Source organism: Ostrea edulis, chromosome 1 (assembly GCF_947568905.1).
Source record: "Ostrea edulis chromosome 1, xbOstEdul1.1, whole genome shotgun sequence".
NCBI classification, from domain to species: domain Eukaryota; kingdom Metazoa; phylum Mollusca; class Bivalvia; order Ostreida; family Ostreidae; genus Ostrea; species Ostrea edulis.
Window position 1 is genome coordinate 39,995,508 of NC_079164.1, and position 144,179 is coordinate 40,139,686.

At 35.5% G+C, this 144,179-nt stretch overlaps 4 protein-coding genes and 3 long non-coding RNA genes across 9 annotated transcripts; 3 read left to right on the forward strand and 4 right to left on the reverse strand.

Moving 5' to 3' along the window:
* Nucleotides 1-2,237: 2,237 nt before the first annotated feature.
* On the reverse strand, nt 2,238-3,545 carry LOC130050032 (uncharacterized). The gene is made up of 3 exons (XR_008798412.1): nt 3,372-3,545; nt 3,212-3,264; nt 2,238-3,112 (listed from the first exon to the last, which is right to left on the reverse strand). It is a non-coding gene; the product is annotated as an uncharacterized LOC130050032 (long non-coding RNA).
* Nucleotides 3,546-5,099: 1,554 nt separating this feature from the next.
* Nucleotides 5,100-8,522, forward strand: LOC130050035 (uncharacterized). The gene is made up of 3 exons (XR_008798413.1): nt 5,100-5,233; nt 6,497-6,660; nt 8,171-8,522. It is a non-coding gene; the product is annotated as an uncharacterized LOC130050035 (long non-coding RNA).
* Nucleotides 8,523-19,370: 10,848 nt separating this feature from the next.
* LOC125656947 (uncharacterized) lies at nt 19,371-43,753 on the reverse strand. Its single transcript, XM_056148487.1, has 7 exons — nt 42,427-43,753; nt 42,267-42,319; nt 42,006-42,167; nt 31,657-31,734; nt 27,053-27,137; nt 26,339-26,376; nt 19,371-22,044 (listed from the first exon to the last, which is right to left on the reverse strand). Exons 1-7 carry the CDS (start codon nt 42,516-42,518, stop codon nt 21,518-21,520), a joined length of 1,035 nt encoding a protein of 344 aa, XP_056004462.1. The 5' UTR covers nt 42,519-43,753; the 3' UTR covers nt 19,371-21,517.
* A 389-nt stretch (nt 43,754-44,142) lies between these two features.
* On the forward strand, nt 44,143-47,006 carry LOC130050036 (uncharacterized). Its single transcript, XR_008798414.1, has 3 exons — nt 44,143-44,296; nt 45,519-45,682; nt 46,014-47,006. It is a non-coding gene; the product is annotated as an uncharacterized LOC130050036 (long non-coding RNA).
* Nucleotides 47,007-55,433: 8,427 nt separating this feature from the next.
* Nucleotides 55,434-72,198, reverse strand: LOC125656788 (uncharacterized). 2 transcript variants are annotated; one of them, XM_048887381.2, is made up of 8 exons: nt 72,161-72,198; nt 71,733-72,025; nt 71,575-71,627; nt 71,313-71,474; nt 65,246-65,323; nt 60,764-60,848; nt 59,989-60,026; nt 55,434-57,653 (listed from the first exon to the last, which is right to left on the reverse strand). In XM_048887381.2, exons 2-8 carry the CDS (start codon nt 71,822-71,824, stop codon nt 57,133-57,135), a joined length of 1,029 nt encoding a protein of 342 aa, XP_048743338.2. In that variant the 5' UTR covers nt 71,825-72,025; nt 72,161-72,198; the 3' UTR covers nt 55,434-57,132. The 2 variants fall into 2 exon arrangements, with proteins under 2 accessions (XP_048743338.2, XP_048743332.2); XM_048887375.2 differs by lacking the exon at nt 72,161-72,198 and having other exon boundaries at nt 65,222-65,323; nt 71,733-72,071.
* A 4,561-nt stretch (nt 72,199-76,759) lies between these two features.
* On the forward strand, nt 76,760-85,047 carry LOC125656925 (uncharacterized). Of its 2 annotated transcripts, XM_048887549.2 has the most exons (6): nt 76,760-76,879; nt 77,192-77,280; nt 77,727-77,872; nt 81,278-81,445; nt 82,529-82,575; nt 84,953-85,047. In XM_048887549.2, the coding sequence occupies exons 1-6, from the start codon at nt 76,850-76,852 to the stop codon at nt 84,998-85,000; spliced, it is 528 nt and encodes a 175-aa protein (XP_048743506.2). In that variant the 5' UTR covers nt 76,760-76,849; the 3' UTR covers nt 85,001-85,047. The 2 variants fall into 2 exon arrangements, with proteins under 2 accessions (XP_048743506.2, XP_056004476.1); XM_056148501.1 differs by having other exon boundaries at nt 76,791-76,879; nt 82,529-85,047.
* Nucleotides 85,048-109,745: 24,698 nt separating this feature from the next.
* Nucleotides 109,746-111,115, reverse strand: LOC130050039 (uncharacterized). Its single transcript, XM_056148509.1, has one exon. The coding sequence runs from the start codon at nt 111,000-111,002 to the stop codon at nt 110,589-110,591; it is 414 nt and encodes a 137-aa protein (XP_056004484.1). The 5' UTR covers nt 111,003-111,115; the 3' UTR covers nt 109,746-110,588.
* Between the last annotated feature and the right edge of the window lie 33,064 nt (nt 111,116-144,179).

Here is a 144,179-nt window from a genome sequence, read left to right on the forward strand (position 1 = left end):
TGACCCCAGGGCAGGGCCAAACTTACTATATTGTGTTTACGTGTAAAACCCTTAAAAATAACATCTTTAGTGCTGTTGATACTACATTGAAAATAATGGACATTTAGAAAGAGCAGATATTCTTTTACCAAAATTGTAAATTTGAAGATCCCAGGGGTAGGGGTTTGGTATTACGGTGGGCCAAAATGGTCAGTTATTAAATGTGTGAACAATAGAAATTTTTAACTTCTTGATAACTATCATTCCAATTCTTTCCAAATTTGGTATGAAGCATCTTCGGAAAAGGGGGGGGGGGCATACACTGTAAATTTCAGGATTCCTGGGGCATTAGGGGCGGGCAAAACTGCTCAAAATTGACTAATTTTCAAAACATTCTTCTCTACAACCGCACATATTTAAGAAAAACCAAATGCATAGTGACGTAGGGAAGGAAGGCCTCCACCAAGATTGTAAATTTCATAATCCCCAGGGTGGAGGTTCTGACCCCAGGATGGGGCCAAACTTAGTTTATAATATTTGTGTGTAAGTTTGTTGATACTGTATAATGTAACTGCATACTTAGGAATAGCAGAAAGGGATGTACAAAAAATAGTTAATTTTACAAACCAGGGTTTTGACTCTGGGATGGATCTAAATTAGTCATATGTTTTAATGTTAATACACCTATAATATTATTTAAAGCTTTTCATCAGTGTATGCACTTTTGAGGGCATTGAAGAACACATCTTGTTTTATACTGTTGCTGAACGTTAGAATTTAGCTTAGATATTCAATACAGGAATTTTTTCGTACTCAGGTGACCGATAATGCCTGTGGGCCTCTTGTTTAGAAATCAATATCTAATTTGAAAATGCAACAATTCTTTAAGGAAATAACAAGAGAAAACAAGAGATGTTTGTAAAACACATATGCCCCCCATAGTGCAAAATTGAAAGGGTTATACACACACACATCATTTAATTGAGAGTAGTATCATCAATTCAAAATATTGAGCAGACAATATCTTCCTATGTCAAGAGTGGATTGACCATGTGACCTAACAATCAATAGGGGTCATCAACTCCTGAAGATGTACCAGTGTACCAAGTTTGATGTCTGTCAAGCAAAGGGTTCTCAAGATATTGAATGGACAGTATATTCCTATGTCCAGTTTTATCCTTGACCTTTAAACATGTGACCTCAAAATAAATAGGGGTAATTTTCTCCTGAAGATGTACCAGTGTACCAAGTTTGATGTCTGTCAAGCAAAGGGTTCTCAAAATATTGAACGGACAGTATATTCCTGTCTAGTGTGACCCTTGACCTTTGACCAAGTGACCTCAAAATCAATAGTGGTCGTCTTCTCCTGAAGTCGTATCAGTGTACCAAGTTTGATGTCTGTCAAGAAAAGGGTTCTCAAGATACTGAGCAGACAGTATATTCCCATGTCCAGTTTGACCTTTGACCATGTGACCTCAAAATTAATAGGGGTCATCTTCTCTTGAAGATGTACCAGTGTATCAAGTTTGATGTCTGTCAAGCAAAGGGTTCTCGAGATATTTAACGGACAGTATATTCTTATGTCCAGTTTGACCTTTGACCATGTGACCTCAAAATCAATGGGGGCCATCTTCTTCTGAAGATGTAGTGGCGTACCAAGTTTGATGTCTGTCAAGCAAAGGGTTCTCTAGACATTGAATGGTGAGTATATTCTTATGCCCAGTTTGACCCTTGACCTTAGACCAAATGACCTCAAAATCAATAGGGGTCATTTACTCCATAGGATGTACCAGTGTGCCAAGTTTGATGTCTTTCAAGTAAAGGGTTCTCAAGATATTGAGCGGACATTATATTCCTATGTCCAGAGTAGATTGACCCTTGACCTTTTGACCTGAAAAACAATAGGGATCCTCTTCTACTCATAACTAACCCACATATGAAATATCATTATCATCAAGTGAATGGTTCTCAAGATATTGAGCGGACAACACATGGTCTACAGACCGACCGACAGACCTACCGACCGACAGGTACAAAACAATATGCCCCCTCTTTTTCAACGGGGGGCATAAAAATAGTCTGCATAATCATGTATGTATACTTTTATGGTCTCCTTTATACATTGCATATACTTGGTCTACTTAAGGAGGTACTCTACATCGTCATAATGGTTGACTTCCTTTTAAAACATGGTGGAAAATATAAATATATTCTTATATATTTATTTATTTATTTATTTATATAATTTCGTATGCATTATACTTTCTCAGTAATACCGTAAAGTATATATCTAAAATGTATCTCTATAAAAATTCATGTATCTACATTCAAACTATCGGCAATATACACTTTTCGATACTCATATTTATGCAATATCAATATTTGTTGTACAAAGCCCGACTGACTTTCCATAGTCTGTTTTCTAAATTCAAAACCATAAACCTGAGGGGGTAACCCTGCTATGGGGGAAGATCTACTATATAGTAGACTTTCCCCCTAGGTGGAAAGGCTACTATATAGCCATTTTTCCGGGGTGTAAAGCTACTATTTAGAAAAGACTATTATACAACACCGGCACGTGCCGACCCATACTAATCTGTCTTGCCTTTGATTTATCATACCGATGTAAAACTTCCTATGCCAGAAAATTCTAAATTTTGCCTATTTTATTTTATTCACGTCATGTTAGATAGAGATCCACTCTATAAGTAAATCATCGTTCTGAACTGACACATTAAATATGTACTCCTTGGTGATAATTGTGCTCTATAGTTCTTCTTCCAATGATTTCTCCAATTTGTGTTTCCATCACTTGTGTGAAATTATAGGTAATGATTCTAAAATAGTCGAAATTCTTAAAATACATCAATGTTTTATCATTTCATTGTGCTCCATTGAAAATTCATTTGTTTTTAAAACATTTTTTAGATTGCTAGACAAATTTCAGAAATAAATTAAACACTTTTCTGACCTGCATTTGTACAATTTAGACTGGTCTCATTACACAAACAGCCCCACCCTCTGTCACAGTACTCTGATGGTGAACAGTCACATATCTGGCTACATTTACGTCCGTAGTGATTAGGTGGACAGGGCGAGGAGCAGTTATAGCCCCAGTATCCGGGCTCGCATTCTGAAAAGATCACCAATGTTATACTAACTTCCAATCTGTATAACACTTATCAAAATATTTCATGAAAATGGTTATTTTAACACATTCTCAAAAACATACCCACACATGTGTTTGCAACTTGTACATAATCTTTGCAGCATGTCATAAATGTTCTGAAATTACATATCATCAAATGAAGGAAATTAGTTACCTGTAAATCTCCTTATAAATAGATCTTTTAAGTAAAACAAAAACCATATTAAAAGTATGATATATTTACTCATTTCCACAGATATTATCTCCAGTAAGATATTGACCAGATATCCACGTAATGTTAAAGATCCACAAACACAATATCCTCAGTTCCGTCATTTCCAACCCGATGTAGTGAAACGCCTCACCGTACTATCAGTTAAACAATTTTTGGTGTCTATCATTCGCTTCCTTGTCACAAAACACATGATTTGACTGACATCATGTCACCGCTATTCCAATACTTCATAGTACCTATATCAAAAATGTACTGCGTCTTGCCAAACACGAGTCGGCTTGTGGTAAATATCGGAGTGGAGTGGAATGAAATCTGAATTTGATATTTCCAGTTTTGTGATATTTTGATAACAGCTATATCCTGCTTGATTATGAGCAGGGTGAGTTACCAATTTCACCGCCTTGTACCGAGAGTAACATTCTTTCTATGTTCTCATATTCTAATTGCAAACCAAACCCAATCAAATAATTTTTATTCAAAGCTAGACATGGTATATACATGTAACAATACAATACAAATTTCATAGTTCCTCAATAAACTGTCCATAGTCATGTGGATTCTGTGTACTAAATTGCATGGTTATTTAAAAAAAAACTGACACACTAAAAAGAGTCTCTTAAAACAGCATTCAATGTAAATAAATTTTCATTTTCAAATACATGTAGGCCTACAATCATAAACTTATTATCACCCAATTTGTTGAAAAACATTTCCTTAAAATTGCTTTTTGTATCTCAACATAGATATGGACAGTTCATAGGGATACGGCTGTCAACTTGATTCTGATATCAAATTATTACTTATTGCATTACAAAAACGCTTTTTTACATCAAAATGTTTGTATTGGTTTTGTCTTGGAAGCTGTTTGAATAACTAAATATCCCTGTTCCGTGTTACACTGTACCGAACAGTCCTTGTAGTATACACATACGGGTGTATCTAACATTTTCTCTCGTTTTTTGTTTTTGTTTTTGTTTTTACTTTTTATACATTTTATTGTAATAAGGTGTTTAAATATTGTTTCCTGCAAACTTCTTACGCAGATGGTGTGCATACATCTACCTTTTAACAAGTATTGACTTTGTAGATTATTCCAGAGTTATATTTATTCCTTAAAAACTGATAAAAACTGATATTCAAATCTGTGACTATTTAATACATATATCTCAGTCCTCTCTTCTCCGCTTCCCAACTGTCCAAGACAAAATCCAACATCACGTCGGATTTCTTGCCTCCTTAAATTGTGTTCATGTAGCGGTATCAAAGGGAAGAGAGAAATTGTTTATGTTACGTCCCATCGAGAATTTTTCACTCATATTGAGACGTTACCAGCTGTAGGTGAATACCCAAACTTCCGTCAGAGTTCGTTTGCTTACAAACCAAACTCTTCCATTTAGGCATTATGGGATAACGCAAACTCCGTACAGCGTCAAATTCTCCGGGACTACTTTCCCCTACGAATAATGACACTGCCACAGGCTTTCCAAACTTCTGCAGAAAAACGCAAGTTACTATACGCGTGTGATTCGGTTATCTAAAATACCAGATAGGGTGGTCACGTAGGGTTTATTTATTCCAGAATTAGTAGAAATAAATTCTTCTACACTCTGTGTAACGTTTAGACTGATTAAAAATTGAAACTACTGGCCTTGACATTGAGCTATAATTTTGAACGGAGCGTCATTGACGTAGTGATGATGATGTCGAGGCGTCTGTGGAAACAGGAGGACGATTTTATCGTATCAGGCCCACACCTTTGTGTACTGCTGTCATATTTGAGAGGGAATCCAGCCAAGAAAGATAGATACACTAGGGACTTCTTTACAGATGGATAGGTTGTCCAGAAAAAGCGAGAACATTCAAACAACCAGGTTAGTGACTCGAATTTTCTCAGAAATCTCGTATCTTTTGAAAAGTCCGTCAGCTGTCCGTAGTGCCATAGAGAATGATACATGTTGATAAAGTTTAAGTGTACGTACATCTTCAGTAAAATACTACAGGCACAGATTAAAGATTGACTATCGAAGATATTTTTAAAAGCGTAATTTCGTTTTTAAAACAATCTTGAAGTTGTTTCTAAAATCAAAGTGTTTGAGGAATCGCTCATATCAATCACTAGATCTATATCGCATTACTTTGATTATAGGTAATTCAGATTTAATCTGTTGATCTATACAAACAAAGTTTTATGGGAAATGCCTTCTCTCCCACCCCTCCCCCAAATTAACATTGTGGAGGTGCACTTTCAAAAATCATTTTTTAAATAATTATTAATTGTGTCATGCTTGTTCCCAGTGTAATGCTGTTGAACATGGTGAACATATAGATCTGGTACAGGATTTTAAAAAGTCATATGAGTGTATCAATGACCATGATATGGTCGAGATTAAATCATACATATAACTTTGTACACCTTACTAGATTCACAACTTGTGTTTACACACCAATACAGATAATTAGTGGCTCAAGAAAGAAAATCCAAAGAGAACAAATTCATATGCAGTGTAACTTAATTAAAACACATCTAATATAGATATCAGTTGAATACCTGACATTTAAAAAAAAAATGAAATTAACAATCCAGTATTAATTAAGATAAATTGTAAGTGTGGGATATAAGGTCTATGACTAATGTAGCAATGAAATAATTTCAATGATAAATAAATGTGGGAATTTATATTATGACAGGACCCAAAGTTAACATACAGAGAAATTGATAAATATACTCTCGCCACGGAAATTGCATCACTAAACATGTGAAATTTCTATGATGAGACAGTTGGACAGGATGTACATATATATGTACAAAGTATTCACCAAGTGTTCATACATTATGCTTTGCTTGTCACTGAAAATCCATGATGTAATGAATATAAATCATTACATATTGATGCAGTTTAAGTCAACCAATGGGAATTCAGCTAAAACCAATGTAAGAAATTTTTCATGTTTCAGATGTAAACATCATATTGTACACATCATCATTAAATGTAATGTGTTGCAGATTGTTTTCAGATTAAATTTGTATTAATGCAATTCTGCAACATTGAACCACACAGCTTTATTTAAATTGTATCAGAAATGACTAAACTATGAGCATATATAAAAATAAGACATGGTTTATATTTTTGTAGGAATTGCATCATCGCAATCACAAACCATGATTTTTGAGTCCACACCAGCTTCCGCAATCTGACAAAGGAGAGAATTTATTGGAAGGATCCATGGGTAACCGACGACGAGGAATTACAAGATGTGAAGGATTTCCACCAATTTGAATTAAACTAATTTGAATGAGGTACTAGTACTTGTCTTTAACACATGTACATAGAAATTTGTAATTTAAAATGAGAACAGTTAAAAATCATGATTGTTGATTTTGGAAGGTAAATCTTTAATTCTGAGGAATGTCTATGCATGCCAACATCTGCAACATTAATAGTGAGAGTAGCAATATATACCTGAGCTTTAGAATTTATTATTGTAAAAAGGTAACTTAAAATTTGTTTATCACAGGCCATCGCTTTGCACTGTGATACATTATTGATATATACATGTTGATTAAATTTTGAGTTGTCTGAATTTCTGAAACAACATTTGAATCACAGGGGCTAAGCCCGTTTTGGGATCGAACTCTGTGATACCATAAATATAGAAAGGGGTCTAACTCTGACACAGATAAAAAAAACTAACCACTCGCTTCAAATGCCTAAAAAATCTTAAACTAGGTAAGCTATGCGTAGTTTGTCGTTTTCCTTGCATAGATTAATGTTTTAACTACTTGCATGCCAAATCTCAAGTCACTGGTTCTTAAAATAACAAAGATATACGTCATCGTTCTCTTGATTTCACTTATTTATTTTCACTAGGACATTTACCGGTCCAGGTCACGGAGTCGTTTCTCGCCTATGACAGCAGCGAAATTTAGACTAGTATGGAAGATTTCGGACCTGTCAATTAAAATTTCACATCAATTATATGCTACTTACTTCCTCATATTTTAATAATGTTCTTCGTGTAGACGTTACACGACTTGTTTTTCCTCAGCAGCATCAACTGTTGACAAGATCTGTCATTTCAATGAATACACTAAATACCCGAAATGTCTAAAACTTTAAAGAAGGGGAAAATGGGTGATAATAATCTAAATGAAATAGAATAAACAAAAACAAAAAATTTAAAAAAAGCAAAGAAATAATGTTCATTTTTCTTTTCTAAGTGCAACATCACAAGAATAATGTTTTGATCAGTTTTAAGGTATTTGAGATTTTAAGTCTATCGGGTATTTAGTGTGTTCATTAAAACGGCAGCTCTTGTCAACAGTTGATGCGGCTGAGGAAAAATGAGTCGTGTAATGTCTACACGAAGAACATTATTAAAATATGAGGAAGTAAGTAGCGTATAATTGATGTGAAATTTTAATTGACAGGTCCGAAATCTTCCATACTAGTCTAAATTTCGCTGCTGTCATAGGCGAGAAACGACTCCGTGACCTGGACCGGTAAATGTCCTAGTGAAAATAAACAAGTGAAATCGAGAGAACGATGACGTATATCTTTGTTATTTTAAGAACCAGTGACTTGAGATTTGGCATGCAAGTAGTTAAAACATTAATCTATGCAAGGAAAACGACAAACTACGCATAGCTTACCTAGTTTAAGATTTTTTAGGCATTTGAAGCGAGGGGTTAGTTTTTTATCTGTGTCAGAGTTAGACCCCTTTCTATATTTATGGTATCACAGAGTTCGGGCCCAAAACGGGTTTAGCCCCTGTGATTTGAATATAACAAATAATTTTCTTCATTTCAGTTCCTTACATATGAAAAAATTACCATTTTTTGCCTGTTTCCAAATATGTGCAAGAAGTATACAGGGATTGAAAGCTGAGAAAGAGACAAAAATTCCTTTTCAATGTTACATATTATATATAGTTATGTATGACAGTGAGTCTATCAACAGTGCAATAATGATAAACATGTGAAGTGTTTGCTAATAAAACATGATAAATTTTCTGAAAGTGTCATTTAGATGTGTTTGATAGATACCTGTAGTTCTCATACAGTACATATTGAAAAAAGCCTCATGGGAGGCAAATTTAATGAAGAGGATGTGCATAGATACAGTGTATATATGACATACCATACATATAGAATATTTATTGACTTTTTTGGTATACCTGTAGCAAATGGTCAAAGTAAGCTTTTCACATAATTTTTTATAAATGGGGATCCCGGACCCCTTCCAAGGAGAAATAAATGCAAAATAGAATTATGGGTCATTCTGAATTTCAAATCTGCTGTAGAACAACAGGAACAGAAATGACAAAACTGTGTGAATATTGTTGTATAGGGTTTTAAAACATGGTTCTTGAGGACATGATGGGGCTATATAAGGGTTCATTTTATTTAATTTTACTGAAGGACACAAAATACATATGTAATATACACTATATTCATTAAAAAAATTCTAAGGCAAGTGTTCATCTACAAAAGAGTTTTGATTCAGAATTATTTCCTGTTGAATCTTTGAAAATACCAAGAACAATTTGATTACAATATAACAAATTATGCATGCACTGTAAGGCTGTGAAGTTTGATTTGTTCAAACAGTGGGGATATTTTGTTGTTGGATGACAGTTTACAGGGGACTTAAAAATAATTCCATAATTTATCAAATTCATATACATGTAATTCATAAGATACTTTTTTTCTTATATAAACATTGAAGTGAAATTGTCACATGTACAACAGTAATGAAGTCAATTAAGTACAAGTGGATTGAAAAAATATGGTGCTGAAAGATTCAATGTATTTCTGCAAGAATTTTTACTGTCTACTTAGAAACGGTCTTTGTGAAATAAATGAATTGTTGCTTGAAGTTAACTCGCTTTCCTAACTGGTCTTAATTTCAGAAAGATTTTATATGTTAAAAAAGATGTTTTCTGGAAAGCTATAAATCATTAAATTTGTTCAATTCTGTAAGAAAATAAATAATTATATGGGGACCAGAGTCATATAATTACAAACATCATCAGAGCATGGCGTATACTACAAAGAATTATACTACCGGCAAATAGAACTTGGGAGGGGGTACCCATCTTTTCCACTTTTTATGACAAATATGCCTTCCATGTAAAATAATACAATGGAAAATATAATTTAAAAATATCATAAAATCAATAAACTAAGTTGCTTCATGTCAACAAGAGTAACAGTGTGTGTGTGTGTGTGTGTGGCGGGGGGGGGATGTTCTCTCTCTTCTTCATTTTTTGCTTGTCGCCTCCCCCCCCCCTTTTTTTTTGTTAAAGCAAAGCTACATGTATAAACCTGTACTTATATTATATGTCTCAAATGCAACCTGCGAAGAAACGCTGATGTGTTTTAGAATATAGATAATGGTGACTGCAATTTTTGTTCGTTTAATTTGGGTGCATGGTGGGTTGTAAATGTACATGTACAATATGTAATACACCTCAAGTTCATATGTTAGTTTGTTTCGATCTGGGATGTTGAGTAAATTTTAATCCCCCCCCCCTCCTCCTATATGTTCATTTTCATAAATGTGCACCAGATATATTCCTGTGCACAAATTTCTAAATGTAAGTTTATCAACGGCGCCTCACATATGGATCCCTGACGTGAAAAGATGAAAACATTAATTATGATTTTAAAAATCCACCGGGCATCGTGTACAGCGACAAGGAATAGGCCTGCATCAAATTCTTTTAAAATGAATACCAATGGACGTTTTCTTATCTGATTCTAGCGAAATTGCATTTATCTGAATCAAATAATTTGACTCTACAATTCTACTTACTTTACTTACCTTCTCTTTCATTGATTTATATAGTACGTTATTAATAACGGTCTATGAATATTTATTTGAAGAAAATGATAATCTAAGACTTGATAATATATTAGATGCAAGGAAACCGATATCGATTAATAAGGAACCACTACATGCACAATGAAATTGAATGATCGCATAAACGTTTCAATGTGAATGTCGTGGATTTTTCTCTCTAAATATCAGCTTTATAATTTACCGCGCTTTTGCAACTGTGACGTCATGTCGTCAACACGGCTCATATCTGAAAGCCAATCGTAACTACTCGGCTATTTCCGTAACCGGTTACGGAAAAAGACGACCGCGTGATCCGATTGATCTGAAAACCTGTGGCAGCGCATCGTCGCAAACCACGGTTTTGAGTCCACTCACGCTCGCTCATACCCGTCATGATGGAGATAATCGAATAGAAGCACCCGTGGGTAACCGACGATGGTGACAGCGATGATATTGGAGTTGTAGTGTAACGGAACATACTGAGCTGACCGGAGCTTGGGGATAACGATTTCTTAAGCCGCGTATACTGTGTGACGTCACTGTAGAATGACGAAAAAACATAACGTCAAACGTAAACAGCTTTCAAAACAAGAACGTAAACATCAAGTTCATTACTTTACACTATAATTTGAACAGTCTCCCTACTTTTTAATGATCTTTTGATCATTTTATGTTTAAAATAAAATCCATACTTTTATATTAATGCTCTTAATGTTAATATCTTCAAAATTTTAACTACGAACTACTTCTTTAGTGTTATTTGCCTGCGTGATAATCGCGGACTCACAATATACAAATCTGTATATTGTACTGCGTCACATAGGAGAGGTCTATTCGAAGGTGACGTAATGAGGCCTCAACAGGGAGTTTGGGTGAATACCATCAATTTTGACCTATGCTTATCGATGACAGCCACAGCAGGAAGGGTTTTTTAAACGTGCCAATGTCTACCGTGACACGGAACCTCCGTTTTTAAAGTCATTTCGATTGATTGATTGTATCTTCTTAACGTCTCACTCGTGAATTTTTCACTCATATGGAGACGTCACCAAGATCGGTGAAGGGCTTCAAATTTAGGCCTATTCTCGGCGCTTACGGCCACTGAGCAGTGAGGGTTCTTTAGCGTGCCACACCTACTGTGACACGGGACATCCGTTTTTAAGGTCATCTCCGAGGACTCGTGACATGCACACCTGTTGCCGAGCGATTGTCGATGGAACTATCACTACCTGTTTTAACGACTTCGGTCTGTAGCGGCCGGGATTCGAACCCCGGCCTACCGCATTCAAAGTCTTATCGAATAGATCCGCGATTCTCACTTCTATATAGCGAGGGTTTGGCGGAAGAATAATCCCTACTTATGTTTACGTCTTAGGTGTTACGCAAGCATGACGGAGTTCGAACCCACGACATAACGGTTACAAAGCAAACTCTCTACCACTGACCTAACGAGACTGGTGAAAGATGTCGTGTAATGAAAAAAATTATTCTAACTTTTAGATATTGAATCACCCTGTTGACATGGTAGATAAAAGATACCACGGCTCATTTTTGATGCAGTAAACGACTTTAGCTAAGCTATCATGACATGCAAAGCAGTGTCCATTTACATGTATAGCATAAAAGAATTATATAACCCAGAAATGTAATTTAGACAAAATTGGTTATATATTTTTCCTCTTCAAATTATGTGCAATTGATGATATTTTAATATTTCCTCATTATTCAATTCCCCCATATTTTAAACTGAACTTGTTTCCTCTGAAAGGATCCCGCGGGGATCCGAGTTAGAATAGGTCTTCAGTACCCCTTGCTTGTCGTAAGAGGCGACTAAATGGGGCGGTCTTTCGGATGAGACCGCAAAAACCGAGGTCCCGTGTCACAGCAGGTGTGGCATGATAAAGATCCCTCCCTACTCAATGGCCATTAGCGGCGAGCATAGGCCTAAATTTTGCAGCCCTTCACCGGCAGTGGTGACGTCTCCATATGAGAGAAATATTCTTGAGAGGGATGTAAAACAATATAAAATCAAGCTTCTGAAAGGTTGATTGTATATTTTCTAACTCATATGGTATTCCTTATGAGTTTGATCATTTTTCGTTATCTTCACCTTTCATGAAGACATCACTAATGCCGGTAAAGGGCTTCAAAAGTTAGGCTTATGCCCGGCACTTTCAGCAGGGAGGGATTTTTATCGTGCCAAACCTGTAGTGACACGGAGCCTCGGCTTTTGCGGACGCATCCGAAATACCGCCCCATGTAGTCGCCTCATACGAGAAGCAAGGGGTTCTGAGGATCCATTCTAACCTGGACCTCAAGAGGTTTATAAATAGCGTGTACTGCCCAAAATCATTTTATATCGTATAGAATTTATTTATCATTTACAATTCAATTTTCAATTATAAACAATTTCAAAATCTTTATTTCGTTAAATACAATGCATTTTAAATTTAATCGCGCAGGAATACGTCATCTGAGTGAGGGGTGAAGGTGGGGTCGTAGGTCATTCAACAGCAAACTGAGCAACTTTGTGGAATATATCTATTTTACAGGGATATACATAGGAGAAAGACAGAATTCTATATAAATCCGGAAGTGAAGGTAGTGGATTGGAAAGCAATTTGTATGTCTACTGTTTTCGTTTTTGGAGGGTTTTAAGCTGCTTTTGAATATGAAAAGAAAATGTTGCATTAAGAATCTAACTTTGAGAGGTGCTGTTTCAATGCGCTGACTGGACAGTCTACTCCTACACATAATGCTGCATACATTATTTTCCCCTTAGGGTTTTCAAAGGTATATATACCTTCCTGCCATTTTCTTTCATAGGATAATACAGCATACTTATGCTCATTTTAATCAACATGAAGATTCAAATGAGTTGATTGTTCGTGGAACTCTTACCTACTGCTCAATGGCAATTAATAACTAGACTCTGATCTTCAAGATACAGATGTTGATTCTCCGAGAAGGTAGGCTGATAAATCATCCAGATAACAGCGAGCGCAGCTTCAATGATTACGCAATTAAACCACGTGGTTTGCTCATCATCAGCTGAAAAATGATGCGGACTACCTATAATGCCTCAAGAAAAATCTCGCCGTCACTGCGGTATACTTCATTGACAACCCCGTAGATAAAGCAAATAAATAGTTTGGAAAGTACCACAAATGATTTTAAATTCCAAACAAGCTTTCCCATACCTTCGTACGTTTTGTTGTGGATAATTGATTGGTTTGAAAGAAAAAATATCGCAGCTAATGATGACGTCACAATGCACTGTTTACATCAACCGCGTTATATTTCCCGCGTTAAGTCGTGTTGTAAGATGTCATGGGTCTTTGCTCGTCTCAACGGTCACACCGTATACATATTAGCGAGCGAAGCTCGCTCCAATGATTACGCAATTGAGTCACGTGATTTGCTCTTCATGAGCTGAAAAATGATGGGGATTACCCATAATGCCTCCGGAAAAATGTCGCCGTCACTGCGGAATACTTCTCAATGACAACCCCGTTGATAAAACAAATAAATAGTTTGGAAAGCACCACAAATAATTTTAAATTCCAGATAAGCTTTCCAATATCTTCGTTCATTTTGTTGTGGATAATTGCTTGATTTGAAAGAAAAACAATCGCAGCTAATCATGACGTCATAATGCATTGCTTACATCAACCGCGTTATGTTTCCCGCGTTAAAGCCTCAAGTCGTGTTATAAGATGTTATCGGTCTTCGCTCGTCTCAACGGTCACACCGTAAACATATTATATTTATGCTTTGTGGGTTGAGAGAACCATCTTTCAGCTTTTTGGGAGTTGAACTATGTTCAATCTCCCTGGGTCATCACGCACTTTTCTGCGCAGTAATTTGTATTGATTTGTATAGTGGTCGTCAGCGGGGGTTCTGTGTCAGCTGATTTACTCCTAGGTAAATCAACATAAACTTTTATAAACATCCGCCATTAAATAATCCATGTAACTTTTCTGAATTAATCTAATTTTGATAATTGACATGTAAATAAATGCATTGATATTGTATTCAAATCAATTTGAATACAAGATTTCGATCAAATTGATACTGATAGACATAGAAAAATAAAAGATAAGGTTGAAAATTGTCGTTTGTAGCGCAGCGTCACCTATAAACATTGATAGGGAAACGAACGACAACTGCACACAAGCCCTATTGACACCGTGGCGCGAAATATCGAATATGGTGCGAAACCTCAGAAAATTTACAAGAAATAACTCTACAACATTGTGTATGTGTTTTTTTTAATGTGATATAAAAAATGCTTGATGTTACATGTAGATTGAATTAAAAACACGTCATTCCCAGTCAACAACTTTCGATTGGGATCGGAATACGAAATAAAATTTCTTATATCCGGTGGCAAAGTGAAACTGCTTCATGCTTCAAGTTATTGAATTACGTAGTAATTGCACGTTACACATTAGAGAACTGTTCCTTTTAATAAAGAAAGTCACAAAATAGATACAAAATGAGTGTACCTTATTCATTACTGTTACTGAGCTTTCGTCGACTATAATCTCGAAATGGCGTGTTTCGCTGCGCTTGATGACTGTAAGGTCCACATTTTCTACGTGAGTAGTGTGATATTTGTTTATGAATTTTTTGCGAATACATGGTATGTCTCGGCTAAGAATAATGGAAACTTTATCACCTATGTATGTAAAGACATATTAATCTCTATTTTTAAAAATGTAGAACACTTTTATCAAATGACAATGTTTGAAAACGCTTAGAGCCCCGATGTCAGAATTTCCTTTTCCAAGACATCAATATGTCAAATTCATTATCCTTTTTTAATAGTATGTACCATATTTTGTACCAGTTATCCATTTTGAATCCCCTATTACAATGGGATTTTGCTGCACTCTGCAATGTTTGAGTGGATGTCATGAGTGTGTGTCAAACAGAAATTTTAAGAGCATGAGATGAGGTGCTGCCATGTATTACTTCACTATCAAAGTTTAACCCAGTTGCCACAATGTTGAATCTATGCTGCAAAAAGGATTGGAAATTGCTCTGGTCAAAACACATTGTTTACTTGTCTACAGATGAAAGAGACATGAGGATTCTCCCTCACAAACTGAAAAAAAAAATAGTTATGGATCTTGTACATGTATAGTTTATTAATCACTATAGATTTCCAGCATCACAAGTCTGATTCCACTATATGCTTTCCATACTGTCAGGTTCATTCACCCCCTGTTTGAGCCACAGTATAATATCCCAAATACCTTGGCAATAAATAACATTATTTGACTAGTGTTTCATTTTTAGCGGAGTTACGGTGAAGTCGAACTCGGCTTATGATCTGATGAAGTGCCTTTGGGCGGGCGGGCGGGCACGCATCAACATTTCATTTCAGCACCATAGCTCTTGAGCAAATTATAGGATCTCATTCAAACTTAGATGGATTGTCACCCTCAGTAAGATGAGGAAGCCTATCGATTCTGGGGTCACTAGGTCAAAGGTCAAGGTTACTGGCTATAAATAGACTGAAATTTGGAGAAAATTTTGTTTTCCGCACCATAGCTCTTGAACGAATTATAGGATCTCAATCAAACTTAGATCGATTAAGTAAGACAAGAAGCCTATCGATTCCGGGGTCACAAGGTCAAAGTCACAGTGGCTATAAATAGACTGAAATTTGGAGAAAATTTTGTTTTCTGCACTATAATTTTTTAACAAATTATAGGATGTCAATTAAACTTAAATGGATTATCGCCCTTCATGAGACAAAGAAGCCTATTGATTTTGGTCAAAGGTTAAAGGTCAAGGTCACAAAGGATTTAAGTCGGCTGAAATTTATGTACGCAAAATTTTGCTCCCTGCTTGATAATTCTTGAAAACTTTTCTGCCGGTTCCCTCTATGCCCATTCCTTGCGCAACTCGGCTTGTGCATTTCCGATGCCCGACAATTTTTAATTTTTTTGCATTTCATTTATTTTGAGTTATTATACAATTATTTACCATTCCATTGATCCTCTGCAGGACTGTAGTATACTCAGGTGACAGTTTAGCATATTGGACTACCTTTTCAAGTAATGAATCCTTAGAATTAGCTATAACTAGGATTAAACTTGAATGTATATATACAGGGGAAAAACTTCTTCATAACTGCAAGGCATTGAAAACCATATTGATTTGAATGCTTGGGCCATAATATGTGGTCACATTTTTCATGAGAATATAAAGGGGTGAAATTCTAGAAAACAACAACACGACTTCAGTTACTCGAGGAGCGTTGTGGCCCATGGGCCTTCCATTATCCATGTTTGCTGTTGTAACGCTTTGAAAAACAACAACAGTTGATTTGTATCTAAAATCATGATAATATTCAGTCATTTATCCCCCTACCCTTCCAGTACTATCTTTTCTAACTGAATTTCCACAATGTTCAACTCCCACGAGTACTTTAAGTACTTTGATTAGTTTTCCATCCAAGATGCAAGTATTAATCATTGATATCCTTGAAATCCCCATATCAAATTATCACCCAATGTTATGGACATGACGGTTAATTGCTGATGTTGTACTCGTAAAGACATTAATGTGCTGGTATGATATTCAGATGCTTCTTCTTTGATCATAGATTGAGACATTTCTTTATTTGACCTTAGTGCAGCCTCTGCATAAAACTTTATTTACTGTTTCTATCATTTAAACCAGGTTTTCCTCTCCACTGAGTTTATCATTATTGAATTCTTTATTGAATTCGGTAGTAATGCAATTCAATTAGTTTTGCCTTTTTTTTTCTTATCCTTCAACTTCATTGTAAAAGTACTTTCAAGTTTGCATTTTGTACACGTAACATTGTTTCACACATCATAATGTCAGCAATGAGTATATTATATTAAAGTAATGAGTAAATATGAGTAAAACATTGTTGCTCATAAAGTAGTGGTTAAGTTACGTGTCCACATATGCGTAACTTCTATATGTGTAATAGAGGGCGAATCCCTCTCACGGCCCGAAGGGCCGTGAGAGCGGAGCTCTCCCTATAGGTAACACGTATATACATGTTTAAAAGGAAAAGATAGGGAAATAATGAAAAATTAAACCATACCTATTGAACTTGAAAAGTTTGGTACCAATGGCGTCGATTCGAATATTAGCGCGTGGACATGTATTCCTCCATTTTGAATCTCGTTTACCCAAGTTCACGTCGTTCTGAGATGTTACATAAAATCCGTAAAAGCATGTAAATCTTATTTTCTTAATCATATATAATCACTCCACGATTAACGCCATGTTTTTTGTTGTGGTTCAAACGCTATGTTTGTAAATTTGCTAAATAACGACGCTGAATATGACGTCACAATGTACTGTTTACATCAATTGCGTTATATTTCCCGCGTTCAATATATAGGCGGATCAAATGTCCAAAATTAGGATGCTTTGATACGGCTCTGTCCTCGTGCTAACTTCGGGTTATTTTTGTCCTGTTTTGGATATAGGTACTAATGCCAAAACTTTTTTGCTTCGCCCTCAAACACGGTCACGCCGTAAAACATATTACAGTGTACAGTGTATATACGTCGCAAAGCAAAATCTGCGATGTATAGAAGTAGTTGTAAAATGTAAAACCTAAGTATCAAACTTTCAGTACATGTAAACGTTAATGGTAAACTGGTGTGTAACGATACAGCAGTATGTAGTATTGAAGCGACATTTATATTACAGATTCAAGGTACATATACCAAAGGGTGGCATTCCGATACAGGAAACACATCGTCATACGTTACGATAAACCTCTGTCGCCAAATTTTGGGGAAACATGAACTACACAACTGGTTCACATGGACCTCGGAATGTGGAAACAGAAACGAACGTTGACTTTATTCATTTCAGTGTACATGTATTGTAATAAACAGATTATATATATATAAATTCAATTATGTGAAGAATTTGGGAGGGGGGTGTAGCTGTGTAATGGAGGACATGTGCATTGAAGGATTATTAAGAAACACTTTGTCCATTTTAATATTTGGAGACCTACTATCTGTGATTGTCTCTTCTGACATTGTAATCTTCACACGTAAGAGTCCAGATTGAGAGTAATTTTAGAGAGATGGCTGATCAGTTGGACATTTGTCATCATTGGTGAGAGACAATGGGAGTTACACAACTGGCTTAGGACATTGTTGCTTAATCAGACAAACATCATGTTTGACATTATTTGAGAAAAGGTACCGGTAATCCTACAAAACACTATAACAGCGATTTAACTGAACAGTCCTAATTAGTTATTTTTATAAAGTTAACCAATTCTTTTTAAAGGAATGTGATTATATATAATTAAATAATAAAATCTGGATTTACCAATGATATGTGAGTAAGTATTTTTTCCCCATGTTATACAGTGATTTGATTACGTGTTTCCTTTGGTGCAATCCCTTTTACATGTATCTAGAACTAGACAAGCATGCTCGTGCAATATGTGAGTCAACATCCGCGGTGTAAACAATAACAAAAGATAATCACACCCAAAAACTGTCAATCTCTAGTTTGAACTACAAATTTAGCTCTGCTTCAAATTTTTGAAGCCAAAATTAAAACTTCATGAGAATTTATATCTAGAATAGATATGGTCAATACATGCACAGTTATGAGGGGAATAAGCATACCCATTTTAAAATTTCAGAACAACAGCTTAATCTTTATTTTTGCAAAATAAGTGCTGCAATCTGAATGTGGCTAGCAAATTCATATATTCCACCATTTTCACCGATTGGCTGCTTTTATACACAATTGCCGGCCTTTAATAATACCCAACAAGTTAAAAAGAACTCCATATAGTTCTTCTTTACCAGTGTGTCAACTATTTATTAACATTATCAATGTGTGTTATAACTTAAAGAGATGAAAATATCACGAAACCATTTTTTTTTTACAGTGGTTAGAGCATCGCGCCCAAAATCACACAACCTCTCACCTCTGGTCGGCGCGGGTTCGAATCCCGCTCGAGCCGGTAATTGAGAAAGTTTCCCAGTTTAATTTCGGAAGGTCGGTGGTCTCTTCCCAGGTACATTGTATCTGGGTTCTCTCTTCCACCAATAAAAACTGGGCGCCTCCAGATAACTGGAAAATTGTTGAGTGTGGCGGAAAACAGCAAAACAGTACAGAAAATTTGTGTACTTTTTATCCTTGTTTTATTTTGGTCTCTTAAGTAAACAGGAAGTAATACTAAAATGTAGTTCTGTAGCATTGTTTTAAGGACATGTCTCCATAGCAAGTTAGTTTATATAATATTTTTTCAGCGTATTAAGCCAATCAAATTCCGTGTTAGAAATGAAATTAAATTATATGATTGAATTAAACATCGACACCAGCTACTAGAGCTTATGAAACGATACCAGTGAAGGTTGACCATCCATCTTACAGCAGGTAGAGTGCAAGGCTTTGTCGAAAGTAATTAGAGACATCATCTTTCATTCGACAATCAAAAAATAATAACCTATCGTATCAATTGGGGAATTTGTAATTCATTTTTGCCCGATGTTGGGAAAATCAAATATTACATTTAGCTCCTAAGCACGTGGTGTGGTCGAGGTAGCTCAATCGTATTGCGTTCGCTTCCTAACTGGAAGTTCGAGCCCCACTCGTACTAAGACGTAAACATAGATACTGATTGCTCCTTCATCAAATGATCGGAATACAGAGGCTATAATCACGGATCTTTCGGATATCACCTTTAAAATGGAGGTCCAGCTGTGTCGCGACATGCATTGGCACGTTAAAGAACCTCCCTGCTACGGTCCCTAGTGCTAAGCTTACATGTAGGTCTAAATTCGCGGTTCTTCTCCTGCAGCTGGTGATCTCTCAACGGGAGTGAAAAATTCTCGACGGGACGTAAAACAAACCAATCAAGCAAGAGATAAATATCTGTATTGACCTTGTTTGCCATGATTCACTTACAGGTGTTCCTTGCCCTTCAGAATTTGGATAACTCTGTCGTGTGAACAAAAGGTACCAGTGTCGAGTGTTTTTCGATATGATGTCATCAGAACGATATCACTTTTCGTTATGTTATGTATTCCAGATTTTAAAAAAGTTTTCGCGAAAATAATGTTAGAATAGGAACATTAATTCCTTATATGCTACATAAGCAGAATATGTTCAAACGAATATAATACGTATATCTGTCCTTAATCAAATGAAACAGTATCGTTTCTAAGTAGACAAAAACTGCAGTCCAATGTGGTATTAAATAAAATATCAAATATGCAAAAATACATCCTTTCCATCAATACATTATCATTTGTATGATTCTTACACAGAATTAAAATTTATCAATTGACGCATTTAAAGTAAAATACTGTCCCATAAAAAGCATTCGCAGATAAATCTCCTAAACCCCAACTGACAACCATTCCTTTTCTTTCCATGAAAATGAAAGCGGTTAATCTAGCACACTTTTATTTACTTTTATCACAGAATACTCTCACATAAATGGGAGAAAAATACCTTTGAAAAGTTCCATGGGGAAGCATACATTTCTTTTAGAAAAAAAATACTTGTAGTGATTTATGAGATCGGGGATAACTCAACAGAGTTTTGCTGCACGTCTTCAATATTTCATTGAAATGTAGTTTGATTAAAAACCGTACTTATTTCATTGATGACATCCTGACAAGAAAAATAAACAATAATTGCAGTAAACATATACTACTGATTTCCGTAAGAACATCCATCTCTAATACTGTATAAATCATTACGGACGAAATATGTCCATTCATGTCATCTATCATCTATTCTTTTACATTTTAACATCATTTTTATGTCAGATTCTAATTACAAATTTAGTCACTGGAATTCTAACTTAAGGTAACTCCATACTCGCAGTTTTATCTTATATAAGTTTTAAATGTGTATTTAATTCCATTCATTGGAGTTAAAACTAACAAATTTATCAAATAAAATACAAAAGTCGTCAATACTCATACTTTTTAAGATGTGAGGCGTACATAAACAGAATCATACATCACCGTCAGAAAATTGCATTAAACAGTGTTATTAAAATTCCATACAAACTGGTTATGACGATATAGTAGCATTCATAACAATTTCATGAAACTGTATCTTCACAAAAAAATACAAAATGTCTGTAAAAAATAAAGGAAATCTATCGCATAATAGATTTGATAAAGAAATCAATAGAAACAGAGTTATTGCTCTTGGATTCAATATTTGAAAACGTATCATTGATTATTCATCTATACCAGGCATAAATCTAAATAAATCATTGATTTTGGAAAAACCTGATGACATCACAGAAGGATAAAATTACTTCAAATGCTGTTGATGTAACATTACGTCTTCATTGCAAGAATACACCTCACTACCATAAAAGTGTCCCTCTTGCATACTTTTCCAGTTAACATAATCAGAAACGTCTTCATTATCCATATTCGAATTTGATGTCAACGAAGATGTTTGTCCAGGCGATTCTTGTACACTACATAACACTTGTCCTGTGTAACTCACGTCGAAGTACTCGTTTTCTGAATCATCAGATTCTGATTGACTATCTTTTTGTCTGTCGTGAACTGGTTCCTCGTCCTGTTCAAAGATCGTATCCGGAGGTAGTCCTGGACATGGTGGAGATTCGTCTATATCCGGTCTTTTCCCTGTATCATAAACAGATTCTTTGCTGTATTGTACTCTCAGACTTACATGGTTGTAAATCCCAAATGTCGTGTGAGCATATGTGTCTTCCGGTTGACGCTCTCCAGTCTGCGGAGTCTGTAAAGCACTAGGAGAGGTGGGTCCATCGATGTGTAACTCTGGAATATCGTCCAGTTCCTGTGTTTCTAAGAAGAGATGGACGACACAAGTTTTAGTCATGATCCCTTAATGTTTTAATATCCTACCAAGTTTTGTAGACAGTTAAAATCAAACATTTCGTCCATAGTCGTGCGCCGATTGTTAACTTTTGAATATTTTTAGCTTCTTCTTTCCGTGGCCGAGTGGTTAGAGCATCGCGCTCAAAATCACACGGCCTCTTACCTCTGTCGGCGTGAGTTCGAATCCTGCTCGCGCCGTTTCCCAGTTTACTTTCGGAAGGTCGGTGGTCTCTTCCCAGTTACATTGTATCTGGGTTTTCTCTTACACCAATAAAAACTGGGCGCCACCAGATACATGGAACTGAAAAATTGTTGATTGTGGCGGAGAACATCAATCAATCAATCAATCTCTTGAACGACAAAACCAATTCTAACCAATTTTGGTATAAAGCATTTATGGGTAAAGGGAAACAACAATTGTGAGTTTCATTGGTCCTGCCTTTCTTGGGAGTGAGCATCAAAATTAATGTAATTTTTAAATCTTTATTCCCGGACAACAAGCAGCCAAACTGTTTTCATTGTTAAAATAAACAATGAGCCCTCTACCAAAATTGTGAAACCCATGACACCTGGGTTTGGTGTTCAGGTCCCCATGGAGGAGAAGTTGATCATATATTGAAAATGCATTGTATCTTAGAAACCCTTCTTTGCTTATGAACATCAAGATGGTAAACTGTTTGCATTATTGTAATGAGTAATTGTGAGACGTTGGGACGTCATTTTGATGATGAATGTAAAAGTTGCACTCGCTAGTGTGGAGTCCATAGAATTATTAGTTGAACACCATCACCACCCCAGTTTATTTTTTGCATAATTGATACTGATGAGGAACTTTCGAGGAGATATGACATATAAACTGGATGGTAATTATCATAATCATCTGGGAGTTTACTTTGAAGATGGTCAAATCGAATCGGTCAACAAATCCTCTAGGCCTTTGAATATTACATCACCCTTTCTTTCTACGTACATATGAATATGACAATATTTGTTTACTGAAAAAAGTAACCTGATTAATGGCTTATATTTTTTTCGTACTAACTAACATTTTTCGATCGAGTAATATGTGGTCAATCGTAGCAATCGCTAGTTTAGAAATATTTGAGTATTAATTATTTGTTTTAAAATTCCATGTACACATGTCATAAGCTTTGGAAAATATGATGTAGAGTACTCGGGTGACCGTTGTGTATTTTACATTAATTCTGTGTCTTATAATCATGAATATATAAAATGAACATAACTGAAGAATGAAGAACTTATCAGGACGTTTTACAGAAGAAGAGAGACAGAAGCAATATTTGATGCATATCACAGATGAACAAAGAGTAGATCTAAATTTTGAAATAAACAATCATGGAACCTAAGGCAGTTCCAACCCTCTAGATTTATGGGTTCAATCTTATATTTGATTGTTGATTCTTCAAATAATATATCTTAGTAACAAATAAAAATGATAAAATGGGTATTTTGCGGTATTAATGATTTTTTTTTATCAATTCACACAAAATATCTGTTATCGACGTCAGAAAATTGCAATTTTCCTTAAACAGCATTATCAAAATTTCACAAAAACTGTTTGTAACGATAAAATAGTATTCATAACAATTTCATGAAACTGTTTCTATAAAAAAAAATGTTTCTGAAAAATAAAGGAAATCTATCGCATAATGGACTTGATAAATTCTTTAATGAGAAGAGAGTTATTGTCCATGGATTCAATATTTTGAAGCATATAATTGATTATTTATATATAACTTAAACTTTTGAAATATTTTGTGATTAACAAGATTTTTACAATAACTATTAGAAAAGACTCCATCAAAATTTCTGTCATGCATAAATCTTATCAAATCATTGACTTTGCAAAGTCTTATGACGTCAAAGGAGGGTGAAAATACCTTAAAGTTCAGTACACTCACAAACACATTCCAACTACAGATTTTGCATCCTTGAATGTGCCCGAGACTTTAAGCTAATCTGGTTATACACATTTCATATGAATCACCCATGTAAATTTCATTATTGTGAAATATGTATTTACAACCAATTATAATTCGTTAAAGAAATTCAATGTCATTTTTTGTTGTTGGAAATTATAGGTGAATTGTGACATCTGAAGCAAGCAATTCAACGTCACTATACACGTGTAACCCACGCATGCTTCATCATTTGAAATCGAATATTTCCCCAGATATAAACTTTACCATTTGCTTGACTGAAAACCGAAATTTTACTTATAGAGTTAAAGAAGTGAATTTTCCTCCAAAACTCGAACTTTGTCATTTGATTGTCCAGTCAATCGCTAAACCCGAAACTTTACTCGAATGTTCAATAACAAAATTCATATCCTGAACATTAAACAATAGAAGGAGCTTGAGAAGGAGCTTTAACATAGACCATGCACGTAATTCTAATAATTTTGGAGCTGGTTTGTAGCCCTGATCCTACCGCTCATATGCAACTGTTTGTGGAGACATATAGAAATGGAAATATGAAAAACAGACAGATAGATAGACAAAGGTAATTTTATACAACAGGAAGGGAGAAAATACAACGGACCAGACTGGGATTCAAATCTGCCCCTCAATCTCTAATTAGATTCTCTTCCAACCGAGTGATATTTTCCACCGGCGATCGAACCCGTTTGAGCCTCACATCCTTCCCTTTTTAAATGTTATCACTTTGAATACATCAATCCAGGATCTTTATCTCCAGGCAGACATTTTCAACTGTCAGTACCGTGGACAGGATCTTTATCTCCAGGCAGACATTTTCAACTGTCAATACCGTAGGCTGGATCTTTATCTCCAGGCAGACATTTTCAACTGTCAGTACCGTAGGCTGGTCTACAGCACTAACTGTAAGGAAGGGAGAATATGCAACCAATCAGACCGAGATTCGAACCCGGGCCCCCTGAATCCACAGTCAGGTGCTCAACCATTGTGCATGAAATATTGTCGACAGGACGTAAAGGTAACTAAAAAGCAATCAACCAAGTGAGCTATCGAGCCACCGGTAATCGGACCGTCACATTCCTCCCTCCTTAAATATCTTCAAATCTAGAAGACATCAATCCGGGAATTTTTTTCTGTTCACGGCACGCCAAATGTAACAGGAATAGGGAAAATGCGCTGTACCAGACCGGGATTCGAACTTGGGTCCCTTTAATCTCTAGCAAGGTGTTCTGCTGACTGAGCAATCATGCCACCGGCGATCACATATATAACCAAGCAAACTTATAAAAATTTGGATATATTCACAAATAAATTAAATTCGTGTCATTCCCTAGAACAAACATCCCATCAAGGGTTTTTATAAGTCACCAGCTGGACATGTCGTTACTTGGGATGTAAATATTGTTGCAGATGATGACCTGCAATCACAAAGTTTAAGAGGTCAGCCATTCAGAGAACATCGATCTTAAAAATTATAATAGAATTTCATTCCCATTACCAATTCTATCGAGGAATACTCCAGACGCTGTGCTAAATATGAAAGGCAAAATCTTAACATGGATCAACAGTATTAGAGAAATATTAAAATCGCGTATTACACACGTAACAAAGACAATAGCGTACCATGTATCCCTCTCTGTTTAGTCAATCAAAAGTGATGAAAGAAGTAGATATGTTATACGTGAAATATGTGCTGGTTCCAGTTGACAAGCTTGTAACATAGTTTTTGTATGTTGGGCTACTTATTACAACTTTATAAAACAGGTGAAGATAACGAACAATGACCAATCTCATAAATTCTTGAAACAGTACAAAATCTAGAAAAACCTGTTGTTGGTTTGAATGCTGTCTGTCGTGTTTCTTACAAATGTTTGGGCCATTTTTTTTTTCTCCTTTCAACAGTTCAAGATAAAGGGACCCAACATAGGATAAGTACTCCTCCTATGCACCTGATACTACTATTGCTGTTTCCAGGGCTCCATGTTTGTCCTCATCTCGGGTTCCGGGTTAGAATAAGTCCTCAGTACCCCTTGCTTGTTGTAAGAGGCGACTAAGTGGGGCGGTCCTTCGGATGAGACCGCAAAAACCGAGGTCCCGTTTCACAGCAGGTGTGGCACGATAACGATCTCTCCCTGCTCAAAGGCCGTGAGCGTAGGTGACGTCTCCATATAGTGAAAGATTCTCGAGATGGACGTTAAACAACATTTAATCAATCAATCCTGATTTAAAATTTGTATTCATTTTAGAATTTATGAAATTACTATTCGCTACCTTTATATTCAACATATGTAGTTATTGCTTACCTTTCTCAACTCTTCTCCGTTTGAATTTGTTCCAAAGTCTGAAAACAATGTTGAAAACAAAAATGTCATTCAACAAAACAACATCCATAAGCATGACATGTACTTGCGTGCTGTGAAAATGCCATAATATGAACCTTAACATAAGAAAAAACTAAGGTCCGCACAATATCAACATCGTAATTTTTTTATATGTGAAATGCATACACATAGATGTTTTGTGTGAAAATTTTAAAGTAGTAATATTATGCGGACCTATTCGAATATCTTCAATGTAGTAGAAATGCGACGCATTTTCAAAATTTCGGTTATCATTTAGACAAGTGTATCTCTGTCATTAATTGGCAATGCAATATGTACTTCATTTTTTAATAATTCAGGGGACCAAATATGATACCAAACGAACTTAGTTCTTTACCAATACAACCTTTCACTGGGTCAAACGATGCCCGATATCTTTCATACCGATTCTTAAGCAGTTTTTTTACACACTGATTTTGATTATGCATTGCTCTGTTTTCGCGATCAAGGTATGTGGGTGTGACCAGTAGACAGGGGATGTTTACTGCTCTAAGGTATCTGATACCAACTCTGGTATGTCAAGTCCGTGTTTGCCTGGCTCTCAATGTTGTATTTTTTATTAGTTCTGAGATGAATCACTGTTCGTTATCTTCACATTTTCGTAAACTGAGATATCAATAACCGAGTTAATCATACCTTAAACTTGAGATGCCAATCAGTAGAATAAGTATAGCTGACATTAGGCAAGGAAGGACAACATTCAAAAGATATCTTTTGTTAGCTGGAATGAAATGAATTGAAAATGTCATTTTTATTGAATGAATTTATCAAGCTCATATTTCTCTTTCAATTAACACTGTCATGATCGTGTGCAGGATTGGACAAAACAAGATGGCAGACGGCATTTCCAAACAAAGGTAGGCTCTTAAAACTCTCCATTTTACCGACTTATTAGACGACGAATTTATGAATTTAAAACACTGCCTGGCCCGGGAGGCATCATTAAATTGATTGGGTGTTGGAATTCTTACTCATGTACACATACAACTCTAAATTCATTGATCAAAGTTGACGATGTTGCCTCGATAGAATTCGAAGAGGGCGAAGATGTTTCTAATCATGTTTTCATGCATTTTAAGAAAGATAATTTCGGTAAAATAGACTGTGCACATATCTTTTGATGAAAACTTGAACCAGTGTATGCTATTTGTCCCTTAAATTGCCTTGGTTAGATAGATATCATGACTTGAACATTTGCTAATGTGCAGGATTGAACTATGGTCGTTTCTATGATAAACGTGCCGGATTGGACCTCAACAGGTTATATCTCAGGTAATATAACCTGTGTTATTATCTGAGATATAACCTGTGTTATTACCTGAGATATAACCTGTGTTATTACCTGAGATATAACATGTGTTACCTGAGATATAACATGTGTTATTACCTGAGATATAATCTGTGTTATTACCTGAGATATAACCTGTGTCATTACCTGAGATATAACTTGTGTTATTACCAGAGATATAACCTGTGTCATTACCTGAGATATAATCTGTTATTACTTGAGATATAATCTGTGTTATTATACTTTAATGTAAAATACTCGAATCTGATTGGTCGAGAAGTATTTGAAAAGACATATTGTTAACCTCTGAGAACAGAAAGCACGCCCTCCAGGGTGATAGTATCTAGCAACGGGTAACAGTACTTGACAACGGGTGATATTATAAAAAATTATCACATGCGTCAAATTTATGCGCGTACGGTTCGCCGTAGATTGTTAGACGACGTCGTTTGAGCGTTTGTAATAAACACGAATACCCGCATTGATATACGAAAAATCGCATAACAGTGATTGATCAAATGTCAACAGACGTAAGTCTTTCTGCTTTGTTGTTTATATAACATTCAGTATAATAAAACAAATATTGCATGTAGTTGAGGGTAACATTGAAAATTTTCACCCCAAGAAAACCATTGTCAACCGAGGCGTAGCCGAGGTTGACAATGGTTTTTCGAGGGGTGAAAATTTTCAATGTTACCCTCAACTACATGCAATATTTATATATTATTACCCGAGATATATCCTGTGTTATTACCTGAGATATAACTTGTGTTATTACCTAATTATTACCTGATGTAACCTTTGTTTGTACCTGTGTCATTACCTATGTTTTAATTGTTGATATTACCTGTTATGACCCATGGTATTGCCTGTTTAATCACCAGTGTTGATACTTGTGTTATTAACTGTTCTATCACCTGTGTTATTACCTGAGATATAATATGTGTTATTACCAGAGATATAACCTGTGTTATTACCTGAGATATAATATGTCTTATTACCTGAGATATAACCTGTGTTATTACCTGAGATATAACTTGTGTTATTACCTAATTATTACCTGATATAACCTTTGTTTGTACCTGTGTCATTACCTATGTTTTAATTGTTGATATTACCTGTTATGACCCATGGTATTGCCTGTTTAATCACCAGTGTTGATACTTGTGTTATTAACTGTTCTATCACCTGTGTTATTACCTGTGTTTTTACCTGTGTTATAATTTGTGATATTACCTGTTTTATCATTAGCGTTATTGTGCTATTAACTGTACTATTACCTCTGATATTACCTGTGTTATCCTTCAGAATAATACAATCAATTTCATTGGTCGAGGGCTGGTCACGTGGAGGGAGACAATTCGTGATGTCTCCCTCACGCACAGGGTGACAACTGTGTTGTCTCCCTGTAGAAGAAACTTATATTGGCACAAGCGAGAAAGCACTATTAAAAAATAATTGAAAATATGAGGAATCGTTAATCATAAACTTCATCGTCAACATTAACGCTCGCAAATAACAATCGAGAAGAAAAATATTTCCATTATAATGCAATTTTGCATTTCACTTTATGTTTACGTTTTTGTTTTGAAATACGTTACGAAATGTATACGTTTGACGTTATGTTTTTGCGTCATTCTACTGTGACGTCAAAATTTAAAGTTTTCTCTCGTTTAAGGGTGTACTCTCGTGGTAATTTTACCACGAGTGAGTCTCCATACTTTTTAAAGTCGTAACTGTGGGAATGCGTGTGTTTTATTTCGTATGCACAAAGAAGAACATCAATATCTGTTTTTATTTGTAAATAATGTTAATAAAGTAACAAAAATTAATTTTCCTATCTGTAGCTTTGACATCTGTTATTTTTCCATCAACTGCAGTCAACTACAATATGCCCCAGATTGGGGCAACCCATTAACTTGTATGAAAACTTGGTAATTGGCTAAAATTCAAAGTAATAACATCTTACATTTGGTAAGGTAAAGAAGGAAAACTTGGTTTTTCACCGATTGACCTTTGGCTGACCCCGCAAAGGGACGTAACTTGCGGCGAAGTGTTGATACGTGTATAAAGTAACAAAAATTAATTAAAACATGACAATTTTTTACTCATTTTCTCATTTTACGACATTCATGATGACGTTACCATTGTAAACAAACTCAAGCTCAAAGACGCATACTGTACCGTGTACGATGTCGCATTTAGTCTATTCTAAAGCAGTCCATAAACATACATGGGCGATTCGTTAGAAGTAAAACGGCAGTTATAGATCAGGCTGCATCCAATATTCTCACAAGTGAGTGGCAGACAAAGAAAATTACAGACAAGCAGGCACAACCACGCACATGGTGACACACTACAGTACTGTACATATTGTCAGACGAGAGGGGGAATGGAGGGATGTTAGCGATGTAGTACCCGAATCAGAGGCTGCTGATATAGTATTGAATAAATTTGTAAGTTTTTCAATATACAAGAATTTTTTTTATGAAAATAAAATCTACAAACTATGTAGTTCTGTACCTAAATTGATCTGCGATCTTCCCGATCCCGCCTAGTCGGTCATGAGCGAATCTCGCTCCTAACGTTCAATGTATCATTATTGGAGCATCATTTTGATTAAAAAGTGTAATCTATATCATTGTTTTAAAAAATCGCCAAAGTATACAGCGAATTTAATTCATTAAAAAGAGTTCAAAGGGAAAAGGGGGTACATACAAGGAAGGGAAGATGCCTATCAATGTTGGGGTCAGAAGGTCAAAGATCAAGGTCACAGTGCATGGAAATTAGAAAATGCTGATGCGGGGCATATGTTTTACACATTCTGTAGTTATCAATGAATTAGTATTGTATATATGCATATATTATTTATGTTTTCTGATTATTTATTATATAATGAAATAAAAATATAGAATTTGTTTTAAAACAAATCGTATATTGTTATTGTTTAGAATGTATATCAGTGTAAGAAGGGGGTGGGGACACAAAATGGTTCAAATCTTTGTTCCAATGCACTATCCCACACATTTTTTTCATTTAAATTAAACAAAAATATGATTCAAATTTACATTAGTAATTTCAGTAAAAGTTTGATACAGATATTCTCCCTAGGTTGAATTTTTGATGAAATAGGTCTTCAATTTTGTGATATTTTATACAATTATGTTAATTAATACATGCTTTTTTGTAGAATTGGTGATATATTTTATGTAAAAGTTATTGAAATAATCATTATGCTTAATTTTCATAAAGTAAAAGAAAGCCAAGATTATTCTGTCCTTAATATTTTTTTATAGTGTGTTTCTTGTGAAAATTGATGATTTTCATGAAATATTAAGTTTCAGCAAAGGGACAACTTTGAGGGGCTGTAATTCTTTAAAGTCCACACTAAAATACTCTTTTTTATGTTTAAAATGTCTTTCGGATAAAGATGTATCAGTTAAAATGGTTTATCAAAAAAGTTTGATACTGCTGAAAAAATTCAAACCAGGAGAGAACATCCTTAACTTTCTCAAACCTCAATGTTTTGCTTTCGTTAACATATATATCTAATAAATGTATGACATCGAGTGTAAAACAAAATGATGTATGTTGTTGAGGGTAACATGAATTTCAGCACTCGAAAACTATTAAAAAGTTATCAGAATTTTCTGCAGAGAAAGTTGTTACGAATTCATTGGCATTTTAGATAAAAAAGATACTTGGTAAAAGTCAATAAATTTGTGATCGTTTTTGTAACATTCAATTCTTCGGGATAATAAAACTATTATGGACTGTTTAGAAGGGAGACATCACAAATTATCATGTCTGAGTAGAGTTATCCCCTCGGGCGCATAGGCGCCCTCGGGTGATAACCCTACTCAGACCTGCTTTGTGATGTCTCGCTGCTAAACAGTCCATAATTGTATATTTTTATTTGTGATATTACCTGTTTTATCACCAGTGCTATTACCTGCACTATTGCCTGATTTATCGGTGTGGTTGACTGTATGATCAGCTCCATACGGGTTTTTTGCTGTTGTCTCCGTTTCTAATTTAAAAAAAGAACAAAAACGCTATGATCAAATGATATAGATTAGATTTGTATCATGAGGTTTAAATAATAACGATGTATTGCTTTGGGTACTAGATATATTTAGTATGATAAAAGATAAACTATTAAGTTATATTGTACGAGGCCCTCGTATTTTCAATGTACTTTTAGAAAAGGTGAAAATTAAAGTTCTGATACATATCTCATACAATACACAAGAAACATTGGTGCCAGAAAGATTTTGGGAAGTGTAAGAACTAAATATTTTAAGAAAAGGTGTTCCAAAGAATCCCTTTGTTTCATACCAAGCGAAAATTACAACGCGATGGCTGGCAAAATATAGAGAAATTTCGATCAAATCCGGAGATGAACGAACTAAGTGAAAAGAATCGTTAATTATATGAAATAACTATTTATTGGTGGCTCATTAATGCAGCTTATATAAGATTTTTACTTAATTCGCAATACCAAAGTCAACAGCAGGCTATACTAAGTTTACTCTTGTCCGATAGATCGATACAAAAATACGTTTGTCTGATCGATCGATATACTAGTACTACATCTCGACAAAATATAATTTCTTTTCCGTGACGTTGCACGTGAACATTTCTGATCTCGACAGTTTTCGTAATATTACGTGGTCAAATTCTTATATTTGAATAAAAATGACCTCTAAATGGGATACATTTCACAATGCAGCGCGAGTTATCCCCCCTCCCCGAATACAGAGGGTGCACAAAATGTTGCGGTCCACAATTTATAGCGTTAATATAAGGATTTACGACATCTGCTTGCAATTAAGTGCCACTTAACGGGACATGGACACGATTTGAGCCGACATTTTAAAAATTTTATTTTTCCATTTTTAATATTTAGAGTGCTTAACTAAGGTATTTCTAATGGTTAGCAAAACCTTGAATATCAGTTGTCAAGGTACATGAGAGATACAGAGCTCACAATTCCTTGTTATATAGACAAGGCTCGTGCCTTGTTTTTGTTTACATAGGTTAAATATATCAGTAAAAGTTCATTTAAAGCAGATGTTTTTCAATGTACAAGTTAATTCTGAATACAACTGATATTCAAATGGTTGACCATTAGAAATACTCTAGTTAAGCGTTGCAAACAATAAAAATGGAAAAATTAAACTTGAAAGTTTTCAGCTCATATCGTGTCCATGCCCCTTTAAGGTATTTTTCTGTAATTCGTGAAAAATAAAATGACTGCAAAATAATTTTAGTCACTGATTTTATTGATGTGTCCAAGGTGTGATTTTTTTCGCAGACAATGTTGGGTCATGATCTAACAAAGTCTCTATTTATTTGTGCAACGAACGCATGTACATTCTATATTAACGGGTCTGGGGAGGGGGGATCGAACGTTGCAACACACACACACACACACACACATCTTTGGTTTAAAAAAGTGCGAGAGAAAGATAGAGCGTATGGTATTTATAGTTTCCCGAGAACATCGTTACTGCATTGATTGTCGGATAAAAATCTAAATTTAAATACTTAAAGGGGGGGGGGGCTCCTGTAAGTTTATGTCATCGACATCGAATTTCATACTGATTGTTATTATTTTCAACATTCATCAAATTTAGTTTTATGGGGGAGGGGTGTTTATGGAAATTTGTGAATTAGCTTTTATTTCAGACATTGATAACACACCCCTTAGCAATAAATGCTGTAAATTATTCGTCATTTTAAATTCTTTTTTAAAGAGTTTTTTTTATTTAGTACATGTAGCTAACCTATTTAAAACCCATGCAGACGATAAAAAAAGAGATAATTCTAATCAAGATATCAACAACTTAATCCTCTGGTTCATTCCCCCCCCCCTTGAAAATTTTCTAGATCCGCGCCTGGGCAATGTTAATTACATGTACATGTATATCGAATCCGTATTTAATGTAGTCTTTCTGTAAAAATCTGGGTTGTTTTTGTTTTTTCACGTGCGATTCAATATTTTGAAAATATTTCTTTTATTCAAATCAAGTTTAATATATTGCACAGCTCGACCAGCATTGCAGTTACGCAGCATTAGGAAGGTAGAATGGGGACTACCCCCAACAATTTTTTCGACATTGCTCTTTTTTCCGCTATTATTACAGGCAACGTTGCCCATTTTTAAAGTTCGATCTATTGGCTGGTTCCCGGCCTTTTCTTTTAAATAGTGATAGTGAATTGTAGTGGAAATGTAATTAAATTAACCAAATAATTGAAATGAAAGATCTGAACCCTTGTCCCCTTACCCTAAAATATTAGGATTTAGAGCTTTGACTTCTTTTTAAATTTTGCAAGATAAGAATTTCCACGCAATTACGAAACCAAATTCTTCTCTAGCTGCCCACCCCTTTATTTTTTTTTAATGAAAAAAAAAAACACCGATGCAACGTGCCCGATTATGTGATTTCAGCGTGCTGTACAGATTACAGATACTTCTAAAATTTTCGGATTCATTGTATTACAACTTGGACAGAAATAAACATCAGATACGGCTGTAACTCCCCCTCCCACCCCCGTTTTATGTGAATCTTAGGACCGCCTCGATAAGTACGATCCCCAAATTGCGAGGTAAGGGGAGTAACTGCAAAAATGTAGCCCAAACATATCTGTAATTAAAGAGTTCACTTAGTTTACCACTGATTTCACAAAGAAATGGGGGGGGGGGGGATCAAAGTACAAGTTTACTCTGCCAAGCCCAATTTTCTGAAACCCTGATATCGTTCTTTTTAATACTTTACTAGTTTTAGTAGTGATATTTTTCTACTAAAAGTTCCCATCAGTAAATGTGGGGAGAGGCCACAAGGCTAGTATATTTATTTTCCCATAGCAAATAATAATATGGTCTACTTATACTAGTAAAATAATCCGCTTTGACACAAACTCGCACAATACATTAAGTTTACACACTTTTCTAAACTCTTATATCGAAATACATGGTCACCCATTAGATTTTTAAGGTTAGTTTCTTGACAAATATTCACGATACTCAATAAAAATAATGCTCCAGTTTGACATGTTACGTGTATGCCTCTGACCTGATCACGTTCTTCTTGTGCTTTCGAATGCACCGCTTGTCAGACAGTGCATGCGTAAGATTATTATTGTTTTTTTCCTGACGTTTAAAGTTTAAAGTAATTCGATCCTCCAGCGATTTAATCAGATTTTGCAAAATCAATGATTTATTTAGATTTATGCATGTTAGGAACGTATCTTTTGTTGCAGCCTTTTTCGAAAGTTATTGTTAAACTTTTGTTAAAAATGAAATATTTCAGAAGTCTAAGTTGTAGATGGATAAGCAATGATAAGTTTCAAAATATTGAATCCAAGGGCAATGACTCTGTATTGATTTCTCTATCGAGTCTATTATGCGATAGGTTTCCTTTATTTTTACAAACATTTTGTATATTTTTGTGAAGAAACAGTTTCATGAAATTGTTATGAATGCTATGATATCGTCATAACCAGAGGTTGTTTTTTTTTCGGGGGGGGGGGGGGTTAAATTTTAAATTGATTGATTTATTGTATCTTGCTTAACGTCTCACTCGAGAATTTTTCACTCATATGGAGACGTCACCAAGACCGGTGAAGGGCTTCAAATTTAGGCCTATGATCGGCGCTTACGGCCATTGAGCAGTGAGGGTTCTTTAGCGTGCCACACCTACTGTGACACGGATCATCCGTTTTTAAGGTCATCTCTGAGGACCCGTGACATCACATCTGATGCCGAGCGTTTGGCGATGGAACTGTCACTACCTGTTTTAACAACTTAGGTGTGTCGCTGCCGGGATTCGAACCCCGAGCCTTCCGCATGCGGGGCGAACGCTCTAACCTCTCAGCCAAATTGCAATTTTCTGACGGTGATATATGATTCTGTTTATGTATGTCTCAAATCTTAAAAAGTGTGATGACCTATATATTTTATTTGATAATTTGTTAGTTTGAACTCTAATGAATGGAAATAAATACACATTTTAAACTTGTATCAGATAAAACTGCAAGTATGGAGTTACCTTAACATATTTTACCACGAGTTATTTTTTTGTGGTCATAAAAAATATATAAACCTTGGTAAAAAATAAATAAATAAAATAAAAGACTTCATACTTTATTAGAACAGACATCTGTCCCGCAGAAACGCATGCGACTTATGAAATTTTATTTCATATAATGGGCCGGTGTTGTATAGTAGCCTTTCCCCCTAGCCATCGTTCCTCTCGTAAAAATGGCTATATAGTAGTTTTTCACCCGGAAAAATATAGTAGATCTTCCCCCACGGAAATGTGGCTATATAGTAGGATTTTTCCCCCTTTATAGCCAGATGACCCCCACGGAAAACCTACTATACAGTAGATTTTCTCCCTTCTTTTCATTCCGGTTACGTTTACGGCGGACCATTCCCATACATATTCTTTCCATTCTGAAATTAATCCTTTTCTAGCTATTCATTTCTTTTATATCCTTAATGGATAGTTAATTTCCGATTTCCGTTGGTTGGGGTTTTTGGAAATATATATTAATTCAACAAACATTGTTTAATTCAGTCGAATGTTATGTAAAAAAAAAAAAAAATCATATACGTAGTTATAATGTAAAATCAGAATAGTTCGTACTTTTACAACAGCACCTATTTAGGCAACTCAGAATTTGTTAATTAAACGGATATTAAGTATTTATCGTTCGAGGAATCAAAATTGTCTCTCTCCAATTGATTAACACAAAAACTTTTCATACAGATAGTGGAGTAAACTTAAATTCTACAACTCTGTTGATTGTCTACCCCTGATTCCAAATTGCCGCTACTAAGGAATCAACTCGCTCTCTCGCTAGACATGGTTCTTTACACCTCATTAGGGGGAAGTGGGATTTTTCAATTGAATTAGATGTTTTTGAGAGGAAACTTTTCCCCCAACTGTTCTCGGGTCATTGGTGAATTAATAGATGTGAACATGTTATCGATATAATTGTAATTATTCCAGGTGGTGCAACTCAGTCCCAGCTGTACTGTCAGTACTTTGATTTATACATATTCGTTTACAAAATGTCTCCATATATGAATTTATTTTGAATCTGACAAATGGACAATGTCATCATATTTTATTCCTATACGAAGAATATTCTGGAAAAGTTTTGATTTTTAGTATGTATTCCTAAAACGTTTTTAGCTCGCTCAACTGAACTTTTCTGATCACCTCTTGTCCGTCGTCTGTCCGTCTGTAACCTTTCCACATTTTCGACTTCTCCAGAACCACTGGACCAATTTCAACCAAACTTGGCACAAAGCTACCTGGGGGTAATGAGGATTCAATTTTATTTAAATGAAGGGCCACAATAACAGCCAAATAGTAAAAATGCATTGAAAACTTTTAAAAATCTTCTTCTCCAAAACCACTGGACCAAACTTGGCACAAAGCATTCTTAGGTTCAACTGTTTAAATGAAGGGTCAACGGGCCTCTACAAGGGGATATAATAATCAAATAATGAATTTTTTGTTGTTACCTTTGATTTTTTTTTATTTATTTATTTATTTATTTTGGAATCAAAGTACTGGTATAATGATAGTTTTGCTAAAGTTTGTTTATTGCTAGGACCTGATGCTCAGATGAGCGATGTTGCTTATGGGCCTCTCGTTACTTTTTAAGTTTCACATAACAATTTTATAAAATTGTAGGATAGAATTATTCAAGTGTTAAAACTGCAGTCCTGCAGTTGCATTCATGTGCGTTTCCCTCTGATTTGTGGATTTTATGTTAATATTCTTTTACAAATAAAATGAAAAGGTGACTATTCTTGAATGTTTCAAACTTATTTCTAGAATGCAGCTGGAAACCCTATAGATATTCATCTAAAGGTGAATATAAGAGATTCACTAATTTTCTCTCTAATTTGTCTCCTTGTAAAATGCCAATACCTTGCTACTTGAGGAGCCGTTTTCGGAACATAAATTACGTAACTGTTCTCCGATACAGTTTAAAGTCTTACATGAATTCAGTATAACATCTTATAAATACCATTTATAATAAACATTTTAGGTCACCTGGGTCACTCAGGTGACATAATGCTATTGGTCTGCGTCAGTCGTCGTCCCTTGTCCATCGTCCGTCTAGCGTTAACAACTTCTCAAAAACTACTGGACCAATCTTTTCCCAATTTGATATGTAACATCTGTGGGAAAAAGGGAACCAGAAAATGTAAATTCCATTACCCACCATCCCAAGGAACCTTAATGTTGGGGTAAAAACTGTAAAAAATATGCAATTCTTTAATAATCTTCTCTACTCCTAGGCATATAGCAGACTAACTGAATATATGGTAATGATGAACCAGAAAGCCTCTACCAAAATTGTAAATTTCATGACCTCCGGGGCAGGGGTTCCTGAGTTAGGGCGTGGCCATATTAGTCATATAGTGAAAATGCATTATTCCTTTAAGCATCTTCTCTACTACTAGGCAAATAACAGACAAACTGAGCATATAGTAATGATGCGCAAGGAAGTCTCTAACAAAACTGTAAATTTTATGATCTAACAAATTGTTTATTTTGTAAAACAGGCTGCAGTGTTTCAGGATGGGGGAAGAGGGATGGGGGTAAAATGGTCAAAGACAGTTAATGTGTATAGTGCTTAAAATCTTATTTCTAGTTCTTTTGATGTTATATGAAAACTAGATAAATAAAAAGATGAGGTGATGAAGATGCTGCCTACCCGAGTAATACTTTTGGGGAAAGACTTTGCTGGACGGGGGTTGGGGGGGGGTCTGAAATTCCGTCTATTAATCTGCCACAATATATTGCACACTGAATGCATTTGTAAAGAGGTTATATATGCAGTCTACCAAATGATTCAATTGTAAAGGCTTTGGGGGATTATACAAAAAAGAGCAGGTCTATGCATGGGCTCAGGTGGCCGTTAAGGCCTATTGACCTCTTGTTAATTCAAGATATCGATACAATCAAGACTGCAGAAGATCATTGAACATAAAGATTTACTCTGATACATTGTGGCTTACTCTTTGTTTACCACCCTCCTACCCACACACACAGAGAGAGAGAGAGAGAGAGAGAGAGAGAGACACACACACACACACATATATATATATATATATATATATATATATATATATATATATATATATATAGTTTGGTATGAAACATCTGGGGAACGATTCCCGCATCCCTGAGGCCTTTGGGGCGGGGCAAACACTACCAAAACTTGACCAATTTTCAAATATGTTCTTTTCTACAACCGCGTATATTTAAAGAAAACTAAATGCATAGTGATGTAGAGCAGGAAGGCCTCTACCAAAATTGTAAATTTCATGATCCCCGGGGTAGTGGTTTTGACCCCAGGGCAGGGCCAAACTTACTATATTGTGTTTACGTGTAAAACCCTTAAAAATAACATCTTTAGTGCTGTTGATACTACATTGAAAATAATGGACATTTAGAAAGAGCAGATATTCCTTTACCAAAATTGTAAATTTGAAGATCCCAGGGGTAGGGGTTTGGTATTACGGTGGGCCAAAATGGTCAGTTATTAAATGTGTGAACAATAGAAATTTTTAACTTCTTGATAACTATCATTCCAATTCTTTCCAAATTTGGTATGAAGCATCTTCGGAAAAAGGGGGGGGGGGGTATACACTGTAAATTTCAGGATTCCTGGGGCCTTACGGGCGGGCAAAACTGCCCAAAATTGACTAATTTTCAAAACATTCTTCTCTACAACCGCACATATTTAAGAAAAACCAAATGCATAGTGACGTAGAGAAGGAAGGCCTCCACCAAGATTGTAAATTTCATAATCCCCAGGGTGGGGGTTCTGACCCCAGGATGGGGCCAAACTTAGTTTATAATATTTGTGTGTAAGTTTGTTGATACTGTATAATGTAACTGCATACTTAGGAATAGCAGAAAGGGATGTACAAAAAATAGTTAATTTTACAAACCAGGGTTTTGACTCTGGGATGGATCCAAATTAGTCATATGTTTTAATGTTAATACACCTATAATATTATTTAAAGCTTTTCATCAGTGTATGCACTTTTGAGGGCATTGAAGAACACATCTTGTTTTATACTGTTGCTGAACGTTAGAATTTAGCTTAGATATTCAATACAGGAATTTTTTCGTACTCAGGTGACCGATAATGCCTGTGGGCCTCTTGTTTAGAAATCAATATCTAATTTGAAAATGCAACAATTCTTTAAGGAAATAACAAGAGAAAACAAGAGATGTTTGTAAAACACATATGCCCCCCATAGTGCAAAATTGAAAGGGTTATACACACACACATCATTTAATTGAGAGTAGTATCATCAATTCAAAATATTGAGCAGACAATATCTTCCTATGTCAAGAGTGGATTGACCATGTGACCTAACAATCAATAGGGGTCATCAACTCATGAAGATGTACCAGTGTACCAAGTTTGATGTCTGTCAAGCAAAGGGTTCTCAAGATATTGAATGGACAGTATATTCCTATGTCCAGTAGGGGTAATTTTCTCCTGAAGATGTACCAGTGTACCAAGTTTGATGTCTGTCAAGCAAAGGGTTCTCAAAATATTGAACGGACAGTATATTCCTGTCTAGTGTGACCCTTGACCTTTGACCAAGTGACCTCAAAATCAATAGTGGTCGTCTTCTCCTGAAGTCGTATCAGTGTACCAAGTTTGATGTCTGTCAAGAAAAGGGTTCTCAAGATACTGAGCAGACAGTATATTCCCATGTCCAGTTTGACCTTTGACCATGTGACCTCAAAATTAATAGGGGTCATCTTCTCTTGAAGATGTACCAGTGTATCAAGTTTGATGTCTGTCAAGCAAAGGGTTCTCGAGATATTTAACGGACAGTATATTCATATGTCCAGTTTGACCCTTGACCTTTGACCATGTGACCTCAAAATCAATGGGGGCCATCTTCTTCTGAAGATGTAGTGGCGTACCAAGTTTGATGTCTGTCAAGCAAAGGGTTCTCTAGACATTGAATGGTCAGTATATTCTTATGCCCAGTTTGACCCTTGACCTTTGACCAAATGACCTCAAAATCAATAGGGGTCATTTACTCCTTAGGATGTACCAGTGTGCCAAGTTTGATGTCTTTCAAGTAAAGGGTTCTCAAGATATTGAGCGGACATTATATTCCTGTGTCCAGAGTAGATTGACCCTTGACCTTTTGACCTGAAAAACAATAGGGATCCTCTTCTACTCATAACTAACCCACATATGAAATATCATTATCATCAAGTGAATGGTTCTCAAGATATTGAGCGGACAACACATGGTCTACAGACCGACCGACAGACCTACCGACCGACAGGTGCAAAACAATATGCCCCCTCTTTTTCAACGGGGGGCATAAAAATAGTCTGCATAATCATGTATGTATACTTTTATGGTCTCCTTTATACATTGCATATACTTGGTCTACTTAAGGAGGTACTCTACATCGTCATAATGGTTGACTTCCTTTTAAAACATGGTGGAAAATATAAATATATTCTTATATATTTATTTATTTATTTATTTATATAATTTCGTATGCATTATACTTTCTCAGTAATACCGTAAAGTATATATCTAAAATGTATCTCTATAAAAATTCATGTATCTACATTCAAACTATCGGCAATATACACTTTTCGATACTCATATTTATGCAATATCAATATTTGTTGTACAAAGCCCGACTGACTTTCCATAGTCTGTTTTCTAAATTCAAAACCATAAACCTGAGGGGGTAACCCAGCTATGGGGGAAGATCTACTATATAGTAGACTTTCCCCCTAGGTGGAAAGGCTACTATATAGCCATTTTTCCGGGGTGTAAAGCTACTATGTAGAAAAGACTATTATACAACACCGGCACGTGCCGACCCATACTAATCTGTCTTGCCTTTGATTTATCATACCGATGTAAAACTTCCTATGCCAGAAAATTCTAAATTTTGGCTATTTTATTTTATTCACGTCATGTTAGATAGAGATCCACTCTATAAGTAAATCATCGTTCTGAACTGACACATTAAATATGTACTCCTTGGTGATAATTGTGCTCTATAGTTCTTCTTCCAATGATTTCTCCAATTTGTGTTTCCATCTCTTGTGTGAAATTATAGGTAATGATTCTAAAATAGTCGAAATTCTTAAAATACATCAATGCTTTATCATTTCATGGTGCTCCATTGAAAATTCATTTGTTTTTAAAACATTTTTTAGATTGCTAGACAAATTTCAGAAATAAATTAAACACTTTTCTGACCTGTATTTGTACAATTTAGACTGGTCTCATTACACAAACAGCCCCACCCTCTGTCACAGTACTCTGATGGTGAACAGTCACATATCTGGCTACATTTACGTCCGTAGTGATTAGGTGGACAGGGCGAGGAGCAGTTATAGCCCCAGTATCCGGGCTCACATTCTGAAAAGATCACCAATGTTATACTAACTTCCAATCTGTATAACACTTATCAAAATATTTCATGAAAATGGTTATTTTAACACATTCTCAAAAACATACCCACACATGTGTTTGCAACTTGTACATAATCTTTGCAGCATGTCATAAATGTTCTGAAATTACATATCATCAAATGAAGGAAATTAGTTTCCTGTAAATCTCCTTAAAAATAGATCTTTTAAGCAAAACAAAAACCATATTAAAAGTATGATATATTTACTTATTTCCACAGATATTCTCTCCAGTAAGATATTGACCAGATATCCACGTAATGTTAAAGATCCACAAACAAAATATCCTCAGTTCCGTCATTTCCAACCCGATGTAGTGAAACGCCTCACCGTACTATCAGTTAAACAATATTTGGTGTCTATCATTCGCTTCCTTGTCACAAAACACGTGATTTGACTGACATCATGTCACCGTTATTCCAATACTTCATAGTACCTATATCAAAAATGTACTGCGTCTTGCCAAACACGAGTCGGCTTGTGGTAAATATCGGAGTGGAGTGGAATGAAATCTGAATTTGATATTTCCAGTTTTGTGATATTTTGATAACAGCTATATCCTGCTTGATTATGAGCAGGGTGAGTTACCAATTTCACCGCCTTGTACCGAGAGTAACATTCTTTCCATGTTCTCATATTCTAATTGCAAACCAAACCCAATCAAATAATTTTTATTCAAAGCTAGACATGATATATACATGTAACAATACAATACAAATTTCATAGTTCCTCAATAAACTGTCCATATTCATGTGGATTCTGTGTACTAAATTGCATGGTTATTTAAAAAAAAAACCTGACATACTAAAAAGAGTCTCTTAAAACAGCATTCAATGTAAATAAATTTTCATTTTCAAATACATGTAGGCCTACAATCATAAACTTATTATCACCCAATTTGTTGAAAAACATTTCCTTAAAATTGCTTTTTGTATCTCAACATAGATATGGACAGTTCATAGGGATACGGCTGTCAACTTGATTCTGATATCAAATAATTACTTATTGCATTAAAAAATCTTTTAACGCTTTTTTACATCAAAATGTTTGTATTGGTTTTGTCTTGGAAGCTGTTTGAATTACTAAATATCCCTGTTCCGTGTTACACTGTACCGAACAGTCCTTGTAGTATACACATACGGGTGTATCTAACATTTTCTCTCGTTTGTTTTATTTATTTTTTATTTTTTTTACTTTTTATACATTTTATTGTAATAAGGTGTTTAAATATTGTTTCCTGCAAACTTCTTACGCAGATGATGTACATACATCTACCTTTTAACAAGTATTGACTGTGTAGATTATTCCAGAGTTATATTTATTCCTTAAAAACTGATAAAAACTGATATTCAAATCTGTGACTATTTAATACATATATCTCAGTCCTCTCTTCTCCGCTTCCCAACTGTCCAAGACAAAATCCAACATCACGTCGGATTTCTTGCCTCCTTGTGTTCATGTAGCGGTATCAAAGGGAAGAGAGAAATTGTTTATGTTATGTCCCATCGAGAATGTTTCACTCATATTGAGACGTCACCAGCTGTAGGTGAATACCCAAACTTCCGTCAGAGTTCGTTTGCTTACAAACCAAACTCTTCCATTTAGGCATTATGGGATAACGCAAACTCCGTACAGCGTCAAATTCTCCGGGACTACTTTCCCCTACGAATAATGACACTGCCACAGACTTTCCAAACTTCTGCAGAAAAACGCAAGTTACTATACGCGTGTGATTCGGTTATCTAAAATACCAGATAGGGTGGTCACGTAGGGTTTATTTATTCCAGAATTAGTAGAAATAAATTCTTCTACACTCTGTGTAACGTTTAGACTGATTAAAAATTGAAACTACTGGCCTTGACATTGGGCTATAATTTTGAACGGAGCGTCATTGACGTAGTGATGATGATGTTGAGGCGTCTGTGGAAACAGGAGGACGATTTTATCGTATCAGGGCCACACCTTTGTGTACTGCTGTCATATTTGAGAGGGAATCCAGCCAAGAAAGACAGATACACCAGGGACTTCTTTACAGATGGATAGGTTGTCCAGAAAAAGCGAGAACATTCAAACAACCAGGTTAGTGACTCGAATTTTCTCAGAAATCTCGTATCTTTTGAAAAGTCCGTCAGCTGTCCGTAGTGCCATAGAGAATGATACATGTTGATAAAGTTTAAGTGTACGTACATCTTCAGTAAAATACTACAGGCACAGATTAAAGATTGACTATCGAAGATATTTTTAAAAGCGTAATTTCGTTTTTAAAACAATCTTGAAGTTGTTTCTAAAATCAAAGTGCTTGAGGAATCGTTCATATCAATCACTAGATCTATATCGCATTACTTTGATTATAGGTAATTCAGATTTAATCTGTTGATCTATGCAAACAAACTTTTATGGGAAATGCCTTCTCTCCCACCCCTCCCCCAAATTAACATTGTGGAGGTGCACTTTCAAAAATTATTTTTCAAATAATTATTAATTGTGTCATGCTTGTTCCCAGTGTAATACTGTTGAACATGGTGAACATATAGATCTGGTACAGGGTTTTAAAAAGTCATATGAGTGTATCAATGACCATGATTGGTCGAGATTAAATCATACATATGACTTTGTACACCTTACTAGATTCACGACTTGTGTTTACACACCAATACAGATAATTAGTGGCTCAAGAAAGAAAATCCAAAGAGAACAAATTCATATGCAGTGTAACTTAATTAAAACACATCTAATATAGATATCAGTTGAATACCTGACATTTAAAAAAAAAATGAAATTAACAATCCAGTATTAATTAAGATAAATTGTAAGTGTGGGATATAAGGTCTATGACTAATGTAGCAATGAAATAATTTCAATGATAAATAAATGTGGGAATTTATATTATGACAGGACCCAAAGTTAACATACAGAGAAATTGATAAATATACTCTCACCACGGAAATTGCATCACTAAACATGTGAAATTTCTATGATGAGACAGTTGGACAGGATGTACATATATATGTACAAAGTATTCACCAAGTGTTCATACATTATGCTTTGCTTGTCACTGAAAATCCATGATGTAATGAATATAAATTACATCAATGAGAAATGAGAAATTTTTCCTGTTTCAGATGTAAACATCATATTGTACACATCATCATTAAATGTAATGTGTTGCAGATTGTTTTCAGATTAAATTTGTATTAATGCAATTTTGCAACATTGAACCACACAGCTTTATTTAAATTGGATCAGAAATGTCTAAACTATGAGCATATATATAAACAAGACATGGTTTATATTTTTGTAGGAATTGCATCATCGCAATCACAAACCATGATTTTTGAGTCCACACCAGCTTCCACAATCTGACAAAGGAGAGAATTTATGGGAAGGATCCATGGGTAACCGACGACGAGGAATTACAAGATGTGAAGGATTTCCACCAATTTGAATTAAACTAATTTGAATGAGGTACTAGTACTTGTCTTTAACACATGTACATAGAAATTTGTAATTTAAAATGAGAACAGTTAAAAATCATGATTGTTGATTTTCGAAGGTAAATCTTTAATTCTGAGGAACGTCTATGCATGCCAACATCTGCAACATTAATAGTGAGAGTAGCAATATATACTTAAGCTTTAGAATTTATTATTGTAACAAGGTAACTTAAAATTTGTTTATCACAGGCCATCGCTTTGCACTGTGATACATTATTGATACATACATGTTGATTAAATTTTGAGTTGTCTGAATTTCTGAAACAACATTTGAATATAACAAATAATTTTCTTCATTTCAGTTCCTTACATATGAAAAAATTACCATTTTTTGCCTGTTTCCAAATATGTGCAAGAAGTATACAGGGATTGAAAGCTGAGAAAGAGACAAAAATTCCTTTTCAATGTTACATATTATATATAGTTATGTATGACAGTGAGGCTATCAACAGTGCAATAATGATAATTATTATATAGCTTATAAATAGTCTAATATAAAATCTGCGTAAAATCTAGAGAATGTTAGCGTTCAATATCCTGAGAATTTATTGAACACTAACTTTGCATTGCGTAAATTGCATGCGCCCGAAACATTCCGAGTATGAGCGTTCAATATTGACGTTACCGTAACGACGTAAACAAGCCAAAATGTCAAACGAAGGTCCTCCGAATCTGACAGAGCCGGTATTTGATATTTACTTAAGCAAAATGTTTTACTGAACATAAATTATGATGTCCCCATTTACAAAATCAGTTTGCTTCATGAATTAATGACGGGTTGAATATTGAACAGTTAAGAAATGCATGCTGTTATTGCACACTGCCAATATTGATGAATTCTCATCTATTTTGGAGTAGTTTGAGTGAAAAGGGATATAATTTAACAACTAAATACTTTAGCTATATAATAAAAGGGTTATTGAACTTACATAGGTGAATATTGGCACTCGTTGGCTGTCAAAATGCACTCGCAAGCTCGTGCCAATATTCACCAATATAAGTTCAATAACCCTATAACATGTGAAGTGTTTCCTAATAAAACATGATAAATTTTCTGAAAGTGTCATTTAGATGTGTTTGATAGATACCTGTAGTTCTCATACAGTACATATTGAAAAAAGCCTCATGGGAGGCAAATTTAATGAAGAGGATATGCATAGATACAGTGTATATATGACATACCATACATATAGAATATTTATTGACCTTTTTGGTATACCTGTAGTAGGGGCAAATGGTCAAAGTAAGCTTTTCACATAAATTTTTATTTATAAATGGGGATCCCGGACCCCTTCCAAGGAGAAATAAATGCAAAATAGAATGGGTCATTCTGAATTTCAAATCTGCTGTAGAACAACAGGAACAGAAATGACAAAACTGTGTGAATATTGTTGTATAGGGTTTTAAAACATGGTTCTTGAGGACATGATGGGGCCATATAAGGGTTCATTTTATTTAATTTTACTGAAGGACACAAAATACATATGTAATATACACAAATACATATGTAATATACACTATATTCATAAAAAAAATTCTAAGGCAAGTGTTCATCTACAAAAGAGTTTTGATTCAGAATTATTTCCTGTTGAATCTTTGAAAATACCAAGAACAATTTGATTACAATATAACAAATTATGCATGCACTGTAAGGATGTGAATTTTGATTTGATCAAACAGTGGGGATATTTTGTTGTTGGATGACAGTTTACAGGGGACTTAAAAATAATTCCATAATTTATCAAATTCATATACATGTAATTCATAAGATACTTTTTTTCTTATATAAACATTGAAGTGAAATTGTCACATGTACAACAGTAATGAAGTCAATTAAGTACAAGTGGATTGAAAAAAAGTATGGTGCTGAAAGATTCAATGTATTTCTGCAAGAATTTTTACTGTCTAATTAGAAACGGTCTTTGTGAAATAAATGAATTGTTGCTTGAAGTTAACTCGCTTTCCTAACTGGTCTTAATTTCAGAAAGATTTTATATGTTAAAAAAGATGTTTTCTGGAAAGCTATAAGTCATTAAATTTGCTCAATTCTGTAAGAAAATAAATAATTATATGGGGACCAGAGTCATATAATTACAAACATCATCAGAGCATGGCGTATACTACAAAGAATTATACTACCGGCAAATAGAACTTGGGAGCGGGGTACCCATCTTTTTCACTTTTTATGACAAATATGCCTTCCATGTAAAATAATACAATGGACAATATAATTCAAAAATATCATAAAATCAATAAACTAAGTTGCTTCATGCCAACAAGAGTATCAGTGTGTGTGTGGGGGGGTTCTCTCTCTTCTTCATTTTTTGCTTGTCGCCCCCCCCCCCCCTCTTTTTTTTTTTTTTTTTTTGCTACATGTATGAACCTGTACTTATATGTCTCAAATGCAACCTGCGAAGAAACACTGATGTGTTTTAGAATATAGATAATGGTGACTGCAATTTTTGTTCGTTTAATTTGGGTGCATGGTGGGTTGTAAATGTACATGTACAATATGTAATACACCTCAAGTTCATATGTTAGTTCGTTTCGATCTGGGATGTTGAGTAAATTTTAATCCCCCCCCCCCTCCTATATGCTCATTTTCATAAATGTGCACCAGATACATTGCTGTGCACAAATTTCTAAATGTAAGTTTATCAACGGCGCCTCACATATGGATCCCTGACGTGAAAAGATGAAAACATTAATTATGATTTTAAAAATCCACCGGGCATCGTGTACAGCGACAAGGAATAGGCCTGCATCAAATTCTTTTAAAATGAATACCAATGGACGTTTTCTTATCTGATTCTAGCGAAATTGCATTTATCTGAATCAAATAATTTGACTCTACAATTCTACTTACTTTACTTACCTTCTCTTTCATTGATTTATATAGTACGTTATTAATACCGGTCTATGAATATTTATTTGAAGAAATTTGAAAGAAAATGATAATCTAAGACTTGATAATATATTAGATGCAAGGAAACCGATATCGATTAATAAGGAACCACTACATGCACAATGAAATTGAATGATCGCATAAACGTTTCGATGTGAATGTCGTGGATTTTTCTCTCTAAATATCAGCTTTATAATTTACCGCGCTTTTGCAACTGTGACGTCATGCCGTCAACACGGCTTATATATGAAAGCCAATCGTAACTACTCGGCTATTTCCGTAACCGGTTACGGAAAAAGACGACCGCGTGATCCGATTGATCTGAAAGCCTGTGGCAGCGCATCGTCGCAAACCACGGTTTTGAGTCCACTCACGCTCCCTCATACCCATGATGATGGAGATAATCGAATAGAAGCACCCGTGGGTAACCGACGATGGTGGCAGCGATGATATTGGAGTTGTAGCGTAACGGAACATACTGAGCTGACCGGAGCTTGGGGATAACGATTTCTTAAGCCGCGTATACTGTGTGACGTCACTGTAGAATGACGAAAAAACATAACGTCAAACGTAAACAGCTTTCAAAACAAGAACGTAAACATCAAGTTCATTACTTTACACTATAATTTGAACAGTCTCCCTACTTTTTAATGATCTTTTGATCATTTTATGTTTAAAATAAAATCCATACTTTTATATTAATGCTCTTAATGTTAATATCTTCAAAATTTTAACTACGAACTACTTCTTTAGTGTTATTTGCCTGCGTGATAATCGCGGACTCACAATATACAAATCTGTATATTGTACTGCGTCACATAGGAGAGGTATATTCGAAGGTGACGTAATGAGGCCTCAACGGGGAGTTTGGGTGAATACCATCAATTTTGACCTATGCTTATCGATGACAGCCACAGCAGGAAGGGTTTTTTAACGTGCCAATGTCTACCGTGACACGGAACCTCCGTTTTTAAAGTCATTTCGATTGATTGATTGATTGTATCTTCTTAACGTCTCACTCATGAATTTTTCACTCATATAGAGACGTCACCAAGATCGATTAAGGGCTTCAGATTTAGGCCTATGCTCGGCGCTTACGGCCACTGAGCAGTGAGGGTTCTTTAGCGTGCCACACCTACTGTGACATGGGACATCCGTTTTTAAGGTCATCTCCGAGGACTCGTGACATGCACACCTGTTGCCGAGCGATTGTCGATGGAACTATCACTACATGTTTTAACGAGTTCGGTCTGTCGCGGTCGAGATTCGAACCCCGGCCTTCCGCATTCAAAGTCTTATCGAATAGATCCGCGATTCTCACTTCTATATAGCGAGGGTTTGGCGGAAGAATAATCCCTACTTATGTTTACGTCTTAGGTGTTACGCAAGCATGTCGGAGTTCGAACCCACGACATACCGGTTACAAAGCAAACTCTACCACTGACCTACCGAGACTGGTGAAAGATGTAGTGTAATGAAAAAAATTATTCTAACTTTTAGATAATGAATCACCCTGTTGACATGGTAGATAAATGATACCACGGCTCATTTTTGATGCAGTAAACGACTTTAGCTAAGCTATCATGACATACAAAGCAGTGTCCATTTACATGTATAGCATAAAAGAATTATATAACCCAGAAATGTAATTTAGACAAAATTGGTTTTATAGTTTTCCTCTTCAAATTATGTGCAATTGATGATATTTTAATATTTCCTCATTATTCAATTCCCCCATATTTTAAACTGAACTTGTTTCCTCTGAAAGGATCCCGTGGGGATCCGAGTTAGAATAGGTCTTCAGTACCCCTTGCTTGTCGTAAGAGGCGACTAAATGGGGCGGTCTTTTGGATGAGACCGCAAAAACCAAGGTCCCGTGTCACAGCAGGTGTGACACGATAAAGATCCCTCCCTATTCAATGGCCATTAGCGCCGAGCATAGGCCTAAATTTTGCAGCCCTTCACCGGCAGTGGTGACGTCTCTATATGAGTGAAATATTCTCGAGATGGACGTAAAACAATATTCAATCAATCAAGCTTCTGAAAGGTTGATTGCATATTGTCTAACTCATATGGTATTCCTTATAAGTTTGATCATTTTTTGTTATCTTCACCTTTCATGAAGACGTCACTATTGCCGGTAAAGGGCTTCAAAAGTTAGGCTTATGCCCGGCACTTTCAGCAGGGAGGGATTTTTATCGTGCCAAACCTGTAGTGACACGGAGCCTCGGCTTTTACGGACGCATCCGAAGGACCGCCCCCATGTAGTCGCCTCATACGAGAAGCAAGGGGTTCTGAGGACCCATTCTAACCTGGACCTCAAGAGGTTTATAAATAGCGTGTACTGCCCAAAATCATTTTATATCGTATAAAATTCATTTATCATTTACAATTCAATTTTCAATTATCAACAATTTCAAAATCTTTATTTCGTTAAATACAATGCATTTTAAATTTAATCGCGCAGGAATACGTCATCTGAGTGAGGGGTGAAGCTGGGGTCGTAGGTCGTTCAACAGCATACTAAGCAACTTTGTGGAACATATCTATTTGACAGTGATATATCTATTTTACTGTGATATACATAGGGGAAAGACATAATTCAATATAAATCCGGAAGCGAAGCAAGTGGATAGGAAAGCGATTTGTATGTCTATTGTTGTCGTTTTTGGAGGGTTTTAAGCTGCTTTTGAATATGAAGAGAAATCTATTCAAAAAGAAATGTTGCATTGAGAATCTAACTTTGAGAGGTGCTGTTTCAATGCGCTGACTGGACAGTCTACCCCTACACATAATGCTGCATACATTATTTTCCCCTTAGGGTTTTCAAAGGTATATATACCTTCCTGTCATTTTCTTTCATAGGATAATACAGCATACTTATGCCCATTTTAATCAACATGAAGATTCAAATGAGTTGATTGTTAGTGGAACTCTTACCTACTGATCAATGGCAATTAATAACTAGATTCTGATCTTCAAAATACAGGTGTTGATTCTCCGAGAAGGTAGGCTGATAAATCATCCAGATAACAGTGAGCTGCTCAATGATTACGCAATTGAGTCACGTGGTTTGCTCTTCATCAGCTGAAAAATGATGCGGACTACCCATAATGCCTCCGGTAAAATGTCGTCGTCACTGCGGTATACTTCATTGACAACCCCGTAGATAAAACAAATAAATAGTTTGGAAAGTACCACAAATGATTTTAAATTCCAAACAAGCTTTCCCATACCTTCGTACGTTTTGTTGTGGATAATTGATTGGTTTGAAAGAAAAAATATCGCAGCTAATGATGACGTCACAATGCACTGTTTACATCAACCGCGTTATACTTCCCGCGTTAAATCGTGTTGTAAGATGTCATGGGTCTTTGCTCGTCTCAACGGTCACACCGTATACATATTAGCGAGCGAAGCTCGCTCCAATGATTACGCAATTGAGTTACGTGATTTGCTCTTCATGAGCTGAAAAATGATGGGGAGTACCCATAATGCGTCCGGAAAAATGTCGCCATCACTGCGGAATACTTCTCAATGACAACCTCGTTGATAAAACAAATAAATAGTTTGGAAACCACAAATGATTTTAAATTCCAGATAAGCTTTCCAATATCTTCGTTCATTTTGTTGTGGATAATTGTTTGATTTGAACGAAAAACAATCGCAGCTAATCATGACGTCATAATGCACTGTTTACATCAACCGCGTTAAAGTCTCAAGTCGTGTTGTAAGATGTTATCGGTCTTCGCTCGTCTCAACGGTCACACCGTAAACATATTATATTTATGCTTTGTGGGTTGAGAGAACCATCTTTCAGCTTTTTAGTTTTCCATCCAAGATGCATGCATTAATCATTGATATCCTTGAAATCTCCATATCAAATTATCACCCAATGTTATGGACATGACGGTTAATTGCTGATGTTGTGCTCGTAAAGACATTAATGTGTTGGTATGATATTCAGATGATTCTTCTTCGGACATAGATTGAGACCTTTCTTTATTTGACCTTAGTGCAGCCTCTGCATAAAACTTTATTTACTGTTTCTATCATTTAAACCAGGTTGTTCTCCCCACTGAGTTTATCATTATTGAATTCTTTATTGAATTCGGTACTAATGCAATTCAATTAGTTTTGCCTTTTTTTCTTATCTTACAACTTAGTAAAAGTACTTTCAAGTTTGCATTTTGTACACGTAACATTGTTTCACACATCATGATGCATCAGCAATGAGTATATTATATTAAAGTAATGAGTAAAACATTGTTGCTCATAAAGTAGTGGTTAAGTTACGTGTCCACATATGCGTAACTTCTATATGTGTAATACAGTGTACAGTGCATATACGTCGTAAAGCAAAATTTGCGATGTATAGAAGTAGTTGTAAAATGTAAAACCTAAGTATCAAACTTACAGTACATGTAAACGTTAATGGTAAACTGGTATGTAGCGATACAGCAGTATGTATTATTGAAGCGACATTTATATTACAGATTCAAAGTACAAATATACCAAAGGACGGCTTTCCGATACAGGAAACACATCGCCATACGTTACGATAAACCTCTGCCGCCAAATTTTGGGGAAACATGAACTACACAACTGGTTCACATGGACCTCGGAATGTGGAAACAGAAACGAACGTTGACTTTATTCATTTCAATGTATATGTATTGTAATAAACAGATTATATATATTGTATATATTACATTATATTCTGTTTGACCAGTCGACAAGGGATGACTCTTCCTCGACATTACGTGTTGCTTACTCTTCCTAGACACCTGAGCGCCGCGGTGGTCTAGTGGTTAGAGCGTTCGCCGAGCATGCTGAAGGCCGGGGTTCGAATCCCGGCCGTGACAAATCCAAGTCGTTAAAACAGGTAGTGACAGTTCTATCGCCAAACGCTCGGCAACAGGTGTGAATGTCACAGGTCCTCGTTGATGACCTTAAAAAACGGATGTCCCGTGGCACACTAAAGAAACCTCACTGCCCGTGAGCCCCGAGGCCGAAATTTGAAGTATCTCACCGCCCTTGGTGACGTCTCCATATGAGTGAAAAATTCTCTCGAGAGACGTTAAACAAGTTAAAATCAATCAATCCTAGACACCTGATCCCACCACTGGTATATCCAGGGGTCCGTGTTTGCCCAGCTCTCTATTTCATATTGCATATATGAGTTTTGAGATTGATCACTCTGTTTGGTATCCTCACCTTTCATGTAAAAGTGACCAAAAGACAGAGAAATCTAAAGTATTGTGAAGTTTGTCATTGTTCTTCCAGGGAGCCTCCGTTTCTTCCAGGGGGCCTCCGTGGCCGAGTGGCTAGAGCATCGCGCTCAAAATCACACGGCCTCTCACCTCTGGTCGGTGCGGGTACGAATCCCGCTCGCGCCAGTAAGTGAGAAAGTTTCCCAGTTTACTTTCGGAAGGTTGGTGGTCTCTTCCCAGGTATATTGTATCTGGGTTCTCTCTTCCACCAATAAAAACTGGACGCCACCAAATAACTGAAAAATTGTTGAGTGTGGCGGAAAACATCAATCAATCCATTTTGTCAAGAGCTTGGTCAATCTCTGACAGAATTCAAATGCACTTACAGACCTGAATCTTTTTTACTATTGTTTGGTTCTTGGAGCGGGATTTCTGTTTTTCAGTGAGATTTAAAACCCTCTCAAAATCTTAAATGTTGACACATCAACTTCCCCATCAAGAATTTCCTTCTGGGTGCCCAATTCTATTTCTCAACATCTTTAATAATACCCAACAAGTTAAAAAGAAGTCCATATAGTTCTTCTTTACCAGTGTGTCAAGTATTTATTAACATCTGGTCGGCGCGGGTTCGAATCCCGCTCGAGCCGGTAAGTGAGAAAGTTTCCCAGTTTACTTTCGGAAGGTCGGTGGTCTCTTCCCAGGTACATTGTATCTGGGTTCTCTCTTCCACCAATAAAAACTGGGCGCCACCAGATAACTGAAAAATTGTTGAGTGTGGCGGAAAACAGCAAAACAGTACAGAAAATTTGTGTACTTTTTATCCATGTTTTATTTTGGTCTCTTAAGTAAACAGGAAGTAATACTAAAATGTAGTTCTGTAGCATTGTTTTAAGGGCATGTCTCCATAGCAGATTAGTTTATACAATATTTTTTCAGCGTATTAAGCCGTGTTAGAAATGAAATTAAATTATATGATTGAATTAAACATCAACACCAGCTACTAGAGCTTATGAAACGATACCAGTGGAAGTTGACCATCCATCTTATAGCAGGTAGAGTGCAAGGCTTTGTCGAAAGTAATTAGAGACATCATCTTTCATTCGACAGTTCTTGGAGCGGGATTTCTGTTTTTCAATGGGATTTAAAACCTTCTCAAAATCTTCAATGTTGACATATCAAATTCCCTATCAAGAATTTGCTTCTGGGTGCCCAATTCTATTTCTCAACATCTTTAATAATAGCCAACAAATTAAGAAGAAGTCCATATAGTTCTTCTGTACCAGTGTATCAAGTATTTATTAACATTATCAGTGTGTGTTATAACTTAAAGATATGAAAATATCACGAAACCATTTTTAAAGTGGTTAGAGCATCGCGCTCAAAATCACACACCCTCTCACCTCTGGTCGGTGCGAGTTCGAATCCAGCTTGCGCCGGTGAGAAAGTTTCCCAGTTTACAATCGAAAGATCGGTGGTCTCTTCCCAGGTACATTGTATCTGGGTTCCCTCTTCCACCAATAAAAACTGGGCGCCACCAGACAGCTGAAAAATTGTTGAGTGTGGCGGAAAACATCAATCAATCAATCAAACAGCCAAACAATACAGGAAATGTGTGTACTTTTTATCCTTGTTTTATTATGGTCTCTTATGTAAACAGGAAGTAATACTAAAATGTAGTTCCGTAACATTGTTTTAAGGGCATGTCTCCATAGCAAGTTAGTTGATACAATATTTTTTCAGCGTATTGAGTCAATCAAATTGCGTGTTATAATTGTAATTAAATCATATGATTGAATCAAACATCAACACCAGCTACTAGAGCTTATGAAACGATACCAGTGGAGGTTGACCATCCATCTTACAGCAGGTAGAGAGCAAGACTTTGTCGAAAGTAATTAGAGACATAATCTTTCATTCGATAGTCAAAAATAATAACCTATCGTATCAACTGGGGAATTGGTAATTCATTTTTGCCAAATATTGGGAAAATCAAATGTTACATTTAGCTCCTAAGCACGTGGTGTGGTCGAGGTAGCTCAATCGTATTGCGTTCGCTTCCTAACCGGAAGTTCGAGCCTCACTCGTACTGAGACGTAGACATAGATGCTGATTGTTCCTTCGCCAAATGATCGGAATACAGAGGCTAGAATCTCGGGTCTTTCGGATTTCACGTTAAAAATTGAGGTCCAGCTGTGTCGCGACATACATTGGCACGTTAAAGAACCTCCCTGCTACGGTCCCTAGTGCTAAGCATACATGTAGGTCTAAATTCGCGGTTCTTCTCCAGCAGCTGGTGATCTCTCAACGGGAGTGAAAAATTCTCGACGGGACGTAAAACAAACCAATCAAGCAAGAGATAAATATCTGTATTGACCTTGTTTGCCATGATTCACTTACAGGTGTTCCTTGCCCTTCAGAATTTGGATAACTCTGTCGTGTGAACAAAAGGTACCAGTCTTGAGTGTTTTTCGATATGATGTCATCAGAACGATATCACTTTTCGTTATGTTATGTATTCCAGATTTTAAAAAAGTTTTCGCCAAAATAATGTTAGAATAGGAACATTAATTCCTTATATGCTACATAAGCAGAATATGTTCAAACGAATATAATACGTATATCTGTCCTTAATCAAATGAAACAGTATCATTTCTAAGTAGACAAAAACTGCAGTCCAATGTGGTATTAAATAAAATATCAAATATGCAAAAATACATCCTTACCATCAATACATTATCATTTGTATGATTCTTACACAGAATTAAAAATTTATCAATTGATGCATTTAAAGTAAAATACTGTTCCACAAAAAGCATTCGCAGATAAATCTCCTCAACCCTAACTGACAACCATTCCTTTTCTTTCCATGAAAATGAAAGCTGTTCATCTAGCAGACTTTTATTTACCTTTATCACAGAATACTCTCACATAACTGGGAGAAAAATACCTTTGAAAAGTTCCATGGGGAAGCATACATTTCTTTTAAGAAAAAAATACTTGTAGTGATTTATGAGATCGAGAAATACTCAACAGAGTTTTGCTGCAAATCTTCAATATTTCATTGAAATATAGTTTGATTAAAAACCGTACTTACTTCATATATGACATCCTGACAAGAAAAATAAACATTAATTGCAGTAAACATATACTAATAATTTCCGTAACAGCACTCATCTCTAATACTATATATATCATTACGGAAGAAATATGTCCATTTCATTACATCTATCTTCTATTCTTTCACATTTTAACATCATTTTTATGTTATATTCTAATTACAAATTTAGTCACTGGAATTCTCACTTAATGCTGTTTATGTAACATTACGTCTTCATTGCAAGAATACACCTCACTACCATAAAAGTGTCCCTCTTGCATGCTTTCCCAGTTAACATAATCAGAAACGTCTTCATTATCTATACTCGAATTTGATGTCAACGAGGATGTTTGTCCAGACGATTCTTGTACATTACATAACACTTGCCTTGCGTAACTCACGTTAAAGTACTCGTTTTCTGAATCATCAGATTCTGATTGACTATCTTTTTGTCTGTCGTGAACTGGTTCCTCGTCCTGTTCAAAGATCGTATCCGGAGGTAGTCCTGGACATGGTGGAGATTCGTCTATATCCGGTCTTTTCCCTGTATCATAAACAGATTCTTTGCTGTATTGTACTCTCAGACTTACATGGTTGTAAATCCCAAATGTCGTGTGAGCATATGTGTCTTCCGGTTGACGCTCTCCAGTCCGCGGAGTCTGTAAAACACTAGGAGAGGAGGGTTCATCGTTGTGTAACTCAGGAATATCGTCCAGTTCCTGTGTTTCTAAGAAGAGATGGACGACACAAGTTTTAGTCATGATCCCTTAATAATGTCTTAGTGTCCTACCAACTTTTGTAGACAGTTAAAATCAAACATTCATTGCTGTCTGATTTCGTCCATAGTCGTGCTCCGATTGTAAACTTTTGAATATTTTTAGCTTCTTCTCTTGAACGAATTCTAATTGTAACCAATTTTGGTATAAAGCATATATGGGTAAAGGGAAACAACAATTGTGAGTTTCATTGGTCGTGCCTTTCTTGGGAGTGAACATCAAAACTCAAAATTAATGTAATTTTTAAATCTTTATTCCTGGATAACAAGCAGCCAAACTGTTTGCATTGTTATAATAAACAATGAGCCCTCTACCAAAATTGTGAAACCCATGACCCCTGGGTTTGGTGTTCAGGCCCCCATGGAGAAGATGATCATATATTGAAAGTGCATTATGTCTTAGAAACCCTTCTTTGCTTATGAACATCAAGATGGCAGACTGTTTGTAATGAGTATTTGTGAGACGTTGGGACGTCATTTTGATGATGAATGTAAAAGTTGCACTCGCTAGTGTGGAGTCCATAGAATTCTTAGTTGAACACCATCACCACCCCAGTTTATTTTTTGCATAATTATACCCCCCGCAACAAGTTGTGGGGGGTATACTGGAATCGGGTTGTCCGTCTGTCTGTCCGTCCGTCCGTCTGTAGACGCAATGGTTTCCGGACTCTTAAACATTATCCTTTCCACCTACCGTCACCATATCATATATATGGACTACCCATGGGATGAAGATGTTCCCTATCGATTTTGGGGTCAAAAGGCCAAAGGTCAAGCGCACTGGACATCGAAGTAACAATATGGTTTCCAGGCTATAAAGCGTTATCCTTTCCACCTACAGTCACTATATCATACATATGGAGTACCCATGGGATGAAGATGTTCCCTATCGATTTTGGGGGTCAAAAGGTCAAAGGTCACGCGCACTGGACATCGAAGTAGCAATATGGTTCGGTGTGTCATGCCATTTGTTTTTTACACTCAAAAAAGAGGTAGTTTATACCTATTACCAACACCCTTTGGGAGATTGGGGTAAGCGGGGGGTATTCTTAGTGAGCATTGCTCACAGTACCTCTTGTTGATACTGATGGGGAACTTTCGAGGAGATATGACATATAAACTGGACGGTAATTATCCTAATCATCTGGGAGTTTACTTTGAAGATGGTCAAATCGAATCGGTCAACAAATCCTCTAGGCCTTTGAATATTACATCACCCTTTCTTTCTACGTACATATGAGTATGACAATATTTGTTTACTGAAAAAAGTAACCTGATTAATGGTTTATATTTCATGCACACAAGTCATGAGCTTTGGAAAATGTGATGCGGAGTATTCAAGTGACCGTTGTGTATTTCACATTAATTCTGTATCCTATAATCATGAGTTTACACATTAAATTCTTCATGAAGAATTTATCAGGACGTTTTACAGAAGAAGAGACAGAGAAGCAATATTTTATGCATACTTTATATCATAGATGTACAATGAGTAGATCTACCTTTTGAAATAAACAAAGATGGAATTTAAAGGTCAGTACACTCACAAACACTTTGCAACTACAGATTTTGCATCCTTGAATGTGCCTGAAACTTTAAGCTAATCTTGTTGTACACATTTATTATGCATCACCCATGTAAATTTCATCATTATGAAATATGTATTTACAACCAATTTTAATTCGTTAAAGAAATTCTATGTCATTCTTTTGGAAATTATAGGTAAATTGTGACATCTGAAGCAAGCCATTCAGCGTCACTATACAGGTGTAACCCACGCATGCATCATCATTAGAAATTTAATGTTTCTCCAGATACAAACTTTACCATTTGATTGACTGAAAACCGAAATTTCAGTGAATTTCCCCCCAAATCTCGAACTTAACAATTTGATTGTCCAATCAATCGCTAAAACCGAAACTTTACTCGAATGTTTAATTACAATTACAAGGCTCCGTGTTTGTCCTGATCAGGGGATCCGGGTTAGAATAGGTCCTCAGTATCCCTTGTTTGTCGTAAGAGGCGACTAAATGTGGCGGTCCTTCGGATGAGACCGCAAAAACCGAGGTCCAGTTTCACAGCAGGTGTGGTACGATAAAGACCCCTCCCTGCTCAAAGGCCGTAAGCGACGAGCATAGGTGACGTCTCCATATGAGTGAAAGATTCTCTAGAGGGACGTTAACCAGCATTTAATCAATCAATCCTGATTTAAAATTTGTATTCATTTTAGGATTTATGAAATTACCATTCGCTACCTTTATATTCAACATATGTAGTTATTGCTTACCTTTCTCAACTCTTCTCCGTTTGAATTTGTTCCAAAGTCTGAAAACAATGTTGAAAGCAAAGATGTCAGTCAACAAAACAACATCCATAAGCATGACATGTACTTGCGTGCTGTGAAAATGCCATAATATGAACCTTAACATAAGATAAAACTAAGGTCCGCACAATATCAACATCGTAATTTTTTATATGTGAAATGCATACACATAGATGTTTTGTGTGAAAATTTTAAAGTGGTGATATTATGCGGACCTATTGGAATATTTTCAACAGTAGTTAAATTTGGTGAATATTTCTGGAAATATGTGTTCCGTACGTATTTTGACTACGTCAATGTAGTAGAAATGCGACACATTTTCAAAATTTCGGTTTATCATTGAGACAAGTGTATCTCTGTCATTAATTGGCAATGTAATATGTACTTCATTTTTTAATAATTCAGGGGACCAAATATAATACCAAACGAACTTAGTTCTTTACCAATACAACCTTTCACTGTGTCAAACGATGCCTGACATCTTTCATACCGATTCTTAAGCAGTTTTTACACACTAATTTTGATTATGCATTGCTCTGTTTTCGTGATCAAGGTATGTGGGTGTGACCAGTAGACAGGGGGTGCTTACTGCTCCTAGGTATCTGATACCACCTCTGGTATGTCAAGTCTGTGTTTGCCTGGCTCTCAATGTTGTAGTTTGTAGAGTTCTGAGATGAATCACTATTCGTTATCTTCACATTTTCGTAAATTGAGATATCAATAACCGAGTTAATCATACCTTAAACTTGAGATGCCAATCAGTAGAATAAGTATAGCTGACATTAGGCAAGGAAGGACAACATTCATAAGATATCTTTTGTTAGCTGGAATGAAATGAATTGAAATTGTCATTTTTATTGAATGAATTTATCAAGCTCATATTTCTCTTTCAATTAACAATGGTCCAAAACCACATTTTCGGTTTGGTCGTTCAAGGTCTGATAAGATAATACATTTTCTTCAACTGAACATTCAAATATTGTCTACGAATTTAATAATATGACTAAAGGTTTTACATTGATAATGCTCATGTGGATTTCCTTCAGATCGGTCGTCCTGGTGGCGGATAAATCCGTTATTATACAGGTAAAGAGGTTACCTTAGGCCAGTTTTGTATCGCAGATGTTTTCATCGCATGCTTTTCTTTCATCAAAATTAAATCATTAAGGGTATCTTCTCGTTCATTGAACAAAACGGTGGGGAAATACGCCCCGATTACGAAATTACCGCAGTATTGTGAGATCCGATACCGATCATTGCATGTATATTGGCTGCAAATACGCAATTCATTTCTACCTCATTTCATGTACAATAATTATGTTTACAAAATAAAGAGTCTGGCTAATTACTCAGGTTCAGATTTTCTGAAGTTTATTAGATCGGGATCGAAATCAAAAAAATGTTTTTGAACTGCAACGCTTCACGCCGGCATAATTTTCATTAAGCGCTAACGCGCTTTATGAGGTTTGCCGGTGTGAAGAGACGCAATTCATACCTTCATAAACAATTTGTTTGTTAGATATACGGGCAATTTTAAGCACTTCATGAACAGCATGCTGGCGTGAATCACTGTAATTTATATCCCTCATGTATTTTCGAAAATGAAATTTATTTCTTAAATATTCAGGCAATGTTACCATAGACGACCCACATGAACTACAATGCATATTATATTTGTTTAATCAAACACGAGCACTTTATAAAGTTTCGTCCACGTATCACGTGTGATAATTACGACATACAAACAACAACACAAAATGAGCGATGCCGTACATTTTTTCATGTGTGTCATTATAACTTATTACCTGAGATATAACCTGTGTTATTACCTGAGATATAACCTGTGTTATTACTTGAGATGTAACCTGTATTATTACCTGAGATATAACCTATGCTATTACCTGAGATGTAACCTGTGTTATTACCTGAGATATAACATGTGTTATTACCTGAGATATAACCTGTGTTATTACCTGAGATGTAATAAATAAATATTGCATGTAGTTGGGGGTAACATTGCAAATTTTCACCCTGGAAAAACCATTGTCAACAGAGGCGTAGCAGGCACATGATAATAAATGTGTTATCATTTCTCGGGGGTTGAAAATTTTCAATGTTACCCTCAACTTCATGCAAAATTTGTTGCATTATACTGAATGTTATATAAACAACAAAGCAGAAAGAATTACGTCTGTTGACATTTGATCAATCACTGTCATGCAATATTTCGTATATCGATGCGAGTATTCGTGTTTATCACAAACGCTCAAACAACGTCGTCTAACAATCTACGGCGAACCGTACGCGCATAAATTTGACGCATGTGATATTTTTTTTATATCACCCGTTATCAAGTACTGTTATCAGTTGCTAGATACTATCACCCTGGAGTGCGTGCTTTCTGTTCTCAGAGGATAACAATATGTTTTTTCAAATGCTTCTCGACCAGTCAGATTCGAGTATTTTACATGAAAGTATTATCAACTGTGTTAATACCTGCGATATAACCTGTGTTATTACCTGAGATATAACCTGTGTTATTACCCGAGATATAAATTGTGTTATAACCTAATTATTACCTGATATAACCTTTGTTTGTACCTGTGTCATTACCTATGTTTTAATTGTTGATATTACCTGTTATTACCCATGGTATTGCCTGTTTAATCACCAGTGTTGATACTTGTGTTATTAACTGTTCTATCACCTGTGTTATTATTTGTGATATTACCTGTTTTATCATTAGCGTTATTGTGCTATTAACTGTACTATTACCTGTGTTATCCTTCAGAATAATACAATCAATTTCATTGGTCGAGGGCTGGTCACGTGGAGGGAGACAATTCGTGATGTCTCCCTCACGCACAGGGTGACAACTGTGTTGTCTCCCTGTAGAAGAAACTTATATTGGCACAAGCGAGAAAGCTCTATTAAAAAATAATTGAAAATATGCGGGATCGTTAATCATAAACTTCAGCGTCAACATTAACGCTCGCAAATAACAATCGAGAAGAAAAATATTTCCATTATAATGCAATTTTGCATTTCACTTTATGTTTACGTTTTTGTTTTGAAATACGTTACAAAATGTATACGTTTGACGTTATGTTTTTGCGTCATTCTACTGTGACGTCAAAATTTAAAGTTTTCTCTCGTTTAAGGGTGTACTCTCGTGATACTTTTACCACGAGTGAGTCTCCATACTTTTTAAAGTCGTAACTGTGGGGATGTGTGTGTTTTATTTCGTATGCACAAAGAAGAACATCAATATCTGTTTTTATTTGTAAATAATATTAATAAAGTAACAAAAATTAATTAAAACATGACAATTTTTTACTCATTTTCTCATTTTACGACATTCATGATGACGTTACCATTGTAAACAAACTCAAGCTCAAAGACGCATACTGTACCGTGTACGATGTCGCATTTAGTCTATTCTAAAGCAGTCCATAAACATACATGGGCGATTCGTTAGAAGTAAAACGGCAGTTATAGATCAGGCTGCATCCGATATTCTCACAAGTGAGTGGCAGACAAAGAAAATTACAGACGAGCAGGCACAACCACGCACATGGTGACACACTACATTACTGTACATAGTGTCAGACAAGAGGGGAAAATGGAAGGATGTTAGCGATGTAGTAGTCGAATCAGAGGCTGCTGATATAGTTTTGAATAAATTTGTAAGTTTTTCAATATACAAGAATTTTTTTCTGAAAATAGAATCTACAAACTATGTAGTTCTGTACCTAAATTGATCTGCGATCTTCCCGATCCCGCCTAGTCGGTCATGAGCGAATCTCGCTCCTAACGTTCAATGTATCATTATTGGAGCATCATTTTGATTAAAAAGTGTAATCTATATCATTGTTTTAAAAAATCGCCAAAGTATACAGCGAATTTAATTCATTAAAAAGAGTTCAAAGGGAAAAGGGGGTACATACAAAGAAGGGAAGATGCCTATCAATTTTGGGGTCAGAAGGTTAAAGATCAAGGTCACAGTGCATGAAAATTAGAAAATGCTGATGCGCGGGGCATATGTTTTACACATTATGTAGTTATCAATGAATTAGTATTGTATATATGCATATATTATTTATGTTTTCTGATTATTTATCATATAATGAAATAAATAGATAGAATTTGTAAATATGAATTGAAAAATACACATTTTGTAACAAATCGTATATTGTTATTGTTTAGAATGTATATCAGTGTAAGAAGGGGGTGGGGACACAAAATGGTGCAAATCTTTGTTCCAATGCACACTACCCCACACATTTTTTTCATTTAAATTAAGCAAAAATATGATTCAAATCTACATTAGTAATTTCAGAAAAAGTTTGATACAGATATTCTCCCTAGATTGAATTTTTTGATGAAATAGGTCTTTAAATTTGTGTGATATTTTATACAATTATGTTAATTAATACTTGATTTTTTGTAGAATTGGTGATATATTTTATGTAAAAGTTATTGAAATAATCAATTATGCTTAATTTTCATAAAATAAAAGAAAGCCAAGATTATTCTGTCCTTAATATTTGTTTTATAGTGTGTTTCTTGTGAAAATTGGTGATTTTCATGAAAAATTAACTTTCAGCAAAGGGGCAAATTTGAGGGGCTGTAATTCTTTAAAGTCCACATTAACATACTCCTTTTTTATGTTTTCAATGTCTTTCGGATAAAGATGTATCAGTTAAAATGGTTTATGAAAAAAGTTTGATAATGCTGAAAAAATTCAAACCAGGAGAGAACATCCTTAACTTTCTCAAACCTCAATGTTTTGATTTCGTTAACATATATATCTAATAAATGTATGACATTGAGTGTAAAACAAAATGATATATGTAGTTGAGGGTAACATGAATTTCAGCCCTCGAAAACTATTAAAAAGTTATCAGAATTTTCTGCAGAGAAAGTTGTTACGAATTCATTGACATTTTAGATAAAAAAGATACTTGGTAAAAGTCAATAAATGTGTGATCGTTTTTGTAACATTCAATTCTTCACGATAATAAAACTATTATGGACTGTTTAGAAGGGAGACATCACAAATTATCATGTCTGAGTAGAGTTATCACCCTCTGGCGCATAGGCGCATAGGCGCCCTAGGGTGATAACCCTACTCAGACCTGATTTGTGATGTCTCGCTGCTAAACAATCCATAATTGTATATTATTTGTGATATTACCTGTTTTATCACCAGTGCTATTACCTGCACTATTGCCTGAGTCATCGGCGTGGTTGACTGTATGATCAGCTCCATACGGGTTTTTTGCTGTTGCCTCCGTTTCTAATTTTAAAAAAGAACAAAAAAGCTATGATCAAATGATATAGATTAGATTTGTATCACGAGGTTTAAATAATAACGATATATTGCTTTGGGTACTAGATATATTTAGTATGATAAAAGATAAACTATTAAGTTATATTGTACGAGGCCCACGTATATTCCATGTACTTTTAGAAAAGGTGAAAATTAAAGCTCTGATACATATCTCATACAATACACAAGATACATTGGTGCCAGAAAGATTTTGGGAAGTGTAAGAACTAAATATTTTAAGAAAAGGTGTTCCAAAGAATCCCTTTGTTTCATACCAAGCGAAAATTACAACGCGATGGCTGGCAAAATATAGAGAAATTTCGATCAAATCCGGAGATGAACGAACTAAGTGAAAAGAATCGTTAATTATATGAAATAACTATTTATTGGTAGCTCATTAATGCAGCTTATATAAGATTTTTACTTAATTCGCAATACCAAAGTCAACAGCAGGCTATACAAAGTTTACTCTTGTCCGATAGATCGATACAAAAATACGTTTGTCTGATCGATCGATATACTAGTACTACATCGCGACAAAATATAATTTCTTTTCCGTGACGTTGCACGTGAACATTTCTGAAATGTTACGTGGTAAAATTCTTATATTTGAATAAAAAAAAGACCTCTAAATGGGATACATTTCACAATGCAGCGCGAGTTATCCCCCTCCCCGAATACAGAGGGTGCACAACACGTAGCGGTCCACAATTTATAGCGTCAATATAAGGATTTACGATATCTGCTTGCAATTAAGTGCCACTTAAAGGGACATGGACACGATTTGAGCCGAAATTTTAAAAATTTTATTTTTCCATTTTTAATGTTTAGAGTGCTTAACTAAGGTATTTCTAATGGTTAGCAAAACCTTGAATATCAGTTGTCAAGGTATATGAGAGATACAGAGCTCACAATTCCTTGTTATATAGACAAGGCTCGTGCCTTGTTTTTGTTTACATAGGTTAAATACATCAGTAAAAGTTCATTTAAAGCAGATGTTTTTCAATGTACAAGTTAATTCTGAATACAATTGTTTGGCACATCTCATTTTCTTTTAAACATGCTATTTTCTTTTAAGCCATGTATACATGTAAACAAAAGTTACATGGCACTAGCCTTGTTTACATTTCAAAGAATTGTGAGTGATGTATCTCACTTGTAACTTGACAACTGATATTCAAATTTTGGTTGATCATTAGAAACACTTCACTTAAGCATTGCAAACAATAAAAATGGAAAAATCAAACTTGAAAATTTTCAGCTCATATCGTGTACATGCCCCTTTAAGGTATTATTCTGTAATTCATGAAAAATAAAATGATTGCAAAATAATTTTAGTCACTGATTTTATCTATGTGTCTATTGTGTGATTTTTTTCGCTAACAATGTTGGGTCATTATGTAACAAAGTCTGTATTTAGATCAGAATCAAGATATCTTTAGCATATTATCAATTCTTCATTATCAATTGTAATCAATATTTTGAACGACCAACACACAATCAGATATGCAGAAATTACATGTGCAACCAACGCATGTACATTCTATATTGACGGGTCTGGGGAGGGGGGGGGGTCGAAAGTTACAACAGACACACGCCTCTTTGGTTTAAAAAAAAGTACGAGAGAAAGAGAGAAAGTATGGTATTTATAGTTTTCCGGGAACATCGTTACTACATTGATTGTGGGAGAAAAATCTTTTAAGTACTATGGGGACTCCTGTAAGTTTATGTCATCGGACCTCGAATTTCATCACTGATTGTTATTATTTTCAACATTCATCAAATTTAGTTTTAAGGGGGAGGGTGTTGATGGATACTATGTGTATAAGCTTTTATGTCAGACATTGAACTTTTGATCACATCCCTTAGCAATAAATGCTGTAAATTCGTTTGTCATTTTAAATTCTTTTTTAAAGAGTGTTTTTATTGGTATATGTTGCTAACCTATTTGAAACTCATGCAGACGATAAAAAGTAAACAATTCACATCATACTATCAACAACTTAATCTTCTGGTTCATCCCCCCTTGAAAATTTTCTAGATCTGCGCCTGGACAATGTTAATTACATGTATATCGAATCCGTACCTAATGTAGTCTTTCTGTTGAAATCTGGGTTGGTTTTTTTGTTTTTCACGTGCGATTCAATAATTTGAATATTTTTTATTCAAATCAACATTAATATACTGCACAGCTCGACCAGCATTGCAGTTACGTAGCATTAGGAGGATAAAGTGGGGACTAACCCCACACTTTTTTCGACATCGTTCTTTTTTCCGCTATTAATACAGGCAACGCTGCCCATTTTTAAAGTTCGATCTATTGGCTGGTTCCCGACCTTTTCTTTTAAATAGTGGTAGTGAATCGTAGTGGAAATGTAATTAAATTAACCAAATAATTGAAATGAAAGATCAACCCTTGTCCCCTTACTCTAAAAATTTAGGACTTAGAGCTTTGAATTTTTTATAAATTTTGCAAGATAAAAATTTCCAGACAATTGTGAAACCAACTTCTTCTGCAAGCCCCCCCCCCCCCCTCTTTTTTTAAAGAAAAAAAAAAACGATGCAACGTGCCCGATTATATGATTTCAGCGTGCAGTAAAGATTACTTCTAAAATTATCGGATTCATTGCATTACAACTTGGACAGAAATAAACATCAAATACGGCTGTAACACCCACCCATCCCCTCTCCCACCCTCGTTTTATGTGAATCTTAGGATTCATTAAATTACGATGTAACGGGTGAAACTGTAAAAATGTAGCCCAAACATATCTGTAATTAAAGTGTTCACTTAGTTTACTACTGATTTAACAAATAATGGGGGGGGGGGGGGGTTAAAGTACAAGTTTACTTTGCCAAGCCCAATTTTCTGAAACCCTAATATTGTTCTCTTTAATACTTTACAAATTTTAATAGTGATATTTTTCTACTTTAAGTTCCAATCAGTAAAAGTGGGGAGAGGCCACCAGGCTGGTATATTTATTTTCTCACAGTAAATAATGAAATGGTCCAATTATACTATTAAAATAATCTGCTTTGACACAAACTCGCACAATACATTAAGTTTACAGACTTTTCTAAACTCTACTTCTATCGAAATATATGGTCACCCGTTAGATTTTTAATGTTACTTTCTTGACAAATTTTCGCGATACTCAATAAAAATAATGCTTCAGTTTGACAGGTTACATGTTTGTCTGCGTCCAGTTGACGTTCTTCTCATGCTCTCTAGTGCACCGCTTGTCAAACAGTCTATTGATTTTCTTGTCCTCTATTTATAGAATGCATCGCTATGCGTAAGATTCGTATTGTTTTTTCTTGACGTTTAAATTTTAACATATTTTACAACGAGTTAGTTTTTTGTGGTCAAAAAAAATATAAACTTTGGTCAAAAATAAATAAAATAAAAGACGTCATACTTTATTAGAACAGACATCTATCCTGCCGAAACGCATGCGACTTCTGAAATCGTAATTCATATAATGGGCCGGTGTTGTATAGTAGCTTTTCCCCCAGGAAAAATGGCTATATAGTAGTTTTTCCCCAGGAAAAATGGCTATATAGTAGATCTTCCCCAATGGAAATGTGGCTATATAGTAGGATTTTCCCCCTTTTATAGCTAGATGACCCCCACGGAAAACCTACTACATGTATATTGTAGATTTTCCCCTTTCTTTTCATTCCGGTTACGTTTACGGTGGACCATTCCCATACATATTCTTTCCATTCTGAAATTAATCCTTTTCTGGCTATTCATTTCTTTTATATCCTTAATGGATAGTTAATTTCCGATTTCCCTTGGTCAGGATATTTGGAAATATATATTAATTCAACATACATCGTTTCATTCAGTCGAATGTTATGTAAAACAATCATATACGTATTTAGAATGTAAAATCAGAATAGTTCGTGCTTTTATAACAGCACCTATTTAGGCAACTCAGAATTTGTTAATTAAACGGGTAAGTATTTATCGTTCGAGGAATCAAAATTGTCTCTCTCCAATTGATTAACACAAAAACTTTTCATACAGATAGTGGAGTAAACTTAAATTCTACAACTCTGTTGATTGTCTACCCCTGATTCCAAATTACCGCTACTAAGGAATCAACTCGCTCTCTCGCTAGACATGGTTCTTTACACCTCATTAGCGGGAAGTGGGATTTTTCAATTGAATTAGATGTTTTTGAGAGGAAACTTTCCCCCCAACTGTTCTCAGGTCATTGGTGGATTAATAGATGTGAACATGTTATCGATATAATCGTAATTATTCCAGGCGGTGCAACTCAGTCCCAGCTGTACTGTCAGTACTTTGATTTATACATATTCGTTTACAAAATGTCTCCATATATGAATTTATTTTGAATCTGACAGATGGGCAACGTCATCATATTTTATTCCTATACGAAGAATATTCTGGAAAAGTTTTGATTTTTAGTATGCATTCTTAAAACGTTTTTAGCTCGCTCAACTGAACTTTTCTGATCACCTCTTGTTCGTCGTCTGTCCGTCTGTAACCTTTCCACATTTTCGACTTCTTCTCCAGAACCACTGGACCAATTTATCAATTATAAAAACAGGTTGCAGGGTTTCAGGATGTGGAAGGGCGGGGGGGGGGGGTTAAATGGTCAAAGAGAGTTAATGTTTATAGTGCTTAAAATCTTATTTCTAGTTCTTTTGATGTTATATGAAAACTAGATGAATATAAAGATGAAAGATGAAGTGATCAAGATGCTGCCTACCCGAGTAATACTTTTGGGGAAAGACTGGACGGGGGTGAGGGTCTGAAATTCCGTCTATTAATCTGCCACAATATATTGAGATATTGCACACTGAATGCTTTTGTAGGTTATATATGCAGTCTACCAAATATTTCAATTGTAAAGGCTTTGGGAGATTATGCAAAAAAGAGCCTTTCAGACATGTCTATGCATGGGCTCAGGTGGCCGTTAAGGCCTATTGGCCTCTTGTTAATTCAAGATATCGATACAATCAAGACTGCAGAACATCATTGAACATAAAGATTTATTCTGATACATTGTGGCTTACTCTTTGTTTACCACAAAACGCTTTTTATGAATTTATATATATATATATAATTTCGAATGCATTATACTTTCTCAGTAATACCGTAAAGTATATATCTAAAATGTATCTTTATGAAAATTCATGTATCTACATTCAAACTATCGGCAACATGCACTTTTCGATACTCAGATCTATGCAATATCAATATTTGTTGTACAAAGCCTGACTGACTTTCCATAATCTGTTTTCTAAAATCAAAACCAAAAACGTGAGGGGGTAACCCTGCTATGGTGGAAGATCTACTATATAGTAGACTTTTCCCCTAGGGGGAAATGCTACTATATAGCCATTTTCCGGGGGGTAAAGCTACTATGGGGAAAAACTACTATACAACACCCGGCTCGTACCGACCCATAATACTCTCCCAAATCAAGCACAGTGGTGGTTAATGTAATAAAACAATACCTCTTAAAAGACTTTTAAATTAGTTAAAAATCTGTCTTGCCAATGATTTATCATACCGATGCAAAACTTGCTACGCCAGAAAATACTAAATTGTCGTTATTTTGTTTGAATCTATTTTGTTAAATAGAGATCCACTCTATAAGAAAACCATCGTTCTGAGTTGACACAATAAATATGTACCCATTGAACATAATTGGGCTTTGTTCTCTTCCGACTATTTCTCAAATTTGATGTCTTGTAATTTGTTCCAATGATTTCTTCAATTTATTTTTCCATCACTTGTGTTCAATAGATATGTCATGATGCTTGCTTTAAAATTAGTTAAAATTATTTAAATGCATAAATGTTTATACATTTCATTTTGTTTCTTTCAAAATTCATTTCGCTTTAATCTTTGTTTTATTTGATCTATTCAATCATATTGCTAAACAGATTTCAGAAATAGATTAAACACTTTTCTGACCTGTATTTGTACAGTTTGGACTGGTCTCATTACACAAACAGCCCCACCCTCTGTCACAGTACTCTGATGATGAACAGTCACATATCTGGTTACATTTACGTCCGTAGTGATTAGGTGGACAGGGCGAGGAGCAGTTATAGCCCCAGTATCCGGGCTCGCATTCTGAAAATACCACCGATGTTATACTAACGTGTCCAGTCTGTATAACGCTTATCAAATATTTCATGAAAATAGTTTTATTAACACATAATGAGAAACATACCCACACAGATGTTTCCAACTTCTACATAATCTTTGCAGCATATCAAAAATGTTCTGAAATTATATATTTTCGAAAAAGCAAATCAATTGGCTGCAAATGTCCTTATGAATATTTCTTTTTTAAGCTAAAAAAGGGAATTAAAAGTATGATATATTTACTCATTTCTACAAATATTCTCTCCGGTAAGATATTGACCAGATATCCACGTAATGTTAAAGATCCACAAACACAATATCCTCAGCTCCGTCATTTCCAACCCGATGTAGTGAAACGCCTCACCGTACAATTGTTGGTGTTTATCATTTGCTTCCTTTTCACAAAGTCCGGGATTTGACAGACATCATGGTACTGTCACCCAGCCCATCATAGTTAGTACAAACACCAACAATGTAGAATATCAAATTGAACTCAATATCGCTAAGCCGACTGTATTTCTGAAGTACGTAAAATCCTTAATTTAATCTTATGTCGACAGATTAATATTTGGCGCCATCATATTGACGGTGCCATTCTGCTATTGTGTTTGATTAACACATGTGATAGAGTAATTAATATGGGAAAATCAGGAATATGAAATTCCAGTGACGGAATTGGATTGACGATAGGAGATTTTATCTCAAGTTTAACACTTTTGTCACCGGAAGTGATCATAGAGCAAACGTATATCGCAATAATTCAATTTTAGGGCATATCAGGATATAATAAGGAAATGTACATAGGAAAAAAAAGTTCATTTCCCCGGGAATGCACATTAATCTATTTCCATTCCCTTCAATTTACTTTTGATTGATGAAAGAAAATAAATATTTCCGCTTGGTATGTTAGATTAGCTTGAACTAATTGTATCCTGTCATGAAAAGTATTAGAAGGTATTTATGTGAAAGAACAAAATATACTAACCATATTATGCATATACATCTGTCTCTCGAATTCGTTTTGCATTTTAATGCCCATAAAGAGCTTATTTAACAAGAGTACCGCCAACAATACATAGTACGCCTGTGAAAAGGTAATATAGGGTTTTTTTCTTGCATCATGATTTGAGAACTTGGCTTCAGGTAGTATCAGCCATCATCAGGGTGTGACATACTTTCTTTGCATCGTAAAAACAAAACAAATCATGTACTCTCTTATGTAATATTTTCACTTGGCATAAGATGTATGTGTACCAAGTATGATGGTCCTTGCCCCCAACGAATCGGCCTGTATCCTGCTATTACGACCTTGACCTTAAGGTATTCAATGTATAATGACCATATTTCATATCTAATAAATGGATGGTGGAATTTTTGTAATCATGGTATGATTTTGAAGGGTTCATCAAATAAAAATAATCCATCATAGAAATTTTCAAAATTGTGTTTACTGCTTGATTTATTTCAGCTAGAATTTAACATTGAAGTATATGGGAAAAGCATGTTTTATTACAATATTTTAAAAAGAAATTATATTTTCATACAAATCTCTTGGTAGAAAGTTACAAACACTTTCTCTTAATGAAAATGTGAAATAAAATTAATCATTGACCACACACATTTTTAGACAATTAGATTTTTCTTATTTTTACAAAGGGCAGACAACTCTTCTAAAAAGTCTTAAGTGCAAAAAGGTCAGCTTCTAATCATTTACCAGTCATGTGAATTTCATCTGCTTCACTTTCATCATTATTTAACAATAAACTTTTATGTTGATCTACACCCTTCAAAATTGTTCATTATCCCTTCATTATACATGGAACACCTTAAGAAACAATAGGATTGATAAAATATTGTTTAAAGCGGGACGCTCGAGAATATTTCACTCATATAGAAACGTCACCATTGCCGGTGAAGGGCTGCAAAATTTAGGACTATGCTCGGCACTTATGACCATTGAGCAGGTAGGGGTCTTTATCGTGCCACACCTGCTGTGACACGGGCGCTCAGTTTTTGCGGTCTCATCTGAAGGACAGCCCTATTTAATCGCCTCTTACGACATGGAAGGGAGTACTGGGGACTTATTCTAACCCGGATCCACACGGGAAAGAAACATCATCCAGGCATCCTCCACTTTGCATAAAGTGTATGTGTACAAAGTTCAATGGTCCTAACCCCAACAGTTCAGTCTGTATACTGCTTATAAGGTTTTCCTACTAAATGAAACTGTGATCTTGACCTTTGACCTTGAAAAATAATAAGCATCTTCCTCTCATCATGTTGATCAAATATACTAAGTTGTAATATCCTGGAGCTTACGGTTCGGTTTGTATCCTGTCCACAAGGGTTTCCTAGTAGGTTTTCCTACTAAGTGATACTACAACCTTGACCTTCAAAAACAATAGGCACCTTCCTCTCATCATGGTGATAAAATGTACCTAGTTATAAAATCCTTGAGCTTACGGTTCGGTCTGCATCTTGCCCCCAAGGTGCGGACAGACAGACGGATGACGCCATACCATAATACTTCCCGTTTTTGACGGGCGTATAAAAACGTAGCTTATTTCTATAAAAAATATTTTCTAACCTACAAGAACAATATGAAACAATAATAAAGTTAAATTAATATGTTAATTAAATAAGAGTACATACGTATTTTGTTCACATTGCGTTTTCAGGGCACATACTTTGTTCTTTCATTTGAATCAGGTAAAAAACCCAATACATGTACTTTTAAAATAGATTTTAGAAATCCAACAAACAAAAAAGTGTAGCAAGCAAAATATTTCAAAACCTATTTCGAAAATAATTGTATTTCAAGAGTTTATGAGAACATTTCATGTTGAAGAAATACGAAAAGAAATTATGGAGTTTTATGCGTCTGTTCTAAAACAATTCCTCATTTAATATGTATAGAAGCAAACATAAACATGCTGTACAGTGTATTTAGTCTTTTAAATAACAATGACTAAGTCTTTTGTGATATTTCACATGACCCAGCTTGACTGAAATGCTAGAGATTCTATATACAGATGATGTCATTGGGGGCATCAATACCCGCACTATGGTGTTTTCCTATAAACGAAATGAAAGCTATTTTAGGGCTATTTATTTTTACGAGTTATCATCATAAAACTTCATGATGTGGAATCCAAACTAGGATAGTTGCATCCTAGGCAAGTTTCATTCATGCAAAAAGTATATTTAGTAGAAATTCTATAAATGATTTTTTTCAAGGGAAAATTATATTCCAAATATTAAAGCTCTCACGTTTTAATGGAGGAATATTTACAGATTTTAACAGGTGCACGGAAGTGAAATATATCAATAGTATTATTAAGAATGACTTTTTATCAGAGTTTACTTGGAGCAATACACTTTTTTCAATTTTGAAGTCAAAACCATTCTGTCTTGAAAATTGGAATTTTGTATATTGTTTGGTCGTTCTTTACATACTGATCTCGACCATGGATTACTCCAATTAACCGAGCAAACTCACTCTCCCGAGGCGTAGCCAGGCGTACGTTTGTACATGTACGCACAAACGTCCACATAATTTTTGCAACAAAAAAAAAAGGGAGAGAGAGAGAGTGGGGGATTAGAAATATCAAAATATTCTAGGTCAATACCATACTTGTTTGTTTTGTCTTTTCAAAGGTTTAAAATTGTTTGTAGTGGGTTCGTCATACAACGATATTGGACAGATCCGTTCTCATTTTTGAGATTTTACAAGTGTTTGTCCGCATTTCGTACAAAAACAGAACAACCCTCAAATATGGCTGCTTAACAAATTTTATAAAGTGTACGAAAAATGCGTTCAGGAAGGTCGAATATACATATCAAAATCGTCTAAAATTCCCCAGCTTCCGGGGGCTTCGCCCCCAGAGCCCCCTCCAGGGCTTTCCCCATGATCCATCGGGGGCCTTAAGGCGGCCCCCAAACCCCCTGCCTACTCTGGCGTCCACATTAAAAGTACCCTGGCTGATCCCACCTCTGGTAGGTCCCGGGGTCCGTGTTTGCCAAACTCTTAATTTTGTGTTCCTTTTAGAAGTTAAGAGATGGATCTCTGTTTGTTATTTTCACCTATTCATACAAAAGTTTTGTGTAAACTATTCAGCAAATCGTATACTTTAACGGCAATATCTGCAACTCAGACTAAACGAGATCATCTAAAAATACCGAACAATAATTACGCTCATCTGTATTACCATACGCTTCAATTCATAAGCTTTTATTTGAAAAAAAAATTAGTTTATTCATAGCTTCTCGCTTTGAAATCCATATTTGGGCCGAGTGGTTAGAGCATCGCGCACAATATCACACGGCCTCTCACCTCTGGTCGACGCGGGTCTGAATCCCGCTCGCGCCGGTAAGTGAAAAAGTTTCCCAGTTTACTTTTGGATGGTCGGTGGTCTCTTACCAGGTACCTTGTATCTGGGTTCTATCTTCCACTAATAAAAACTGGGAGCCACCAGATAACTGAAATATTGTTGAGTGTGGTGGAAAACATCAATCAATCAATCTAATTCTTCATTTTGTGACAGCATAGACAGTTGTTTCTTCAACAAAAATAAAACAAGATACAGTAAAATATCTGTGTCTCGAATGTGGTTTATCTCGAATACCCCGCTTGAGTCGAAGTCGACCGCTGTTCCCGGCCGTATTCCCTATATAAATGATTTTAAAAACTTCGGATATTTCGAACACGGTAATCTCGAATACCCCGCTTATGTCGAAGTATTTTCAAGGTCCCATGCCCTAAATTCACCTGGTTTATCTCGAAGTACAGTCAATTTTCCGCTCTGCTTAGCATACCTGGTGTCGTTAAGTCCCATATTCACGCCTGCGTCTTCGCCAATCGACTGCTAATCCACGCTCGCCCAGGTCGCAATAATTGGTTCAACAGCTTGGGTAATTAGTGAGGCCTTCCGACATTACGGATTAAGTCCACCTCCAATTATGAACTAACACGCCCGATTCCAGGGACGGTCTTTAAAATGATACACGCTATATCATTAACATGTGGTTTAGATAAACGAACGAAATTGTCGAAGTACGCTTGAAAAAAAAAGTAATGCCCATAATTACGAAAACGCATTTGATAATACACGCTTCATCATTACATTAAAAAAAATATTCAAGATCGAATTTGGATATCTCGAACCCCTGGATATCTCGAAGTTTTTTCGAAGTCCCTCGGACTTCGAGATAGAGATATTTTACTGTATATTCATATCTGTCTGTTGGAATTCCCATGACCATTGTGCTCCTTTATTAAGAATTTTAGGTATTACCTGGAAAACAGACGTCTCGTGTCGCGGCAGACATTGACACGTTAGATAACCCTCATTGATACGGCCATGAGCGCTAAGCAGAGATCTAGATTTGTGGTACTTCTTCTACAGATTGTAACGTTTCAATTTGAGTGAACAATTCTCGAAAAGACGAAAAACAAACAAACTAATAGACCATTTCCCCCATTTATCGATTGTAGAACATGCCACTTTAATAAATGCCAGTAAAAAATAATGTATCATTGGCAGAAAGGCCCTGCACTGTCTTTTTCACAAAAACTACAAGAAAATTTATAGGCTAGCACTGCATACTTGAAACACATGGTTCGTGCACATTTCGCGATAACAGACTACTTCATACAACGTCTACATGCACATGTGGGCGCTTATCATGTAATGTACTTTTAGTTGAAGGTGGTCACCGCTGCAAGAAACACCAAGATGGCAAAAGTCCTGAAGTCACTAATCCTTCTCTCCATCATTTCTGGCGCACTCAGGTAAATATTTATCTACATCTGCTATCCGAAGTATATCTTACTCAAAACTCTGAGAGACGATTTTTTTCTATATTGTTTTCGACTGACTTTTCGAATTTTATAGAAGGGCTTTATTATATAACAAATTTCATAGGCACATATAAACAGATATTTCAGTACTGTATTTTCGTCAATTCCGAGGACTTCAAATAAACCTGTACTTTCATGATTTGACCGCTTCAAAATATGTTCTGTTGATATTAGGTCATATCGTGTTTAACGTGTTACGGTTACCTATTTCTTTCCAGAAGAACAGTCACTTATCTATATTACAAATGTCGCAGATTAGGAAAACGTATCAAATATTTTCGACTAATTGAACAGTGTTAATTCTAGTAATACTGTTATTTGATTGAAAGACGATGAAAATACATGCGTGTCTTTGACCAACTTCATTCACTTATTAGCGCTGTAGCCGGGGCAGCTGGGGGCGAAAGTCTCACATTCGCAGAGATCGCCCACCTCGTTGCCGCCAATGTGGATGAGGATCACGATGGAAATCTAACCGTCACTGAAATTTACGACTCCATAGTCCTCAGATTCGACCATGATGGTAAGTTAAAGCATTGCAGACAAACATCCGTATGAAAGGCATAGATAACGAACAGTGATTAATCTCATAACACCCACAATCAATACAAAATTGAGAGGTGGGTAAACACGGACTCTTGGATATACCAGAGGTGGGATCAGGTGCCTAGGAGGAGTAAGCATCCAATGTTGACCGGTCACACCGCCGTGAGCCCTATATCTTGATCAGGTAAGCTGAATTATCCGTAGTCAAAATCTGTGTCACGGCGGATGTGACCAGTCGACAGGGGATGCTTACTCCTCCTTGGCACCTGATCCCAACTCTGGTGTGTACAGGGGTCCTGTATTGTAGATGTGCATCTTGAACAGATTTGATTTACAATTTGAAATACTGATGGTCTTGAGCAACAAAGTTGGCTTAGACCTGAATTTGTATCATCAAAGTGAAATAAATTATTTCTTTAACGCCAGTTCCTAATACTCGATCTTTCAATCTAAGAACCTGTCACTTTAATAATATGTGCTTTATCATTCACTCAAACAATGATATCCATCGTTGTCCGATGATGACTCCTTTAGAATATTCCCCCTCCATTTCGTTTTCTCTTTGCTGATTGTCAGTTTCCAGAGCGCATGCCTTTTACACCAAGGTTACGCTTCAGTGTCTTTTTTGAAATGTAGTATGGAACGACAGATGTTCAGAGTGTTATTGATTAGTTGAGAGAACTGGATGTGTTTTGGAAGATGGGTATTTTCCTGTCTATTTACATGTCCCGCCCAGCGCAGGTTTCCCTGGACCAGAATTTTGTGCACGTTCGGAAAATTTGCACGTGCTAGGATTTTTTTGTTGGATACTCGTTGCAATTGTGAGATTCAAATGCAATGTCGTCAATTCACATGAGTTCACGGATAAGCACTTGTATGATATTTGATTTAAACTCGAATTAATTCGCATTAAAGAGGCCAACTCTAGGTTGGCTTTGAATGCGACGTCTTAATGCTTGCTTAAGGACGGTGGGTGGATCGAGAATAGCGTTGGAGCCAATCCACAGCCTTCCTTAACAGCGTTTCTAACTTCAATGTTGTTGACAGTCCTCCTTTGCATCTAACGGAAACACAGTCTCCTGTTGCACGCTATTAATATTGTTACTAGTTGGGCATCCTTCCAGTCCTGGGGTACTTCCTCCTAATCCACGATGCTATCATGATGTTATGGAGTTCCTGGCCTCCCATATTTAAGATTTCCACAGGAATTCCATTGACTCGTGATTTGCCGTCATACAGCACATTGACTGCTTGGATCACTTCATCGTCCAGCAGTAGATCTGCCACCTACAGCTGGTAAGTGTCAGCTCTATTGACAACATTATACTGGAGTTGGCATGGGTTTTATCATTTAGTAGGTTATTAAAATACTCAGTCCATCTATCAATAAAAGGTCGCTTTTCTCGGTCAGAAGTGTCTCAATATCAGTAGTCAGCAGTGGCGGTAAGCGAGATCTTGCAACTCAGCTGCTTTCTTGACTAACACTCTTATTTTTTAGTTCGCAACATCTGATCTGCAGTGCGAAAGTTGTTTTGCCGATGGCTGGCTTTGTTTGACCTGGTGTTACTGTTCAGCATAACGTTACTTGTCGCATTTCTATTAGCTATGAGAGCTCTTCGCCGCTCTTGTTTTAAAAAACATTCTTGGTGACCAATCCCAGCTTTTCTTGTATTCTTTTGTCAACAATGATCTTAAAAGATGCCAACTGTTCGGATACTGTTTATGGCGCCAAGTTTTTCGCCTAGTGCTTTCTCCAATCCTTTCCGAAAGGTTTCACATTTAAAGTTTAGCTACATCCGTTTTTAAGCCCGCTATCTATCTTTTCTGTGTGGTCTTTTGACTTTCAGTATAGTACTTGCCTTTATCAGTATGTGTGATCCATGCTACAGTTGACACCACACACAGCATGGGTATAGAAGAAGTTAGAGAGATCACGTTGCCGTGTGGTAATATTATCTATGAGATGTCAATGACCAGAGCGAGGGTGCATTCTAAAGACAGTGCTGCTTAACTGTAAAATTTTCAGTGTTTTCCTGGCTGTTAGTAAGTATAAATCAATTATTGTACAGTGTCTGTTAAGAAAGGGGTAGCCGATGGGTGAGTATTTTGTCGTTTTCTGGTTTAGGCTCTTCCGATAATAAAGAGGGGAATTTTGTTCCAGATAGCTAGAGCCACACCCGATTCTCTGCGTTTTTCGGGTGACCTTCCGTTCCAGTAGATGGTATATCCATTTTCTTTGATACAAAAGCTGTCAGGAAGCCTTAGTTTACTCAGAGCTGCAGTGTCTACGTCAGAATTAGCGAGTTCTGTTCTCTTCTAAAACTTCTTTTTTTGGTCAGTTGCTGTTGGTCCTGTCCAGCATGATCCGTATACAGTATTCCATACCGTAATGTTTAATTTGATATAGTTGACCATTTTATCCTGGACGATGTACCTCCAGTTTTGAGTTCATAGTTGTAGAGGTGAGGTAGAAAGATGTGTGTAAGGTTATACTGTTTTGTTAGTAGATAGCAAAACCTTCTCCACTGTTGATTATAATTGAGCCGGCAAGGATACTCCGAGACGAGCCCAGACGCACAGCATTTGCAGTGGCTGGTCGGAGATACAATTGGCCGATTAACAAGCACATCATCACTGTATGGTGTCAGTGCCTGGATCATAACCTTTCAGGTGTTACTGCTTCGGGTCAGAGAAGTCCTGGGAGCAATGATGGTTAAGAAATGGCTCAAAGTTCTCCAAAACCGCACATCTCCCGAAGTGTAGTTCCATCACCAGATGGGTGTAGTATCAACAATCGATCTTGGTGTTTTATAGTTTGGACAAAAAGATTATTATCTTCACAATCATGCTGGATATTTTCGAACATAAGCATACCAACTATATTACTCTTTCCAAGTAAGGATGGTCCATGTTGTACGCAGAGATAAAAAAAATTATAGCACAGCTGGTGGTAACCACCAAAATTACACAAATAGGTGTTTCATAGAGTATCTGAATATCCACCCTTCCAAGTTTCTTGGTTTTTAATTTCGATGGGAAAAAATAATCTTATCTTCAAGCATGTATGTCTAGATCAGTGCAATTCAAACGATTTTGAAATATTATTCATGTTCCGTGCACACGTGACAACGAAATTGTTTTTTTACATTGATGAATAGTAAGCAAAGGATATAGCCTTAAGGTTTAGTCCAAAATAGTTCACGCCGTCTTTACCACGAGATTTTTTCTAATCGACACTGAAACTGGGTTGCTTTTTTTGATAGAATTTACATTTTACAACACTTTTTTCATGTCTTTAGATCAAAACCGTCAAACATATAAACACACATATTTTGCTTTTTGATAATGTTCTTGTTTCCCACATTTAGCTGTGTTGTTTTAGGTAATGGTTGTGCAGGAAAACAAGAGTTTGTGAAACAGTGGAGTCACGATTACCATGACAACCCGCATATCTCGGCTATTTTCTTTGACCATCTTGATTTAGACCAGGATGGATGTCTCACCAAGTCGGACATAGCTTTTAATTTCAGAGCCATGGACAGCGCGCACGGTAAAGTATATCAAGTCTTGTTCTATAAAACTCAATGAATTTTTCAACAATTATTTCTTTCCTTAATTGTCCTTTCCTTTTACTCAAAACAACTGATTTTGATCAAAGTGACATCATTGAGGTGACCTGTTCGTCATGAAAATACACAGGACTTGAGTTTCATTTTTCTTTTAAATGAAAATGAAGGATTAACGTACATGTATGAGTATCTCTGCTATTTTAATTTCAGTTGCGATGTAACATGCATTTCGATTTCTTGATTGGCAATTATCAAAATTAGCTGCACGTGCACCGTAGAACGACAGCGTTTACGATAACATACAGATTTGATGACATAACAATATTACTGCATTATCTTCAGATAATTTTTCTTGTTGATGAAATTCTATGAATTGCACGTTTTCAAAAGTTAAATCGTAAGGAATCAAGTTTTATCGTTTTTACAATATGTCTTGGTTTGGGAAAGTTAACATTTAAAATAAAGTGTTTCGCCGTTTGATTGATTGATTGTATATTGTTTAACGTCCCTCTCAAGAATATTTCACTCATATGGAGACGTCACCATTGCCGGTGAAGGGCTGCAAAATTTAGGCATCTGCTCGGCGCTTATTATGGTCATTGAGCAGGAAGGGATCTTTATCGTGCCACACCTGCTATGACACGGGACCTCGGTTTTTGTGGTCTCATCCGAAGAACCGCCCCATTCAATCGTCTATTACGACAAGTTGAGAACATTCAGAATTTCCTCAATGGACACCTCTAAGGATAGAATTCTGTTTGACTCACGATAACACATATTTGGCTAATAAATGACAATAGTATAAGTTTCTTTCCATGCTTTGATTAAAACCCAACGTGTATTTTTCTATGCAATCTTGTCCACAGATATACAAAATAAGCAAAAACATATCCTCACGCAAAAATACACATAAACGCACGCTCAAAACGCATGCGTGACCTCCTTGGTCGGGACTATGCAAATCTGGATGACAAACGTATTAGATCTAGATAATCCGAGAGTATGGCGCATTAATTATTGATTGATTTGTTTCGTTAAATGACAGATTTGTTTCATTGCTGTAGGTGATCACAGCGTGACAGAGACAGAATTCGCCGATTTCTTGAGAGCGGTTAGTACATTCTCATCATTCACTGATACAAACAATCATAGTATACTGCGTTGTTATATGTTTAACCAATCTAGAAATCATGATTAATGTGTAAATGTGTGACACGAGTGGTTTAGAAGATGGGGTTCATTCACTGACTGAATGCCCTCTATTGAATCTGATTTCAAGGAAAATATTTTTCTACCCTCTGATCAAAAGGAGTTGTAATTAAGAGAATTTAATTTATACTATGAGGTGTAAAGGGAAGACACTGAATGTAAATGTTGTGATATCGCTAATGAACACATTTTATGAAACTCAAAGACATATTGCATATAAAAATGGTGAAAAAGATTTGTTTGACACCTGCTGGAACCGCTGGAATCAATTATTTCATTGAGTGTTTGTTTGCTGTTGTTGTTTATTTTTTTGTTTTTTGTTTGAAAATTATGTTTTTTATAAATTTCAATATATATGTACCCTTTTAAAATATATTAAATAATGACTGAACTCATCTCTCTCTCTCTCTCTCTCTCTCTCTCTCTCTCTCAGAAAATAATATATACATATACCTCTGATAGTTCTTATAAACATTTTGTACAAGTTTCTTTGCAGAATGTATGTATATATATACTGTGTGTATGTTTAAAAAAAAAAAAAAAAAGAGAGAATTTAATTAAATAACACTGGTATCAAAGTTAATAATCAATTACTAATTAATTCTACTTTGCAATTTAAAAAAACAAGAGGTACTGTGAGCAATGCTCACTAAGAATACCCCCCCCCCCCCCCCCCCCCACTTACCCCAATCTCCCAAAGGGTGTTGTTAATAGGTATAAATTACCTCTTTCCTGAGTGTAAAAATATGGTATGCCTTTGTAGAAGAAAATGGAAGCTATAGTCCGAACACAAATCCATGGTATAAACCTATAATTTTGACCTTGAGATCAAAGGTCAAGGTCATAAAGAGGTTATGAATGTATATGACACATAGTCTCATGGTGATACAACCATGTATTATGGTATGACTATGTCAAAACCCTATACTCAATTTTGACCTTGAGGTCAAAGTTCAAGGTCATATAGAGGTCATGAAGGTACCCGACACATCGTCTCATGGTGATACACTCATGTGTCAAATATGGTATGCCTATGTCAAAGAACAAAGAAGTCATGGCCTTGACACGAATCCATTGTAAAAACCTTTAATTTTGACCTTGAGGTCAAGGTCATATAGAGGTCATGAAGGTACTCGACACATTGTCTCATGGTGATCCACCTGTGTGCCAAATGTGGTATGCCTATGTCAAAGAACAAAGAAGTTATGGTCCGGACACGAATCTGCACAGACAGACAGACAGAGTGATTCCTATATACCCCCTGAACTTCGTTCGCGGGGGGTATAAAAATATCTCTAGCAAAATTGAAAAGCTTTTTAAAAAATATAGGAGTTGAAAATGTAGGCGGGAAGGCAGAGTTATCTTATGTAGTTCTTTTATCTTATTGGCCCAGAATTTGATTTTATTGAAACCGAGTATTTCTACAGTGTACGTATAAAAAGAGAGGTCATAGGAAAATTATTGTGAATTCTAAAAACCTTTTTATAAGATAGTCTTGGTGATAAATTAAAAGATAAAACTAGATGTACCGTATACATGTAAATATGTAAAGGGGGGGGATAAAAGACAAACTACCGTACAGAGACCCCGGGGTTGGAAGCATAAAGACAAAATATCATATAACGACCGGTTAGACAAACCACCGTTTAACTGGGGTAGGAGTTCGCGGAATTGTATTTTCCTTTTGCACTGCTAATTTCGATACACAAAATATGATAAAGGGCACCGGTTGCTTTGTTTATGCGATTTTAAAATACGATGCTATTTTGCACAAATCCAAAAATTATTCACGATAAGTTGTACATATTGATGTTCTTTTTGTTAGAGGTTGTATTCATGAAAGGTGAAGATAACGAACAGTGATCAATCTCATAACTCCTATAGGCAATACAAAATAGATAGTTGGGCAAACTATATATTGTGTATAAAAATATTTCCACTACACAAAAACGTCCACACACTTTGGAGAGCGTCCTGTACATTGAATAGATAATAAACATACACAAGAGACGAGTAAAAATGACACGCAGATTTTCATTCACTAGGGATGGTTGATCCACAGATTGTTGGTCTTTGGCGGATTATTTGTTTAACCTCTTACCAGAAATATGCATGTGTAATGATCAAATAGATATTAATTCTCTCTTCTAAAACAAAAACTGCCGATGCCATCTCCCACCATAGAAGTATGTGATCTGGAAAACCCAATCCACAAACACGTCATCCTCAGTTTCTCAATGAACATTAATCAATGTGTATGTTATTTATTTTACTCACAGGTACATCCAAATAGACAAGGCGGGGGTGGTCAGGATGTTGTCGGATAAAGCATACATTTGTTTTAAAGTAAAAATAAACACTGTTTTGAACTAAAGCTGAGTTTTTTATTTATGTAAATTTTATATTCCGCACAAACGATATGTTTAATTAATATTGTAATATTGTACATTGATCTGTATGTTAAAGAAATTCCACTCATTTAAGAATGCGTTTAATATCATACTTAACATAAATATACAGTTTACTGGTTTTACACAAAATGCAGCCAGCCAGAGTTTTTAGATGAAGTTCTTATGGAGTTTGTGATTTGTGAAATATTACTTAAAATTGAATTATAAAAAGTGTAAGGGCACACGAAAGGGAGTTCTGGAACTTATTCATCCGGTTACGGTAGCTCCAGATGATTGACTTCGTAACCGGGAGGTCGTGAGTTCGAGCCCCGCTCGTGCCTTGGCCACATCAAACCTCAAATGTAAGCATAAGTAGTGATTGCTCTCTAGACAATTAGAGATGAGAATCACGGTCTTTCGGATATGACTTTAGAAACGGAGGACCTGTGGGCTGGCGTTGGCATCTTAAAGAACCTCACTATGAAGTAAAATAACAGAGTGATCCGAGCAAAATATAGTAAACATTTTCGCGCTCTTTCAGGCAACACCATATTACCAGAGGATAAACATTCCGAATAAAGCTTATGAAAAGGAAAGAAAAGGGTGTCGGGCTCACGATCACTATACCCTGTAGACCTACATTATGGGTCTGCCCAATGAGCAATCTAATTAAAATCTGATTTTCTCTAACCGTTACACTGGAGAAGGATCTGATAGCATTGCATTTGAGGTCATGCTAATGACCCCAGTCTCATGAATAATTCAATAAATATTCAACCAATCACAAAAGCTTGACCAAGAATCAAGGACCAATCAGGAATCGTTTTATTGACGCGTTATCAGATATTGTAAGTTGACATAATATGGCATCGGTCCATGAAAAGTTTAAACGAATTCCAATTATCAGCGTTAAAGGAAGATCGTAATAGATATTTACATCCTTTATATTTGAGATATATTTTCTGTGGCGTTGTAACATCGTGCATGGCTGCCGCCATCTTCTTATCATTTTCCCGTGCTTCTCGGTTATTATTGACATGTGTATATACCAAGTATATTCCGATATAACAGCAACACTTTCATTTTAGCGAAAGCATTCGTTTGATTGGTGAAATTTGAAATAGGATGACCTCAAACGCAGTGTTGTCAAATCCTTAGAAAAGATCTGATTTTAATTACAAGACAGTGGATTGCCCGTGAGTGTTCTTTACCATTACCGATTAGACAAAGTGGAACTTGTACAAAGAGCCAGTGCTATTAAATATGGATAGCATGTTATATGGGGTAGTGAAAGGCGGTAGAGAATTTCAAATAATGTTTAATAACAAATTCCCAAGATTTTAGATTAAGTGAATAATGAAAGTATGTACATGTACCAACAATCACACTACAATTACGTATTTTTTAAAACCTCATTGTTGCTGCTAAAAAACCCAGAAATATTGACACAACACATATGTTAGTCAATAGAAATATTTTGTATTGGCAACAATATGAGTGTTCTCTTGGCAGCATCGAATATGTACAACGCGTTTTAATTGTAAAATACCCAATACTTTTTTCTTGCATGTTGTGTATAGTTTGGTTGAGAAAGGGCGATTTTACAATATACATGTAGAAAAATTATGAAAATGAAAACTTGACTTATTCTTATGAGTAAGATGAAGACAGTTTACCGTATGAAAAGAAATTCATTTCCATGATTTCTCCATGAAGTCCAAAACAAAACAGTGGGGGAAATTTGTATTGAGTTATACAGTAAAAATTGCTGATAGCGAATTGCTGAGGATGAACAATGTTGATTCATTATAAACGTGTTTTTTTATATCCAATGGGTTTATAACATGTTTGAAAACAACAGGGAATGAAAATCATTGCTATAAGTGTGCTTACTGTAACCTTCTTTTACTGTATAAGAAGGGCAATATATTTCAACTTTTGAAAATAGTCGATGTTTGACGGTTGATTATAGCCGATAAATGAACTTTATTTTCAGTTCATGATGACGATGCGAGAGATACATGTGTAAGACCTTAACAGACTTACTTCTACACGGTAACGGTCTAATTATTATATTATATCGAACATTTCGCCGAAAATTGCAAGCGATGCAGCTGGTGTAAAAAAGAAACCAAGATGGCGGCGTGAGATACCTCGTGAATATTTTGTTTACGGGAAGACATTGTTTATCATAGATAGTGCTTGTGCATGGTACAACCCGAATTTGACGTCAAAGACCTTGATTCGGGTACCGCCCTGATTTAAAGTTTACATTCGTGTCACGTTTAACGCCTCAGGCATCACATGTCATTATCCTTCTTGTACATCGATTATAAAGGTTGCTGAGGTGCATTATAATTTTACTACTGTGTGACATTTCCAATAATCATTGTAACAATAATTAACAGTTCATCCACGCGGGGGAGTTAAATCTCGCTCACGTCACGGCTGCGATTGCAATACACATCACAGCGTACTGATTATTAATACATGATTTTTAAATATCTTTATTGATTTCGCAAATGTTGGGGGGGGGGGGGGAATAGGTCAGAGAATAGAACCATTTCGTTGCAATATATCACAAAATCAATTTGAACAATGTCTTATATTGTACTTTATTCCTCCAGGTATGGTAAGCATGACTCAATAGTCAACTGTTGTATGACAAGCACAAAATCCGACGCCGGAGCTGTGGCGGATTTACACACCTATGGCAAGCCCTTTTACTATTTATTCGAAAAATAAGATATATTTTTAAATTAAAGAGATATCTCTTATTCTTTAAAGATATCTTTAAAATGAAAGATATCTCTTAATCTTAAGAGATACCTTTCTAAAAAATAGACACCTAGAGAGATATCGCTTTCACTTACAGAGATGACTCTTTCACATAGAGATATATCGCTTTCACTTAGAGAGATAACTCTTTCTCATAGATAGATATCGCCTTCACTTAGAGAGATGACTCTTTCACTTGGGGAGGTATCTCTTTCACTTAAAGATATATCTCTTTTACTCTGAGAGATATATCTTTTACTTTAAGAGATATCTCCTTCACTTAAAGAGATATCTCTGAGAATTCTTAGAGAGGAGAGATATCTCTCAAAGTATAAGAGATATATCTTTAATCTTTCTCTTTGAGAGATATATCTTTCCAATATCTTTTTTATTAGTTTTAATACTTAATAAATTCTCCCTAAACCACAAGCCCGCCAAAGCAGATATTTTTAAGTATCACTATGAAATACTTGGTTTTAATCAAATTCTTATAGGAATCTCAAATAAATGCTTAACTTATTATGTGCTTATTAACTTTTTATAGTTTATTTATAGATGATGGCAGGTTTACTAAACCCCAGAGGGATAAAAGCGCAGAGGAAAAAAGTTAGGGAATCACCCTTTCCGCCATTTTTACACTAGAAGTATTTCGATTGGTTAAAAAATAGGGTCACATTATATTAATGGCGAAGTCATTATGATCACCGGGGGAAAAATCTGTTCAATTCAAAGAGATATCTCTTTAAGTTAAAAGAGATATCTATTTTTGAAAATTTAAAAAGTGAACCTTGGTGTACCTGTAGAGAATTCAAAGATATAGTACAACTCTATTGACACCATAACTCAACTCCTTCGGAAATTTGGTAAGGGGGCTTTGATGGCAAAAGCGGACATTGAGGATGCATTCCGTATCGTACCCAAAAATCCATATGACTTTAGACTGTTAGGTTTTTCCTGGGATGGTCAATTTTATTACGATAAATGTTTACCAATGGGGGCCAGTAGCTCTTGCCAAATTTTTTAGTGCCTCAATACAAGTTTGCAGTGGGTCATGTGCGAAAAGTATGGGGTACCTGGCATGTCACATACCGGTATGGTTTTTTTTTTTTGGTGTTTTTTTGTTGTTGTTTTTTTATTATTATCTTTTATTTAAAATACTTATTTCATAATGCAAACATACATCATAACAATCATAATGCATATCATACATCAGAAAGATCAGAAAAATTCATTTTTCCATTTCATATAATGCATACATGATAATAATAGTGATGCATTTCAAAATACATATCATGCATAAGAAAATTGTAATGTACATACATCATAATAATCATAGTGTATTTCATATATACATCAAAATAAATTCCACATCACAACAATCATATAAATTATGAAATTTCATTTCATAATGCATATCAAAAATTCATTTCACAATGCCTATCTATCAGAATATATTCATTTCAAAATTACAAACAGTTTCCTGCATCCTTATAGAAATCGTGTCTATTTTTGCCAATATTGGCAACTACCATATTCTGAATAAGAATTTCATATTTAAGTTTATGTAGGAGATCTTGCTCCAACATTTTCTCCTTCTGTAGTCTACATTTCATTTCATATTTATATATAGTAAAACTTATAAAAGATACAAGGTTATTCAAAATGGATGTTTTTTCACTGATTTCATTATAGTATCCGAGTACAATAGTTTTCCTTGTAATTTCAAACTTCAAAAAGGAGCTAATTTTCTCCCAAATATGTTTAACAATTTTGCATTCAAACAAAAGATGTTTTATGTCTTCATCAAGATTGCATCTTTCACATAATGGAGACACATCTTTGTTCCATTTACTTACATATACATTATTGTTCAAAGTACAATTTAGTAGTTTATAGTTAAATTCTGATATTCTTTTTTCATACATTTTTTTAATTTTTGTGATATAGACATTTTCCCAACTAGAATAACTGATATTAAAACATTTTTTCCATTTATTTTCATATAATGATTATTTATAAACACCGAGTAGTAAAATTTAATTTTAACATTTTTAGCTGATTTTACATCATTTCTAAACAAAAAATGTACATCAGGTTTTATATTAATGTATTTTGATTAATTACAGTCAAATTTTTCTTTATGGATTTTAATTGCCTTTTTAAGCAAAATATATTCACAAAAAATGTTATTTCTCTTTCTCAATTTATCTGCAAAGTACATTATAGTATGCATTTCGCCATGTTCATCAAAAATATCTTTAATATATAAAATTCCACTCTGTATCCAATTTTCAAAACACAATGTTTTTTATTCATATTGAAAGAGTCTGTTGTTCCAGATAAACTGACTAAGGAACTCGTCTCTCTTTAAAGTTTTTATGTCCAGTGGCTTTTTGGATTTATTAAAAGCTGAAAATATATTTCCATAGAAAGGGGGGAGTTTTTAACATTTTGAAAAAATATGAATCTAAAAAGTTATTCTCAGACGTTTTTAAAACATCAAAAATAGAGATATTATATTGCTGCAAAATATTATTGAGCGTTCTATGTGTAACACTTTCTACATCTAATATTCTACTTATCCATAATGCTTTGGCAGCATAGAATTTACTTTCGATAGCAATTATACCAATACCTCCTTGCTCAATTTTGCTTATAAGTGTATTTCTTTTAATTTTTTCTCGTTTTTTCCAAATAAAGTTAAATATTAGCTTTGAATTTTTTTTTGAAAAATTCATCTTTAGGATTTTCTAAAATAAAAGCATTATATAGTATTTTAGAGATTGTCAGTTTATTAATTATTGTGCATTTTCAAAATATTGTAAGAGTCCGTCTTTTCCAAACGCTTAGTATTTTTTCTAGCTTCTCCAGTTTGCTTGTCCAATTCTTTTCGTAACATTCAATTTTATCATGTCCCAGGTAAATACCAAGTCATTTTATGCGGTTTCTTGTAATTTTTACACCATGAATATACGACGAGTCATTTGAATACATATCTATGTATGAGCCTTTTAATAAGCACTCGGTTTTTTCTAAGTTTAGCTTAGGTCCTGCGACATTACTAAAGTCGGCAATTGTCTGCAGCAATTTTTTCAAAGAGTCTTTGTCCTTCAACATGTTAGTACAATCATCTGCATGTTGAGCAATTTTAATATCGTTATTGTCATTAAATGTAGTATCTTTTTGTAATGACAGTCCTTTTATATCATTGTCATGTTTTATTTGTATAGCTAATATTTCAATAATAAATACGAATAGTAAAGCAGATACTGGACATCCTTGTCGAATCCCTCTTTGCATTGCATATGATTTTGAAATCCACCCATTATTTTTAATTCTAAAGACAGGACTATTATAAAGCGTTTTTATCATTCCAATAAATTTATCTCCAAAGTTAAACTTATCCAACGTTTTAAACATGAAATTGTATTCAATTGAATCAAAGGCTTTTTCGAAATCAAGAAACAGTAATATTCCATCTAATTCATTTTGCATGTAATACTCAAAAACATCTCAGATTAGTTTTGCGTTTTCTCCAATATATCGACCTTTAATGTAAGCACTTTGTTCACGTCCAATTACTTTACTCGCTATATTTTGTAAACGATGAGCTAACACATGAGCAAATATCTTGTAATCAGCATTAGTTAAGCTTATAGGTCTATAATTTTTGGCCGGGTTGCACGAAGTGCAAATTCGGTCTATAGTATGGTGAAGTGCGGGCGGGCGAGCGGTTGGGGAAATTTTGTGAAATCAACTCCTCCTACAGTTTTTTATGTACAACCTTGAAACTTTGCAGAAAGTAAGTATATATATTGAAGTTATGCACTAGGTTTTTTGAAGTCTGACCTTTGTCGAATATGGGCGCTACAGCAAAATGTTGTTACTAAAAATAGAGTTCAACTTGAAAAAGGTAAGTGAGATTATCTTTTGTGGTTAAATTTAGTTTCACTACCTCTGAGGAAAAATTCAATTATATATGAATGTCAAATTTTCTGGGCATGAATTGTAAATTTGCAATATAAATAGAGAAATTTTGTTTCTTTATCATATAATCATATACAATTCAAGCACCTGAAGTTATTGTTCATTTTACTTATTATTACTTACATGTAATATTACATATATCACTGCAGTGCTCCAAGTTGCGAGTAAAACGGTCGCATTTGCGACCAGAAAATCAATTTTGCGACTAGAGATTATAATTAAGTCGCATTTTCGCGAGTGAAAAAAATTTGGGCAACCAGTAAAATTTTAGAATCGGGATCGGAAGTTTGAATAAATATTTTCAGTCAATCAAGATGGCGGGAAAACGAGGTTTAGAGCACTTTGGATTTATCAATAGTAAAAAACAGAAGCCTCAGCCTTGTACATGTAACAAAGAAATTCAAGAATCACACGGGGAAAGTTCTGTATCAAAAGATGGCGTAGCAATGTCTAATGAGAAATGCAAAAGTAAAGGAAGAACCCCAGTCCTGAAATGGCGGAGGAAATTTTCGTGATGGCAAAATGTTTTGCAGAATTTGTGAGGCCAATAAGCCAGCAACGTCCACAATTTCTAGACATCCATTGTCCTATTTCGCCACGACCGAGTGTACATCTTTCAAACGTGGAAATGTAACTATTCACGGTAACAGTAAGAGACATGTCGTTGTCCGTGACTGCATTATTAGCAGTAAGTCGAGCGGGGCAACAGATAACTACCACCAAATAAATCCCTACCCAAATTATTTACTCTAAATATTGCAACCCGGCCAATTGAGTCTTTGACCCATTTTTTGGATTATCTTTTTCTCCCTTTTTATAGATTAATGAAATCATTGCGTTTCTTTGAGAAAATGGTAATTTTCCTATTTCTATACTTTTAAGTAAAGACGTATAATAGACATCATTGATATCATTCCAAAAAACTTTGTAGAATTCTGCTGGTATACCATCTTGTCCTGGAGACTTATTATTTTTCATATTATCAACTGCCATTTTGCATTCATGTATACTTGGTATATCGTCACACATTTTCTTTTCATTGTTCGTAATAATTTTACAGTTAATGTTCTCAAGATAGTTTTGAATATTCACATTATTTTTATCGTTACTCGTATATAATGTTTTATAAAATTTAATTAGACAATCCATTATTCCTGTGGTGTTTGTATATTCTACTCCATTTTCGTCTTTTATCCTATTGATCGTATTATTTGATTGCTGTCTTTTTTCAAGGTTTAGAAAGTAAGACGAGCTTTTTTCTCCCTTTTCTATCCATACAGATCTAGAGCGTATGTATGCTCCACTACATTTATCAGCATAATAATCATACAGATCTAGAGCGTATGTATGCCCCACTACATTTATCAGCATAATAATCATACAGATCTAGAGCGTATGTATGCTCCACTACATTTATCAGCATAATAATCATACAGATCTAGAGCGTATGTATGCTCCACTACATTTATCAGCATAATAATCATACAGATCTAGAGCGTATGTATGCCCCACTACATTTATCAGCATAAGAATCATACAGATCTAGAGCGTATGTATGCCCCACTACATTTATCAGCATAATAATCATACAGATCTAGAGCGTATGTATGCTCCACTACATTTATCAGCATAATAATCATACAGATCTAGAGCGTATGTATGCTCCACTACATTTATCAGCATAATAATCATCTATTTCTTTCTCAAGTATACGTTTATAGTTCATATTTATTTCAGAGAAGGGTTTTTATTCTATTTTTTTTTTATTTGCATTTCTATAAATTTTATACGTTTTTTCTTACTTTTAGCTAAATGCTAGGAATAGTTTGTACAATAATTTTTGATGCATATCTTAACATGTTCCCATTTATTTATAGGATCATTAATTTCGCAATTTGTAATTTCTCCTTGAATATATTTCCTTAATTTTCTACAAAAAATGTCATCATTTAATAATGATGTATTTAGTTTCCAATAGCCTACACCTCTAGAGTTTTCTGATGTGCACAGTTCAAATATAATGCCTTGGTGATCAGTTAACCCGTTATTTTCTACGTTGGGTGCTTTACTTAAATATATATTATTCAATGGTAAGCATGAATATTCTGAAATAGATACATACTCTATTCTACTTTTGGGTATATTGTTTCCATCACACCAAGTTAGTCCTTGTTCACAACTTTTTCCAGAATATATCCAACCATCCTTAAGACAAAATGTTTTAATAATTTTCTTTAAGATACCAACACTTTTGTCATTCCTTTCGTAATCAAGCTGACAATTAAAATCACCACATAATATGATACTATCCATATTCATAGCATGTTTTTTAATCCAAGTAATTATTCTCTTTAAAAAATCTACCCTGTCTGTTTCATTGTTTGGGGCATAAATATTCACCAAAGTTATTATCTTTTCATTACATTTGATATTAACTAGTAATTTCCTTCCATCTGTCGATCTATTGTAATTAAGAAGTTCAATGTTACTATTCTTTCTTATTAAAATCGATACACCTCTACTGTATACGGATTCTGAATAGCAATGTAGTATATCTCCAAACCATCTTGAATTGTATAAAAATTCCTGGGTTGTTTTTTTTTTTTTTACAAAATGTGTTTCTTGTAAAAATATAACATCATAATTCACATCCCTTAACCAGTCAAAAAGAATGGTACGTTTTTTGTACATATTTAAACCTCGAACACTTAAGGAGTAAATTTTTAAAGCTGCACTGTCCATGTATGTTTGTAGGAGTTGGCATTGTGTATTTACTAACCAGGATTGCCCTTGTTGCCCTTGTTATTCTTCTTCCTTTGTTTCCGAAGATCCGTTAGGAAGTCGTCAATGTTGGTCTGATTCTCGGTTGATGCACCTCTCCGGGGAACGGATGAGCTTCTAAGTTTTCTGTTTTGTTTTGAGGAAAGTTTTTGATAGATCTTACCAAGTTTGTTTTTTCCAGGCCACTTACTGTGGTTAGTATGTAATGTGGCTTCTGTATCCAGTCTAGTGCCCCAATACATATCGAAGGTTCCCTCAGCGAAAATGGTGTTATTGCTTGAATTCTCCAACTTGGCCCTGACTTCAGCTATTTGATCAACTTTCTCTGTAACGATCTCCTCCATTACAGTCTCTTTGTCCTCACTCCATCCAGGAGGGTCCGTTACTGTGTGGCCGATCCTCTTAGCATCAAGGGCTGTTTCCGCCTCCCTCACCTTCTCACATACCGATATATTATATGATTTTTTTTCTCCATAGGTCCACACCAATCTAATGCTTGCCAGGTTTCATTACAAAACTTCCTAAGTATTTGTCAAGATTCGGGGATACCTATAAAATCAGAAAAAACTGAAGGTCCAACCACTACATTGACAATTTATGGCATTGAGGTTGACTTAACCTGGTTTGTAGGTTGCCAGAGAGAAAAAAAACTGGTGAAAGTAAGAATTAAGTTACAGGAAGCTAAAAATAGAGAGAGAAATTATGCTTAGAGATTTACAACCTTTAATTGGGCTGCTAAACTATGCATGTCTTGTAGTTGTCCCTGGGAGGGTCTTCTTGAGTTAACTTGTGAAATCACCTAACCCCATTTTTTTTTGTAAGGATAACTTGTGAGGCTAGAGCTGACTTAAACATGTGGTCTCATTTTGTAGATAATTTTAATGGGAAATCTGTCATCTTACCAGATATTTGGGCATCTGCTGAAAAGGAATTGCTTTTTACAGATGCATCAGGATCATTAGGTTGTGCAGCTATTTTAGGTAGAAACTGGTTTGCCCTGGGTTGGGATACAATCAATGACATGTCTCAGTCTCAACAACAAATAACAATAAAATAGATGTTCCCAGTTGTATTAGCCCTAGAGATTTGGGGGTCATACCTTGCTGATCAAAAATATTATTCATGTCAGGTAATTTAGCTGTTGTGCAAACTTGCAAGGAGAAAACACTCATGAAGCTGGTTATAAGATTAGTTCTAGTGACCCTCTCTCAGAACATATTTTTCAAAGCAAAGCACATCCCGGAGAGAAGTAATACTTTGGCTGATTCCCATTCTCGAGTTAAATTCCTGGAGGACTTCGGGATAGCACCCCATCTGAATCCCACTCAAACAGTAGTGCCCAAGGATCTTTTGTTGAGTAGGCAGTTGCTGACTGCATCTCTTTCAACATCCACAGCCTTAGCATGTCGTAAGAGTTGGCAATATTTGCTGGCATGGAAGCCAGCACTTTCACTTTCAGTTTCAGTAACTAATGTATGCAACTTCATCGGTTTTTGTTTTCAAATAACTACTCCCCCAATACTATCCTATCTCATATGTCTGCTATCAGTTTTGTCCATAAGATATGTAATGTGCCGGATCCAACTCAAACATTTGTGATCAAGAAAATACTGAAAGGCTGCCAAACATTAGGCCCAAGGAAAGATACCCGCTTACCAATAACTACCCCTATTCTTCAGAAATTGGCAAATGCCCTTGACCACACAGTCAAGCTTTACTCTGTGAAAGTATTATTGCGCGCTGTTTTTCTGATGGCTTTCCATGCATTTCTAAGGTTAGGGGAAGTTACGGTCAAATCTGCTAATGCAGCAGTAAAGGTTTACAAAGGAAAGACATAACATTTGAACACAAATCATCTACATTAGTAGGAGTTCAAATTATAATGCGAGAATACAAAGCAAATAAACACCATCAACCCTTAGTGCTCTACCTGCAGGCAAGCCCAAGATCCCAATATTGTCCAGTGCAAGCTTTGTTTAATTATGTACAAGTTTTTAACCACAAGAAGAGACCTTTGTTTCAAACAATGCGTGGTTCACCAGTGCCGTATTCGTTGGTGTCTTCGCATTTGAAGACTGCAATACAGTTCATTGGATTAAATTCTAAAAGCTTTAAATGTCACAGTTTTAGGATTGGAGCTGCCACTCATGCAGCCTCTACAGGTTATTCAGAAAACGTTATTCAAATGTTAGGCAGGTGGAATTCTGATGCTTTTTGTCGGTACATCAGGATCCAGTCATTTAAATTGTAAGCTCTTCTAAGCACTCTTGTCCCTATACTAGTCAGATATATTCTAAGTGAAATGCCTACTTGGGTTGGGCTACAATCAAAATTTTAAATTAAATAAATAGGTCTACAAATACTAGGCAGATAACACCATATGCAACTGGGACCAAGTCAGAAGTTATCTGTTGGTTCTTGCTTGCACTATTTCTTACAACGTAGAACCCTGATTAGACTATCCCTGGTTCCCCTTTGACTGGTCAGAAGTTGTCTGCAGTTAGGAAATGTGACACACTTTGCTGCATGGACAATGTTGGTGGCATCTGTTGACCGGTCAGAAGTTGTCTGCAGTCAGCAGGGTCAATGCTATGTCATAAATCACCATTTTGCTGTCTGGTTATCGTTGACTACAGTCCAGTATTTTGTGTACTGTTTATGTCATGGCCAAGTATCGCTGTACATATTGAAAAAAAATATGGTTTTATGCTCAATCATATTGTATACATGTTTTGTTACTCTTATTGTGTATTTGAAATGCTTTAATATGAATATTGTGAATATGTTAAAATACTTTTTACGTATCATTTTGCTATGATTTTTTGTGTCTCCTGCCAAGACGCCTTTGGGTGGGTGGATCCAATCTGCGATTGGATTGTGGCTGTTTGTCATTTTGTTTTTACCCACCCTTTTTTTATGGCAGGCAGCTGTTTATGGCATTTGTTGTCTGTTTTGGAATTGTATTAGGTTTATGAGGGGTCAACCTAACATACATGTATACTGTACAGTTCTTATTCTAGTCTGGTTGACCCCCTTTTCTCCTATGTACATCTTGTTGCAGTGCCATTATGGTGCAGGGGGTCAGATTGGATTATATTTTACCTAAGATGTGTAATACTCTTTATTTAAGTCCCCCTTTTCTGACCCCCATTTTTGTACTTGTTAACTATATCTTACTACTTTTCAGTCATTTACTTCAATAAATGACATTTTTCACTTCTATATGGTGTTACGTGTTGTTTGCCTGCTTTTAACAAAAAACAAATTCAGTCGCTTGGCAGGAGAACTAAGGAACATAAAGATATATCTCATTTTACATTGATAGAGAGATGTTTCTTTAGCTAGATCTCTCTCTCTCTCTCTCTCTCTCTCTCTCTCTCTCTCTCTCTCTGAGAGATATATCTTTAAGAGATATATATCAAAGAGGAAGAGATATTTCCCTAGCGTAAAGAGATATTTCTCTATCAACGTAAAAAGAGATATATCTTTAAGTTAGAGAGATATCTCTTTAAATTTTCAAAAATAGATCTCTCTTTAACTTTTGTTTAAAGAGATATCTGTTTTTGTTAAAGTGATATCTCTTTTGGTTAAAGAGATATCTTTCCAGCTTAAAAAGATATATCTCTAACTTATAGCGATATCTCTACAACTAATAGAGATATCTCTCTAGTGTAAAGAGATATATGTTTTATTTAAAGAAATATCTCATTTTACGAATAAATAGTATCCATACGAATCCATAGACACCCCCTTTTTTCGCCACAAATTTACAAAGCATTACTGGCATAAATAGATGTTAAGGTTGAAAACATTCAAACCCCGCATAGAAAATATACTTGACTTTAACATTTCGGAAATCCTGGATCCGTTACTGCGGAGCAGGTTAAAACCGATACGAAAATTTTTAAGATTGCTGATTATTTTTTGCATAGTTTTCAATAAAATAAAGATCATGATTATAATTATACAGAATGCATTTTCGAAGATAACTTGTTTTTATATTGTGCATCTCCATCACGTTTTAGATTTTAACCAAGAAGAGCAGGGACATGCTTCTTGTTTCAATATTCAATATTATTATTTAAGTATTTATATATTTATTTACTAAGACAATATGTGTGTTAATACTTTGGTTTTATTCACATTGTTCATCAATAAATCACAATACTCAACAAAAATGGGGGGAAAAGAGAAATATTCATATCTAGTGGTCAGTCATTCAAACAATTACTTTGTTAAACACCAGTCTGAATCTAAGCACAAGTATTCTTAAGTTGATATAAAAAAAATATGCTGGAATTCATAATTGACAATAACTTCGTAATTTTTGGTGATCAGGTCTTCCAACAGTCTGTAGAAATTCCCATGCGCAGCTCAATAACAGTTTTCTTGGCCCCAATGCTGTCATGGAAATACAGGAGAACCAGCATTCGATTGCCGAGTTGCAGCATGTTGGAGCGATATCTGCATCGAACTGTTCACTGAACTCTGTGCTCTCATTGAGGAGGAACTGTACATTATTCTGCTAGCCCGCTCTCCAAACACCAGGATGTATACGTGAGATGCTGAATTTATCAAAGTTAGAAACTATCGACTTTTACGGGACTCTTAGGCCCATTACATGTACTACCGTGTCAGGCATCAACAAAAGTCGGGCTTTGGGCGGGGGGATTGCACGCTTATTTCCCTTGGCTTGTACACGTACGCTATGGTACGGCTATATTGCTTATTTATTCATTCTCATCTTGTGTAATGCAAAATGGTTAACGTTTACTCATTAAACATCCTGTTGAGTTATGATACAAAGTATTACTATGGTGAAATGTCATAGATCATTGCCCTGCTAGGTATACCTGTACGTGGCTTCAGTTCCCTAAGTACCCATGCACTAACCATTTTTAATTATCTTTCTTCTTCTTTCTTTATAAGACTGTTGGGTCCTTCCCCCCCCCCCCCCTTCCTCCTATTTTTTCTTTCCTGATATAAATTATGTTATGTACGACAAATTTTTGAATAAATATTTCGACTATCTTTATATTTAACAAAATACCGCAATCGCCCTTTATGACATAACAGTACGTCGTTACGTTTATCAATGTATTATGAAAATGCAGAAAGAAGGGGGAAAAAAGGAAAAGTTTATCAAATGTAGGAGAAAGAAAATCGCACAGCTGAAATATCAACATAATATTATATCAAAGATAACATAACTGTATAGTGTTCTAACATCACACCGGTGCATCAAACAAGATTTCACAATGTAATTAAACTTTCGTGTTGTGTAGTTTTCATTTTCTGAAATATTTCTTAAAAGTTAAATGTTCAAGGTCCTACATTTTCATACCTTCAGAATTTTAATTACTTTCCTTCTTATTTTAAAACAAATTATTCTTACTTTGTGTCAAAGACGATACATTGGCTAGATAGCAGAGGGATTAAAGTTCTAAAGACGCCGCAAGATCGAATCCAGTAAAACACAATCAATTGTTCTCCCAGTTTGTAACGATTTTCTTTATCAGTAAAAAAGAGCATTGTGAATATTCAACTTTTTATATTTATCATAAAACTCAAAACATTCTTTAATAAATCACTGTAGCTTATTATACATGTACATACATATACCAACATTCTGAACTGAAACTCAAGAACAACAAACATGTTTACAGCGTAACTTTCAAAACTAAGCCAAAATAAGAAAAAAAACAAGCGAAAAGGGGGCAACTGCTCAGAGCATTTGTTGTGCACCAGCACCAGTCTGTATGGATTACATGTAATTTAGGATCATCATTTATTAACTACACCAATATGAAATACAAGTATTGACATAAAAGAGAAATATGATTTTTCATTAGCTTGTCATAACCTGATTTCGATGTGTACCCCCTATCCACCTGTTTAAGAACACAAGAAAAAGTGCTACCAGCCACTAAGGATTTTTTTCTACATAGAACGTTTAATGAAATTAATTACCGGTGTGATACTTTTAAAAAGGTATAACACCAGTAATTGTCCAGTCCAAATGAACGTAGTCAAATGTAGTATCATATCTAAAAGTTTTTTCCATGCGCGATTTCTTCATTTTCCTTATTCTTTTATATTAATTTTTGTGTCTCAAATTAGGAAATTGTGTGTAATTTGTAGAAATAATTGTTTTCAAATGAACTATCTGATGTCGGGGGTGCACTCTGGTTGTTACACATACAAGTGGGGAAAACCCAAAGATTTGAGGGTAGTCTTGCTTGCGGGTGAAAATTATGCGAAAATGCTGTGTTGGCGGTGTCGGCAGAAGAGACGGGTAACACAAAATATACCCAACCGAATTATGTATATATTATAACAAACTGATTTTTAATGAGGTTTTTTTCTGTAAAGTAGTATAATTATAGTGAAAATATAATTACCTGAGTAATAACAAAAATTACAATCAGAACATCGCTCGGTCTTTTCGCGTCAAGTCAAGAAATAAAAAAAGGGTTGTTTTTATTTTACTTGATGGACAAAGTCGAGCCATGTTCCGATTGCAAAAAAGTTGATACGCAGAAAAAATCTAATATTATTTACCAAAGTCTGTAACTACCGCTATTTAATTCAATAATCAAATAATAATGATATAGCTTTGAATATAGGCGTGTACGTGATTTTATCTCTATCAAATTAACCAAACATGGAATTTAAACATACTTCTTTTGGGACTGAACTGCATGTAAAAGAATTTATTGATTTGCTGCAAAAAATTTTTTTCAGTGATAGTTTGACAGTGCATTAAGCTAGTCGAAATGCGTTTACTAAATTCCTGTTTGAAATTGTTCATAAATAGATTTTTAAATCACCGTTGTTTGTTGTGGTTTTAAACTGTCTTGTTTTTTACAACAAAATCGATCGTGAAATGCCCAGCAAAAATGCATATTCTAAAATCCTCATGACGAATCTTCACTAAAATAACGTTTTCACGTTAGCGACCTGTCGGTTCTGAGAGCTCTATGCGGATACCACCCATACATTCACTGTGTCATCTACACAATTTCGTGTCACAATTAACACCACAGGCATATATGTAATATCCTTTTTCTAAATTGATCATTTCTGGAGATTAGAGGCTACATGTCTTTACACCAATTTCCCTGCAATTTACAATTCGTAAGATCGAAAACATAGATATTCAGAATACTTTATTCATAGGTGAAACTTGTATATAAAACGGGCATACAAACTTGTACCTTTTTAACTTCATTTTCAATCTTGCAGCTGTAAAACAGATTAAAGAGATCTGGGACAAATACTGACCCTGTGCGAAACCAGGATGCAAGTATTACTTCAGTATGATCTAGACTTTTTAAAGTACGCCCCCCCCCAACCAATAACGTTACAGGTTACTAGAACAAAGTACCAAAGCTACCAGAGTGGCGTTACCAAAGTGATGATACCAAAGTGACGATTCCCGTGGGGATCCGGGTTGGAATAGGTCCTCAGTACCTCTTGCTTGTCGTAAGTAGCAACTAAATCCTTCAGATCAGTACGCAAAAACCGAGGCCCCGTGTTAAAGCAAGTGTGGCACTATAAAAATCCCTCTCCGCTAAATGGCCGTAAGCGCCTAGCATAGGCCTACATTTTACAGCCCTTCACCGGCAATAGTGACGTCTCCATCTGAGTGAAAAATTCTCGAGCGGGACGTTAAACAATATACAACCAACCAACCCACCTACCAAAGTGACACCATCCTTTTTCACTATATTGAGACATCATCAGCTATAGGTGAAGTACACTGTACCACAAATTCAGACCCAAAAAAATATATGTTGGTTTCCACTTTCATTTTAAACATTTTGAGGGTCGGTAGGTAGGTATAGGGGTTTTTCTTATTTTATAGGTTGAATTATTTTTTAATGATTTAGTATTCTACTATATGCATAAAATACAGTGATTATCTAGTAATCAAAAGTTATATGATGAATCAAAACATTTTTTTCCACTGTACTGTAAACAAAAATTGTGTCTGTGTTTTTGGAATCTGTCTAGTATTAGTGCATAATGAATAACTTAATAAGTCAATAAATATACTCTTGTTGTAGTGACGACATTCGCAGTCCAATAGACAGCACAAAACTCCATGGTGTCATTGGACTAATCTCAGCTGAGATTCTTTGGACTGACTCTGCCGCCGAGCGTTTGTGTCTGGAAATTCAGTAAACTTCAGCCAGTGCTAGCAATTACTGTACACCTTGGCAACAATGCTATTCACTTCAAATAAGGTATTTGTTTTCTATCACTATTAGTCATGCATTGCTTGCCATTTAGATACATATGTAAATCCCCAAATAAAGCCAATAACTTATTTTTTCCATTCAAAAAAATGGGGTCCATGACGTATATTGTGATGCACCTAACACCTGAATTACTAAAACCTCGACTCGGTCTTACCAAGCATAATTTTTGTCATTGATACACTTTTGATGATTTTTTTAAAGAATTTTTAAAGAAATATTTTAATGGTAATGTATATTTCTTTAATTTTAGGGAATTCATGCACATATTTCATCAGATTATTATATGAATTTTATCATTCAATAAAAAAGATAAATAAATGCCAATAACCAGTAATGAAAATACCTGACCAATATACAATACCTGACCAATATACAATTCATATTGTTGCTTGATAGTTGACAGGGTTCATGAATTTTATTTATGGCCTTCCTTGACTGCATAAATAAAACTTTAAAAGTAAATCTAAGACAAAATTTATGTTGGTAAGGTAAATTAGGGTTTTTAAAAGTTCAGGTATTTAGTGTGCCCCGATATACTGTCATGGATGCTATAATTTTGAATGAAAAACAAGTGGTTGTTTTACTTTTGAAGTTAACATAACAAAACGGTAAGAAATGCATTGCACATAGTGATGGAAAGTTAGTTTAAAATACAAATAACTTAAATGAAGCAGACAACATTGTTGTCAAGGTGCACAATCATTGTTTGCATCGGCTGAAGTTGACTTAGAAAGATTTATGAAGGACTGTCCCGATATTCGGCAGCGGCTTTATTCCAAATATCCAGCCGAGCGGAATCTCAGCCATGACTCTTCTTAGCCATGGTCTTGGTTTTTGTGTGTAAGATCACGATTACTATTTTTAAATAACGTTTGAAATTTAGGTGTCAGAATGGGATAAAATGTGTTAGGGTCGGTAGAAAGTTTTAGGGTCAGTCGGGAAAGTGGTAACCAACATATATTTTTTGGGGCCTAGAGCTCAGAGCCGTAGTAGTGAGGGTTCTTTAACGTGCCAACGCATGCCGTTTTTATGTCAAATCTGAAAGACCCGTAACTCTCTGTCCTGCATGTCGAGCGTTTGGTGAAGAAGCAATCACTACCTATTTTTAAAATGTCTTGGGTTTAACGCGGACATCGCACGAGCGGGGATCGAACCCACGAACCGCCCGGTTACGAAGCGAACTCTACCCCTGCGCTACTATAACTGGTAGGATGGTGACAAACAATAGGAGATGGAGGAATGGTGAGTTGGAGTTAGGGTAGTGATGATTCACCACCCACCCATGTGTACCACATTCTTAACTTTGATTCCTAGACACCCTAAACTTCATGCAGGAACTGAGGTTAATTGTGGTTGTACTTGTGCTTCAGGAAACATGTGTTCTTGTTTCTAGGGTCCTCGTCGGACGGAAGCAACCTCTAAATCAAGTACAAATCAAAGTACATCATATGCAGCTGTGAAAAATATTTGTGTATGCTAAGTAGAATAAGTTACAATATTATATGAGTAACCAGCCCGATCAATGGCAACTTCCTTGTTCTAAACAGCTAGCCTACGTTATTTTTCTCATGACTGATAATTGATATCAGGATATTAAGGAAGTCCATTATTTAAAAAGCAAACCAGATGAAAATATCAAGGAAATCTAAATTGATAAAATGAGCATTTATTTACTGATTTAGCTATATATAGAGGAACAATATTCACACTCTGCCGTAAATATTCTATGTATTCCAACTTTAGAAAATCCGGTTACTGTACATTGCAATCTCTCTCTCTCTCTCTCTCTCTCTCTCTCTCTCTCTCTCTCTCTCTCTCTCTCTCTCTCTCTCTCACCTCCTGAAGATTTTATATGAAAGTATGTTATTTACTAACTACTGTAATATATATATAGAGAGAGAGAGAGAGAGAGAGAGAGAGAGAGAGAGAGAGAGATTGCAATGTACAGTAACCGGATCTTCAAAAGTTGGAATACATAGAAGATTTACGGCAGAGTGTGAATATTGTCCCTCGGGCTTCGATTTACAGTGGCAGTTAATAAGTTGAACATCAAAAAAGGATTATGTTCATTCCAAATGTATGACAAAATAAGAGTCAAGAATGTTATTTGTTATTTATAAAAGAAATCCAATTATCATTTATTTCACCACTTGTATATAACGATAGGTAGGTACATGTAGGTGAGTGGGTGGATGGGTATTGCACAATTTCTGTATGATTGATTGATTGTATCTTGTTTAACGTCCCTCTCGAGAATTTTTCTTTCATATGGAAACGTCACCAATACCGGTGAAGGGCTTCAAATTTAGGCTTATGCTCGGCGCTTACGGCCATTGAGCAGTGCATGAGGGTTCTTTAGCCTGCCACACCCATTGTGACACGGGCCATCAGTGTTTAAGATAATCTCCGAGAACCCGTGATATTCACACCTAATGCCGAGCGTTTGGCGATGGAAATGTCACTACCCGTTTTAACGACTTAGGTCTGTTGCGGCCGGGATTTGAACCCCGACCTTCCGCATGCGGGGCGAACGCTCTAACATCTAGACCACCGCGGCGGTATGTTTCTCCATAGACGGTTAAATCAGCAGTGTAATATAGTATACAATATATACGCTTTGAAAATCGTAGCTGTACACATATTTCTCTTCGATAGAGTAACAAAGGTGACACAACCCTGTCAAACTAACCACAAACAATGGGAGGGTAAATCAAGTAATTGATACCGTACATGTTTTCCGTAACTGTGTGTTCGAATGATCTTGCTGTACAGAATGAATGTAATTCATGAAAATGGTTTGGTGCAAAACCTTTTAAGAAAAATAGGGAATTTGCTTTCTTAACATTCATTATGTCACAATTTTCAAAAAAGGATACACTCGAGAAAAGAAAACATTTCATCAATAAAAAATATGCTAGAGTTCCTCATTGACCATATCTTCGTGGTCTTTGGTGATCAGGTCTTCCAAACGTCTGTTAGAATTCCCATGGGCACGAATTGTGTTCCTTTCTTAGCTGACCTGTTTTTATATTCTTATGAAGCAGAATGTATTCAAAAACTTCAACATGAAAAGAAAAAATCTCTTGCTTTGGCCTTCAATTCCACATATAGATATATCGACGACGTATTATCTATTAACAATAATAATTTTCATTCATATGTCGATTCGATATATCCCTGTGAACTCGAAATAAAGGACACCACATATTCGTCCATTTCTACTTCATACTTAGATATTATATTGGAAATAGATATTAACGGCAAACTAACACCTCAACTTTATGACAAACGGGATGATTTCAGCTTCGCCATCGTCAACTTCCCACATTTATGTAGCAATATTCCGTTATCACCTGCATATGGTGTTTACATCTCTCAACTGATTCGATACGCAAGAGCTTGTTCAGCGTATGGTCAGTTTTTTAATGAGGCAGGCTACTGACAAAAACGTTGATGGTGCATGGGTTTCAACAGTCTCATTTAAAGTCAGCATTTCGCAAATTATATGGTCGTTATAACGATCTACTTTGCCAATACAACCTATCATTGGGTCAAATGTTGTCTGACTTGTTTTATACCGATTGTTAGGCCGTTCTTGGCACACTGATTTTGACTACGAATAACTTCGTTTACCTGATCAAGACATAGGGCTCACGGCGAGTGTGATCGGTCGACAGGGGATGCTTACTCCTCCTAGGCACCTGATCCCACCTCTGGTATATCCAGGGGTCCGTGTTTGCCCAACTCTCTATTTTGTATTGCTTATACATATAGGAGTTATGAGATTGATCACTGTTCGTTATTTTCACCTTTCATCAATATTTACAGCACATTTGTGCACTCTTACTGAAGTATTCGGGATCCTAGAGTTTTCCGGAATGCAGTCTGGAATACGTTGCTATTTTACTTTTTGTAAACTTCTATTCTATGTGAAATCAGAATGAATGTATATTTACGGAGATTACTTCCGTCTTTTGCTTGTAATTTTGGTTTACGTCACAACGTTGTGAGTTCCGCCATCTTTTTGTATGAGCCATTTTTTGTTGATTGTCAGCAATTTTCACATTGCGAAACCCACCCACACCACTTGTATTACTGAGTTTTCTAAGCAACGCATATTAATGTACGTCGGAGTTTACATGTAATACATGTTCTTTATTTTTAGCTTGCAAGCAAGTGATTGAGTTTACAATTTGTATTTGAATTGAGCTATGTTCTTTGTGCACTGCAAATAAAGTTTAGAGGCCCAGACTTTTAATTGTTATATGGAGTAAACTGTCTTTTTTACAATTAATGACAAGTCGTCAGCTAAAGTGGGACAATTGATAGGGATATCTACATGTAGTACACCAGTATTTAAACTACTCGACTGTAATTCATGAATAAGATCATTAATGAAAACAAGGTATAAAAAGGTAGAAAGCATACCACCCTGTCTAACACCTTGGTTAATAGGAAACCATTCTGACTGGGTTTGGTTTACAATAATTGAACTCATTGTATTTGGTAACATTGGTTAATAAGTGACCATAATTTATCCATAATGCCAATATCGTATAGCTTAACCATAAGACCAGGCCTCCATACCGTGTCAAAAGCTTTGCTAGTATCAAGAAAACACACGTAAACATCACTACCTTGTTCCAAGTTATGTAGAATTGTTTCATGTAGATTGAACGATGCTGTCAGGCAACCTAATTCTTTCTGGAAACCTTGTTGTTGAGTATTGGGAAAATCTTTCTTGTGTAAAACATACTTAGTAATACAATTATAGATAACGTTTTCAAAAAGCGTAAAAAAGCAAGGCAATAAGGCTACAGGTCTGTAACTGTTTCAAATTTTTACGTTTATTGCCACCCTTATATAACGGAACTATCAGACCGCGTTTCCAGTAGACGGAGACATGACCACAATTTACAATTGCGTTAAATAACTTTAGAAGACAGGAGATAAGTAGTATATCGCCATGTACTATGTGTTCATTTGTCAACAAGTCATCTCCAGGTGCTTTCCGTAATTTCAAGGTGTCAATAATGGTGATTATTTCTTTTAATTTAATTTTGCTTCCCGGTATGTAACCGAAGTCTAGCTCATTCTCGTTTTTTAAATGTTGGAACTTCTCGATCTTCATTTGAAACTCGTTGTCAAATTCTCCTCATCCAATGGAGTCTTTATCCAATGGAGTGTAAAGTTTCTTGTAACTTGTAGCAAATGTTTCCGCTACACCACGTGGATCCGTATGAATCACTCCATCGCAGATCTCAGGATATACTCTTGACGATCTAGGCTTCCTGCGTTTAGTCAACTTACAGAACAACTGAACATCAACTTCAGCAGCTTGATCGATATCACTATATACCTTGCTAATATAGTTCTCATGTTCTGTGTCAAGAGCTTTACGAAATTGACTCTTTGCTCGCTTATATTCACGATAGGAAGAGAACTTCGCTTGGTTAACTCTATCGTGTGCAGATGTTTGACAGATTTTGTCCAATCTGGGCGTGTATAGGGATTATACGACGAGAATGGAATAGACGATTCAGCACAAGATAGCAGTATTAACAGTAGCTCATTAGCGAAATTTATCAATGTCCTCATCTCCTCTGAGTACAGTGTTAAATAAATCTCGCAAGTTGACCTGAACAAGATTTCCATATTCTACAACAAATTCAGGGGTAGCCTTATGCCATGTGGGTAATTCTGATTGAGAATTTCTTTAAAAGAGTCTCTTCGAATTTCGAAATTAAAAATCGCTTTGATTGGTAAGTGGTCTGATGTAATGGAAATAGGGTCGATCCTTCTTTAAGAATTTTGTAACTTTTCATCCATTTAAGAACATGTTTTTCAAACAAAATATAATAAAGAGTAGTTCTCATTTAAATGAAGGGAAAATGCTCACTCTCAATAACAAAGTCTTTGTTTTGGATACATAAATTACATCTTGAGACAAAGTCTGATAATAAAAGAGCCTTGGTATAGGGTTTGTGTTACATGTATCAATTAAGCTGCCGTTAAAATCACCTGCAATGATAACTTTCACGTAGTTGGAATAATAGCTGTACAGATTTTCAAGAATATCAAGTTCTTGTTTATATGCATCAATATTGTTCTCAGATGGCAAATAATTGAAATAAATACCAAGAATGTATTAATGGTTACCATTGTGATCATCAAGTTGAATACCTACAATTCGGTTTGTGTTATAACAACTAATTTCTTTGACAGAAAACATCAGCGATTTCTTGTACATAATAGCAACACCGCCTTTTCCAGTAAACCCCGAGTTGCAATGCAATGTGCTTTCATCAATTTTGACAAAACAGACATAATTTCTATGAATACTGTCAAGGTAATTTTTCGTGCTTTCTTTTAACTTATTGTTTTTATAATAAAACACAAATGACTGCATCTCCATGTATGAATGCAGTCTGTTTGACGATAACAAAGATTATTTGTGGGATTGTAAATGAAGAACTACATATAGTTTGAATATCCCTTTGAAGTCAGTGGAGTAATAATCATAAATCTCGAGACACTACTCTGTAATTCGACTATTAGTTGCTTACAAATTCTAGTCTGATTTGAGGTGAAGATCAGCTTGAGAAGAATTCCAATAAATAACAAAAATAACGCTTTTTCCCCTATTCCTTTCTTATCGTAGCATGAATTAAAACACGTGTTTAACTGACTATTACTTAAACACGTGACTGAAGGATGGGTTCTTGTCCTGCATAAGTACCGTACTGAATTAAGGTGTACTAAGTTTATCATTCAACGATACACAATCCTTGTCATAATGAGGGGGTGATAAGTATATTTTCAAAAGCATATTTTCCTATTGTGATTGTTGATAATAAATAATGAAGATTGAATTCGATAATTTTTCATTTTTATTGGTCACAACATAAATACAGGGAGCGATTTCATGAACTTAAATAAATGAACTATAAATGAAGTATTTAAAACGATACTAAATAATTGATCATCATGTGTTAAAAATCCAAAAAACACAAGCACGTAATTATCAAATGCTGATAACACATTAAAAAAAATCATTGACTAAATATATAAAATCTAGACATTTTGCCAAATATGCATATGTATGTCAAGGAAACATTTTGCGACTGTTTCATGTAGAAGTAAAAACAAAACACAGGATAATCAACAGCTGCATGTAGAAGATCGAAATAAAACTAATACGTACAAAATATGCACAGTCATTCTTCAACAAAGTATATGAAAATCTGCATAAGCAGGACATACTCTCCAAATAAAATACCTTAGTTTTATACGCTGTGTGATAAAGACGACAAAATGGTGATCAGCAACAATACAACCCTTGAAGCAAAACTAAAGTGATACCATCTTTCAATGCCATTACAGGTAAAATGAAAGAAAAAACTCATTCATAAATAAAAATAAAAACAAATTCAACAAATCATACAACTCCTAGGTATAAAGGTATGTGGAAAAAATTGGATAAAATGTCTATTCAGTGCCAGTGGCCGCGGGGGTCATATCCACACAGGTAAATAAAATAAATAATTTTGATACCGTATATCAATTGTAGACAACTAGAGACAGATAATTTCCTCAGAAGGATCAGAATTGTTTTGCACTTAAAACAATACAACGTATTTTAAGCACACACTTCAAGGTTCACAACCATTATAAAAGTCAATTAGAATAAAATAGCATCCTAGACATCCGTACTGCTAGCTCTGTTTCCGAACAGCCGTACAGGCCACAGAGACCGGGTCCTCACTTCTCCCCCAGTATCCCGAGGACGGGTAATACTTTAGTACGGAAACCATCACCTCCACCAACTCGCATGCGTACTCCACCGGACTCCCGTTCAATTCAAACACAACGGAGGACTTGGTACACGTGGTGGATGGTAGTTGTCGAGGGACGCGTTCCACGTCTTCGATCATTACTGTTGTCCAGGGGCAGATAGAGCTAGTGTCCTGTCTTTCTGAATCGTCATAGTCTGCATAATCAAGTGGCCGGATGGGGGGATCAAATATTCGACACCCGTGACACCTCGACACCGGATGTGATGTACACTGCAGAGCAAATAGTGCCACTGCTATAGTCATTTTCAAAATGGAGACCAGCCTAAGATTCATTGTTTGTAGAAATTGGTGCTACTTTGCTTACTAAAACAACTTGATACAACTCCTCTATATATAGTGTTCAAGCCGGTTCTGATCATTTCCGCAAATTTCCCGAATAGGGGAGCAGACCTGTAAAATTAAAATAGCGGATATGATGACAAAGATTCATCGATATACGTACATAGTACAGAATTCAAATGCAATATTTTATGACGTATGTTTTGAAGGTAGTAGAACAATCGTGTGAAATATTTACTAATTAATTAGCTAGATCGATATCATTCCATTCTTTTTTCATGTTCCCTTTCCTTCGTTATTTCTCTCTCTCCCCCCGTGGTTTGTTATTCGTTATCAGCATATCATTCTTCGTGCCATATCAATATCTACATGGAGTGTACTTTATATAAAAATGCAACAGAGTGGTTGTTATGATTAAACGCTGCACAGCGAAGAATCAGGCTTAAATACCTGTTGTAAAATTCAAATATTTGATATAAAACATTTTTACCAATTATATTTCAAACACTTGCACATTATGCTTTATCACGCCTTTTCAGGCTTTTTAATATAAAGATAGGTATAAAAGCATGCAAGCATTCATTTTTTGATACTTGTACAGCAGATGAATTTATTCGAAACTCAAATTGGTATCTGTGAAAGCGCGACATAAATCTTTTCATTCCGCGTTGTAATTTATCAATGAAATAGAAAAGCCCACAGTAAATATTTTCACACCGCATTGTTGTAAGTTATCAATGAAATAGTAAAACACGACATAAATCATTTTAATACCTCGCATTGTCGTAATTTATCAATGAAATAGTAAAACGATACGTAAATAATTTCATTGTTGTATTTCATCAATGAGATACATGTAGTAATTGATGATATAAAAAGGGACACGTGTTTTGTAACAGGTAAATACGATGTCATTAAAGTGTTTTCAAAATCACCCGTTTCCTTTACACTGCGGTCAGTGACTCATCGGAGAAATCCCCATCACTTATAGCGGGTTAGTTTCGATTGTCCACTAGTGCAACCAATGGGAAAGGGTTTATAAAGATTAGAACCACTCCCTAACAGGTCATGAATTCGGGGCACAACGGGTGGAATGTATCGCTAGAGTGCCTGTTACGTCAGTTACACTTTTTTCAAAAATAAAACGCAGTGCAGTAGGAAATAGGATGTTTTGGGGGGATACAATAAGCCCTAGATTCCGGAAGTAAAATGCTGTTGGGAGCGATGTAGAGGGAGAGTATGCCGTCACATTCTTATAATTGATTAATTTATTTTCAGAAAGAACTAGTCTACAATACCTGGTATTTACGTGCAATATAAAAAAAAACAACTAATAAATAAAATACCCCCACCCCCCAATAAAATAAACCAAATGAATAAAGAAATAAAACCTCATAAGCTACCCGTGATGTACTAAATGGGTGTCTTTAGAATGAAGAGGTAATATTGCACTAAAATTTCAATCTTACTTTTTTTATCATATCAACTGATCGATTTGTGTTCTATGGCCCTCTCAATTAAAGAATTCGTAAATTATGTAACTTAGGGCATGCTGATGATGAATTTCGCTATATTCTTGAAAGTAAAGAACTATCGAATTTAAGAAAGAAATATTTTTTAAAATGCTAGATATTGTACATCACCAGATGTCATCAAGTTTTGCTTACTTGTGTCGACTACTAAATTTACAAGATTAAATCTATGTATGTTTATTTTATAAATATATGATATAGTTGGATAATCTGCCCTCCATGTCTCTTTCCATTATAACATACTTTGTATATATTGTATATTTAAGTCTACAGATTATCTCGTATATACCTCTGACAAGTGTATAGCTATAATGATGTGTATCTTCCTCATGTACCGTTAAATGGTTTGAATGAATAAAATGTCCCTTCAATTGTTTTTCAATCACATTGATGGATCACCTGATCACTCATTTATAACATTAAATCATCTTTACAAGACCGTGACATTACTCGACCAAGATACTAAATGTATTAGTGCACGTAGTACTCGGTGACCGCAGCTGAAAGAAGTATACATGGTCTTCTTAATATGTCTCATGACTGTGTACATGTACACTTCAACTTATAGCAGATTCCTGTCTTATTTTTGTCCGACACATTTTTTATATTCATTCGTCTTTGATTAAATATCCAATATTTCTTCATAAGTATAAATATACCCTGAGCTGTAACCCGATTTATGACATGTTCATGAATAAAATATTCTAAAAATCAGTGGATCGACACCACCATTAGGTTTTTTTTCTAGATATTTTAGAAAATCGTCGGGATTTTGTGTGGCTGTGTATCTTCAATCCTTCTTGACATGTTTGTAAAGTGAGATTAATTGCTTGCGGATTTTTTGTAGGTTGGTTATTAATTTGCCTAAAAAGTGCTTACTAAGATTATTTCAGTGGCAACTGTACCTAAATTCATTAGTAAATAAATAGATACATCATTCACAGAACACATTTCCTGACATTTTGTACATGTCGTAATACTTTTGCTTATTATGATTCATAATATTCATTACTTTTCTGGACGTACGTTTCTATGTACGTAATACGTTTGTTTGTTTTTTTCTTTTTCTTTCGGTTTTATTTTAATTTAGGAAATACTCTAGGGTTCATTATATATATATATATATATATATATATATATATATATATATATATACATATATATACACCATGTCAATACGTAATTTTGAACATAATTCTTTTAAAATGATGTTCATCTTAGGATGGAAAATTAGTTTGTTTTTATTTTTAAAAATCAACATGAACAAAAAGGGTCTACGCCTTACTTATACGGTATTCATGAACTTGCGATCAATTTGATATCGTTCCTTTTTCCAGATATCCTATGGACATTAGATATATTTTTTATATTCAGAAAAAATACTGCTGACCTATCAAATGTGAAAACTAGAGATGCACTGTCATTTAGATGTCTAAAATCTATTTTGTAGTGTGGCAACTTCAGAATCAAACCTGGGGTTCTTGTTTTAGATGATAACATTCGTGTACATTATCGTGATGTTGTTTTTATTGAATGGAATACAGATGTGCTCAAATCAAAGGTCATTCAAACGATACCAGCTGGAATCGTTGAAGGACCATACTAGGTGTGGCGTTATTGCACTGTACCTCTGGACAATTACAAGGAACACATGAACTCACAAGACCTGGATATCTAAAACGGTTTTCCCCTCAGTTACCAGAACTTCGTAAGTCGAAATCCACTAAAAAAAAATTAATATATTTGTTTTTCTAGAAAAAGTTCTATTTCTAACTTAGTGAAACATGAACTACCTGGAAAATTTAACAGCCAAAGGATTTCCGATAATTTAATTGAACTCTTGCATTCGTAACAAAGACGTCGCTACATTTCTTCAACAGTACCTGAGCGTGGTAGAGGAGCGGAATCTAACCAACCACAACGGTATATATATGTCAAATGCAGAAAACAACCCAAAACGTGTTAGTTTGTACCTGTACAATGTTGGGGGGTTTTTTTATCCCTAGAAATCAATGCATTCTAAAAGTGCATATGACACCAACGTGTTGCACAATAAGAGAAATAAATGCACTCCTTGACCCGCAAGTATTTGCAGGGAACGCTATAACCACTTAAAATAACAAAATAACTTAATTCGTAAACAAACACTATGTGAATATATATATATAAGCACTAAGTTCCAACAACACCCGATACCCAGAAGTGTCGAATCCGGATACAAAATCAATTACAAAAAAATATACAAAGCACTAAAATGACCAAGAGGCACGAACAACCAGATTGTCCAATTTCCTTCTTCAGGACAAACGAAAAGAATCAAAAGAATCACATAAAGTGGCCAATATTTACAGAGAAACAGAGAATAATAATAAAATAACATATAAATACACCTAGTACTACAACTACACTAAATCTTCAAACGTATTTACACCGCAGACTACATGTTTTTGGTTTTTAGGCTTGTGTGTTAAATATAACGCGCTAGACAGCATATAGCACAATTGTTTTAGTGTAAACGGACACAAGTTAAAACAATGGCAGATTAAGACAATTGCAAGTAAAGGAAATGCCGCGACAGTTTAAAAAAAAAAAAAGACAGACAAAAACAAAAGATGCACATTAGATACTTTCCTAAGGTTGAAGGTGAAATGAGTAAAATGTACGAGGCTTCACAACTCTTAAGAAGGTCCCTAGTTGAAGCATAATCTTTCATGTCAACGGTCCTCATCACTCCTCAGGCACCATTAAGACGGAATAGCACATCAGAGAGATCTGATATGGATGGAAGGTAGAGGACATGTACAACAATATTTTGAAATTGAAAAAATTCAGATTTGCCTTGTCTAATTAAAAAATGCAGTTTTAGTAGAAAGTAATTGGGGGGGGGGGGGGTATTAAAACCCCTGCTAGACTCGAACACACGAACTACAGATCAGCAATTGACACGTTAACCTTCTGAGATTTTCATTCAAGTTTTAAAAGGAACTCAGCCATTATCACGATGTATTATTCCTCCTTAGCAGAATGTTTCTGTCAATCACGCGTTCTCGCATTTTTTTCTGGATGAATGGATAAGTAAAATATTTATTTTCTGTGTATTTCTTCGTGTATAACACTCAGGTAGATCCTGGACACACCAAGTAAATAAAATCGGTTTTGATACATGTAAGTTAACGCCTACTTGTTTCAGTTCAGTGTATTAGCACAAAACCACACGGTTTACAGGCGTGTATAGTAAAAGCTGCAGAACTGTAGCTCTTTGAGAAAATATTTTCTCAGAGAGCTACAGTTCTGCAGCTGGTATAGTAACCTTATGGTCAAAAATGCATGGGGGTGTTTGAATTAACTAAATCTTAACTTTACTTACTCTTAGGTTAGGCGCGGCTACGGCATCAATAATCTAACCTTAGATCTAGTTTTTTTTTTTTTTTTTTAAATACATCAATAAAATAAAAATATTATTAAAAGAATGAAGATTTCTATCGAAGTTTTGGCCCAAAAAAACTGTATTAATGTAAAACTTATACGGTACCAATTTTGATGCACCAGATGCGCATTTCGACAAATAATGTCTCTTCAGTGATGCTCAGGCCGAAATTTTGGAAAGTCAAAGTAATAATAAACTTGTAAGAGCTAAAAGGAAAACTAGAGTGCCAAATACTGGAGCCAAATTTGTCCAAGGATAGAGCTATGCATGAGATAGATAATCCTTAATTTTGAAATGAATTTATAAATTTTATCCCAGCAATTAAATATACATCCGTATTTTCAAGCTAGTAACGAAGTACTTGGCTACTGGGCTGTAGAGACCCTCGGGGACTAACAGTTCACCAGCAGAGGCCTCGACCCAGGGGTTGTAATGTAAAACATTAATTAATAGCAACAACAACTGCAAAAATAAATGTATTAACGAAAACATTAATATTTTTCAGAGAGCTACAGATCTTTAGAATCTAGATTTTAAAAACCATATTGATAAAGTCACAATAAAATAAAGGTATTAATAGAAACATTAAAGCACCGATGCATTTCCTGGTTGCTCCGTGTTTGACTCGATGCCAATTTCAAGGACAAGGCCACGCTTTGACTGAGTTTTGTTCTTAGTACAGTGTGTTGTGAAATCAGTAGCACGGCACTTGAAGAAATACATATTGACCGGTTTTTAATTTCTGATATGTCCACAATATAAACGGATGATCAATCACCAACAGACAAACTAGGTCATGAAAATGAAAGTAATGCACCATACGGTGGTATATAACTGCCACAAATACAATATTGATTTCTGTAGCGGAATACCTGTTTACGTCTCATTTTAGTTTACACGGTCACCATCAGTGACAATTAAGTTAAGGAAGTGTTTTATCAGCTCTTTTGTCAGACGTTAATCTCCATGTTTTCCACTTGGTTTCTGCTTCATTACTCACTAAATTACGAACTTCTTTCATCGTCTTCCAGAAGAAACAAATAGATGAAATAATTTGGAAAGATTGATTGATTGATTGATTGTGTCTGGTTTAGGCCATAATAAAAACATTCCTAGATTATCCTCCAAAGTTTTTGAAAAAAGAATTTTATCTTTTTTTTAAAATATTTTATTTCACGAAAAATGGGCTAAGCACTCGTGTAACATTTACATGGCACAGATAACAACACACCTTTTTTAATTCAGTAGTTTATTTGACTTAATTGTGGCAACATATCATAAATGGATCCTCAGATCGCTTTTGATACTACCGACATAAGAATATTGAATGCATCATTGATAGTACTCCGAGTAGATAACACTAATTCGTCTTCGTTTTGTGTGTATTGAATGTAATGTCCTAAAATAGAAGTAATGTCACCAACCGTATACTGTGGGTCACAGGACACGAAATTTCCATCCTTTGATTTTCCTGGTGCTACCGTATGTATTTGTGCTGATGTGTTAATTATAGTTATTGTCATCAATCGGAAACGAGTTATAAATTTTCCCAGAATAAAAGCCATTGTACAGTTCTAGTAGGGTGTATGTATCTCTAACTACACAGCTATAGCGTCCCTTGGGGATCCGGGTTAGAATAGGTCCCCAGTACCCCTTGCTTGTCGTAAGAGGCGACTAAATGGGGTGGTCCTTCGGATGAGACCGCAAAAACCGAGGCCCCGTGTCACAGCAGGTACATGCGAATATGTAGGGACAATCTTGAAATATGGGCCAAGGTGACTCATGTTAGCGATGTGGCCCATGGGCCTCTTGTTTGAAAAAAAGGTTGTTGAACTTACTTTGAGGAAATAAAACATAGAGGGTACATTATTTTCTCGTCGAACTCCTAAAACATAGAGGGTACATTATTTTCTCGTCGAACTCCTCACACAGTTTGCAAGTGGGAGCCTTATTCTACACTGTGTTTTATGGGTATTGAGAATATGCATATTACAAGGATTTGATTTTTTTAATTTTTGAGAATATACAGGTTGGTAAACTTAATCAGTTTTGAGGATATACACTGTATTATAAAGTGGTTATATGGGTTGTCTAACTCCTCACACAGTTTAAAGGCTTTGTAAAGAAAGTGAATATGTGCGTAGTGCAGATGTGTTAGATTCTCAACATTTTCAAAAATTTCTTTGATGTTCGAAAAAATTACAGGTTGTAAAGTTAGTCAGTGTTTGGGGGAGTATTAACACACAGAGTCACTGCTGGACTCGAACCCGCGATCTGTGCTACAGCAGTCGACGCGCTAACCTACTGGGCTAATCAGCTAGGCAATCAAATCTAAAAGGAATAAACAAATATTGCTGATATTCATATTTTCATCAATGTTTTAAAAGAAGTCAGCCAATATGGCGATGTAGTATGCCTCCTTCAAAAAATAACCTCCGCGGTGATCTAGAGGTAGAGCGTTCGCCCCACATGCGGAAGGTCAAGGTTCGAATCCCGGTCGCGACAGACCTAAGTTGTTAAAATAAGTATTGACAGTTCCACTGGCCAAACGCTTGGCATCAGATGTGAATGTCACGGGTCCTGGAAGATGACCTTAAAAACGGATGACCCATGTCACAGATTACCTTAAAAACGGATGTTCCATGTCACAGTGGGTGTGGCACGCTAAAGAACCCTCACTGCTCAATGGCCGTGGGCTCCGAGCATAGGCCTAAATTTGAAGTCTTTCACTGGTCTTGTTGACGTCTCCATATGAGTGAAAATTTCTCAAGAGGGACGTTATTTAGGCCTTAATAAAAAAAAAATCCTAGATCTTTGGTTGAAAACTACGTCTTAAATATAATCGGGTTCGGTATTCAACTTGTCATTTTAAACTTCCCGCGATTGTCATTTTCTGTCAACGTGATCTTTGAAATGGACGGAACACATACAAAGTGGTGTTTACAGTTTTGTGCATAAAGCAAAGGCCAAGAGTCGTGAAGGACTGGTTTGGCTGTTATTGATTGATTGAATGAATGTTGTTTAACGTCCCTCTCGAGAATATTTCACTGATATGGAGACATTATAGCGGGTGACATCTCAACCAACCCTGGGCCGATTAAATTTCCCTGTGTGGCCTGCAGTAGACAAACACGAAAAAATCGGAAACTTTTGATATGCACACATTGCAATATAAGATGTCACCTTAAATGCTGCATGGACAACTCTCCACCCGTTGCAGCACAATGGACCTGCAATGCATGTTTATCTATTGACAACCCCGCACCCAGCATGGAAACAGATGCTGACATGATGCCTGAAACGATCGGGATCGATATCTCAGAAGATGACAATTACACTTCCGGTGTAAACAACGTGGAAAACGACCATGACATCTGGGAGAACTTAGTAAACGTTAGAAAAGCGAATCCAGCTAAGCTTATCTGTGGTTATTTAAACATAAACAGTCTCGCAGAAAAGTATGATAAGATCCAGGACATAATACAGCGAAATCTCGTCGACATGCTTTTTCTGGCAGAGACTAAAATCGACGCCTCCTACCCCGATGCACAGTTTGTAATTGACAATTACATTATGTGGCGAGCTGATCGGAATAAGCATGGTGGAGGAGTACTAGCCTTCCTCAGGTCCGATCTGGCTGGAGATCGTAAGCCTACCTTTGAATTTAAAGACATAGAATCCGTGGGAATAGAGGTAACATCAAATGGTCACAAATGGTTATTTGTTGGAACATATAAACCACCGAATATGAATGAAAATGTTTTTAGTGACGATTTTAGCAAGACTTTAGATAGAATTATAAGTAGATATGACAACTGCATCGTTATTGGCGATTTAAATATCAACATGCTTGACAAACAAAAAAGCTTAATATTGTCTGATAAATGTGACACTCATGGAGCTAAGAACTTGGTGAAAAAGGCAACATGCTTTACCAAAATTGGTAAACCATCCCTACTAAATGTCATTATCACCAACGAAAATTCAAACACAGGCAAAGTATGTAATTTTGGTTCAGGAATTAGTGACTGCCACACTTTTATCTGCAGGTTGACATAACAATATTAGAGAGACAAGCAAAACACAGATTATGTAGAAGTTTTAAACATTTTGATGCTGAAAAATTTGCAGAGGAATTAGAAACCAAATTATGCTTATTGTGTGATGGCAAAGATGTAAACAAGTGTTATAACGATTTTAGCAACTGCTTTCTAGATGTAGCTAACAAGCATGCCCCACTGAAATCAAGAAAAATCCAAACAAAACAAGTCCCATACATGAATAAAGAACTTAGGAAGGCAATATACAAGAAAAAATGTTGTTTAATTAGTACCAATCCATAAACTCCTCTGAAAATTGGGAAAAGTACAGAAAACAAAGAAACTATGTAACCACCCTAAAAAAACAAGTCTATAAATCAATACTTCATTGAAAGATGTGCTGGAGGCCCAAAATCAAAAGACTTTTGGCCAACTATAAAACCATTTTTAACAAACAAAGGATGCACCACACAGAAAGACTTAATTCTCTCGGAAAATAACACGCTTGTAAACAGCCAGAAAGAAGTATGTGAAATCTTTAATGACTTTTTCATAAATGTTGCTAAAAATATTGGGGATGCAGAACAAGTAGATGAAAATCACCCAAGTATACAGGCAATAAAAGCAAATAAAACAGAATTACCACAACAACATCCATTTTCCTTTAAAGCTGTCACTGAAGACTTTGTAACAATAAGTATAAAGAAAATAAATATTTAAAAAGCCACTGGTATTGATGGAATTTCTCCAAAATTCTTACTCATCGCTTTACCAGTTATCAGCAAACCTCTAAGTCAACTAATTAACATGTCCCTATCAACATCAACTTTCCCTAACCAGCTTAAGATAGCACAAGTGACACCATTACACAAGAAGAATAGTTCATTAGAGAAAGGCAACTATAGACCTGTTAGTGTTCTTCCTGCAATCTCAAAAGTTTTTGAAAGAGCAATTGAAAATCAGTTAACAATGTTTTTTTTAAATTGTTTTCAATCCTTTTTTGGCAGCTTTTTGGACAAGTTTTGGATGTCAGTCAACTTTATTAAGAGTAATTGAAGATTGGAAACAGGCATTGGATAAAAACGAGCACACAGCAGCAATTTTAATGGACCTTTCTAAAGCCTTTGACTGACTTCCTCATGAACTACTTCTTCTTAAACTAAAAGCATATGGTCTCTCAAAAGCAGCACAAGAGATGTTAAGTAGCTATCTCTCATGTAGAAAACAGTGTGTTAAAGTAGGGGAGCACACCAGCCTATCCTCGGCCCCTTACTCTTTAACATCTTTATCAATGACCTCTTTCACTTTGTAAATAAATGTAATCTCTACAACTATGCAGATGACAATACTTTATCAAAATCAGACAAATCTTTAAATCATGCAATAGCAGCACTTCAAGATGGCAGTAAATCTCTGATTAAATGGTTTAAATCAAACAAAATGCAGGCAAATCCAGAAAAATTCCAAGCTATCTCTGTTGGAAACGAAACACACAATGAAAACATAGTTTTTGATTTAGACGGGATAAAAATTTCATGTGATGAAGAAATAAAATTGATGGGCATTACAATTGATTTTAAACTTTCTTTCAACACACATATTACCAATATTTGTATAAACGCAGCAAGGCAATTAAATGTTCTTAAACGAATAGGCAAACATCTTAGCAAATTAGGTAAATTAACCATATATCATTCATTTATTATGTCAAATTTTAGTTATTGCCCGTTGACATGGCACTTCTGCACTGAACAAAACACCCACAAAATTGAAAAGATTCAGGAAAGAGCTCTGAGGTTTATCTATGGTGACTATAAAAGTACTTACGAAAACTTATTAAAACAATCTAAATTGCCTTCACTAAAAAAACAGAAGAATGCGAACAATAGCTTTAGAAACTTTTAAAATTATCAACAAAATGTCCCCACTTTTTTTTTACAAGATCTAGTTGTTATAAAAAAAAAACATTCATACAATTTTAGATATACAAATACAGCGGAAGTACCAAGACTTAGAACAACCAGGTACGGGATTAAATCTTTTAGATATGAGGCAGCAAAGCTCTAGAACTCTTTGCTAAACGAAGCAAGAAATATTACATCATATAATCTATTCTCAAATTATATTCAAAATTGGTGTGGGGAATTAAATTGTAAATGCAGCTCATGCAGATTCCAGCCTCTCCTGTCTAAATCTTAAAGTGTTGATCTAACTTCTAACTATGCTTCTAAGCTGACATGTTTACTCTGCTGTCTCTTAGGTATGCATATTTATTTAGTCTATGTATATATATGTCCATATTTTTATGTTTGTGTTGCAAACTTTCTTCAGTGCTGTGCATCTTAATGTAGCTAGTCCCTGTGTATATGTATGCATGACTTGTGATGTCTGTATACATGTATGCGTCCTGTTTTATTTCAAATTTCTGTTTTTATGTCTATGCATGCAATTATATATCATTAGTGCTTTGTGTTTTATGCTATATAGTCGGTTAAAGAGCTCTTAGATCATGTTTATTGTTACCTGTATATAGTTCCGACTTTAAATAAAAATTACTTACATTGCCGCAGAGGGTCTGCAAAATTTAGGTCTATGCTCGGGGGTTATGGCCTTTGAACGGGAAGGGATCATTATCGTGCCACACCTGCTGTAACACGAGGCTCGGTTTTTGCGGTCTCATCCAAAGGACCGCCCATTTAGTCGCCTCTTGCGACAAGTAAGAGGGTACTGAGGACCTAATCTAACCCGGATCCCGGGTATAATAAATACGTCCATTAAAGAAGTGTGTACGAGGGCTGATATGGGGACCCCAAGGCTGATATGCAATATGATATGCTATGGATTTTATAGTTAATGTCACATCATCCGTATCGTGCAGTGCAGAATCGGGATAATAATCACCAAGTATACATTATAAATAAAGAATTAAGTAAATTCAGACATAATGCGTTTTTCTAGTTAACATAGTTTTTCACATTTGTAATATTTTAAACATCGTTATTTATACGTCTACTTAAACTAATGAATGACTTGCATCATGAATGTTAATTAATCTAAAGAACTCTTTCAAATAGCGATATAAATGATAGCTTAGTTTAAAGTTAGCCCCTTGTAGTTTAAAATACAAATTAAATCTTGCTACTTATTTTTAGCTCATTGACCCTAGTGTTGAAATGTACATTATTTTTTGCTGCCCGACCTAATGAAGAATAAAATATATTCCTCCAGAAAGATCAATAATGGACTCGCGGAATGCGGAGGAAAATTAGATATCCGGAACGAGGTACCATAACTTATCTTATCGCGACATAGTGCAAACTTCCAGTAACTTCTAATGGACTGAGACGAAAGTGAAAAGTTTTGCAACGAAACATGAAGTACGTGGATTAATTTTGTACTTACCTTGGCATCTCACATGAAATTCTTTGTGCACAATATTAGATTAATCTACTCCGCAATTCATTTCTTTCCCCCGCAAAGGAAGGAAGGCATATGGTAAAACACATAACTTAATGTTGTAAGTTGATTATGATATGTAAAAGTCATGATACATACTCTGATCAGAATGATTATGTGACGGGTCTTCAGAACACACCATTGAGTACGTGCTGATTTACATTTACAGGTGCATTTAGGTACATTTAGACAGCACGCTTCCGAATAAAAATAAATTTTTGATATTCTTGAGTACGTTGATGTATCAATGGTAAGTTGTTTTTTTCCAGTTTCGAATAGTATTAACAAAACTGTTACTGTCGAGGGCCTTTGAAGATGGCAGACTGATTAACAGTATAAACAGAGGCTCAATCGCGGACGACTGCGTCGGGGTTATTCCCGCCGTTTACCCGTGGCAGACAGTTGAGGGTGACTAATATTTCTAGAACAATATGTAAGTCTATAATATGTACAGTGGCGGATCTAGAGGAGGGAATTGCAACCCTTTCTATTATATTCATGATAATTGGCAGACACGTAGAACCGGGAGAAGGGGGAGGGACTCCCTTTTTTTTTTATGTCTGGGCTTTTATATTTCAAAACAACATTTTCGAGACTGAGAAGGTTATCCTGCAACATACATGAAAACAAGAACTTAATTTCTATTCTTCTTCGGCTCAGAAATATACAGCCGATCATATACATGTAGCTACAAATTAGGTCACTGTGATATCATGACAGTTTCCGAAACGGCCTACAGTTTTTATACGTCTGTCTTTAGACGGGACGTATTATGGTACAGCGATGTCTGTACGTCCGTCCGTCCGTCCATCCGTCCGTCCGTTCGGGGTTTTCTCTTTATAATTTCATTTCCCTTTCACATATCACGCTGAAACTTGCTGTGTAGCTTCTTTGTGGGTCACTCTAGATCATACTGCAATTTTGGAGGGTACATAATTTGTCCGCCCTACTCCTCCCACAGTTTTCAAGTGAGGACCTTCTTATTATGTGGAGTGTTTGTATGGGTACTGAAGATGTGCATGTGGGATGGATTTTGATTTTCTACAATTTTTTGAGAAATTTACAGGTTGTTGAACTTAGTCTATTTGGAAATTAATATTCTTTGGAGGGTACATAATTTGTCTGCCCAACTCCTCCCAGTTTTCAAGTAAGGACCATCTTATTTTGTGGAGTGTTTGTATGGGTGTTGAAGGATTTTGATTTTTCTTCCATTTTTGAAAAAATTACAGGTTGTTGAACTTGGTCCATTTTGAGGAAATCTCGATTTTTAAGCTAAGATCCTTTGTTCATATGAAAGTTTGTCACAGCCTCATGATGGCTGATACTACCTGAAGCAAACTTATACAAATTATAGCACAAGAAAAACACCCTATGTAAGCATTTCACGGGCGTATTATGTACCGTTTGCGGTACTCTTGTTTGCTGGCGTAATAGGTGAAATGGTAGAGGTATTCTAAACCTATTTCTAAAAAAATATTTCAAGTACATGTATTCACATAGTTTGATGTTAACGAATTATACTAATTGCTATGCAATATTCCATTATCACGTGCATATGGTGTTTATATATCTCAACTGATTCGATACGCAAGAGCTTGTTCTCCTTATGGTCAGTTTTTAAATCGAGGTAAGCTACTGACAAACAAGTTGATGGTGCAAGGGTTCCAACAGTCTCGTTTAAAGTCAGCATTTCACAAATTTTATGGTCGTTATAACGATCTAGTTTGCCAATACAACCTATCATTGGGTCAAATGCTGTCTTACGTGTTTCATACCGATTGTTAGACCGTTCATGGCACACTGATTTTGACTACGGATAACTCCGCTTACTTAATCAAGATATAGGGCTCACGGCGGGTGTGAACGGTCGACAGGGGATGCTTGCTCCTCCTAGGCACCTGATCCCACCTCTGGTGTGTCCAGGGGTCCGTGTTTGCCAAACTATCTATTTTGTATTACTTATAGGAGTTATGATATTGATCACTGTTCGTTATATTTACCTTTCTTTAAATACATTCCAGTAAAACTTTTCTGTGCATCGCCATGTTTACATGTGTATCGCTCTCGGATTGCAGACTGGTTTATACTGAATGACAAATGTTCTTCAGTCATTTATGAATTTGTTTTACAACATATATTGATTGATTTTATGACTATGAAATTGAATTATCAATCATCGACTTTATTGTTGCATTCGCAAAATACGATTGATTGATTGATGTTTTCGCCACACTCAACAATTTTTCAATTATCTGGTGGTGCCCAGTTTTTTATTGGTGGAAGAGAGAACCCAGATACAATGTACCTGGGAAGAGACCACCGACCTTCCGAAAGTAAACTGGGAAACTTTCTCACTTACCGGCGCGAGCGGGATTCGAACCCGCGCCGTCCAGAGGTAAGAGGCCATGTGATTTTCAGCGCGATGCTCTAACCACTCGGCCACGGAGGCCCTCGCAAAATACGAAGTGCAAGCGAGATGAGTATCAATTTTCTCAATATCAGTTATTACGTATGAAGGTATATCGCAGAATAATGACTGCGACATTCCTTTGATCTTTGCAATAAACATGGTAGAATTGCCATTATTTCACATTCAAGGTAAGATATATTGGTTCATGTTGCCTCCCACTCCTACTCCTGAGTAGTTGTACTGAATAGTAAGTAGATACATCATTTTTAGCAGGTTCAGTGGTTTGTTGATTACAACACATTGAACGCTCATTCATTATTTTGATTTTACGTATATAACATCGGCTATTGATTTAAAGTTTAAACGAAGAAAATATAGAGTCTTTAAACCTATAATAAAAATGCTACAAAATCTCGTGCTTTGCTAAAATGAACATTTTCTCCCAGAAGATACTCAGTGAAGATTACCGCTGTAAGACATGATTGCCGTTTCTTAAAATTTTGCTGCGCGGTATGCAAATATCTGTGCTTTGTTGAGAACTTGCATTATTTCCACAAATATTTCTAGTGAAATTAATCGCAAAGAATAAAGTCAAGATGATCACTTGGTCAGAATTTTTACCACGTTTTATACACACGAACTGCGATTCTTCCTCAATTTTCAGACTCAAAAGAAGGGGATGCGTATCAAATATCAATGCGTATTTTATTCGGCAAAACACGGTATATTTCATGTTTTACTTTGTTTAACTAAAACAGTGAAAAGCTAATTTTCCTGTAAGTCGTGAATATCATGTTATTTAAAGTGGTGATATTTACTTCCATTTAAAAATATTAAAAGTGCCTAAACATGTGAGCTTTTTTTCACATAATACACACACAGACAATTAAAGAAATGAAATTAGACTTAGAACACCTTATTTCTTTCAGATTAGATTGTTGTTCTCTGGAATGATGCCAAGAACGTCATGACGTTACGTTGATGTTATAGAATATACAAGTCCTTCAAACGCAGAAAAATACGTCTTAGAAGTGAAGGAGGGCTATAAAGTTACATATTTTTAATCATCTACCTATTATCAATCAGAATCTGCTAAAAAGTGAAAGTGGGTAAAAATTACCCTTTTGTCGTGGGCGCAATCACATGTATGTTACAGGTTTAAATTGATGAATAATTGAAGATATGTTGTTAACAATGAATGCTTGCTGAAGTTTGGGGAAAAGATTATCTTTTAAGATCTACTTTCTTTTTGTTTGGCAAGAATTTTGCCATATATGTACAGTGTATTTATATTTTTATGCATTTTTTAAATATAAAAGAGATTTGAGTACTGAAATAGCATATTGTTGACCAATTCGTTACTTTAAACGGAACAGCCAATACACCCTTTGACCTTGACGACGCTCCATATTTGGTAATTATTTGGCGGACAGGTAGGTAGTAATAAAAAAACCAGATTGAACTAGTTTGCAACAAAAATGTATCTATTGTGGAGGATGAAAGCAATTTCAAATTTCAATAGAAAAGATTCATTGAATGTAAACATTAATATCTAATATCCCTAATCAGATTCGACCTGTGCATGGTGATGAAGGTGTTATTAACTTTCAAGACAAAGAAATGCATTGGTGGCTGTTTTGTACCGTGGGTTGATGTTTGCAAGTTAAAAACAACATTTCAAATTGCAAATTATCTATTACAACATACGCCTAACTATACTGGAAGCAGATTTACAATGTATGAATTTTGCCATACTTTATCAGATGCATGTGTAGCAAATTGTAATTACATAATGTACATCCATTTCTCCATGGGTGCACTGCAGCTGTAAACAATGTGCGTACAAATCTGTCTAAATATAGTACGTCAATTTTAACGACTAGGGATTTCAACAGAAATGAACTATATAACATAAATTCTGTCTTTGAAGAAACATAAGGGTATAAACTGCACCGCTTCACGCCGGTATACATCTGCATGAAACGCTACCCCCCTTCATGAAGTATGCTGGCGTGAAACGTCACAGGTCATACCCTCACGTGTCTTCAAAAGGAAGTAATATCTTGTGAACACCGCCGCCACACACGTGTTTTCCAAGATGGCGGACTGCATCTTCAACAAACTAGAAAAGGTAGGCAGTGAGGCTGTCTTACATAGCAACATCTGGAACGATAAAAATTAGTTCTCCAAGTATTTTATTTCACAAATTCCCCAAAAAACCCACTGGTAAAGGCGCTAATGCCCCAACAGAGCAAATCAACCTTGAACTCTGCGAACCCCCTGTTTGAATGGTATCGTTTAGAATTGTAAATCATGAAAGGTTTATACTTTGGATTTAAAGCATTGGCATATAGATGCCACTATCAGTTTGGGTCTCTTGAAAACTACAAGTGCGATTGGACAAATAAACTATCAAACAAGAGTGACAAGAATGTTGACGAAATTTTCATTCAACTATTTTGCATATAAGAAGATGCCAAACTTCTCTAAATCCATTTCTACCTCACAACGCACTTAGTCACTATACAAGGGGCACACTACGCTAAATGGACACAGCAGGAATTTGTCTATTTAAAGAGTTTGGTAGATTCACATTGCGATAAACTACACACACTGGTTGAACCAGCAGACCAAGGGAACAGCGATGAAACGGAACCCAAAAAACTACCCACGTACGTTACTAATAGAAGGGAGAATGATTATGCATCCAGGCTTGAAAGAGTCTTCGATGATGCTGTACTGAAATTGTAGAATTTCAGTACAAGATTCACAAGCTAAATACTAGAGGCGCTGACATTACAAAAAGTTACAGCAAACACAAATACAAACAATATATTGGATGCTATAAGACATTTATAAACATCACAAAAACACCAGGTACATGCATATGACCAGAAATTTTATGAATCTAAACTTGAGGGGAAAAGCCAAGAAATTGAAAAACTAAACAACATAGCCCAAAACTTGTCTGCAAAATTAAGCAGTACTTAGGATGAAGTGATTCAACTGAAACTAAACTTAGCAGCAGTACTAGATCCCAGGGACACTTATGGAACTCCAAATATTAAAAAGAAATAGCTTTACTCTCCCTCACGTATTACTTATAGGGACTTCCAATATCAAAGGTATTGTTCCAGATAAGCTTACACATGCAGCAGAGGTACACACGGAGATTAAATACACCATACAAGATGCTACAACCTTTGTTTCAAACTTCAGCAACTCCCCCAATGTCTTGGTTCTACATGTCTTGTGCCTTACTGTGAATACTAACAAAACAAAAATTCTTATCTTCAATAAAGCTGGAAGACATACTAAATTCAAGTTCATTTACATGCAACATGAACTGGAATGTGTACAACAATATAAATATTTAGGTGTATATGTTAGTGTGTCTGGATCATTATCAAATGCACAAAATGATTTGTATAAAAAGCGTCAGAAAGCTTATTTTAAATTGCAGAAAGACTTTCTTTCTGTGTAAAAACTAGTATGCATCTATTTGACCACACTATTAAACCTATCTTGTTGTATGGTAGTGAAATTTGGGGTACATTCAATCCTTATGCAGCTAGATTTAGAAATTAGAATGTAAGCTTAGAAAATATATATTCTAACTATATTGGGGAAAAACTTCACACCAAATTTTGTAAATTTATTTTAGGTGTACATAGGAAGTCTTCCAACTTGTCAGTATTGTCAGAGTTGGGAAGACTTCCGCTAGTAAAGTCTATATTCAGTTAAAGGCTTCGCCGTGTGGTAGTGGTTAGAGCATCGCGCTCAAAACCACACGGCCTCTCACCTCTGCTTGGCGCGGGTTCGAATCCCGCTCGCGCCGCTAAGTGAGAAAATATCCCAGTTTACTTGCGGAAGGTCGGTGGTCTCTTCCCAGGTACATTGTATCTGGGTCCTCTCTTCCACCAATAAAAACTTGGCGCCACCATATACCTGAAAAATTGTTGAGTGTGGCGGAAAACATCAATCAATTGATTGGAAAATTGTGAAACATTTCTACTACTACAAGATGCTTACTTACAAACTAAGATTTTCCGTGAAAATCAAATGCCCTTTTGGTATGGTTCACTCCAGCAGATTTTGAAGAACTTTCCTAAACTTTCCAATATTGACAATTACACCTCTAAAATGTCAAATAATTCTTTAAAAATGATTGTTAAAACAAACTGCATCAAAGTCTGGAAAAACAAGATGTTGGAAAATGCTGGAGGCAAACTGCGCACATACACAGTTCGTAAAGCAAACTTTGGCATTGAGTTATTAAATTTGATGAATAATTTTTAATAAAGGAGAAGTTTGATTAAATTCAGAATATCGTCACACAAGCTTCATATTGAATCGGGAAGATACCAAAGTAACCCCCCCCCCCCCCCCCTGAATTTAGAATATGTCAAAACTGCGATAATTATAAAAAAGATAGGCAACCCTTACTAGAATGTATTTCGAAATCATGTACCAACTTCTTTACACTAAATCTTCAAGAAAAACTTGTATGGTTGCTGTCCTGTAAAAATAAAGGGCGCCACCAATCATCTCCCAAAAGATTATTTGGCTGCTGCGTAAAGGGAAAGAGTTCTGAGAATCAGGGTTATTTTATGTCGAAAATGATGTTGTTTTGACCCCTATTTCGCCCCTGGGGTGAGCTTGAAAATTCTGAAAACTTATTGCACATCTACAGAACACCACCAATTACCTTCCCAAAGATGATTTGCCTACTGCCACTGCGTAAATTGTTAGAGGAGTCCTGGGAACCAGGGGCTTTTTTTTTTTTTTTTTTTTTTTTTTTTTTTTTTTACAGAAAACACGTCGTTCTTTTTACCCCCATTTGGGTCCCATGGTGAAAATAAAAATTCCGAAACCTTATTGTACATCTACAGGACACCGCCAATCATCTATCAAAAGATGATTTGGCTATTGCGTAAACTGTAAGAGTTTTGGGAACCAATGGCTCTTTTTTTAGGAACAACATCGTTTTTTGACACCCTCCTTTTACCCCCAGGGTAAAACTGAAGATTCTGAATCCCTACTGCACATCTACAGGACACCACCTATTATATTCTAAAAGATTAATTGGTTACTGCTTGCATTAAAAGAGGAGTTTGAGGAAAAAGAAAGTGTGATAGATGGTTGGACAGACCAGGGCACAGGGGCTAAGCCCGTTTTGGGCCCGAACTCTTGTGATACCATAAATATATCTATGTTTATGGTATCACAAGAGTTCGGGCCCAAAACGGGCTTAGCCCCTGTGGACCAGGGTAAAAACAATATTCCCGAACTTTCTTTAGAAAGTGTGAGAATAAAAACATACGACTCTGTCATGAAGATAATATCAAAGGAATTCCAACACAAACCGTTTCAATACAGTACAAATTCCGAGAACACCGATCTTGAACATTTTAAATCACGATTGCAAAGCTGAACCAGTGGAAGATAGCCACATACTAAATCAGAATGATAACGGTATACCTGAAGAAGATGGACACATTTTAAATCAGAATGTTAACGGGCAGTGGCGGATTTAAGGGGGGGCGCAGCTGGCGCCCCACCCCCCTAAAATTTTCAAATTTAGGGTAAATCGTGGTATCTTGTTTAGAAAAATGTACTAAACGATAAAAGAAGCAATGATTTCTTCCACTCCCGGAGAAATAAATGACAAAATCTTCTGATTTCTTGAATTACTTCATTGGGAGAACTTAATTTTTTTTCCAAAAACCCTTAAAATTTGCGTCATTTTACTAATTTTATCTTATTAGAAATGATAGAAAATAGTACAAATGACTAAATAGGAGACATAATTCAAGCCCTATGAAATCTGTAAAATCCAGGAGCTTCAGGGGACTTCGCCCCCTGGATCCCCACCAGGGCTTTTGCCCTGGACCCACTGGGGGCCTCAAGGCGGCCCCAGACCCCCTGCCTCATAAAGTGGCGCCCCCCGTAACCGCAATTCCTGGATCCGCCCCTGACGGTATACCTGTAGAAAATTGCCACATTCCAAATGAGAATGATAATGTATACCTGTAGAAGATAGACATATTCTAAATCAGAATGAATAGATGTCTAGGTGTTGCGTGATTGGCTAATACCAAGAGTGACATTATTTGGAATAGAAAGAAATACTAGAGTTTAAATTAATTGTTGGGATGATAAATCATCGCACAAAATCGAAAAAATGACTGAGTAAATCGCCATGGTAGAGGTATGTATGAATTGAAGTGTGCAAGTCACTGCAGACCATAGCATGTTGTAAATGATTGATCGATTGTATATTGTTTAACGTCCCGCCCGAGTTTTTCACTCATATGGAGACGTCAACTTTGCCGGTGAAGGGCTGCAATACTTTATGCCTATGCTCGGTGGTTACGGCTTTTGAGCAGGGAGGGATCTTTATCGTGCCACACCAGCTGTGACACGGGGCCTTGGTTGTTGCTGTCTCATCCGCCCCATTTAGTCGCCTCTTACGACAATCAAGGGGTACTGAGGACCTAACCTAGATCCCACAGGTCTACCGATATGTAAAGCAAAACAGTTGTATGCGGGTATCAATGTCTTATGACAGCATCTAGTTTTGCACTCATCGTCTTGCATACGGGTACAGGTGCGTCTCACCAAAGCAAAACCGTTATTACTTAAAGCTTGATAAACCTTTCACTTATTATTATTCTTTATTGCTGAAGACATACGTCTTATGGCATACATGTTTACAAAAATAATAAACAAGTTAACAATTGTATAGTATAGTATGGCATGGCATGACATTACATGTATATGGTATGTTACACAATACTGATGTGAATTTATAGACAGAGAATGCTACATAAGTAAATCATTACGTAAATTAAAGGCACAGTAAAGATATTTCCCCAAATTACACAACTCTTTGAAATTTTTTACACTTAATAATTGTATAAGTTTAAAAACAGATGGGTTTTTCCAATAATACTTCTTGATATATTTCCTGCGCAATTCAATAAAGTAAGGGCATTTTAAAATGAAATGAAATTCATCCTCAATATCTAAATTACAAAGTTTACAATAGCGGTTATTTCTTGCTACATTACAATGACGTCCACTCTCAATGGCAAGATTATGCGAAGACATTCTAATTCTGCTAATATGTTTTTTATAAACATGTGGTATAGCCTTCATCAAGTAAAACTGCAATGAAAAATAGTCATAAATGTACATATAAATTTTACATCTTGGTGAGGAGTTGATTTGTTCAACAATACTCTGCACAAAAATATCAGAAATTCTTTGCTTAATTATTGGGAAATAAGTATTACAATATACGCCATTATATTCTTGGTTACACCAAATATGACCCAAACCTATATCAAATAGTTTGTTTTTTATATGGATAGCCCAATTAATCACACGATTTCCACCCTTGTCTGCTTCTTCAAGTAAACTTTTGTAACATGTTTTCAAAATACAATTTTCACTTTGTAATAATTTAAACCAAAATTTAAAAATTCTAAACCAGCGAACAATGTTCATGGGCAGTCTGCCTGTTTCTACATACACCATAGCATTATTTGTATTTTTCCTGACACCCAGTACAGACTTCAAATATTCCAAGTGCACTTTTTCAACATCTTTTGCACTATGGCTACCCCAAACTTCACAACTGTAATTAAGTATACTTGCAACATATGTATCAAATAAGGATAACATTGTTTCTGTGTTTAAATACATTTGGCTGACTTTAGATTTCAAGGAACACATTGCTTTTCTGCCCTGGCTGGCCAATTGCTTTTGTGTGGTGCTAAATTTTCCATTGTAATTCATTAAAACACCCAGGTATGTGAATTTATCAACAATTTCTATAGGCTCCCCATTCAGATGCCACCTTTCATTAATGATAAACCTTTCATGACTTGAGGGACAACATTAATAGATTGTATTTTCGGGGTGTTTGGTAATTCATGTTACCACCACAAACGCCACCTACTACATGTAACAGACCGACTGTGAAATCGAACTAGTTCATGCCTACATATTCGATCCATAAACGGAGTAACATTTATATAGTGAACTAGAAACTCATTGCATTTGTAACATCATGAATTTTCCTTTGATTTACTTTTGCAAAAATATACTCAGTATTTCAATATTTAAAAGTATGCCTTGATGATGAAACCCCAGGGGAAGAATATTTGAGGTCAGATGGTGTGGAGAGATTTCATACACTGTGTGTTAAACGAAACAGGAGTACCATCTATGATTAACGATAATACTAGAGCATCGTTCCATTTATTGCATTTCTACAAGTTCAGTTGAGGAGCACATTTTTCCAATAATATGCAGATTTACGAACAGGTAGCATTTTTGTATGTTTTTGTTTTCTTCGTCACAGATACACCCTGTACAAAGTAACACATTGCTCAAGTACATCTAAGAATACATAAAGAGATTAATGGCAACAGATATTATGGAACATTTAAGCCCTACCTTTATTTGGCGATCAGGGTTAGAAGGTCTTCAGGTCCTTTCATTACAAAAACCGATGTAATGATTTAACATATTTAAGACATCTTAAGTACTTGGATTAAGTCTACAAATGTTTCAATACCCAATGCGTTCCACTGACCTCCATGTGAACCCGAGTAGTGGTCAGTTATTCTCTCTTAGAGGGACTTCACTGTAACAGTATACAGTTATTGACACAATCTATAACTGTTTTGTTATACGCTTTCAATTTTTAGGATGTTTTACTAGATGCACATGGATTGTTGACTTCGAACTTTTAACATGACAGAGGAATGTATACATTTATCAACTCATCCACTAGTTTAAAAGAAAACCTACGTAATATCCAAATTAATAATCAATAATTACATTTTTTTTGTGTTTCTGTTCTGCGTTTTATCTAATAAATTCTGCATTTAGTGAACTTCGCCATAATGTAAACAAAGCGGCAGACCGAGAATCACGTGACTTACATAGCCAATAGAAATAAAGCAGACTATTGTTGACCGGTCAATAGACCACGAGTGTGAGAATTGGTTTAACAGTAAAAATGTTACTTCTAAATCGTATTAGTTTTATATAAGAAATATTTTTAGGTGTATAACAATCAATTTTATAGTTATTCCTAAAGGCAGGCTACTGACAATTAGATTACAGGGGTTTCAACAGTTTCGTTTACAATCAGCATTTTACAGAGTCGATATACTTAATTGTTAAAATGATCCTATTTTCAAACACAATCGTTATTAGGTGGAATACTGTCTAACGTGTGTTTCATACAAATGTACAATTGTTAGACCATTCTTTACATATCAATTTTGATTACGGATTACTCCGTTTACCTGATCAAGATAGTATGGAGCGCCAAATTAACATAAACTCAAATAATTGAAGATATCTTCAATTATTTGAAGATATCATCAATTCATTTGATGCGCGCAACAATTGAATTAAAGATCTCTTGAAATAATTAATGATATCTTCAATTCTGAATTGATGCGCGTTTCAATTGAATTAATGATCTCTTCAAATGAATTAATGATATCAACAATTGAATTGATGCGCGCTACAATTCAATTGAAGAGAGCAATAATAGATATAATGCGCGCATTAAATCAATTGATGAGAGCAATAATTGAATTGATGCGCGCATTAATTCATTTGATGAGAGCAATAATTGATTTTAATGCGCGCATTAATTCAATTGTTGCTCTCTTCAATTGAATTAATGATATCTTTAATTCATTTGAAGAGAGCAATAATTCTTTTAGAGAGAGCAACTATATAATTAAAGATATCTTCAATTCAACATATCCACAATTGAATTAATGATATCTTTAATTAAATTGTTGCTCTCTTTAAAAGAATTGATGCGCGCATTAATTCCTTATACAAAAACATTGTAAATGATTTAAAGATATCTTCAATTGAATTAAAGAGATCATCAAATTATTTATACCGAGCTCTAAATTAATTATTGCGAGCAATATTTCTACTAAATTGATGCTCTCATCAAATGAATTGAAGAGAGCAATAATTGAATTAATGCGCGCATCAAATCTATTATTGCTCTCATTAATTGAATTAATGCGTGCATCAATTGAATTAATGAGAGCAATAATTGAATTAATGCGCGCATTAATTCAATTATTGCTCTCATTAATTCAATTGATGCGCCATTTAATGAGTGTAATCATTGATTTTATGCGCGCATTAATTCAATTAAAGAGAGCAATAATTGAATTGATGATATCTTCAAATAATTAAAGATATCTTCAATTATTGGAGTTTATGTTAATTTGGCGCTCCATAAGATAGAGGGCTCTTGACGGACGTAATGGGTCAACAGGTGATGCTTACTCCTCCTGGGTACCTGGTCCTACCTTTGGTGTTTTCTGGGAGCCGTCTTTGTCCTGTTCTCAATTTTGTATCCTTTATCAGGTTGGGAACACTTCCCCTATAGCGAGATATTCTCGCTAAAACGTGATTATCCCTCTCTAGCGAGAATAAATATATCGCGTACAACAGAGAAAAACATCCCCGGAGTACATCTTTTCGTGATTCACGTGAAAAGAAGAAAAAGTGCTAAAATGTTTGATACTTCTGCAAATATACGAATCAAAACAAAAACACTCACGATGTGTATTGGATTTCAGACTGCTTCCCTCTTACGCAGCAACTTTGATATGCAATTTCATTACTATGTTGTCAATTTCATAGAAACAATTCGCATCATGTTGAGTGTGTGTCGCACTTATTCAGCGTTGCACGGGATTTGCCATTATTTTCAATAAAGACGCCAAAACTCCTGTTTATGGTCATGTTTATTTCTCGCTAAAGAGGGATAATCGCGTTTTAGCGAGAATATCTCGCTATAGGGGAAGTGTTCCCAACCTCTTTATAGGATTATGAAATCGATCGCTGTTCGTTATTTTAATCTTCTTAATGTACGTGTAATTTTTTTTTTACATGATTTCTGTCTTTGTACATATAGTAGGCTTGAGAGAAGTCGGATGTCCCGTGTCACAGTAGTTGTGGCACGCTAAAGAAGCCTCACTGCTCAATTGGCCGTAAGCGCCGAGCATAGGCTTAAATTTGAAGCCCTTCATCGGTATTGGTGGCGTCTCCATAAGAGTGAAATATTTTTGAGCGGGACGTTAAACAATACAAAATTAACCATATTTTCCTCTGTCAGTCAAAAGACATTAATTTGAATTAAAATGCTAGATCTGTCTCTTTTCTTCTTTTTGGGGGGGAGGGGGGTGTGTGAAAAAAGCAACAATGATGTATGAGATTTTATCAATGCTACTTTTATGCTAATGAAGCAATACATATATAAAGTTCGTTGTCAGAATACCTTCCATCTATTCAAAGATATTGATCCCTTGAAGGTGCAATCACTTTCTTTCCAATCTTTCATTCTATAAATCTATCTTTATTTCTTTATATCTGTTCTTTCTTTCTTAAAAGATAGAGCTACAATGAAACATGAAATATTTCGCAAATTATCAATCTGCCGTGAGGATCCGGGTTAGAATAGGTCCTCAGTACCCTACCCCCGGGATCCGGGTTAGAATAGGTCCTCAGTACCCTACCCCCGGGATCCGGGTTAGAATAGGTCCTCAGTACCCTACCCCGGGATTCGGGTTAGAATAGGTCCTCAGTAACCCTTGCTTGTCGTAAGAGGCGACTAAATAGGGCATTCCTTCGGATAAGACCACAAAATCCGAGGTCCCGTGTCCCTGCTCAAAGGCTGTTAGCACCGAGCACAGACCTAAATTTTGCAGCCCTTCATCGGCAATGGTGACGTCTCCATATGAGTGAAATATTCTCGAGAGGGACGCTAAACAATATTTGATCAATATACTGACTGTGAATGTACTTAGATAAGCACTTATTATATGTGTACATGTACTTTTGAAACATTGTCTTCATATTCAAGAATAACACTAACTTTACTATCGCGTTCTAAAATTGTATCTTTCTGTCTTTCCTATATTTCTTGCAGCTACAGCGTTTTCATTTTTTCAGTAGGTCTCAAGTGTGATGTAGCAGATCTAAATCTAGCGAATTCACTGGTATATACATGTACCTCTGTCAACACGATTCCTTTGTGATCACATGGAAGGTAGTTGCACTTCGCACAAGAAATTGTCATTCTTTACTGGGTAATAAATTTTGAATACTGTCAGTTTCTCTGACAGTTGATTCATTTTGATTTGCACTGTGATTATTTGGATGCATTTATTATTAGTTTTTGATCATCCTTCGTATTTGAATTTCATTGAAATATCTCAACTTCTTTAAGTAATAACGCAAATATTAGGGCGACTCGTAAGACGTTTTAGTGAGAAGCGTTAGTGTGTAGGAGATGATTTCCAATTGCAATCGATCAAGAGAGTGTACATGGGAGAGTCTTCGACATAGGTCGAAAGAAACACTTCTAGAATAGTCCATTTTCGAGTTACCCTATTCCGACAGTATTCTAATATTTATTTTGTGATTTTCGATACATTAAGGATGTACTCTACATCGTCATAATGACTGACTTCCTTTTAAAAAATGGGTGACAATATGGATATCAACAATATGAATATCAGCAATATTTGTCTATTCATTTAAAAAAAATCCTCGCTTAGCTGAGTAGGTTAGCACGTCGACTGCTGAACTGTAGATCGCGTGTTCGAGTCCAGCAGGGGTTTTAAATTTTTCTCAGATTGCTTTCCACTAAAACTGCATTTTTGACTAAATAAAGTTTTGAAAGTTTTCAATTTCAAAATATTGTACATATCCTCCACTTTTCATCCATATCAAATTTTTCTGGTGTAGCATACCTCTTAAGCGACACGCCACTGTCGATAAAATTGTGCACATCAGAAACCAAGTTCGTCTGCCGCAAAATGCTTATGCTGCCGAAGGAAACTACGAAACGACGGGCGAACCTCAACTATTCCAATGCGGCTGCTACTCGGGGTTATATCAGCGAAACATTAATAACTGTGTATCAATGCTTTATTCGACACCAGACTCTCTCAAACAAGATAATTCGATTTCCGTTCTGTCATCTGAGATGCTATGAGGTTTGAGGATTTCATAAACAGAGTTGGAAGATTAATGGAAGAAAAAAAGTTTGCCTCCTTCAATTACTGGAGACGACCAAGAGTTCGTTTGAAAAGCATGAAAAGGGGATGTTTTACAAACAAGGTCTGAAAAACGGCACAAACACAAGTAAGAATAGCAAAGAATTCCAAAAGGAAAACGACGTGAATGTGGATACCCACAGTATTTAAGTAAGAGGTCAGGCCGATGTTAATCCCATACTCTGTATATATAGCAAAGATTACTGTTGGTTGTAATGACATGATAACAAAAGAATGAGGTGTACATAACGTGAGGATCCAGGCGGCTGATAGAACTTTCTTTGTCGGCAATGGCGAGGACAAACCTGCCTGCAGCGTTTAAGCAAGGTCAGGTAGAAGCATCTCATTACAAATGAGAATCTGCGAACTGCAGAACCAATAGTTTTAATTTAAAATCAATGATTGAGCGCACTAAATTCATATGAAGCGAAACAATGTTAATACGGGTGACACTTGCGCAACAGCAGCGATACTGGGTAGGAATTCTGCATCTCCTACCAATACTGTTCCAAATTATAAGCAATTGCCAAAGGGTCAAAATTAAGTAGTACTATCACATCTAACCAATATCTGTATGGGCCTGTACCAACCATGTTAATGGATATTTTAGGTGCATATTATGCATTTCGATTTTTTCATTTCCAGAGAAAAACCTATCCATAGCCCTTACGCTCTTCATCAAAATTGTTGCAACAAAGGCATCCGTATTGCAGACAATTACATAGTCATCAGCAACAAGCGATCATTGCAAAGAGGAACCTAGATAATATCCGAGGATAAGATTTTTCCAAATTAGATTACAGGTATAGAAATACAAGGTTTAGAAAACCCGGTTACCTACGTGCGGAAAATGTATATTTTTGCTTTGTTGTTCAATAAAATATTGCATCATATACCTTTCACGATGTGATGTGAAAGTGTGATGGTGTGTAAAGATAATGACCCTGAAGGTAGTTTATTACTACATGTAAATAGGTTTAATATAACTTATCAGCAGTTTTGTCAATTCAAATCGAGGTCTAGTTACTAAAGCACTTGTAGTGGTATTCCAGTAAGAATGACAAATGGAATGACTTCAGTTTCTCCATCATCAATTTCATACGTTTACAGAGCTATATTACATAATCACCTACATATGGTGTTTATGTCTCTCAACTGATTCGAAAACACGAGAACATGCCCAGTATATAATCAGGAATTTCAACAGTTCTTGGCACACTGATTTTGACTACGGATAACTCCGTTTACCTGATCAGGATATAGGACTCACGGTGGGTGTGACCGGTCAACAAGGGGATATTTACTCCTCCTAGGCATCTGATCCCACCTCTGGTGTTTCTAAAAGTCTTAGTCTAACTTTCCCCAGACTCTAGCTTTCGAGACCTTGCACGAGACTATAGAAGTCTGTGTATGCCCTACATTCAGTATTTTATTCTTTGTAGGACTTGTGAGATTGATCAATGTTCACTTTTCATGTGTCAGGTGATCAACAAATAACACACACGGTTACAAGAGTGGGGTAACTCTGTCCCAACAAAACTAATATAGAAAACATTGTATAGTTCTTTATAATAACTCCCGGTCTGATAGATACAGCGAATTATCATCATCGCAAACGAATGCAGTAAAAAGGCATCTGATACGGTATTCTACTACTTATACTACACTGGTGAATGTAAAACGTATACGGTACCAATTTTGATGCACCAGATGCGCATTTCGACAAATAATGTCTCTTCAGTGATGCTCAACCGAAATGTTTGAAATCCGAAATAACTATGAAGTTTTAGATCTAAATATAGCCAAAAACAGCGTGCCAAACAAGTGGAGCCAAATTCGTCCAAGGATAAGAGCTATTCATGAGGGAGATAATCCTTAATGTAATTTAATAAAACTTGCTATTCAAGTGTCAAAATAAAATCACGACTTTAAAAGAACACAACAGACACCAAATAAAGAAACAGAATGAAAGATCGCTAAAAGATTCTCAAGAAGCCTACATCACATTCTGCGCAAGGTGCTGGACATGCACGTTCACGATAAATCACTACTAAAGGTCAGTCTGTATGGATATACTCAGTAAGCTATATCATGTATAGGGTGAAGAAAACGAACAGTGATCAATTTCATAAATCCTGTAAAAAAAAAAATAATACGAAATTGAGAGTAGGTCAAACACAGACCCCTGCACATACAAAAGGTGGGATCAGGTGCCTAGGAGGAGTAAGCATCCCCTGTCGACCGGCCACACCCGCCGTGAGCCCTATATCTCGATTAGGTAAACGGAGTAATCCGCAGGCAAAATCGGTGAGTAAAGAACGGCCTTATAATTAGTTTGAAACAGATCAAACAGTATTCGACCAAATAAAAGGTTGAATTTGCAAATTAAGATAAACAACATGTCCATAAAATTTGCGGAATCTTGACTTTAAACAAGATTGTTGAAAACCCATGAAACATCAACTTATTTCTCAGTAATCAGCCTCAGTTTAAAACTTAAACATGCACATAACATCAGTTGGGAGACATAAACTCCATTTGCAGGTGGGAATAGAAAATATAGCTGCATAGATGGGAAGTTGACGATGTAGAAGCTGAATTCATCCCGTTTGTCATAAAGTTGAGTTGTTAGTTTCCTATTAATGTCTGAGTTCAATAAAACATTCAAATATAAAACAAATGCGGAAAATTCTTTATCTCGAATATCTGATCGACTTATGAATTAAAATGAATCTTGTAAAAACATTGTCGATATATCAAAATATTGAGTTGAAAGTCACATGAAGAGTTTTTCTTTTCTTTTTTCATGTACAAGCTTTTAAATAAATTCTGCCCAAAAAGAATACCAAAAAACCCGGGTCATTTAATAAAGGAGCACAGTTTGTGTCCATGGAAATTCTAACAGACTATCGGAAGACCTGATCACCAAAGACTACAAAAATATCGTGAACGAGGAATTCCAGCATAAACTAATTGTGTGTAGAATCAGAGTGGTGTTTAACAGTGTAATTTTTGGATGACTGATTACAAGATATGAATATTTCCTTCTTCCATTTCTATTGAAGAAGCAACTGTGTATGATATTAAAAAGTCAAGTCTTTAATTTATAGTGAGGAAAAGTAATGTAAAGTATTGAAAAGCCGCACGTTTTATTGCTGTTAATTTTAGAAAATGTTAGTTATTTTAAATTTACTAAGAGTTTTTCGGATTTTTTTCCGAATCCACATTTGATTAACATCACTACTCGCATTTTTTGTGGCAAAGTAGGTCTACATCTGACGTTTCTCCTTCATAGCAGTTAATATTTTTGCGAGGAGCAGAGATAGGATTTGGTAGACCATTTACTGGATCCTGCAATGTATCTTTCTTCGGAAGGGTTTTTATGAAGATTTGAATTATAGGCACAGTAATTCAAATTTCTTCGTCCTATTGACTGGTATATTCGGCATATTAAATGGGTTTAAATTGAAGCGTGATTTTGATGAAAGGGTTCGGTCGGTTGTTTTACGTCCCGTCGAGAGTTTCTCAATCACACTGAGACGTCACCAGCTGTAGGTGAAGTACCACAAATTCAGACTTATGCTCAGCGCCCATGGTCGTAGCCGTGGGGATTCTTTACCATGCCAACGCCTGTTGCGACACAGGATCTCCGTTTTTAAGGTTATATCCGAAAGACCCGCGATTCTCACTTCTATATGCCAAACATTTGGCGCGGTCATGGCACGAACGGGGCTAGAACTCACATGTTCTTTACGGGATTTGTGAAATTGATCACTGTTCATTATTTTCACTTTCATTTATCACTTTTCGTTGTCTTCACTATTTCATTTAAATCGAAATAAAATTCGTTCCCACAAAATGAAATCCGTTCCCACGAAATAAGATACTTTCAATATTCACTTGTCGAAGGACCACTAAGCTTATCACCGAGCCCATAACATTAAATCACTAGTCCAAATAAAAAATCAAAACTGAAACGTTATTTTGCTTCATTCCTTTGGAGCATCATCGGACATATATTAGCAAATAATCCCTAGCACGTAGTTTGTGACCATGAACTTCTCTGCTCTTATTGCATGTAGCAGAGAGTAACCCGGCTATATTCGATGTTATTTCTCTTTTTAAAATCCATTGCTTTTTTCGCTGACAATACAGGGGCTTTAGTTGAAGTTCACCGGGTGCAGCCCAAATATTGTAGACCAATATTTTGTGTGCATGCATTAAAGAATCTTCAAATAAATGAATTTTTTTTTCTTATTGCTAACAGTTTTCTCCATAACAAACCTCTTGATTGTCTAAAATCGGAATCGTTGAAAGTGCATGGAAGACCCAGTGTGCTAATTTCCCAAGTGGCAACAGATGTTCATTGCACTTCAAAATGAAAGAACACGAGTCACAAATTATTTGTATAATTTATGAACTGAAATAACTAAACTTGTTATAGATTCATTGTGGATTGCATAATTGCAAGATATATGGTGTGTATTAATGTTATGGAAGTTAATGTAAACTTGATTTTAAAAAATTCGTGTAAAAATTAATTTAGTGGGAACTAAATAGACTAGTAGATAACTAGTAGATTCGTGGAAACGAATTTTATTTCATGAGAACGATTTTTTTTTTAAATCGCTTCCACCGTAGACCTATTAACTTTTTGAAACGACTATATATATATATAGGATTAAACATTCTTTTTGAAGAATTTATCGACGTGTAAACTCCGGACATTTTACTAACAAACTTAACATAAAAGTACTTCGCACTTTTATTCAGTTTGTGAGTAAAATATCCGGAGTTTACACATCGATAAATTCTTCAAAAAGAATGTTTGATTCTTATAATTCTAATTCATTCACAATTGCAAAAATTTGAATATTTTCCCCGCACTATGTTATTTGTTTTCAGGCGTGTATGAGTACATCGCGTTTTCGGATTTATTGATGTATAAACTCTTGTTCAGCTTTATTTTTGTCCAATCAAAACAATTGAAATAAATAACATTGAAATTATATATATATATATATATATATATATATATATATATATATATGGACACCTATCAATAATCATGTCCATATACATGTCAGTTGTCCCTTTTCTATACTAGATGGACACTTAATTAATGTGTAATGTTTACATTTGGAATTCTTCCCTTTCCTATAGTTTACCATGGTGTATGTTT

Bases quoted from the DNA above. Each gene is read 5' to 3' on its own strand.
- LOC125656947 (XM_056148487.1), bottom strand. From the start codon at position 42,518: ATGACGGAACTGAGGATATTTTGTTTGTGGATCTTTAACATTACGTGG. The intron at 42,320-42,426 runs GTAAATATATCA...ATGTAATTTCAG, and splicing joins GAGAATATCTGTGGAAATAA to AACATTTATGACATGCTGCA. The intron at 26,377-27,052 runs GTATGATTAACT...CATTGTTTTCAG, and splicing joins ATTGGCATCTCAAGTTTAAG to ACTTTGGAACAAATTCAAAC.
- LOC125656788 (XM_048887375.2), bottom strand. From the start codon at position 71,824: ATGACGGAGCTGAGGATATTGTGTTTGTGGATCTTTAACATTACGTGG. The intron at 71,628-71,732 runs GTAAATATATCA...ATATAATTTCAG, and splicing joins GAGAATATTTGTAGAAATGA to AACATTTTTGATATGCTGCA. The intron at 71,475-71,574 runs GTATGTTTCTCA...TGGTATTTTCAG, and splicing joins AGTTGGAAACATCTGTGTGG to AATGCGAGCCCGGATACTGG.
- LOC125656925 (XM_056148501.1), top strand. From the start codon at position 76,850: ATGAGCGCTAAGCAGAGATCTAGATTTGTG. The intron at 77,281-77,726 runs GTAAATATTTAT...TTCACTTATTAG, and splicing joins ATCATTTCTGGCGCACTCAG to CGCTGTAGCCGGGGCAGCTG. The intron at 81,446-82,528 runs GTAAAGTATATC...TCATTGCTGTAG, and splicing joins AGCCATGGACAGCGCGCACG to GTGATCACAGCGTGACAGAG.
- LOC130050039 (XM_056148509.1), bottom strand. From the start codon at position 111,002: ATGAATCTTAGGCTGGTCTCCATTTTGAAAATGACTATAGCAGTGGCA.